The 130,940-nt window shown below is 42.6% G+C and overlaps 9 protein-coding genes across 13 annotated transcripts in view; 2 read left to right on the plus strand and 7 right to left on the minus strand.

The window, feature by feature from the left end:
- gnav1 (guanine nucleotide binding protein (G protein) alpha v1) overlaps nt 1–20,035 on the minus strand; it is a 35,256-nt gene extending 15,221 nt beyond the window's left edge. For both annotated transcript variants that reach the window (XM_080414182.1, XM_080414181.1), the window contains exons 1-4: nt 19,396–20,035; nt 18,434–18,525; nt 7,111–7,203; nt 1,071–1,231 (exon numbers count right to left, since the gene is read on the minus strand). In XM_080414182.1, the coding sequence (XP_080270308.1) occupies nt 1,071–1,231; nt 7,111–7,203; nt 18,434–18,525; nt 19,396–19,525 (476 nt within the window). In that variant the 5' untranslated portion in view covers nt 19,526–20,035. The remainder of the gene's footprint in view (nt 1–1,070; nt 1,232–7,110; nt 7,204–18,433; nt 18,526–19,395) is intronic.
- Nucleotides 20,036–21,611: 1,576 nt separating this feature from the next.
- pcyt2 (phosphate cytidylyltransferase 2, ethanolamine) lies at nt 21,612–34,779 on the minus strand. 2 transcript variants are annotated; one of them, XM_080454422.1, is made up of 12 exons: nt 34,497–34,779; nt 29,555–29,643; nt 29,140–29,301; nt 28,900–29,051; nt 28,643–28,684; nt 28,283–28,421; nt 28,060–28,142; nt 26,537–26,614; nt 25,560–25,625; nt 24,251–24,316; nt 23,731–23,819; nt 21,612–23,620 (listed from the first exon to the last, which is right to left on the minus strand). In XM_080454422.1, exons 1-12 carry the CDS (start codon nt 34,616–34,618, stop codon nt 23,503–23,505), a joined length of 1,206 nt encoding a protein of 401 aa, XP_080310548.1. In that variant the 5' UTR covers nt 34,619–34,779; the 3' UTR covers nt 21,612–23,502. The 2 variants fall into 2 exon arrangements, with proteins under 2 accessions (XP_080310548.1, XP_080310547.1); XM_080454421.1 differs by lacking the exon at nt 34,497–34,779 and adding an exon at nt 30,276–30,404.
- Nucleotides 34,780–35,118: 339 nt separating this feature from the next.
- On the minus strand, nt 35,119–41,054 carry sirt7 (sirtuin 7). The gene is made up of 10 exons (XM_080454545.1): nt 40,862–41,054; nt 40,499–40,636; nt 38,998–39,102; nt 38,841–38,911; nt 38,672–38,744; nt 38,385–38,483; nt 37,813–38,049; nt 37,528–37,608; nt 37,336–37,442; nt 35,119–37,188 (listed from the first exon to the last, which is right to left on the minus strand). Exons 1-10 carry the CDS (start codon nt 40,964–40,966, stop codon nt 36,984–36,986), a joined length of 1,221 nt encoding a protein of 406 aa, XP_080310671.1. The 5' UTR covers nt 40,967–41,054; the 3' UTR covers nt 35,119–36,983.
- A 494-nt stretch (nt 41,055–41,548) lies between these two features.
- Nucleotides 41,549–53,366, minus strand: cp110 (centriolar coiled-coil protein 110). Its single transcript, XM_080417183.1, has 11 exons — nt 53,311–53,366; nt 52,319–52,473; nt 51,980–52,105; nt 49,173–51,681; nt 48,611–48,702; nt 46,817–46,936; nt 45,139–45,288; nt 44,822–44,923; nt 44,505–44,621; nt 43,383–43,465; nt 41,549–42,417 (listed from the first exon to the last, which is right to left on the minus strand). The coding sequence occupies exons 2-11, from the start codon at nt 52,457–52,459 to the stop codon at nt 42,273–42,275; spliced, it is 3,585 nt and encodes a 1,194-aa protein (XP_080273309.1). The 5' UTR covers nt 52,460–52,473; nt 53,311–53,366; the 3' UTR covers nt 41,549–42,272.
- Nucleotides 53,367–60,680: 7,314 nt separating this feature from the next.
- On the minus strand, nt 60,681–79,134 carry LOC308075159 (transcription factor MafK-like; the record flags this gene model as incomplete). Of its 3 annotated transcripts, none has more annotated exons than XM_080414823.1 (3): nt 79,112–79,134; nt 61,298–61,363; nt 60,681–61,160 (listed from the first exon to the last, which is right to left on the minus strand). In XM_080414823.1, the coding sequence occupies exons 2-3, from the start codon at nt 61,331–61,333 to the stop codon at nt 60,681–60,683; spliced, it is 516 nt and encodes a 171-aa protein (XP_080270949.1). In that variant the 5' UTR covers nt 61,334–61,363; nt 79,112–79,134. The 3 variants fall into 3 exon arrangements, with proteins under 3 accessions (XP_080270949.1, XP_080270948.1, XP_080270947.1); XM_080414822.1 differs by lacking the exon at nt 79,112–79,134 and adding an exon at nt 78,345–78,384; XM_080414821.1 differs by lacking the exon at nt 79,112–79,134 and adding an exon at nt 61,616–61,679.
- A 2,730-nt stretch (nt 79,135–81,864) lies between these two features.
- Nucleotides 81,865–89,675, minus strand: LOC308099702 (pyrroline-5-carboxylate reductase 1, mitochondrial-like). Its single transcript, XM_080448435.1, has 9 exons — nt 89,550–89,675; nt 89,085–89,167; nt 88,575–88,645; nt 88,004–88,183; nt 87,330–87,437; nt 86,400–86,513; nt 84,930–85,022; nt 83,847–84,010; nt 81,865–83,245 (listed from the first exon to the last, which is right to left on the minus strand). Exons 2-9 carry the CDS (start codon nt 89,149–89,151, stop codon nt 83,077–83,079), a joined length of 966 nt encoding a protein of 321 aa, XP_080304561.1. The 5' UTR covers nt 89,152–89,167; nt 89,550–89,675; the 3' UTR covers nt 81,865–83,076.
- Nucleotides 89,676–96,185: 6,510 nt separating this feature from the next.
- LOC308102427 (myeloid-associated differentiation marker-like protein 2) lies at nt 96,186–99,209 on the minus strand. The gene is made up of 2 exons (XM_080452140.1): nt 97,810–99,209; nt 96,186–96,974 (listed from the first exon to the last, which is right to left on the minus strand). The coding sequence occupies exons 1-2, from the start codon at nt 98,088–98,090 to the stop codon at nt 96,323–96,325; spliced, it is 933 nt and encodes a 310-aa protein (XP_080308266.1). The 5' UTR covers nt 98,091–99,209; the 3' UTR covers nt 96,186–96,322.
- Nucleotides 99,210–102,330: 3,121 nt separating this feature from the next.
- Nucleotides 102,331–104,804, plus strand: LOC308101700 (E3 ubiquitin-protein ligase TRIM21-like). The gene is made up of 2 exons (XM_080451149.1): nt 102,331–102,396; nt 102,646–104,804. The coding sequence occupies exon 2, from the start codon at nt 102,655–102,657 to the stop codon at nt 104,266–104,268; it is 1,614 nt and encodes a 537-aa protein (XP_080307275.1). The 5' UTR covers nt 102,331–102,396; nt 102,646–102,654; the 3' UTR covers nt 104,269–104,804.
- Nucleotides 104,805–110,650: 5,846 nt separating this feature from the next.
- On the plus strand, nt 110,651–113,953 carry LOC308095447 (E3 ubiquitin-protein ligase TRIM39-like). Its single transcript, XM_080442506.1, has 3 exons — nt 110,651–110,717; nt 112,125–113,186; nt 113,570–113,953. The coding sequence occupies exons 1-3, from the start codon at nt 110,682–110,684 to the stop codon at nt 113,942–113,944; spliced, it is 1,473 nt and encodes a 490-aa protein (XP_080298632.1). The 5' UTR covers nt 110,651–110,681; the 3' UTR covers nt 113,945–113,953.
- The last annotated feature ends 16,987 nt before the right edge of the window (nt 113,954–130,940 follow it).

A 130,940-nucleotide genomic window follows, 5' to 3' on the forward strand; every position in this document is an offset into this window, starting at 1 on the left:
TGTGTGTGTGTGTGTGTGTGTGTGTGTGTGTGTGTGTGTGTGTGTGTGTGTGTGTGTGTGTGTGTGTGTGTTTAAGTGCCTGCAAGAAAGGCATTGTTATTCGCTACTTATAGCTATATGAGTAGTGACAAATACTGTAGACACTCTCAATTCTTAATTCAGATTTTTGATTCATTGTTATTCATGCTAAACACTTCAAGTATTAACTCAAACTCAACTTCAACTTTATTGTCATAACACAGGTTTACAGCGTGTAAAATTTCAATTTTCAATAAAGGGGAAAAGATTAGATAGATAGAAAACAAGGAAAACTGGCCAGAAATGTAAAATATTCCCAATGTGAGTAGGGTAAATATATACATAAGGTGCATGGTTAATGCCAACCCATATGGGACGTTGTGCCCCCATCCAGATTGGCCAGTATCCCACCAACCTTTGTATATGTTTTACAAATGTTAAATCTGTATTCATTATTCATAAATATTATACATTTCCAAATTAATTCCTAGGTTAAAGATATTGTTTTGATGCTGTTCTGGGAGGGGTATGGCCTACTCAGGCATGCAATACCCCTTGTACCCGTCAGTTTGTCTGTATCCATATATGGAGTTCCGTGCTAGGCATGCCTAAATACTATGACGATATTTTTGGGAGATCTGCTGATCCAACTGACTTGCCAATCAGTGCACCACTCTGTGCGCCAGAATGATCTCTTTCACCGTCACATCTGATTCACTGATATTAGTCTGTGTGTGTGTGTGTGTGTGTGTGTGTGTGTGTGTGTGTGTGTGTGTGTGTCTGTGTGCCTGCATGTGGATGGACACAAACAGGCATTTAATTGGTTTGAAAAGTGGGCAATTCTACTTTCCCTGGGACAGCAGTGACTAAAGATTATGTCCTGATTATTCATAGATTTTATTAGGGTTCCAATGAGATCATTTTGCTCATACATACGTCTTACATTGTAAGACATAAAAGCAAAATGGCCACCACGTTAATGTGGTCAATGTGGCTTAGAATTCCACTTAACTATCCTGTGTGTATATGTGTGTGCATGCAAGAGGACTCACTACAGTGCAGAGTCGTTGAGCTCGTACTCATAACCCCTGGCCGCCGCGGCCCTCACACCCTGGTCGGCCCACAGACAGGAAAGGGCGTGTCCCAGGAAAGGAAGCAGGACCTTGTCCTCATCAAAACATCGTCCGCAAGACAGGACAGAATGGGCGTGGACCTAGAGGGAGGGAGGCAGGGAGAGTGAGTGATGTAAGGACAGAAGGATGGACAGACTGGTTTTTGGAGGGCTTGGTTATGAAAAGAGAAGTGCACACACAGAGCAACACTCTGAGACAGAGAGGACCATAAGAATAAGACACAGAACAATTGTTTAAGTGTGCAGACTGCATACGTACCCACGCGCACAGTAGCGCTGCCAAGGGGTAGCCACGGGAGCCACAACCACCCTGATACAATCGCTGACCTCCCCCCCTTGCCAGTCACATAATGCATAATATGCTTCTGAGTATGCATAGTATACTTCTATTTCATATTTTATATTAGATACTATTCATTTAAATCAATCATATATTTTCTTCACAATTGTTCATTTGTGAAAGAAAATAACGAATGCACAGCCAGCCAGACGCTTTTGCCCGTCCGTCACTGCGTCACACTCCAACCCCGACCTCAGCCCGCTGCTGTGGGTCTGCAGCTCACGTACGTGAGGAACGATCAGACAGATGTGTGTGGGCTGAGCGTATGGTCCCACCATGGTACCATGGGCTATAACCATTGGATTCAGTCTGGAGTCGTGCTAGCTTGTGTGTGTGTGCATGTGTGCATGTGTGCATGTGTGTGTGTGTGTGTGTGTGTGTGTGTATGTGTGTGTGCATGTGCGTGTGCGCGCGTGCGTGTGTGCGAAAGAGATCATCATTGACTGAAAGGTTACAAGTGACGACTCATTCAACTGTTTATTTTATAAGATGATACGTTTATGAGCCCAACTATACAGTATCAGGTAGCAAACAATAGTGAGCGATAAAGTTAGGATTGAACCCAACACAATCACAAACTGTGGTGGCCTTGTGTTTCAAGAACAGAATTGCTTTGAAGCTAAATACATCAACTATGCTAAGGGGTGCAAGCGTGTTGTGTGTTCATTGATTGATTGAATACTTTATTAGTCAAAATAATTCAACAGCACAGAGGTGCAGTATAACATTTAGGTTAAAAGAAAGAATATAATAACATTAATAATATGAAAATCTAAAATCATCTCATGGCCTATTTAAGTGCTTGAAACAAAACATAAATTATAGCCATGCATTAGAATTTTGCCAACATTGGCCAACTGCCAAATACAGTACTTTGTGTGTAATAATAATAAGTTGCAGAAGTGAACCTTTATGTTAACAATCTGCAAGTCTTGATTGACTGAACAATGTTCAAATCAAAAAACATCTAACCCTAAACATCTGATATTATTGACCATTAATATATATTTTAACAAATACAAAATGTTTTGAAGCCAAAGTTAAGTAACCCTGTGTCTTCAAAAGATGTATCACACACTAACTCACAGCAAAGTGCGTATGACAAGTTAATATTGCAGGACTCGAGAATCAGTGAGTGTGACCATTCATGAATATGGGTGGATATACTGTATCATATGTTGGTGTATTAATATGCATTGACAAAAAAAAATTGGATTCGTTCTAATAAATCAAACTTTTATGCAATCAGTATCTATGATAAACACTCCCCATGTCATTTCATCACAAGCAATCCCAAAACAATTCATCTGGGTGGATAGCAGTTTATATGAACTTGCAGCCCCAGTGAGCAGTTCCCTCTTCAATCAAGCCGCTTGGCAGAGAGGAGAAATGAAGAGAAGCAAACACTGCAATAGCAACAGTTTGGGTGAGCAATACACCTTCATATGAATTAATTCATATTATAGGAAAGGATATTGTGTTGCACAAGATATCGGTTCTTGAGAGATTAGTTATCTCTTATGACGCTGATGGGGGGGCGAGCACGTCACTTTAAACCTCCGATGACGGTGGTAGGGCAGAGGTGGGTCTCAGTTGGGACCCGGAGGGCTAGAGAGCACTCTTAAACCTACAATGGGAGTATGAGGTAGCCCTATATGTCTTCTGATATAGACGTGAGGGTGTAAGGCTCAAATCTTAATACCTGGGATGGCGGTTGGTGACTGTACTTGCCTAATGCCTATATGACCTTATGACGCTATAGGAGTTATAGTCCACTCAATGGGGTTATTCGTCTGTGTCTCTGTGGAGAACATATGCAGCTATATGTAGCTATTATAACAGAGGACTCTGTTACAACTTCAATATCTTATTAAAGGACTGTATTATTCTGTAGGCACTGCTGGCTCCTGTGACTGTCACAAGTAGTATGGCTGTTTAGGGCTGAGACGAGCGGCTCAGCCAATTATGAGATCCTATGGGAGCTAGGTATAGCTCTATCTCAAGTCTCTAAGTATTTATCAAGGTCGTTATCTTACGGTCCACTAGCCGCTCCGCTTTCCGCTGTACTTATAGGTAGGATATGGTGTCGTATGATCTTAGGGCGACGTCACACTGGTGTTGCGTCCTTAATCGGGACGATTATCCCATCGTCATCGTCGCCTTGGTAACAGCTATACTTCCGAACGTCTTGAGAATATATGTCTATTCTGTCGTGGTCTATCTAAGGATATTTTAGCCTGGGACCAGACTAATCTAATGAAAATGAATTAGGCCAACATTCTTTCAGTACAATGAGTTAACATTTTGCCAGGTTCAATGAAAAAGAGTGACAAAACCAATCATTTAGTCGCCTCCTTTGGGGTATCTTTTGTCACTGTAAATTTGCACATCTTATCTTATATTAAAATTGGCCTAAGGGAGGACCGGTCGGCTGGCTGAGGACCACGTCGTCACTAGGGCTTTCACGACTAGAGATTTTTTTACTGGTCGACTAATTTGACCCAATGGTAGTCGACTAGTCGACTAGTGGATATTTACCTATTAAATATATTACCATTGTTTTAATGCCATTACTATTATTATTATCCTCCTGCCTTTATTTTTAAGGGAAGCGCTTCTGGCACAGCAGCACAGCAGCACAGCAGCACAGCAGTGTCTCCAAGGATCCTCAAAAGGGGGTTATTGCCCAATAATAGGCTATTATTGGGCATACTTTTGACCCCCTTTTGATAAAAAATAAAGGCAGGAGGATAATAATAATGGTAATGGGCCAGTACTATGGCATTAAACAATGAAAGTGAAAGTTACCAACAAGGTCGACTAGTGGTTAAACTAGTCAACTAGTTGACTAGTTGGTGAAAGCCCTAGTCGTCACACTCATGTCACCATGACCAACCATGTAAGGAGTTCCCAATGCAGCTACGCCCAAATATGGAGTGAGTTGTCTAACCTCAATGTGTCGTCTTGGCATATACTGATGACATCAGCGATCTCCATATTAAAAGGGAACCTGATGAAGGCCGAAACGTTGCACCATGTGATTTTTTCTGTGTTTTAAAGTAAACTAAACACTAGGAGCAATGCTGTTGTGCAGACTTTTATTCTTTCCAGCACCAGCAACGAACTGGATGTGCGCAACCCACTGTTTTGACATAAAAGGGACAAGGACTGATAGATACAGCGATCACCATATATTGCAACGAATTAAACAGCACAATGAAAGAAGAACGATCAAAATATTTCTCCCATATAATAGCTTCTAGCCCCCATAACCCTAAACTTCTCTTTAGCACCATCAACTCTCTTATACGTCGTCCCTCTGACTCCAGTGAAATTATATCCACTGAGAGATGTGAAGCCTTTCAGGCCTTCTTCTTAGACAAGTTCTCAAACATTAGAGCCCAAATAGTACCTTCCTTGTGCATTTTACCATACAGGGAGGTATCTCAATACTTAAATTCCTTCAATTTAGTTTCCCAGCCCGACCTTTTGAACATTATTAACAGCATGAAACCGCAGACGCTCTACCCACCACATTTTTAAAAGAGGTTTCCCTCTTTTTATCTCCAGACATTTTAGCAATATTCAATAAGTCACTATCCTCCGGTGTTATTCCTTCTATCTTCAAGTCAGCTGTAGTAAAACCCCTGTTGAAAAAATCAAACCTTGATATCTCCAATTTGAACAATTTCAGACCAATTTTGAAACTACCCTTTCTCTCCAAAACACTAGAGATAGTGGTTTATTCTCAATTTTTTTACTTTTTTAAACGACAACTCACTCTTTGAAATGTTTCAGTCTGGTTTTAGAACACACCATAGTACAGAGACTGCACTTCTGAAAGTTCTAAGTAACATCAGGATGAACTCAGATGTTGGCTGCTGTACTGTGTTGATGTTGCTTGACCTGTAGGCTGCATTCGACACGATTGACCACAAAATTCTACTGGACAGACTGGAAAACCGGGTGGGTGTGACTTGGTCTGCACTGGACTGGTTTAGGTTTGTTTTTAAAGCACTGAACGGACTTGCTCCTATATATATTTTTGATCTCCTGTCTCCCCACAAACCCTTCCGTAATCTTAGATCAGCAGACAAACTTTTACTTGACCCCCCCCCCCCAGACAACGCTTATGACGGAAGGTGACAGGGCATTCGATGCTAGGGCTCCATTTCTGTGGAACCAACTCCCCCTGCAAATTAGACCGGCCACTTCGGTGTCCACTTTTAAAAATATTTTAAAAACTCATTACTATAGAATGGCCTTTTAGCTAGAAGGAATAGTCAGCTAGTTTTCTGCTTTCACTCTTATTTTTGGTCCTATTATTTTTGTATGGTTCCTTTGTTTTTACATTTTCCATCATTGAATTGCCTTTAAGTTTCCTGTGTATGTATTGTATTTGTATTGTTAAGCACTTTGTAAACCTGTTTTTGAAAAGTGCTATATAAAGTGTATTATTATTATATATGGGCATGCCTCTCAAAACCCAACCCTACGTCCTCGCCGTGAGAGGTGGAAGCAGGTCATGCTGACTGACAGGGCTCTGGTCAAACTGCAGGATAATTCACCTGTGCAGTGGATAAATGTTTATATTTCTGCTGTCGGGCAGAAACTATCTCCATATATGGGCATATAGTTTGTCAAATTTGTCCTCTGCATTTACCAATCCTAACCATTAGGAGCAGTCAGCACTATAAATACAGCGTCCGGGAATCAGTTTGGGGGTTGCTTGCTCAGGGACACTTCCGACACACACACACACACACACACACACACACACACACACACACACACACACACACACACACACACACACACACACACACACACACACACACACACACACACACACACACACACACACACACACACACACACACACACACACACACGGTCATGATAGCTAGACAGGACGTGACGAGTGGGTGTTTAGCATTTGAGCTCTGATACTTTTGACAATAAAGTTCAAATCAAATTGAACCTTGCAATAAAACCACCCAGCCCCTAACATTATAACATAACACACACCCTTTCATTATCAATGGATAATTGCTTTCTTCTACAAGTTAAGTGGTTATTAATGCCAAATGGGGGCTCATCACAACCATGCAATTCAAACACCCATCCGCATCATACTGTACATTAACCCTCATGATCAGTCTCTGTGGGCTGTGCATGTAGCATTTCTGTGTGTGTGTGTGTGTGTGTGTGTGTGTGTGTGTGTGTGTGTGTGTGTGTGTGTGTGTGTGTGTGTGTGTGTGTGTGTGTGTGTGTGTGTGTGTGTGTGTGTGTGTGTGTGTGTGTGTGTGTGTGTGTGTTCTCAAGCAACCTTGTGCATGGTCTGTAATGATCTGGCCTTTTTGGCAGTGTAGTAGTATTGTAGATCAAGGCTGAGTAAACACTGGACCCAGAGACACATCCATCCAAAATTAAATGCAAAAGCAGCAGCAGCAGCGAGCACGCTGCAGGGATGCTGCCCTCTAGAGGTGGTCTGGGCATAGTGCAGGAAGACCATAGCATAAAACTGAGACTGAAACTGTATGAAAAGGAAGGGAAATGGCTGAGGAAGAGGATGGAAATGGAAACAGATGACCAAGAAGAAAAGCTCCATAGAGATTACCTTGTTCTTGTTGTTGGACAGGTTGATGCGGAGTACACCCATCCCATGGAGGACAAACTTCATGGAGGTCAGGAGGTTATCTAGCACAGCAGGCTGCCAAAGTTCAAAGTTCACAGGTCAGGTATATGAGTGTCCATGGCAATGAGGCACAACAAATTGTAGATCACTCATATATGTGTGTGTGTGTGTGTGTGTGTGTGTGTGTGTGTGTGTGTGTGTGTGTGTGTGTGTGTGTGTGTGTGTGTGTGTGTGTGTGTGTGTGTGTGTGTGTGTGTGTGTGTGTGTGTGTGTGTGTGTGTGTACACATGGGTGTTTTCATATCACACTCTGAGAACAGTGAAAACTTAAGGGTTCATTTGTTTACATTTTTACTGTGCACGCAAGTGCCCATCTATCAAGCCCACACAGTAACTCACACAAAGCAAATTCAGACTCTTTAACTACTGGTACACTTGGAGACATACGACATTGAGTGGGGTAATATTAACAGAATATAACAAATACAATATATTGTCAAATGCAAACAAACATTGTCTGCTCTTTGTACATTTTCTAGGTGAGTTTTCTATGCATTCTCTCTCTCCCTTTCTCTCGCTCTCTCTCACTCACTCAAAAGATAACATTCCAGCACGATTCCATCACAGTCTCCTCTACTCAATCCTATCTGTGTGTAAAGAATTTGATATTTAGGTTACCCAATCTCACTTATTTTGTCTAACATTTTCTGTACCATGAGTAGTTTCAACAAAGTAATTAGACGGGTCCATGGCTCTTACAGTAAATTAGAGCTTCACCAGCGTTACAACAACCCTAACCACAGCAAAGACCACCTCACAACTGTAAACATGAAGAAAACAGAAAAAACATAGTGGTGTCAGAGGACACCTCATTCTGGACAAAGACAGTAACAAAACTTCAAAGTAACTCCTAGTAGGGTTTCAGTTTTGGGACATTGATGGATCAGTGATCATGGCACTGCGAAACGTTGGAGTAGTTGTGTGCACTGTGCAGTAGAATCTACTGCACAACATTTCGCAGTAGTAGATGTAGATGATTTAAGATTTTAATTAATTCCACAGTGAGACAGATAGGCGTCACTAAAAACATTTATAACAATACGCTGACCACAACATTGCATAGGCTGCAATTCAGCTGTGAAACTGCCCCCCCCCCTCTATCTTCACTTTAGTCTTAGTGTCTCTTACATATAGTACATGTTTTGATTTGATTAAGAAATTAATTCCACATTAGGTTGGGTAAGCTTTATAACAAGTCATATTGATATCATAAACACCGGGCTTAATGTGTTTGTTTACATCTAAAAAAATGTTTTAGCATTGTCCAACGTTAACGCTAGGCCTATGCAGTGTTGGGGAGCATTAAGCTACATATATCTGAGCTATGTAGCTTAGTTACATTTTGCTGTAGCTTGCGGTAGTTGAGCTACATTCATATTTGTGTACCTCCTCAAGTAATTAAGCTACTTTTTGGGTAATTTTTTGTAACTTAGCTACTCAATTTACAAGCTACAATTTTAGGCAATAACATGAAATGAAAATATTCATTTTTGATTTATCATCGGTTGCTGTGTTCTTGTACCAGAACGGAACCCCCTTTGAAATAGCAAGTCACTCATCATCATGATATTGAATTATCCACACTGTTCATATTCACAACAGGCACTCTCATCAAGATGCCTGCTGTCGATTGTTGTATGCTGATGTATAAAATATTTTTAAAGTGGTTAGGTTAAACATATTTTGAGGCTATTAAGCAATTTTGCTAGGGACCCCCTGGAACCCCCTCAAGGACCCCTGGGGGTCCCCAGACCCCACCCAGAAACGTCACTGCAGAGAACCATTAAAAAAAATGTCTTCCATGCCAATGAATGACCTGATTTTGACTTAACATGATAAGAGCTGGCTGGGTTTCCAAATGCCCTTTGACATTAAGACTCTAATAAAGACACTGCCAGACAGGTATTCAAACCTTGTTAAACCAGGTACCGAACAGTGGCGGATACGTGCTTTATGACTGGGCCTGGAAAAATCTGTCTGAGCCCGAGTTTTTTAAGTTTATGAGTAATGACCGGTGGATGATGTCAACATGAAAATTATTCTCACCGTCTCTGATTGTTTTTAACACTTTGAAAAGTTCAAAGCCATCAATTTGATTTAGAAAGTGGAGAAAATGAAGTAGAAAGTAGACAAAAGTGCAGAGATGGTCATGGAAATAATAACAATAATAGACTTGACTTTTAAAGCAATTTTGGAAAATGGGTTACAAATTGCTCCATCTACGCCTTCCCTCTCAGCTTTCCTACTAACTATATTATTAAAATAAAATGAAGTTCAGAGGGATGATGACTAACCACTCTCCCACTTTAAAAACACAGCATGTGTTCTCCATCGTGTCTACTGGACTAGTATGCATTAGTATTTTATTTATGGTAATATTATTGACCACTCATTTATGTCCTTGGCAAAAATACAGTTTGAGGAAAATGTCAATCACAAGCCCAAGGGTTGATGAGGGGTCATCTTTAGGAACACAGATGTTTGCTAAAGAAAACGTCAACCTTTTTTAAATAAAACTCAGTTGAGAGGCATATTTCTGCTGGCAAGTGACTTTTTTGTAGGATATTATATTTTGTTTCATGTACATTCTCAATGTAACGCGGGGGGGGGGGGGGGGGAGTAGCTGAGATACTTTTTCTATGTAGCTGTAGCTTTACAAGCTACATTCCTCCAGGGGTAGAAATGTAGCTTAATCAAGCTACTGCCATGGTGAACTACTTGTAGTTTTACAAGCTACGCTTTCAAAGTAGCTTCCCCAACACTGGGCCTATGTAGTATATTTTCCACTTATTTAAACCATAGTATTTCTTATTTTATTCTATCACATCAGAACTGAAGTAAAAAATATGTTGAAACCATCAAATGTTCTGCTTTTGCCCTGCCCAACTTAACCCTGCCCCCAAAATGGAAAATTCCAAGGGTCCACACACACACACACACACACACACACACACACACACACACACACACACACACACACACACACACACACACACACACACACACACACACACACACACACACACACACACACACACACACACACGAACAGGTGCATGCATTTGTGAAACACTGAACCAGCGTGCAAATAATGTGTCAGCCTGGCAAACCAATACAAGCAAATTCCACACTTTCGTCTCCTGCTCCTGCGTGCGTGAGTGTGTGCGTGTGCAATTAAAATGAAATTAAAGTGTGTGTGCCGGCCAGGGTGTGTTTGAGAGACAGACAGTGGACACAAACAGAAAGTGAGTGCAGTGCATGTATGCAGGACAGACTTCCTAAAAATGTTGCCCTTTAATCAAAAAAGCTTTTGTATGTCATCTGGAGCTGATGAATAACCTACATCTGCCTCCTTCTACCCCATGGAATTGGAAGTAGAGAGATGTGGCGGTTTTAGATTTATTGGAACTCTGAACTTTGCTGAACTCAAATGTCAAATCAGTCCATTTAAATTCAAATCACAAATATGTATTGGCACGATGCGATCGCCGAGTATGACCAGGCAACCGGACCTTTGCTTGAAGAGGTTCTGGCACAACTCCACTGGGCCGTTGTGGTCAGAGCTTCCAGTGGTCTGGAACACCCTGCCAGAGCACCCGTTTAAAAATACTTCCTAAAATGTGCCTTTTTAACCCATTAAGACCCCTAGGGCTGATTCTAAAAATGCCCTCTAAATCACTAGTTTTCACACTTTCAAGATTTTTCAAAATGTTTCAAAATGTTCAAGTATGTAATGTACAAGCTCGCAGCGCGGCACGTCTGCTATTTTTGAATAGCCAACGCTAAAATCTAAAATGACAACGATGGTTTCCTGATTTTAAAGCGTTAAGAAAGCCTTTTTGTTGTGCTACGTCCAATGTGTAAAACAAATAGTTCCCGTCTTCTGTCCCGTTCACTTATCCTAGATCAACAAGCCCACAATGCGTTGCAAAATTTATCAAGCTCATCATGCATCGCGTTACAATGCGTTGTGAGATAGTCTTGTAGATCAGCAATTTTCTGCAAATTGATTTGGCGTAGACTCCGTAGAGGGAAAAAGGAGGGGACCAAGTATAGACCCCTGAGGGTCGGGGACCCCAGTCAAAGAAGTATATTTAAAGGGGTGGTGCCATGGTTTTGCACTTTTTCTGTTTTTCATGTGTCTATGAGGTTGATAGAACTTCATTAAGCCCCCTGGTGGTGTTTTTATGGTGTTTTATGTCTTCTCTGACTATTTTGAGTTTCTACCTGGAGGCTGAAACCACCGCACCTCAAACGTGCCAATAGAGAAACAGCGCTTTAGTGACATAGTAAAAACATACCCTCCCCCTCATTATCATAACACAACAGGTGTGGGCATGAGGAGGAGGAGGGACTAGGACAGGTGGGTGGTGCTAAGGTGGTGGATGAGGTGCTAAGGTGAGAACCAGGTATACTTAATTAACTGGAGGCGTGTCCACATAAAAACATAATTTTAACAATTTCTGTACACTTTTTTGAAAAAAATCTTCCTCCTAGTATAACCATAATACCTGATGATTATGTTTTAGGGGGGGGGGGATCACTGAAAATCACGGCACCCCGTCTTTAAGTGGTTTTAAAAGGATTTTGCCAAAGACGATTGGAGCCTTCCTCAATCTGAGGAAGAGCCTGTGTTTCTCAAGAGTTCAAGTTTGTTTTTGGATGTGCATGTCTTTTTTATCATTTCAATGTGTATAACAGTATTACTATTAACACCTGAAAGTTTCACACATGGGAATCCAAACATCTTCATTCATCCAAAAAGGAAAACCCCCTTGGGCCAATGGAGATAGATACTCTGCTACACATACACCAAGTCATATTTCTAATTGTAAAAAAAAATAAACAAGATTCTGATTAATGGGCACAGATTATTCTTACATTGTCAATCAATATAAGCAAACGGAAACTCTCAATTTAGACTAAACACATTCTCTCTATTTTTTCTCTTTCTGAAACCTGAATGTGACTCTTCTGCTTCCTCCCTCATTTCTGTCAACAGTTAGTCATTTCTATCCATTCTTCCTTCCACCTCCTCCTTCCTCTCCCTCGTTAACCTCGCTCCCAAGACCTTTTATGTTGACAGATAGAGATGGAAGGAGGGAGTCTGTGAGAGAGGAGGAATTCTATGAGCGTTTGAGAGAGGAGAGAGGGAAGGAGGGGGTCTGAGAGAGAGCTGGTCATGGGTTGAAACTCCTCAGACAGGCACCATGCACTCAGACTGTTGGTCAATGTGTGTGTGTGTGTGTGTGTGTGTGTGTGTGTGTGTGTGTGTGTGTGTGTGTGTGTGTGTGTGTGTGTGTGTGTGTGTGTGTGTGTGTATGTGTGTGTGTGTGTGTGTGCGTGTGCGTGTGCGTGTGCGTGTGCGTGTGAGTGTGAGTTTGTTGAATGAATACTTGGCACTTAATTTTCTCCACTTGACTGGCAACGTTACACCTTGTCTTAATACGGAGGAGTAGACATTCTCATGCATTGCTGTAAACAACATACTCATCCTCTCTCTCTCACACACGCGCACGCACGCACGCTACGCACGCACGCACGTGCGTGCGTGCCCTGCTGGGGCACACACACACACACACACACACACACACACACACACACACACACACACACACACTGGGGCACACACACACACACACACACACACACACAGGGTGGAGCAGCAGGTGTGTCTGTGGATGCCATGGTAACCTGATTCCAACACCAACTACACGTCACCTTTGTGTGTGTGTGTGTGTGTGTGTAGAATGGGGGTAGGTAGAAATATAGTACACGTCTTTTGTTGTTCCTGTCAGTCTGGCAGTTAATACCACTAAAGCCTGAGGATATGCTCTCGCTCTCTCTCACACACACACACACACACACACACACACACACACACACACACACACACACACACACACACACACACACACACACACACACACACACACACACACACACACACACACACACACACACACACACACACACACACACACACACACACACACACATGCCTGTATACAGTGTTGTGGCACTGGAAGTGGGAACACAGTGCGCACAACTCATATTACAACAGCATAATCTCCAAATCCATCCAGAACACACTCAAACTATTGTTCTTAGCCAACATGCTGTTTTGGATCACTGCAGAACCTCCATCTCACAATAAAATCCTCATGTTCATTTAACTCTGAGAGTGTAAAAATGTACCTGCCAAGTCTCTTCAGCAGCAGCCCAAACTGACTCTGAAGAATAGAGTTCACCGGAGGGTGGGCTGATAATGATTATTAATAATTAACCATTTACGCCTTATTTTACACTTAGTTGTACAATGATTGTGTGTGTGTGTGTGTGTGTGTGTGTGTGTGTGTGTGTGTGTGTGTGTGTGTGTGTGTGTGTGTGTGTGTGTGTGTGTCTGTGTCTGTGTGTGTGTGTGTGTGTGTGTGTGTGTGTGTGTGTGTGCGTGTGCGTGTGTGTGTGTGTGTGTGTGTGTGGAAATGAGGCATTGTGTCCAAATGTTCATCGTCTAGGTTTTCAGCTTGACTGAACTTGACTTGAACTTTAAAATTTTTCGACATAATGTTGCAGAGAATGAACACTGGAATTCTAGAAACAACAATAGCAGTCCATGCTCAAAAATATGGATTTGGCTTCCAAAAAGCACCCCCACCCCCCCTCCCCATTGCTTTTGTTGGCAAAGTGCTTTACACGGTAAAATCCTGAGTGTGGAGCCTTTTGTCCATTTTGTTAAGAGTGAAATGAACACAGGATTTTACAGTGTATGCAGTGGATATGATTGAAAGGGCAGGGAAATCTCTCCATCCATCCTGAGCCAGTCTACAGTAAAAACAACTCCTCCACAGCCTCAGGCTACGGAGCAAATAAAAGAAGGGTGAGACTGAGGGGAGCAATAACCCCCCCCCCCCCCCCCCCCTCTCCATCTTTCTTCCCATTCTTGCTTTCTAAAATGTCTCTTCTTTCTTCTGTCTCGGCCCTGCCACAGTTCTAACATAACACAAACCTGATGAGCTGAGTCAGACAGATCGAGAGAGAGAGAGAGAGAGAGAGAGAGAGAGAGAGAGAGAGAGAGAGAGAGAGAGACCATGACAGGGAGACAGATCAGAGACAGGCAGAGGACAGAGGAGAGAGAGACGTGGGGACAGACTGGTATGTAACTAACAACGTGGGGTCCGGGGACACCAGGCGGTCCTTAGAGGGTATTTCATGGCCCCCAGGCGCTGGTGTCACTCATGAGATAACATCAAAAAAAATGTTTTAACACTTCTTTGGTATTTTAATTTCGCTAGCCATAAACCACACTGTAGTAAAGTACAAATGTCGGTCGTCTATTATGAACAGGCTACACTTAAACTTGGACCTAAGTACAAATATCGTTTATGCAGGCCACTACGGACGACATAAAAAATTAAATCTTAATTTCGCTACACCTAGCCCTGCACTAATGGATATCAATTAGGGGATCATTAATTCCCCTCTGGGTGTCAATAAAGGGCTATCAGTTCTGCCTACAAAGCCAAAGTGCAGTAACTATGTTTTTGGACACACTGACGTATTTGTAGTTACTGCACTTTCGCTTTGTAGAGCAGAATTGATGTAGAGCTGTGTTGAATAATGCATTTATTTACAGATAACAAATTATACAATTGCACAGGCTGTAAAGGATGGTGAGCTTGTGTGTGTGTGTGTGTGTGTGTGTGTGTGTGTGACGTGTGTGTGTGTGTGTGTGTGTGTGTGTGTGTGTGTGTGTGTGTGTGCGCGCGCACAAGGGGGGGTCTGACTACATTTGCTGTGGGAGGTTAGCTGTATTACGTACTGTAGTTTATGTGTAATATTTTCCACTTGAAAATAAATCGATTTATACATGGTTGTGCATCATGTCTCACACGATACAAAAATAACAAATGAGTGAAATTATCGTCTCCGCCAGGCCGAGACTATGTATTCGCCCCCGTCCATCCGTGCGTTCTTGTGTGTGCGTATGTGGGTGTGTTCTTCCGTCCGTATGTGGACAGCCAATCTCCGGCACCGTTGGACCGATCGCCGGGTCATCAAGACGGACCTGTCAAATTATTCATATTTCATCCCGGTTGGATAAGATTGACTTCTACCACCTGGCCTGGCAGAGACCTGTGCTCTAGTTTTCATCTATTTTCAGTGTGAAACACCGGCACGCAGCTAAGTAGAGCGATGAGACTGCAGCCAAGCCTGTGTGTGTCTGTGTGTGTGTGTGTGTGTGTGTGTGTGTGTGTGTGTGTGTGTGTGTGTGTGTGTGTGTGTGTGTGTGTGTGTGTGTGTGTGTGTGTGTGTGTGTGTGTGTGTGTCTGTGTGTGTGTGTGTGTGTGTGTGTGTGTGTGTGTGTGTGTGTGTGTGTTACAAGATGTGATAACTCAATGATATATAACCTCATTTAAAACAACCTAGTAGTCAGGAGTTCACTAACTCTTTTCAGCACATTCCAATAAAGGGAGCAAGATGATTCTGTTCTGCTCAGAAGAGAACATAGGACAGAAAAGGTGACTGTAATGAGAAAGGAAGGGCAAGCAAGAAAGATAGGGAAGGAGAGAGGAAGCAAAGGAAGGAGGAAGAACAGCGAGAGAGTGATGAGGGAAAGGAGTTGTGGCGTCTTAATATTTAAGAATGCATTCCACCAGCCCCAACCCCCAACAAACCATTGGGAATGGTTAATTTAGGGATTCCTCTCTCTCTCTCTCTCTCTCTCTCTGTCTGTCTGTCTGTCTGTCTGTCTGTCTGTCTGTCTGTCTGTCTGTCTGTCTGTCTGTCTGTCTGTCTGTCTGTCTGTCTGTCTGTCTGTCTGTCTGTCTGTCTGTCTGTCTGTCTGTCTGTCTGTGTGTGTGTGTGTGTCTTGATCAATGAGCAGTTGCCAAAACAAAGTTACAAAGTTAAAACTACAAAGAGTATTCTTCCCATGCATCTCTCTCTCTCTCACACACACACACACACACACACACACACACACACACACACACACACACACACACACACACACACACACACACACACACATGCCGTTTCCCCTTCAGATTTCCTGGAGGGAAGTTGGGTTATGGACTGTACACAGAATGCTCCATTTCCCGATTAAAATGCGGGTGAACTAGGTTATTGGTTTTATTCTTTGTCCTTCAATGTATCATGGCTTCTGATGCCTTTAAGCTCGTCCCCTGGCCTTGTCTATCTGCATTCTGCCGCCTGTACAGTGACTGGCTTGTTGTTATGGGGAGTAAAAATGTATGTTTCAAGTGTGATGAAAGACAAGGAGAAAGAGACTACCTCTTTCATCACTTGCTCATCGTGTGCAAACAACAGAGAAACAGAAGGGAGAGAGACTGTGAGAACAACAGTGTAGTGGGGGGTACTGGGGCTTACGAGAGTGAAGCAGAAAGGGAGACCAAGAGGGGTGGAGCAGGCAGAAGGTAAGGGGGGGGGGGCAGGAAGGGAATGTCAGTCAACAATACGGTGACCAGACGGATTGTCCCCGTTTCAATCTGGGTGTCCCAAGTCCCAACACTCACTACTGAATTGTCCCGGTTTTCATCACAATTAAAATAGAACTTGTTTTTGAGTGCTTACATAGACATCATCCTGATGAAAACACCAAGTAGTAGTATGTACAGGTGTGAAGTAAACACAGTGACTGTATAAAAAAGTGAAAACCGGTGCATACTAACTTTGGTAAGACTTTCTATTAAGGTAGGGTGGATTTATAATGCGTTATAACCACATTTATAAAGCATTATAATGCACTGCACTTATAAGGCATCATAACACTTGTTATAAATGTTTATAATTATGCATAACAACTTTTTTATTATTTATTATAACATATAATAATATAATATATAAAGTGCTGGTCATAATACATCATAAACTCAGTAGAACAGCACATTATAACTACCAGTTAACACTTTACTTAAAGGCCGGGTCTATAATACATTATAATAACATTTATAATGCATCATAATGCATTATAATGCAATTATTAATGTTTCATAACACTCGTTATAAATGTTTATAATTATGCATAACAACTTATAACAAAGACACTTTATTACTAGCTAAGTTAAGGTGGTTATAATGTGCTGTTCCGCTGAGCTTATAATGCATTGTGACCAGCACTTATAATGTCGTTATAAACGTTGTCATAAGTTGTCATACATGATTATAAACATTTATAATGAGTGTTATAATGCCTTATAAGCGGATTATAAAGCATTATAGACCCGACCTTTAAGTAAAATGTTACCCTAACGTTGATTGAACTTTGCTCTGATCCTGTGAGCAGTGTCCAGACTTCCACCGTCACTCACCTACAAGTGACCTCATCCCACTGCTCTTCCCTCCCCATCTTCCCTCACTATCTATTCATTCTATACCAACCACAGACTGTGCCACCTGGGAATTTTCCACCAAGGTATTTGAGGCCTGGTTCAGAGTCTGTGCCAAATCTTGAACCAGTTCTTCACATTTCGACAATTATATTTAAGATCTCTCACAACACCACTCTGTCTGTACAAGCTGCAGTGATAGTGTCTACTATGTCTACTTGCTTCATGTTTTGAAAGTTTTGGCTTTTCTTTTATAAGTAACATTATTTTACATTCAACTCTGAGGGGTCCATTCTTATAGCCTGGTAACCATTCACTTTCAGAGTTAAATTGACAATCAGGATTTTGGACCCAGCAGACTACAAACAGAAGGTAAGAAACACTGTAATTTGAGATCCTGTGTTTAATGGAATTTTTATAGTCATCCCCCTCCAACCATTGTCAACCTACTCTCTCCCAGGGTCACACTGATCATTTTACCAATCCAAATCTCATCCAGTTAGGGCATGTCCTTCTCTCCTCTCTTAGGAGAATGACCACCTCAGTCTCAAAAGCATTGCCATCCCATTATAAAAGCGATTATAAGAGCTTGCACAAAAACTAATTTCACCCACTGTTTTACACCTGTAAACCTGTGATGCGACAATAAAGTTGATTCAGATAGAAGTGTAATGCTAACAGGACAACTGAGATGTCTTTTTGACATGCATGTGGTAAATTATCAGGTGCAACTGTTCAAGCCTAATTTATGGCTAGATTGGCCCCAATGAAGGATAAATGTGTGTGTGTGTGTGTGTGTGTGTGTGTGTGTGTGTGTGTGTGTGTGTGTGTGTGTGTGTGTGTGTGTGTGTGTGTGTGTGTGTGTGTGTGTGTGTGACTGTGTGTGTAAAAAACCTTGAAGCTGTCTAGCTCTTGCTTGTTGAATCCATGACTGTGAATGATCTTCATCTGTTTGACCAATGTACTTTTACCACTCTCTGCAGCACCTGTAGGATTGGTAAAGGAGAAAAAGAAATGTATAAGCAAAGTAACTTCTCATTTGTTAATCTGTGGCCTAATTCGACAACACACATACTGGTAAATTTTTACACAAGCGGCATAATATTAAAGGTGTTATTGAAATAAAGTTTGTATTAGCATTGTTGCTGCAGTCTGCTGACTAAAAGTTGTAATGTAAGCCTATGATGTAAAACTTTTTTGTTGCCTAATGTTTAAAGGCAAGGGTTCTTCAACAGGGGTCCGGGACCCTTAGGGCCTAGGGGGTCCTCAGAGATACTGCAGGGGGAGGGGGCCACCAAATCTTTGTGTGATAGGAACTTTTTTTTATTTTATTTTCACATTAACCATTGAACCCTCGCATTCATATTCTGGGGTATTAGCCGGAAATAGAAGATCTACAATGGGATCTTGTAGATCTGCTATTTTCGGTGAAGAGATTTGGTGTACACAGGGAAAAAAGATCAGACCAAGTACCGAGCCAAAGGTCAAGTTTACATGGGTTTAAGTAGCTAAATGTCTGAAAACACACATTTAACATGAATCCAATATGTACTAGTGGGGGGGGGGGAGCTTGTAGATCTGCTATTTTTTTTAAATCGTGAAAATGTGTGCAAACCTTTGAATATATATATTTTTTAAGGCGAACATTTGTAACTCAAATCTTTGCTTCTGGGGGTCCCTGGAACAAAATATTTTGAGATTGTGGTCCGCGGCCATATACATCATTTTGGGGGTCCTTGACATGAAAAAGTTTGAGAACCCCTGGTCTAAGGCACAGTTGACAGCCTGCCCCATAATAATAACTACGCCGGTGGGCCAGCAACAATGCATGAAGAACAGACCCATCATTTCCTCACCTAGCAGAAGGATTTTCACCACATTCATCTCCCGCTTGGCGTCTTCATAGAGGTCTCTGTCTATCTTGGTGCTGTTGATCCGCGCCTTCTTCTCCTCCTCCGTTACCTCGGAACCCAGACACAGTCCCATGTTGTCCCATGTCCTCTCTCTCCGTCCGCTTAGAATGCAGGGAATCAGAAGAATCACCCCCCGGTTTGCCAAAGCCTCATGTTTCTATCGGGGCCAATATTTACCAAGTGGGCGTTGTGTGCGAAACCTGCGGCTCTTTTAGTCTAGTCGGAAGAATGCGAGATTAAAACTAAAGTATTTGTCTACTCAAAGCGGTAAAACATCCTTCAGCCTGTCTGTGTGTGTGTGTCCGCGGTTCATCAACATGCAGATTGATCTGAGTTCTGACTTTTCTTGTCCGAAGTTTCTTTCCTACCTGGGACAGACTTCAACTTGGTAAATCAGAGGTGCTGGTCGGTTGGTTGTCAGTGACCGTCCACTAACTCACCTATTGTCGGATTGCTGGTCAGTAAATCGTCCACTCGTGAAAAGACAACACCGTTATGTCACAGTGCGCCAAAGCGTTTTAAAAAAGTGTGCACCGCACCGTCGTCCCACCACCGTTAGCTTGGGTCCCGTGAAAACCCTCCTCCTCCCTCTGTCTGTTTGTAACAAGACTATTCAATTGTGAAAGTTTGGGACTTCCATGGGAAGTGACGTTCTTCCCACAGACAGAATGTGACACCTGAGTGCACAGCGGTGCTGCTATTCAACTAAAAACACTCTATACAACCCACGAGGGTTGTAAACTTTGTAAACATACATTATACAACCCAGGAGGTCACGTTTTGCCAGTGTGTGTTGATCACTGCAGTGCAGATATAGGCTTCACCACTGGTTCCCAAACTTTTTAGCTCAAGACCCAAAAGAGAAATTTGATGTCTCTCTCCCCAGGACCCAAGCTAGTGAAAGTAGGCTATTCTCACTATTTCTTAACCCTTCCATTGTGTTAGGGTCTTTTTTGACCCGTTTTCAAGTTTGAATAGGTAAAAAGTACCCTTTACATTTCTTTATAGGAACGAGGCTTCATGATATCCTCAGAAATAGCCATTTTAACGCAACAAAATTATTTATCATAATTTTAATTAATTCTGATGGTCTCAAAAAAAAAAGTGACACTTGTGGTGTTAGGGTCCGAAATGACCCGGCAAAGAAGTGTGGCTCAATTCCCCCCCAAATTGTCAATATTCAATGTTTATATGTTTGAGAGTGAGAGAGACTTGTCCTCAATTAGCATTTGCTATCAGGAGTAAAATAAAGTTTGAGTTTTTGAAAAATAAATGACTTTTTACCTTCTGGTATACGGGTCATTTCGGACCCTAACACCACTAGTGTCACTATTTGTAATACTTTTAACATTTTTTTAAAGTTAAAAAACGAAAACAAGCATTTTCTTTTTTTTAAGTGTGTTCTAATTATTATTCTTAATTATTCTATTATAGTTAGATAACATCATTATCCATTGCCTTCATTATAGGAAATGTAATGAGTGAATTTGGGTGTTTGGGAAACAGTGGGCTACACTCAACCGTTTCTCGCGACGCAGATAATCCATATGATGTGCGTGGGTCGCGGATTAAAGGCCTTTGTGTGAGTAATGAGGTTGAGTCAGTGAATGGGACGGTGGACCGGCAGGGTTTAGCTGTGTTCCTGAGTGTCTGAGTCAGTCTGTGGCCTCATTTCACTGACTCAGCGAACCGTAGCTCGCCTGATCCAGCAAAGATCACTATACGCTATTGTGCTAAACTTCAGACCTAGGTTAGACATCCTGAATGCATTTTCCTTACTGTAGCACAATCATGATGTGTGATTTAATCAGCGAAAAGAAAAGTCAGGCTATATATATATATATAGGCTATATTTTAAAACAAGCCAAGCCATATAACTTTTTATTCGTAATAATAGTCTGACATATTGCACAAATTAAGATTTACAATGTCTCCAGCTGTTGATGCCCATTGCCCAACTTTAACCACACCCACACTCACTCATATCGCACTGCAACATAAAACTTTAACAGTAGGCTAGTTTACATTCATTCAGCATCACACTGATACTTGCACCTGCATCCCCTTTCCCCAGTTGTGGCATTCTTTATACTCTTTATACAGAAATGGCCCCTGTCTAGAGTCTTAACCTACCCCCCCTCCCCTCCCCCTTTTCTTTTTCTTCTTTTGTACATTCTTTTTCACTCTTCACACCAGTAACCTGTAAGCTGATTGTATGACTTTCTGTATAGTAGTGTGTATATCTGTCTGTCTCTTATATGTCATCATGATTTGGGTGCATGGGGATCTCATCTTAAACAAGCTTAGTGCTTAATGAGACTCCCAGTTTAGTAGACCTTGTATTGTGAATTTGTACTTCCATGTACTGATGTTCTCATGTCTTACTAAATAAAGTACACCAATCAATCAAACAGCTGATTAGAAGACAGTAGCTTTTGATTCTCTCAAAACAGTAGTCCCATACTGTGGTTTCTGTCTTGCCAGTCAATGAATTGCATTCACTTGACATGAGTGTGGTCATTCTAGCTGTCAACGGGACCAGACCTGAAAAACACTAAGGAAATGCAAATGACTGTGTGGTAATATAGAAAACCACAAATACTCTACCAGCATTGCTTGGGAACCACTGACCTCCAACGTGTCCATAGGAAAATAATCATAGGAAAGACCTGGGGTGCAAGCTGTTGAGAAACTAGAGTAGCGTAGACGTTTTTTTGCTTTCACCCAACCATAGGTTAAAATTCACAAACCTTGCATAGGTAGACCTGAAGGAATGAGGCACTACTATTATTTACAGCACACACACTCAAAATGTCCTTCAATGTCCTTCAAAATCCTTCAGGCACACACTAACATCCCTGCAGGTACACATTCATTTGGTTGAAATCAAACTGGTTAAAATTGCATCACAGATCATTAAACCTAGGAGATTTTCTTCAACAATGGAGAACAGAGGGAACTAGTGCCCTCTGTGGACATTAAAGGGACTACACCATGAATACAAAAAATAAAATAAAAAATATCATATTGTTTATGTCCCTCAAACGTTTTTCAAAAGGTTTGAGCCTAAATCAAGCCTCAGATATACTCATTCCAACTAACTTCTCTCTGGCTTATAAAGCACTTTCACCTGCAATACCACATTGTCCTGTTTGGCACGGGGCGCTATTGAGCCAGTTTGTATGCATGTTATCTCCTGGTTCTGGGTGGAAAAAGTTTTTTTTTAAAAAGAAAAGAAAATATTTTTTTATATTGTTTTTAACTGAAAAACGGGACGTGACGTCAGGGACCAAATCAGTTTGGCCTGTTTTGAGACCAATTTACAGAAAACCCCAGATTTGCTGTGAAAGCCTGAGTGTTCAAACTGGGGTATTTTTGGGGATAGAAGAGAGGTAGGGGAGACCAAAAACTCACAAAAAATAAGAAAAAGTTAAAATTCATGGTGTAGTCCCTTTAAATACAATTATTTAACTATTTTGACATGTTAAAATCTTAGATCTTATTAATCATTGCTGAATTACACATCTAGGATTCAATCATAAAAACTAAAGTGGATTAAAAATAACAGTCACAAAATGTTAAAACATAAATTACACCAAAATAAAAACCATGTGAATAACTTATGGATAATTACAACCTCAACACACATATGGACAGGTAGTGTAGGATTTCACAGAGACAAGATTAAAACTCCATCAACCTAAAAGCAACAAAACACTTCTCGGCAGAGAAGAGAAGGCGTGACACTGTCCAATTACTATTCCTTATTTTGATCCGTTTTGGGCTGGAATTGTCCAAGTGGACGGACTGAAAGAACCAAGCCCATCAGGTAAAAGATCATTCCTCACAAAAGAATCAATACAGGATTCTGACTGAGTCCAGTGAACTTGTTTTAAGCAATATAGTGTACACCCACAGTTGTGCCCAGTTTGGGCCCATCCTTCAGGTTCAGTTTAACATAAGGCTGGGTGTACCAGGTTTGGTACATTAGGCGTAGGACGGGTTGGATGAAGGTTCTGGACTCAGTTGGCTCTGCATTCTGGATTCCCACTACTGACCGACCAGAGCTACTTCCTCTGTTTGCTCCTCTTCCTCCTTCCTCCTCATGGCCTCGATTACTGCCATCTCCTTAGCCTCTTTCTTCTGGTTCCTCGCCTCAAACTGCAGCCTGGAAGTGGACAAAAAGGACATTAATAAAGACAGAGAAATAAAGACAACTATTTAGCCTGATTTATAGTTTGGTGAAAAAGAGATTGAGTCAGTGAGTGAGTCCCTCACCTGTTCGCAATGATCCTCTGGACGATGTCGTCCGTGGTGAGGCCGTTCTCGCTATCTATTGTGCGGAATATTCCCCTCTTCTTGGGTTCCTGAGGGCACAAACACAAAGACGACATCAAACTTAAAGTCATTGTTAATTTCAATTCCTTCATTCTATGTGTGTTTACTGCAGTCCATAATGTTTCACTTGAGATGCATACTTAAGGCATTCAAAACCCCTCACCCTTCTACCTTTTGTTAGAGATAAAGTTTGTCTGGCATGAACCTCGCTGGTTGTTGTTGGCTTTAGTGAAGGCATTTTTACAGCTAGCTACTTTGGAAAATATGACCAATTTTTGGCTGAGTATTTTCTGCGTATCTGCAATCTCCCACAGGCAAGAGTACATAAAAGTTTTTTCAGTGATGTATTTAAACACTGGATTGGGACTGTGCATGTGTGATGCCGATAAGTAACGGCTGCTAGAGTACACCTGGGTGGCCTCATATAATCTTCAGACACCAAAATAAATTGTTCACTCACATCGTAAGGGTCTGACCCGTCCTTGTCTGGGAACACCTCTGTCTTTCCGTGAACGACCAGGACCACCTGTATAATATACATACAAACATCATTCTTGTCAATTAACCACATATATAAAATGCAGACAAAGGGGCTGGGTCTGAGCTGCCAAAGCCTTTCTAAGGTAAAGCTGCATTAGGAGCACTCCTCTTCCCAGCGCCGCAAAAAAAATGTCACAGTGACCTTAATGCCCCAGCTGACTGTACCACTTTCTTGTCAATATGTAGACAGTAGACACCAGTGTCTCTTTCTTATCATATAGACACCAGTGTCTTTTGTTGATGTTCTGAATTCTTAAACCATCTTTAAACCAATCCAGTGACTTTGATTGGTGCAGGGGCTGAGCATGGATCAGATTGTAAATACTATTATTTATTTCACTGCAGATAGTCTACATATTACATTTAAAATCATCCTTAACCCTTAAATTCAATTAATTATTTCAATGGACTAAAATCTTGTTTTATATGATGGCCTTCCTGCCCTGGCATTTGGCCTTTGTGCCCTCAAAAATGGACAACACCAAAGGCCAAGTGGCCTTGCCCCTAAAATGACGAAATTGAATGTTGTGTCATCAGAGTCAACAAATGCCCTGTGCGTTCAGTTTACTAAGAAGCGTTACAAACGTTATGTCCAAAGCGCTCCTTTTCTCAAAGAAACACGGATAGACATAGCCCCATACAGTTTGTACATACATATGTACATCTATTACACATTCAGGGAGACTGCTGAGGTCCTTCTTGCTCACACTTTGACAGTTATACACACAATATGTAAACAATATGTCGCATTTTGTGGTTAAGTTTTAAAAGTGTATTTTTTTTTACTGTTCAGATTGTGTCAAATAATGTACACTGTACATTTGACTAATATTTTACATGTTATTCGCAAATGTACATGAATGATTTATAAAGGACCAACTTTATTACTAAAGAGGCAAATTCCTGTTGGCCCTAAAGGTGGGGTTTCTATACAAGTCCTGTTGGGTTTCTACCTCACCTGCACACATTTTTTCTTTACCTTGTTTATGTTTTTATATATTTTATGTACATGTGCAAATAAAGGAAAAAAAAACAAGAATGCCTTTTAGGACAATGTTATTAAAACAAACAAAAAATAATAAATTTCTAACTGGGAGCCCAATTGAATAATTGAGGTCTAAATACGTTTAAAGAAAGAAAGAAAGAAAACCTGAGCACACTTGCACTCATATGATCCTGATATCGTTACACTCCAGGATGAGAGTGCAAGCTAGATAAAAGCAACTGACCTTGAAATGATCCAGGAGATCTTTGCCCACTGCATAGGGAGCTCCAATCACCACCTCTGATACATACTACACAAAGAACATGTGGTGGGGGAATATGGGGCATAGGGTGACATTTTGACATAAGCACCACATATTGATGAAACGCAGCACCTAGTTAAGAGCTGTACTTTAGTTTAGAATTTGATCAATAGAGCAGAGCATTAATTCAGGCAGGTCACAATAGTCGAGCCTTGCATCAGCTGATGCTCAGCTGGTTCCGGCAAGCTGCCTCATCAGTTGAGTCTCAGCTGGTTCCGGCAAGCTGCCTCATCAGTTGACTCCTATCAAGCTTTGCTTGCGATCAGCAAGCAAAGCTTGATAGGAGTCAACTGATGAGGCAGCTTGCCGGAGATTTTTAGTAATGTATGTTTGGTGGCATGGCATGGGATCACCATGCCATGCCACCAAACATACATTACTAAAAATACTGCAAGAAAATATGCACAAAAAAAAACGTTACTTTGATGAAAGTGGTACAAACTGAACCATTTCTGTGGCTTTATTCAGATAATGGGTCTTGGCAAAACATAGCTATACGGTTATAACAGATTCGGACTGCGTAACATGTGTGGTTTGTCCAACTTTCTCTCTCTCTCTCTTTCTCTCACACACATCTCTCTCTCACACACATCTCTCTCACACACATCTCTCTCACACACATCTCTCTCACACACACACACACACACACACACACACACACACACACACACACACACACACACACACACACACACACACACACACACACACACACACACACACACACAGGGAACAGAGTATCCTTGTTCTTGCCCGTAGCTGTTCTGATCATTAGTGAATTGGAGCAGCAGAGTTTAGCTTTTGCCGGGGTGAGAACAAAATCAATCAGTGCATGTGTGAGAGTGCCGGTACATGTGCATGTGCATATGTGTCTGTCTGTGTAGGTACTAGGTACTCACCCTGCAAGCCAGGACACTTAGTGTTCTTTCATGGACATTCATAATTGGGTAGTTCTTCCCTTTATAGCGATTCACTTCCTGTAGAGAGCAGGGAGAAGGACCACCAGTTTACTTTGGAACCTCGTTCCCAAGCTTTATTATAGATAAAGAAGTTAGATTCTTACACACACATATACAGTATATATTATTTTAGAAGCAGGACCCATGCACAACAAAGCACCTAACAAAGGCACCTACAGTATATTGCTGCAATTGTAACTGTAGTACTGTATTATAGTACTTTTTTCTTTAGTACTTTTTATTTGTGCTATTTTCTCATGTTGCTGTCGAGGAGTCGAAACCTAAGAATGTTACTGTCTTTATACTTGTGTGGTAACAATGTAACGTAACAATTAAGTAACATGAAACTGTGTGTGTGTGTGTGTGTGTGTGTGTGTGTGTGTGTGTGTGTGTGTGTGTGTGTGTGTGTGTGTGTGTGTGTGTGTGTGTGTGTGTGTGTGTGTGTGTGTGTGTGTGTGTGTGTGTGTGTGTGTGCGTGTGCGTGTGTCTGTCTCTCTCTCTCTCTCTCTATCTACGACATAACACAGTCGAACAGTTAGCTGTGGACAAATACTGGTCCATGGACTGGTTAGGTGCTACTTGAATACATAATGATCAAATTGGGAAATTCGGGAACCTGGATGCAACACAAAATGGTTACAATTCATAAAGTCAGTTACATTTTATTGTACGGTCAGTTATAGCTGTGCATGTGAACACCCCTTGAATGTGATGACAATGTTTTGGGGTTGGGCATGTGTATGAAAAGGCATGGAGCATTGGGGGGAGGTATATAATGAATATAGGACTATCATTCTATCATTACCGTGCAACCAGAGTGATCTATGGAGACAAATATTTGAACAGTAAACACATTGAAAAGAAGTGTGGCATGTTCAGTTGTCATCACTAGGACAAACATGATGTTACAATGTTTGAGCCTAAAGACCAATTAATAGTCCAGACTCCAGACACAGCACACACACCCAGATAGACGCTCGATGTTGGTGATAGCGCATGCCCAGCGTTCATGTACTGGCATGGTGAGCATGAAACTGTTTCATATCAACATGCACTGTCGAAGTGAAAAGCTGTGTCAGGTGGTCTGTCTTTAGACTTGGCAAATTTAATGAACTTTGCGTGCTTTCAACTTGTAATTTCTGAAAATTAGAACTAGACATACCGGTCTTCACCAACTCCACCAATTAGGACAAAACTATTTCACAAAATGTTGGTGTGACTGGGGGCGGGGCACGTATTCCGTAGCCTGGCAGGACGATAGCTCAGTCTGCGATTATTAATTCACAAAAATGTTGTCGTAAAACGCTGATAGGCCTAGTACTTTGCAAGGTTAGCTGTGGACTAATACTGGTCCATGATCTGACTTCATATGTTTCTTCTCACCATCACTGATGCAGCAGTGTGAATTTATTTGTAATATTCTGCGTGCATGTGTTTTTGTGTGTGTATATGTGTGTGTTTACCTGATCAAAGTGCAGGCCTACGATGACGTAAGGCTTCTCTGCCTGTTTGTAGACTGTCTCTAGGAAATCAACATGGCCAATGTCTGGAAGGAAGCTGAGGTCAAGGCAAACAACAAAAAAATAATGTACAGACTCTTAGCAGTGCCCCCTGCCTTGCTCCCACCCACTATAAATTCGATCTAACTCCCCCCCCCCCTGTCCTGTATCAGTCCCGTTAGGATACGGAACAGGTCGAAGGCCCCGGCCACATAGATGATGGTGTCTCCAGGCTGGGGTTCCTTTCCAGAGGCAAACTGGATGATCTTCTGGGACGTCTGGAGGAACTGAGACACTCCTGTCCATGGACTGTGCCCTTTAGGACCCTTATACAAAACAAAACAACACGAATAACCCTAATCATTTAGGACTGGCATTTCACATGGGCTTTGACAAAAAGATAAACAGTGCCCCCTTTTGGTCAACATAAAACTCAGCAAAAGGCAATACGTTCATGTTTACTTCTGTGCCATTTAACATCCTGGCTTGTTATACGAAATAGTTCACAAACAAATTGTATTATGTTATCAGGTAACACAATATTCACCTTGCCAAAGTTGTCTGTGTGCTGCTGGTAGTCTGAGTTATCCTGCAAAAATGTAATTAAGGAAAAAGAACCTCAGTTAGAACCTCAATGAGCAAACACAGAGTCTCTCTCTCTCTCTCACACACACACACACACACACACACACACACACACACACACACACACACACACACACACACACACACACACACACACACACACACACACACACACACACACACACACACACACACACACACACACACACACAGACTTACAATGTTGCTATGATGGGCTTTGGTCATGAGCAGCATGCGGCCCACCAGGTCAGTGGTAGAGACTCCCTGCGTCCGTTTACACTCCCGGTAACGGCCCTCACGCTTCACCTCCGCATACGTATCCTTGCCGTCCACCGTCAAGGTGATATCATCTGGAACACTTAAACCCGTCAGCTACAGATAGTTTATCACACATACAAGACACTACACAGAAAACAGAACACACAAAGAAGTATTCACCTCCATGCACACAGAAATCACTGTTGTATTTGTCCAAAGTCTCCAGGGTGGTGACATAAGGTGCTCCCTCCACTATCTCATCCACCCACTTGATGGCCCGCACCATCTTATAGCGCTCCGCCTGGGTGAACACTGGAGGACCTTTGTGTTTGGAGATTTCCGCTAAGAGGAGGAGGGGGAAAGGGAGATGACAAAGAACGAGAGGTCAATGAGGAGTTCCAAGTTCAGAGCTCAAGACTATTTGTGGGAAATCTGGCTTAAGCCAGACATGAAACTCAAAACAAATTCTAAGAAATACTGAGCAAATATTTAACAATTTAAAATGCATAAATTGACCAAGGATTCATCATGTGTACATATGTTATGTTTATTGTTTGCACACATATGTGTTATTACTTTGCGTGGGACTTCTTACCATCTGTATGCACTCCTACTATGAGGTAGTCTCCAAACCCCTTGGCCTGCCTCAACTGGTTAGAGTGGCCATAATGCACCATGTCATAACTAGGGAGAAAGAGAGAGAGACACACTTTAACTACATTGATTGATTGAATTTATGGACAATCAGACAATTAAAAACAAGAATCCAAAGGATAACACATCAAAGTGAGAATTATTTCAAACATGGTCCCAAGAAAAAAATTAAGTCCCCCAAAATCCCAAAAGCACTTTTTTTAAACCAATATGTTTATAATTTTTTTAATAATTGTGGAAATCCCTCTTGTATTTAATACTTAATGTGTTGTAGTGGAAGGCTATTCACAACGTGGCAGCAATTTAAAAAAGGAACATTATTATTCACTTGTTGAGGCATTTTACAAGAATGGACACTGACTGGTGTTATACTGTAGTTATGCCAAGTATAGACCATTATCAGAACAGGAGTCTCTTGAATGTAAATGCAGATAATTTGTAAAAGAGAAACCTTTTACTTGAGATTGGAACTTTAAAATAAGCTTGTTATCAAGTGATCTCCATTTGAAGAAAATACCTATTGGCCCATTGGCATTAGCTAAAACTAAAGCCAAGTTGTTGCCTATCTGCAGATTTATTCAAGAAATATTTCACAGAATCTGTGCCATTTCTCAAAAACACAACACCCTGCTTCACATTCCTATCGCTGCACTTATGCATACCTTGCATAACTACCAATGGCAGCTGGGAGTTTGCCAGTACATTGTTGAAAGGCACCTCGCCAGTAGTTGAACATTTTTACAGCTGTTGCGAGGTTCTGCATCAGCCACCTCCCAGTCTTGCATGGCATGGTTTAACAGTGTTATGGCCCAGTGTTATGGCCACAACAAATAAAGGAAACGGGAGAGAGTTTAACAACAAATGTGTGATTTTATTTACAAAAATATGATAACAAAAATGCAAAGCTGTGGGAGACAGTGGCCATGTGTCTCCCCTTCCCCTGATTACCTCCAACTCCACCCTCCAATCGGCACTGCAACAGAGAAACATGGCCCTGGAAAAGTCCCCAGGGGGCCGTCACAACAGTTCTGCATGTCCCTGCAGGGAGCTTGCTCCCATCAGATCAAGCAGCTTTATTAGTGACACTTCCCTGGTGACACTCAGTGTCCAATAGGCAAACCTCTCTCCATCTCTCTCTAATGGCATTAACACGAGCTTCTCCTCAACTTCCTCTTAACCAGCTTGGACAAACTCTTTTCCTAGCTGAAAATATATCATCAGCATCTTTCTTTCTTTCCTTTATTTATTTATTCAGGGGAGCCCACTGAGAGCAAGCTCTCTTTTTCAGGGACGCCCTGATAACAGCATATAACACATAAAATACTTACATAATGAAAAACAATAACAAACATTTGAATCATATTACAATCATCACAGATGCAAACAAACAGTGCTACATGAAACAGGTGCCGTTACTATGAAATGTGTCCTCGAGAAGTACCCTAAATGTCTCTATTGAGACCAATCGCTCCAGTTTCAGAGAGTCCTGAAGTTTGTTCCATTTGTGTGGAGCATAATACATGAAGGCAGACAGTCTTTCCTTGTTCACTTTTCTTACGTGGACTGGTATATCTAATGTGTTTTTGTGAACGTGTTGAATGTCCAGAAACCTTTGGTTCTAAGAGCGAAGATAGGTATAGAGGAAGCTTGCCACACAGGCCTTATAAATAAAAAGAATACAATGTTGCTATCTGCGTACTGCGAGAGATGACCAACCCACTTTATCATATAAAATACAGTGATGGGTGTGATAGTCATCACCAGTGATTAAAGTAGTAGGGCACTGTGGTAGACTGCTTCAAGAGTCTTAAGTGTAGAGATTGAATGAAGCATGCATGTATAGCACATCACCATAGTCAAACACAGACATTATGACAGATTGAATAACAGTTTTTCTGCTAGAAAAAGAAAAACATGACCTGTTTCTGTAGAGGAAACCAATCTGCCCGCTTAGTTTTTTGGTTAGGTTCTCCACATGAATCTTAAATGAGAGCTTGGAATCTAGCCAAATGCCCAGGTATTTATAAGTGCCACATGCATACTAAAGCCTAACCTTTGCCTGGCCTACTTGTTAACTAGTTGTACGAACGCTTGTTTTATTGCTGTATTGTTTTATTGGATCTTGTTTAGTCGATACAATTATTTGTTTTAGCTCCTGCTCATTTGATTTAGCTATTTTGTCTCATCTGTTTAAGGAAATAGGTAGCTGATATATTGCACTTTTACCTTAGCGCTAGGTATACTCTTGGTTGCTTGTTTTTGCAGAAAATGCACTTAAGACTTCTGGTGATTAGTAGTTATTGTAAGTCGCTTTGGATAAAAGCGTCTGCTAAATGACTGTAATGTAATGTAATGTAATGTAACCGTTTAATGTAAGGCCTAACGTTAGTATTAAATGTTGCTTTTGATTGATTGATTGAATACTTTATTAGACAGAAATGCAAACAGCACGGGTACAGTCATACATTTGAGGTAAAAGGATAACACCAAAAAGTCCTGGGGACTTGTCTCCATTGTGGTCCTACTATGTATTCAATTCATCAACATAGCATACAAAATAACACCAAAATACAATATCACCAACAAATATAAAACACTAGATGTACAAAGTAGAAAGGGGGGGGTGTAGGCTGTGAATGCCATCACCTTTCTATGGGAGAAGTGAGATTTACCTCCCCCTTTGGCCTCCTGAAAGATGGATTTTCAGGCCTGTGTTAAATGTGTTAAGCAAATGTTGGCCATTAATAATAATAGCTCAGATTTATATAGCGCATTTCTAAGTACCCAAAGTCGCTTTACATAAAGAAAAGGAAGGAACCAACTTTAATAAGAAAAAACAAAAACAATAAATACATAAGTACTAGATTAAAATCGATAAAATGTTAAGCATGGGTTGGGGGGAGACATCCTAACTAGACCTCAGCTGGGAAAAGCTACCCTGAAGAGGTGGGTTTTGAAGGAGGGGAAGGAGGGGGCATTTTGATGTGGTTGGGGAGTGCATTCCAGAGGGAGGGGGCAGCCACAGAGAAAACCCTGTCCCCCCAGGTACGGTACTTGGCCCTGGGGGACCTCCGAGAGGTTGGCTGGACCTGAGGGAACGCGAGGGGACATAATGTTGGAGAAGATCGGAGAGGTAGGGGGGAGCCAGATTATTGAGTGCCTTGTAGGTGGTAAGCAGGATTTTGTAGTGGATTCTTTGTTTGGGGGGGGAGCCAGTGTAGGTCGTGGATGACGGGTGTAATATGGTCTCTGGAGCGGGTACTGGTGAGCAGAGGGGCAGCTTTGTTAGCCAACGGGATGACATCACATGGGATCTGCAGCCCTGTGTGCTGGATATGGGCTTGGGTTTTTGCCAGCCGTGCACTTTCATTAAACAATGCCAGACAGATGAGTCTGCCGTTTCACCTTTCCCTCTTTCCACAGCTGCTACAGCTTCAGACCATGGCCTCCAATTGCTCTCCTATTTTCTCTGAACGTACTTTTCTCTCAATATCTCCTGCCTGCTGTCCTAAAGGGGATGACCTCTCCCTGGTTGTATGTCACTCTGTTACTGGACAGTGTGTTCTCTAGGTTAGTTATTTATAACCACTTCATAACATGACCCGCTACTACGAGCACATGCTTCCCACAGTAGCGTGTGAGGCAATGACAGGGAATAGGAAATTATGTCTGTGGAAAAAGTGTTAGTTTGCTCTTTGCTACCCCTTGTGACCTCAGGGAGAACACGATATTCCTTACCAGAAACATTCAATATTATGGTTGCTAACTAAGCACAATAGACGTGCCAATTGGCAGAACTTGCAATGGTTTTGGGCATAGCTGTCTTGTTTGTGTACGAAATGAGTAGGCTACATCTGAGTGAAAGGTTGAGACACTGATAAAAAGAAAAATGTTTAAAGCACTAACTCTTATCAGACACAAGTTAAACTTGTACAGAACTTAAATACAACTCAACTTACTCAAATGTTTTCTTATTGTGTGAGAACCTCCTACACATTCATAATCAGAAAAGGGATTCAATAAGACAACACCCACTTTGGGTTGTCATTCATAACCAATTATCACCACCGTATTGAGCCAGGTCAAGGCACGTTGTAGGTTGGAAAAAAGGCGTGAGACATCTTGCAAGAGTTTGAGGTAAGACAACATGGACAGGTTGTGTAATACATTAAACAGCAGTGACTGACACTGAAAATAGGTAATTAGGGGTATGTGTATAAGAATAACATTAGATAGTGTAGCTATTCATCTTGAGAGGAGCGTATTGCCAAATATGAACCTAATGTACACAGATATATCCTATGATTGTACCCTGGTCAATAGTGGAATGATGATGAATACATTTACTCACTCTCTCCAGGATGCAATGTTAGACTATGTCACATTATATTATTGTCTATACCCTACCCAATATTGTCATTTTTGGGGTGAACTACTCCTTTACCTTAGTATGGTCAAACTATGCACAGTAGTCTGTTTTTCCACACATACCCGCCCACTGACCTTATGACCTTAATTGTTTTACTACGTTGTTGTGAAATGAGAGGACATTGATCCTTCGCACAGAAGGGCTGCTAGGTCAACCATTTCTCTACAACAACATTCATTTAGGGCTATTTCAACAAAAACGTAATGAAAGGTATTCTATATTGGGTTGGAACAGGTTGTTACAATGTAACTACCACAGGGGGCAACTACAAGTGGTAGGCTAACGTTAGCATGCTAACCAAGTAAGCCAACATCACCGACAACAAATTCGCTGGAAGAAGTAAAGTATCCAAGTGTGTGGCTAAAAAGCTCAAATAAATACATGTTCAGAAACCAAATAGGAAATGCCTGTATGTGTGTGAGAGCCACACAGTTAACCAGTAATAACCACGTACCAGCCATCACACCACACCCGCACGACGCGCTTCCTTTTCTCGGGGCTGCGGACTGAAGCTCCCGGCTTAACGCCGTCCTCCCTCCCCGGTCCGTTCGCAGCGTGGTGGCCGTTCTTGATCATTTCGTCGCTTAAAAAGGCTATTGTTCGAACCTGGGAAAGTGTCTTCGAATGGTTAAATGTAAAAGTTTCTCCGAGGGGGTATTTCAGAAGGAGAAAAAAAGGAATAGCGGCTCGTAGGACGTAGGTAGCTTCCGAGGACCAGAATGTTGAGTCAGTGACGCTCGCGAAAACCGGCGAATGACGTCACGAACGGACGAGCGCTTCATTCCCGGCCAAAATGGCAGATCTGCAAGCCCCACAATGCGTCGCGAACGCGACGCATTGTGGGCTTGCAGATCTGCCATTTTTTTACTCTGCGCGACACCGTCGCACGACCAAGCCATCTGGTCGAATCCTCCCCTGATGATTACATAACTCCCTCATGTCAAATAACGTCATAAAATAAACACCTCCTGCAACACACCACTACTACAGCTAATATTTAACCAATGTAGTTGGTTGTTAAAATGACAAGATTCAGAACGTCAACATAACAGCTTTTATTGTCTCAGAACTAGGATACATACAGTATATTCTTTTGCAAAGTACAGAGAATTAATTATGCTGCCAGTTCACTTCACTTACTAGAGATTTAGCAGCGCTGTTTATCTTCACTTCGCCCCCAATCCACCCTCCATAATCTCAGATCGTGGGAGGTCTACCGCCCTGATCAATAATACTAATGGATCTTCCTGAGGTCATTCAGTGAGTTTAATAAATCAACTCTACAGCCTAGGTATAATGTCATTTAAAATAATTGTAAAAAATATATATTACTAACTCATTGTTTTCATATAATTATATTGTAATAAAAGGAGGTTGAATACAACAGCAAAGTGTAAAAGTAACACCTGTATAATAAAAGGTAATGTAAACAAAATAATGACATTCAAAACATTTAGCATACATTAGTATGCAGCAGCACTGCTCAAAGGCTCAAGGAAGCGAGGGTGATATTATCTAGCCAGGTGTGAAGCGATTTATGGAGCGAGTGTATATCACTCTGTCTGCAGTGACTCAATACACTACCACAACAAAATTATCATATATTAGACCTATACTCTAACCCAATATATGATATGGGGCAATTCGGTGGTCAAAAGGTAAAAGTCAAGAGGGTAAAATATTGATGAACACATTGCCATAAATTACATCTTAACTGTTAATCTTAGAAGGATGAGGTGGATTGCATTTGAAAGCTTGACTTAAGGGCAAGATCACTTTGGTAGAGGTTCAGGTTCTTGTGTAGTTACCTTGACATGATGTAACTCCAAAGATGGACAAGAAATAAAAAATAATTGCTCCAGTGATTAGAAATTGTTAATTCAAAATATGCTCTGCATCTCCGCATTGACTTACATTGTACGCTGAAAAAGCTCTCAAAGTCACTCTTGTAGCACAGTACTGTTTGATTTTTTTTAAATATAAAAGGTTAACTTCCTGTTGATTTTAATTAGGAAGAAAAACCGGACCGGACCTGTGGATCCGGATCTTCAAATAGTAAAATCAACATGAAGTTAAAATTTTTATAAAAGCAAAGAAACTGTACTGGGTTTGGTGATGCTCTATATTGTCTGAATCAACTTTGTTTGTGTTTGTTTAAGTGCTAAAAGAGTGAATTTGAGAGCTGTTTCATTGTACAATGCAAGTCAATGAGGAGCATATTTTGAATTAAAGATTTCTAATCACTAGAGCAATTGTTTTTTCAACCCAAACCTCTACCAAAGGGGTCTTTTCCTTTAAGCCGTGTCACTTCCATGCTTTGTTTCCAAGATAATGGAAGATAATGATATACATAAAAAAAAAGGCATTTTGCGGCTCATCTACGCTCACCTCTACATTGCCCTTGTTTCAGGTAGTAACTGAAGTAAACATTGGAATTGTAATGTACCTCCTCAAAACTATAGTTGTAGCAAACCTCACTGGACAAGATCCATTCAACAATATTAGACTAAGTGTAAACAATCTGAAAAGCACCACAAAAAGTTACAATAGTTACACTGGGCACAACAAATAGAAAATGTTCCATCTCTCTAATATCTATGGTTTAAATAACAACTTATCTTTGTACCCGGATTCTGGAAATACAAAGGCATTTCATGCCATTCCACAAAAGTCACTTGCTAGTTGAGAAATATTCTTGACAAAAACAGTGGTATGGTGATCCTTGATCAGTGCCTTAAGTATACAATTTTTACTCGTACGGCTTAATATTGTTATCTTGATCCAGACTTGCAATGAAGCTGGCCTCCAAATCTCTGAATAAACATACTGTATCTAAGTCCAACACGGCTTGCATCACATGATGCATAATTTCTAGGTTGTTCTGCAGTCACTGAACAACACAATATGCTTGACAGCAAACTAGACGAAGGTAAGAGAGCTACTATAAATGTTTTTTCTTCTTCCTTCCTTTGGAATAGCCTCGTCCGAACCAGCCTCCCTGCACTGCGGTGTCCCTAGCCTGACCCTGGTTATCAGGAGGTAAACTGTCTTCTTGCCCAGCAGGGGGAGCTATAACTTTACGAGTATGGCTGTCCTCCTCTTCTGACCTCAACTGGGTAGCCAAGCTGAAGATGGGGTCCTCTGCCCTGATGAGACACAATGTGGGAAATATGTGAAAGAATTCATGCAGAGGTTTGCCATACTTATGTATGTGTGTGTGTGGGTGGGTGGGGGGGGTGTGTAAAGAGATTAGGGTTAGGGTTTATAAAGAGTTTATGTCAAAAGGGTCTTACTTGTTATATCCAGAAAGTTTAATGTTAAGGTCCTCCATCAAAAGACGCATAACATCATCACATTTGCCATTAATCTTCAACGTGGCATGGTCATCTTTTGGTGTCCACTGAAACAGAGAAATCATGACATCACCACCACTGAGTATAGACAGTATGTTGTTATCTTCTTTAAATTATTTTGCTCTAGCTCACCTGCAGGTTAACAATGTAGAGTTTTGGTCTTTTGCTGGCTGGTCTGTTCATGTGCCATAGGCAAGCATATTTTTTCAACACCTACAGGAGTGACAGACAACAACTTACAGCTGACAACATCCAACTAAGTAGCTATGAATACGATAGCAGAAAAGAAGCCGTAATAAATTGCTTATTCCATAGGTACTTTTTAGCATTCAATGTGTTTTACTATGTTCATACATACATTATGTTTGAAATTGAAACTAGCCCGTGAATAGGACCACAGCTTTATGGAGCCTATACCTTCAGACTGGATCCAAGGCATATGATGACATCTGCCTTCTTGGCTGCCTCTGCAGCTCCCTTCCAGTTGAGAGGCTGCTCCAGTGTTCCACGCTCCCCAAAGTGTACAATGGTGTCCCTGAGCTCACCACTGCAGTGGGCACACCGTCGTCCTGTCCCATGGTGGTGCCGTGATGTCCTCTCCGTCACATCAAACAAACGCACATACTCCCTGGTTGGGGAACAGGATGTACACACCTGGGGGAGCAGGATGTTGTTTACATGACTAACCCACAAAAGGCCAGGTCATGTTAACAAGGTTGAGGTTTTGGAGAACAAACTAACCCCTGTCAATACAACCAAAGGGCTCAGACTCGCATGCGCTTTAGCTGCAGATGCAGCTAAAGCGCATGCGAGTCTGAGCCGTGAGTCTGTTATCTTGTGGACTTCACACGCTTCAGCGCCGACCACACGCCGCAACGGGGCACTCCACCCCTTTTCTCCCATATTGGAAGAGAATGGAAAAGCTGCCGCTTCTGAAGCGCATGTGTGTATGAGCCCGGCCACTTACATTTCATGCGTTTCTACCTCACCTCAATAAACATGTTTCCATGGAGCTCAGATAGGGCATGTCTAGGAAGCCCACTCCGTAGATGAAGTCCATCACAGTTTTGAGACACCACATGCTGCACCTTTGAAGATGGATAAACACAAAATCAATACAAATCAATCAATACAACCTCCTTCCCCTTCATGACAACGACATTCAATCTAGGAAAGCACCCGTGTCATTTTAGATTCAGAAGGCGGATTTAGAAGGTGTTTTCAGAATCGGCCTCAGGTCTAAATGGGATAACTAATCCAAGGATTCCTTACATACCAGATTCTCTTCATGCAGCATCCTGATGCACATGTGTGTGAGGGTTGGCTCTGCATCACTCAGGTCAGATGCACTGGGAATTAAACAAAAGACAGGGTGACAGTCACTAACACTAATAAAATGTGGAACAATGCAGTCAACATTACAAGATGACAGAGCAACCTCTTACCTGACAGCCCGGCCCTGCCGTAGTTGCGTCCAAACCCCATTCGGGCCCCTGTAGTCTGGGATAGATGCTGCCTGAAATACAATGCATACAATGCATTAGTCCAGTCAAACATCAACATGAACATAATGAGACCTAAAGATCTCTAACTTCAGCCTACCGTGCTGATACCAGCTCCAGTGTAAACCACCAGGTGTTGTGCCCTTTTGATTGCCTCAGCCAGCTGGCTAACCTTGTTCCTCAGCTCTACAGCATCATCAAATACCTGCAATATGAATACATGACCAACACATCACATACAGACCCTTGTCTTTCAGTTAACACCTTTACCGCCGGGCCCGTAGTTCTACGGGCCGTTAAATCCAACCGTTAAGCGCCGAGCCCGTAGTCCTACGGGCTGCGGTCTTTTCGCGCATGCGCGGTCCGGGTGCACTTTCGGAATTTTTTTGATCCACTTCCGTTTCCGGTTTGATGACAGGAAATAGAATTATTTGGGATCCGGTTTCGACGATCACGCCCGCTCCCATTCTACAGACGAAACTGAAACTCAATTCTCTTCCTGTAGTTTTTTCTCCTCGCATTTCACTGTTTAACGTAATCCGCTCTAACTACAGTCATGGAAGTCCGTTTGACATGCGGTCTTCACTGGGAGATACAGGGAGATCACGCGGATGTAAACAGACCGTTCACGGCTCAATCTTAAGGATTTTAACAAGATCTATGGCGACATGAAAAAAACAAAAAAACAACAAAAACACCTTGGCAGGTGAGTACATTATTATGAGATTAACCTCTGGCGGTGGATGTGTTAATGCCGCACATTCAACTATTGCATCAATGCATGTCATTCTTCTAGAAGGAGAGAGATCTGCACACATGGATCATAGCGGGTGGTTGGGGGAAACACAAATTTCCCCCAGATGGTATAGCATTTTTCAAACTCACATGCTGTAAACTAATAGTAATTTCAAAAGTAGGTGCCATGTCTTACGCAGATTCATCGTTGCCACTCGACAAAGAACACTACATTAACAAAATTTAAGCTAAGTCGTATTGGAATGTTGTCCTTATATCATGATCTGGACTGATGATAATCCAACTCAATGTTGCATACCCAGACATCTTCCACTATCTTTGAGTAGCCTGGCAAAAGACACTATTACATTTTCTATAGATCTGATCAATTAAACTTACCATAATATCAGAAACCATCAGCCATTAACTCATTAATTATGTTTATAAAGCACGTTTTAGTGAAATCCATGTACAGTTTTTATAACGCTGCTCCGGTGGATAACTCTATAGAGGCAGCTACTATATTCACGAAAATGCTATTGACCGGATCGGTAGGTGGCGTTGTTTAACAACGGTTCTCCTTAGTGGAGCTCCAATTTTAATTTATGGCAAAAAAAGTGGTGGATTTTACACAAAAGGTGAGGTTCTGAGAGGCTTCCCACCACGGAAAAAAGGCTTCCAAGACCACAAAACCGCCTTTGTTTCGGTGAGTCGCAAAATTACAGTATTATTTATTTTCTGCAGTTTGGACACTGATAGACATCGAAAACCTGGCCAATGAGGAAATACATAAGTCCCCCAACAGAGCGTGAGGGAGAACTCGCTAACGATATGGACTTTTGCTAGGCCTAGAATAGATCCCCTACCTCTTCTATCTTTCTCTTGAGGACATTCCGGCGAACGTTTCTCTTGCCAAGCTCCTCCACCGTGTCTTGATGAAGAAGTAGCGTCGTGGTATCCTCTTCTGACCTCTCATCTTTTGGTTTCTTCAGGATCCTCGCGATCTAGTCAGATTAAGAACCGTGTTTTAAGTTAACTGTGTTGATATTAAGTAACGACTGTTCATTACTCACATACGGTAACCATCTAGACGTATACAAACCGTGGTGTCTCACAGTCACAACAGTTTAAGTTTAGCCAAATAGCCACCTAGCTTAGCCAGTTGGTGGAGAGTTCACAGCAACACAAGTCTAACACGCTCCAAATGACCTGGAACTTTCTCGTCTTACCTGTTTAAATATCGTCCTCTCCTTTTCTCTTTGTAGGATTTTAGCTTTCTCCAGGGCCTTTCTCTCCGCACGTGAAGATACACCGGTCTCAGTGCATTCTTCCATTCTCCTGTCCTGTTTTCAGCTACCGTATCCAAATCTGTTCAAAACAAACGCACACTCGCAGCCAACAACAGCGGATGAACACGGATGTTAAAAAATACAGCCGCTCTGCAAACAGCGCGACCTGCTGACAGACCTGCTGGTTAGTTAGTGCAGTGGTTCTCAACCTGTGGGTCGGGACCCCCTGGAGGTCAGGTGGGGGGGCCTGATGACAGTGAAGTGACAATTTAAGGACTTGAAATATTTTGAATACCTAAAAAATAAATAAAAGAAGACCATTACTGCATCAAGGGTAATCAACAAACTATACTATAAAAACTGGTCAAACATTGGCAAAATTGTCAAATAATATAAGAAAGATGGCTTGCAAGATGCCTCGCAACACGAGGCGTTGAGCTTGAAAATCTGCTAATTTCACAATTTTATCTGTGGAACCGAGTCAAACTAAATGTAATGCCTCAACTCCTACCATTCCAAGTCTTGTCAGGGTGGGGGGGTCCCCAGTTCAAATATGGGGGGGGGGGCCTGAAAAGGTTGAGAACATATTTATTAGATAGATATATTTATTAAAGAAACAACCAGGACCCAGGTTTTAACACAAGCATTTATTACAAAACACGTACAAATAAATAGAAACAGATACAAATGTTACATGTAGTTTGGCGGCTTTGTTATCCCAATATACTGGCATAAATTAGGAAGGTAGCCTAACTTGTGAAAAATATATTTTAAAAAAACACTGCAAATGTAAGATAGAGGTCTAATGGTTGTTAGGCCCAATTCTTGTATACAAAATAAAAACTATTTCTAAAAAATGAAATAAAAAAGTAACTATTTGGTAGCAACAGGAATGTATTTGGTGTAGACCCCATTCTCTCCTGGACTAACATTTGAAGTGGCTGTCTGGAGCTTTGATTATGGAATGGGTATGAAGCATGACATTGGAAGGTTGCTGTCCAATATAAAATGCATGGGCGTTCGTTCAGTCTTAAATCCAGCATTAACTAAGCATCACTTAAGTTACAGGTAACGGATGAATGTTCAATTGACCTAAAATAATACTTAAAGTGCAAATGTTTTGCTACCTCAGCATTTGTTCCTTCCAATAACATTTTTCACATTAGTGCATCCAGATGAGACAATCAAGGTCACACCGTTTTGTATAAATCGTTAAACACATAAAAAACAAATCAAGTGTTCTTTTGTCCTATCCCTCTGTTACCACAGACATCACCTTATGTCAACACTAGATTTCAAACCTCAAGAAAATGCTACAAGTAATTATGTTAAGACATATCGGAGAGAAGCTTCATCTAGGTCTACAGGAATAAGGGGTCTTGGGGACCCGCAGAGGGTTTGCTTTGAACTGTCCTCGCTTGGATTCTGATGGCCGATCAGTCTTGTGTCTGGTCCTATTCACAGCCAGCCTGCCCCCTGTTGCCTTCTTCTGGATCCTGAGGGAGGGAGACAAATGTTAGCTGCTGATAAGGACAATGGGACTCCTGCATGAAGCGATATAACAACAATTATCCTCTTATTTTTGTTAGTATCCACCATTTTTTTATATTTCTTGTTAGTACCCATTGATCCTCCAAGGGTTTTTGTTTTTAAGTCACACTCAATCACAGTGAATTTGACCCGGCACATGTTCAACGATTCTAGTTTAATTCATGTAAAAATCAACCCCAAAAATCATATAATGCAAATGCATGAAAAGTGCTATTTTCATATCACATGTTTAGTACAGTAAATAAGCCAAGCAGAACAAGTTTCATAGAGAAAAAATATTTTTTACAAATCTTTCCTTGATGTTGAAAATTTAAAAGCGGGTCAAAATGACCTGAGGACCCTAGGAGGATTAGACTTAAAATCTGTATTTGTGCCTTGCAGTCATCTAGTGGTTGCATGCTTTATTGACCTATGATAGGATCCCACCAGAACCCGCTTCTCCTTCCTATGTACACTTACTAAAAGACAGTGTGCTATTACTGTCTCAGTACAGCAAAAACCAAGTCAACTACCCAACCTACTTATATACAAAAAGAAAATGGAATTAATTAATCCCAGTCTTGAGACCTTTAGAACAATCAAAGTGCTATGATAAGCATCTACGTATGTACATTTGAGTGGGGCAGCTTAATTGGGGCTAAAGGGCCGTTCCCACCAAGCACTATAAGTACAGTTATAAAGATATAGTTTAAAAAACGTAACTGGATCGCAGAGTTCACTCCACAACGATAACCGAGACAATGGTCGAATTATATATTTATCGTTATAGTGCTTTGTGTGAATGGCCCTTCTTTACATCAGTTACAATCGACAGCTTTCATCACTTCCTGCCTAATATACACACATACTAACATGCACATGCACCCACATAAGCACTCGAGAGCTAAAAGAAGGGCAAATGAATACTCACATCACTCCCTTCTTCCTCTCCAGGGATTTTTGTGTAGCAGGAGATAAAGAACTCTTTCCCTTGGCACTGACTGTTTCTCCACTCTAAAAACACGCACATGCACACACAAACATATACACAATAGCATATAATGTTATTATTGGCCACTTTACATGTGCCCAGTCCAGTAGTTTACCACACAAACAACTACAAATACACACAAGTGCACCCATAAACAAATTAATGCAGTGACATGTTCATACATCAATAGAGGAAATGTAGTACTTCAGCAACACCAGGAACAAGCTAGTGAAAAACCAATTCCATCACTAGTAGCTAAGCCTTCTTTAGTGACCCCAAAATGACATTTGAGGGCAGGATGGCCAGCAAGTCCTTTAGTCTTGTTAATTCATTATCTCCACCATGCCGGAACAGCCGGGGACAGGGATTGTGTTACTTTCCACCCATCTGCAAGTCAGCTTGTCTGTCTGTAAGCAGCTAATCTCGGGCACCGCTGGACCGCTTGGCGTGCACGCACACTCCCAGTAGGCCTTGGAAGAGCACATTCAACGTATCCGTGGTTTGCAGAAACGTACTATGCTAATGTTTTCTCTGAAGACCAGGCTAAAACGGTAACATTACAAGGAGAAGGCGCAAAAACCTAAGTGTTATCTTTGTAAATTGATGATCACAAAAACATAATAAAAGAAAAATAAATAATGATAATTAGACCTATTTGATTCTGCGGGGTAAATTCCGTTTTCAGCTTCACACATCTGAGTGCTGCCCACAGAGGGGCACGGGAGGGAGAAGTTAGGGGTTAAGTGTCTTGCTCAGGGACACCTCGACATTATTGCCGGGGCCGGGAATCGGACCTGGAACCTTCTACTTCCCAGGCAGGCTCTCTATCCATTCAGCTATGAATGCTCTAATCTCTGTTTGAAGTTACAATTTCACAAGAGGAATTAGGTTAATAAACAACATTTGAAGTTACGGCTTTGCTAGCATAGCTTGACAGGACAACACTCTTGTGACGCAGGGAGTCAGGGGGGTTGTCCCCGGGTGAATCACCTGGTTTTCAGGGAGTCCCATATACAGACACAGCACTTGGCATGAAAAGTAAGATATTGAAAAAAGGGCTACCTGTCGTCGGTGCTCCCTCTCTCTGACCAGCTCCCTGTCCCAGCCGATGAGCTGCATCCTCTCCCTGGCAGACAGGCTGAAGAATATGTCATAGAGCTCGTAACGTGCAGAGCGCAGCTGAAGCGGAACAGGAAAGCAGAGCAAAAGGGTGACGCTTTAAATAAATCCTCAGTAAATCAGAGCATCAACTGTGAGAATGGCTAATGGTGGGTATAATTGCTTACTGGCGGTGTAAAGAAGGAGACGGTGAGGGAGGTTAACAGATGGGTAGAAATCTAAGTGTGTTTATGCGAGTGTGTAAGTTTGCGCGTTAAGACCTGCAGTGTGACTCTCTCAAGAAGCAAGATGTCTTGTCTGCTAGTCGGTACTCCTCTGCCAGGGGTCTGTGGCTGGAAGGTCAACAGGAACTGCCTAGTGTCCTGTCTCACACACACACACACACACACACACACACACACACACACACACACACACACACACACACACACACACACACACACACACACACACACACACACACACACACACACACACACACACACACACACACACACACACACACACACCTTAGATCTAAGGCCTGAAAAGAGGGAGAGCTGCCATAAGCAGACATGACACTGCTGTCTCAGCTCACCTTTATGGTGCGCAGCAGCTGTGCCACTCTCTCAGTTCTCAGAAGCCGACGAGTCAGGAACCCTTTAACTGCTGCCAACACCAGGGGGCGGTAGCAGTCTGGTACAGAACTGGGAGACTGGGGGGTGGGGGGTGGTCGCTGGGACGAGAGCTGTGAGTAATGAGGAACGGGGAAAGAGAGGAGAATACCAATTCCATCAATGACGACCAATTCATTTCCGCCTGGATTTTCAAGGTCTTTTTCAAGTTGTGCATCTTTTTAGTGCCTGGTCGTCAGTCGACTTATAGCTCATCATTGTAAAAGAATGTAATACGAGTGCGGCCGTTCACCTGTTGATCTGAAAAACTTGTTACATGACAGAGGTTGGAATAACACAATTTAACTGATGACAAACTGTTAGGCCTAGACATTTTATTAAAAAAATGTTAGAACAACTCAGAGACGTCTAGTTTGAGAGAGACAGTAGATGATTAACATCAACTGCCGGTTGGATATCGCTGTCTTTACACATTATCAGTGGAATATTGCTGACACACCCACATCAGGAACATCAAATACAAAGTGAAGGTTTAGGCTCACAATACTTGGGAATCTCAGTACTGACAAGTAGGGGTGTTGGAAAAAATCGATTCGAATACGAATCGCGATTCTACTGTTGGACGAAAACGAAAATTCTCATTTAAAAAAAAATCGATTTTCAAAAAAAAAAAAAATGGATTGGATTTACCTTTGTGTGTTTACATTATTATCAGTTGATAAAACCTTTACAATTATAAAAGCTACATAAATGTACTCTGTTCTCATGCCAGCAGATTGGAGTAGATCCTGAAATCCTAAGTTTTGAATCAAGAATCGTTTTGAATCGAGAATCGTTTTGAATTGAGAATCGCTTGAATCGGAAAAAAATCGCTTTTGAATCGAGAATTGTTTGTTTTGAAAAAATCGGAATCGTGACCCCAAGAATCGGAATCGAATCGAATCGTGAGATAGCAGAAGATTCACAGCCTTACTGACAAGAGAGTTTGCTAGCTCCTGCATGAAACTCTGAGAAAACTCCACACTGAGTAGCTTTTGGTTGAGTGCACCAGCTTATTTTTGGTTGAACACTTGCAAAAAAAGAAGACACTGTGGCTATATAGGCTATTGTCTAATAAAGCTAGAGTCTAATAACAGCATGGCCTTCTTTAGCTAGTATCGATAGCAAGATAATAGGTAAATGGTACATTTATACTGCTTTTATTCAAAGCGCTTTACAATGTACATTACATTCACCCATTCAAACACACATTCACACACCAACGGCGGAGGAAGGCATCAACCTGCTCATCGGGAGCAGTTAGGGATTCAGTATCTTCAACACTAACCCAGGGGGAGGTGGGAATCGAACCACTGTTTCCAAAGCGGCCGCTCTATTTTCTGAGCCACTGCTGTGTAGTTCATAAACAAAGCCTCACAAATCTTAATGTGGTGCTCAGTTCAGCAAAGGGTTAATTTTTTACTTTGCTAAACCATTGTATCGTGGTGTGTCAGTTCTCTGCTATAGCATGTAGCAGAGTGAGATGTGTTTATTTCCACATTTGTGGATATAAACAGACAGTAAGGCATACATGTTCAATGAGATGGGAAGGTAAATCGTTTTACTCAGGTGACATTAGTAAGTGAACATGGCAAACTGTACCTGGGAAGAGAAGGTGCTGGAGAGGAGGGAGGGCGAGATGGAGACGTCCCCCAGACGGGCGCTGGAGAGAGGGCAGGGGAAGGACACGCTCTGGAGGAGATGGTAACGCACCGCCAACGCCTGAGAGAGAGGAAGAGAGAGGGAGGAGGGTTGTGGGGTGATCAGAGAAACGTGGAGAGACACAAGAAAGAGAGATGAGGAAAGGGAGAGCATGATGGCAAGATCTAGTGAGAAAAAAAGAGGAGAGAGAAAGCTAAGGAAGGGGCGTAAGGGTGGAGAAATGGAGGAAAAGTGCCGTTCTGGGTGCATGTGTGTGTGGTACGTGCACACACCCATGGGGATGGGAGACATTGGGAAATATTGAATTGGAAAGGATGGCAAATGAGGCAGGAGGAAGAAATTAATTGAGGGTGGAGAGAGAGACAGAAGGAGGAGAGATGGGGCACAGATGCAAGAGGGATGAGACAAGAGATGGAGGGAGGAAGGGAAGAGAGGAAGGGGAGAGCGAAGAAAGACAGAAAGCGAGCGAACGCCATGGAGACAAAGACAGGGGGGACCATTAGTGGTGGAGCTTGGAGGGACGAGTTGGCGCTTAACCACAGACACTCATGAATTAAACAAATTATCGTTTGCTTTTCTGTGTCAGTTCCCTCGCTCCACTCATCCCCTCTACCCTTCCAAACAGTCCCTCCTTTTACCCTCGCCACATTGCCCAAGATGGAGCAGGCCAGGCAGCAAAGAAAAATGACAAAGGTCCTATTATTAAACAGCTTATGTTAATTATATTGTTGTTAGAGACGCATAAATTAAACAGAGACTGTAATTAATAGGGCAAGGACACGGCCCAAGAACAAACGCACACAAGCGCCAACACACGTGCGGTGCTCACACGGGAAGAAACAAAGATTGGGTGCCAAATGAACAGTGGGTGTCCTTGGGAAAACACACACAGGAACAGACACAAGACCACGATGCCAGCTCGCCTCTTAGAGATGCAATGAAACATTTATGGTAGAATCCCTGAGCTTCTTTACTAGGGAGAGTTTGAAGGTCTGTTGTAATGAGCACATTTCTGTAGTCTTTCCACGGCACAGGTCTCTAAAATCCCACTATAACAGGTAGGGGAATGTGTTTCTGTGTGTGTGTGCGTGTGTGTGTGTGTGTGTGCGCGTGTGTGCGTGCGTGCAGGTGGCAGCAGTGCCAGTGTTTTACAAAGGCCTGGCACTTATGTGTTTGAGGACCATTTGGGGTCAACATAATATCATCGGTTGGCAAGTTCTTAAATGGAGAGGATCATCTTCTCTCTTAAAGGTCAAGAAGCGTTTTTATTATCATTGATGACCTTGGATGGAGTCCACAACATATAAATATATACATATAAATATACCACATTTACATAATGGGGTATCTGTGTTATGCAAAAAGAGGAACGGAGGCAGAGGGAGTACACTGTAAATATTAAAGTGCATGTCAAGGTTACACTAGTTATTATGCCAGATTTGCATTTGTTTAAATTTGTAATAGTTAACTTCATTTTATGAGATTTCACATTTTTTTTATTTAGCAAGGTTTTTGTTATTGAGTAATAATTTATCACTATTGTTTTATTCATTTTTTTTGTTGAAGCTTTATTATTTTGATCACCAGGGCAATACAGTCTATCTATATCAAGTAAGCAGCTATTGCTGCACTTCTAAAAAAAATACCCACTACCATTGTTAAACTAATTCCTTTTTTACATAATTTAACTTCTTTATCATCAAATGGCCTGCATGTGTCATCAGTACATCTCACCTGTAGCAGCTCTTGCCGTTTCCTCTGGTCATCCTGCAGGGTTGTGTAGGCCGGTTTGAGCTGCTGCTGCTCGTCCTCTTGACCACTGTGGCCTTTATGCAACCACACAGATTTTTAAGGCAGAGAAAAATTAAAACATGACCCGTGAGAAAACAAATTATTGGCAGAAGAAGATTCTCAAGAATCGCAGCAGTCTTTAGATTGGGTTGAAAATTGACTACGGATGCAATTTAATATTGACAACAAAATGGATTTTGATGAAAACTGGACCTGTGATATGATACTGGTGTTCCTGGACAATTTATTGCTCAGCAGTCAGCAAATAAAATGAAATAACAGTAAACCAAGGCAAAACAAAATGCCATTTGGATTTGTTATGGTTGAGGACAATCATTTATTTTCTGATTTATAGATCATGTAGTATTCTGCAAATCAGCAGTTGAGAGTATGCCGTTTGAGAATCCCTTTGTACATCTTTCCAATGATTGAAAAACGGCAGCCTATTGTGATTCATCAACAGCAGTAGTTTTCAATATATATGAATTACATTATTTTGCACTACCTTTGAGGGTGGTGGAGTGAAGTCTTAAAACAGATACTGCTCCTCTGCTTCCATCTCTATGTCTGTCCTCACTTCCCTCTGTCGCATGCATGAGGAGCCTCCGTTTGGCCTTGGATATCCCTCCAAGACCTCCCCCTCCGCTGTCTGGGGTCACATTTTTCAAATTGTGACCTTTTGATCTTGAGTCTGATCCAGACCCCAGCTGCAACCAAAGCCCGGAGGGTGTGTCCACATCGTATGACCGGTTGAGGGACAAGGAGTGAGATGATTCCTCCCCCTCTACCATCATCTCACCCTTCCTTTCTATTTGCTGGTTGCTGGTGTCCAACAGCACTGAGCCTGTATGTGAAACCTTGATTTCAGAAGGCACCTTTCGGAAAACATCGGGAACATGCATCCTCTGTGCCATTGAGGTGATCAATGGCTGCTGTCTTTTGAAGGTCTCTAACTTTCGAAAACTGATCATGCTAAGGTCGATAGCTAGCGGCACTCTGTCTGACAACTGGACCCTACAAGGGGCCAGGCCAGATGCAGTTTCTTCTCCTCTACCTGTCCCTTTGACTTCCAGTTTCTGTGTGTTAATGTTCTCAATGTCATCAATGTCTTTACCAGAGAAGTGACCCAGAAGATTAATCTGGCAGCCGTTCTCCATGTTCTCTGTAAGCGTGGCCTCCAGATCTGAGATCAGCAGTTTAAGGCTGGAGAGGTTGAACTCGAGCTGATCTATCTGCTGTGCCTGTTCTGAACTCCTCCTGGATGACAACATCCGTTCTACATCGCCTTCTTCTGCTAAATGCACAGTGGAAGTTGGTGGTGCTTCATTGTTTTCCTGTCCCCAAATTACCTTCAGCTCAGTATTATAATTTACATTCTGGTTTGTAGTGGCTGGGGGTTTAGTCTTTGGAACAGCGGTTTCATTAATCGCTCCTTCAGCTTGGGCTTTACTCTTACAGTGAACTGGACTCATACAGAACTGAAGGATGGGGACAGTCTGAAACTTCCCCACACTATTACCAGTAGATATGCTGCAGGTGTTGCTCTGCTCCCCAGTCAAATAAAATGCCTGCTGGCATGGAGAGTTATTGGCGGCATTGACAGGTTGTTCTGTCCTGACCTCTGGAGTGCAGTGGAGCTGAGTATTTCCAGAGGCCTCATCTTCCTGGGCTCCACTCAATACATCAGTGTCTTCAACTCCAATCAAGTGCACATTGTCTAATTTAAACGTTGCCTGTACTTCCTGAGACTCCGTTACATAGATAACCTCTGTTTTGCCTTTTGGTGAGGTTTTTAAAGATGGGGAAACACAGGCTTGGTTTCCCTTATTACCCCCCTTCTCTCTTATTTTTCTTCCCTCTGTGGCCATTGCTCCTTTGTGGGGGAACTCATCATTCTCCTTATCAGAGAGGCTATCTCTCTCCTCACCTTTTCTCAAGTGTTGTTGAGATCTCTCCTGGATTTTGGCATTCTTGGCCTGGTTCTTTAGCATCCGCTGACACCGCCGATACTCCTGAGATCTCTTCAGCAGGACCTGGAGGCTCAGAACGCAGGGTCCCTCTGGACGTTTTGTGTCTGCTTTACTGACCTGGTCATCCTGTGGTTCCATTTCCATTTGTTGAACCTGAGGTTGGTGTGCAGTTGAAGAGCAGTGTGTGACTAACGTCTCTGAATATTCTGGACTGTCTAACTGACAGCTTGTTTTTACTGAAGTGACTGGGCATTCATCTCCATCCTGGTTTTTGTCTTTTTGGGTAAACAGAGCAATGTCCTTCAACTCTGAACTTCCCATGGGAGTGCTTTTGGACTCTTCTGCTGGAGGACTTTGCACTTCCTCGCCATGTGAGGATGCAAACTCTGCTGAGTGAGCATGTATGATAGAATCGTGAAAAGGTGAGATGATGCAAATGTCCTCTAGCAAACAATGATCATAAACGGAGGATACCTCAGCACACCTCTCTAATTCTTCTCCATCTATGGGAGGGTGGCTGATTATATCTGGCATGTTGGTGATTGTGTTTGAAGTATTGTGAAGAAAAAAGCCATTGGCTACCTCTTCACTACTGAACCCGTGGCTCTCTCCCCTTCTCTCAATTCCACCAGAATGGCTGGTAGTACTTCCTGCATTCACATATGTCACATAACCTGAAGAGATTGATTGATGGCTTATATCAATAAGGGGTTCTGCGGCTGGTTGTGATGCCAGTTTGCTTTCGTTGTGATCGACAGAACACTCTTCCTGGTAATGTTGATGTGGTGTGAGGTGATGTGTGGAAAAGGCACTACATAAGGATGATGCCACAGGAAGAACATGGACACCACCCATGCCATCACATGTCAGGCCAGATGTTGGCAAGGAGGTCAAACTGTCATTGGTCTCCATGACATCATCACTCTGAGACATTGACACGTTGGTGTTGATGTGGGAATGTGAAGATTCAGCTTGTGATGCGATAAGGGCCTCTTCTTCATGAAAGAACTGGTCCAGTGTAGGTGCTTTCCTCAGCGGCAAAGCCTGGAAGGAAACAACAATATTGAGTAATAATTTGTCAACGTGAAAGAGATTTTCCTCATTTGACAAATGTGTAACTTCATGAAACATAGCAATTAAATTACAAAATAATATTGCTGAAATCAATATCATGTCTTTATGAACAAACATAGTGGTGGTGTATTTAATTAAGACAACCGTTTTTGTATGGGAAACGTTCACCTCTTCTCTGGTAAAACTGCTGTGCAGTTACGTATGTCTATAAATGCATGGAATCTCTGTTTAGCCTTGAGGGTAGATGAAAAGTCATGACTGACATTACCTGAACACTGTGTAGAATGTTTTCTACGTAGGACACCCTCGCGGGAGCTCTTGATTTTCTCTGGTCAGTGGTCCGTTGTAATGCCTCTCTAATTCTGTGCACCTCCTCTCTCTGTTGCTCTGACAGCTATTAAGATAACAGATATAAAAGAGTTAGTGGTGAGTTAGAGAGTTTGTTCAGAAACAGTCATTTGTCCCGCCTGGGTGAATAGTACTGAATGACACACACACAGAGGAATAAAGCTTAGCTAATGGTACGAACACTACTGTATATGTGGTCGTAAAAATACAGCCATTATGAACTAGAAATCAAACTCGAATTATGAATTAGCTGTCATACCAAAGGTGGAAGGATGGGTTGACCATAGAAGCGGAGAAGAGAAGACCGACTGCAACTTCTCACAGGTCTTCTTGATGGTCTGTTTTCCTCACTTTGTCTCAGTAAGAGATGGTGCTGTACAAAGTCTTCATAATCCTCCATTCTGGCAGGACGACCTGTTTTCACCATGTAGCAAATGCAACACGGTGCTTTAGGGTTTACTGCAGTGGTGTAAAGTAACTAAGTACATTTGCTCAAGTACTATACTTAAGTACAATTTTGAGGTATTTGTACTGTACATGAGTAGGACTATTTCCAATTTCCAATACTTTAACTTCTACTCCACTACATCTCAGACTTAGAGGCAAATATTGCACTTGACTCCACTACAATCATTTGAAAACTTTAGTTACTAGTTACTTTTGATTACTATTACAAAACATGCATTAACCACTTCAGCCCTATATACATTTCGGACATTTGAAAATAGCCGTTCTACAAGCTCACAATGCGTGGCAATCTATTTTCAAAAGATTTTTATTCATTTGAAAACTTGAAATGAGACATTCTATATAATGAGTACTTTTACTTTCGGTACTTTAAGTACATTTTGTTGCCAATACTTTTGTACGTTTACTCAAGTAAACTTTGAAGTCCAGACTTTTACTTGTAACAGAGTATTTCTACATTGCAGTTTAAATACTTTTACTTAAATTAAAAACTGGGCAATTTTTCCACCACTGGTTTATTGTGATGGTTTCACTTGATAGCCAATATAAAACTCTTGTGTTATAGTTGTTATTAGCTAGCCAGCTAGCTACAAGTACAACGAACACAAGAGTTTTATATTGGCTAGCCAGCTAGCTAACAACAACAAGCCACAATAAAGCTAAGTAAGCGCTCATGAAACTACTGCACCGGGGAAACAATACATTCGAGAATTAATTAGAGCTGCCTGGTCAACATCCTAGCATAATATGGTCTAATTTAAGATATTATAACTATTACATTACCAACACAGTACGTCTGCCGCCAATGTTTACAACTGTACCGCCTGGCTTCCAAAAGCAACGAACGAAGTGACAGTTACCAACTATCTGGATTCCATAGCCTGGACGGACGGTCATACGGTCACTCGAGCTGGCATTGGCTAGAGCGCTTTGTGGCAACCATGGCAACCATATAGCTATGACGGCATTGGCAACCCCAACTCTTTGCCTTGGTTTAAATAATACTAATAATACTAATAATTGTGTATATATATATATATATATATATATATATATATATATATATATATATATATATATATATATATATATATATATATATATATATATATATATATATATATAATATATATGCCTTTTGTCTGTTTGTTTCCATGACAACCAACAGCAGTACCGTCCCTCTGAGCTATGTGATCTTTATTCCTCCGTTTGGAACCGTGTTTAGGTTTTCGCAAGACATGGCATGGATTTCCAGAGCACGAGCAGGTTTACCAAAAAGTTCACAAACTTTTGGAAAATAATCTGTGAATATTACATGGTGATGGTACGCAAACATCAAAGTCACAATCATATGGAAAAACATCAGACTTATGGACTCTTCATTAAAGTTGCTTAATGACGCATCCTCCATTCATTGATGATAATAATTGAGAAATATCTGAGCAGGTTACCATACTTCGGGAAGGTTTGGAGCCCCAGCCAGAAGCAAATGCCAAATTGCAACTGCCATCTACAGATTCAAATGGCCTGCAAAAATATATGTACTGTAGTATTCATATAAACAAAGTCTGTCAACTTACTGAAACGAAACAGTGGATGTTTTACAGTTATTGTCATGGTAGATATAACACATTTCATGTTCTTAATTTAATCTTCCAATTTCATTTTTCATTTGCCTCTGAACAATATCCACTATAATAATAATAATAATGGTATTATTATTACAATTATTTTTGCTTGTTATTTTACTATTATTATCATAATATATATTTTTACTTCTTCTTCAGAATAACAGAAAAATGCAGGTCATATTTAAAGATTTTAATCAGTAGATTACCCTTAAAAATATCAATGGCTGTGAAGTTACTAAATTAGAGGCAAACCTTTTTAGAATAAAATGTCATCAAGTCATACATTGTAAACACCAGTTTCTTCTGAGCAAATTGTGATAGCCAGTTAACAAATAAATAAGAACAGAACAGATCATATAAAAGTCTCCTTGGAATTTAGCCTATGATAATCTTTCGTGTGAAAATGCAATACAATTTAAGTGGCATCAATGATGCAGTAACAGATTATGCAAGTTTACTGGTCCATAATGTTGTCCTTAAGCTTAAAATGTTAATTAATTGGCTCAGCACCTGATTTCCAATGTAAACAACTGCATTCAACATTCAGTTATTTATTGCACTCAGACTCAGAGTACAGAACTACAGCTCCGTTTTAAAACAGGTTTATTGGTCATATACAAAATAAAGTAAGCTGTTTATCAACAAACATACAATATATACAATACATCAATAAATTAAAAGATGTGCCAGACTTGGTGATGAATCAGTTAATTGTATGATTACCAACATTGTCATCATCACTTATGTATCTACAAATTGCAAAAAAAAAAAAAAAAGTACAATAATTTAGTTGATGATAAATACTTACAAAGACTGTCACATTTTAAGTATTTTTTTCCCATAGAAAGTACTGTGGTAGAATAATTTATTACACCCCATACAGAAATATTACAAAACACAGAATTTTCTATTACAAGGTCATTTTTGAATATGCCATATCCACACAAACTCACTACTTCTCTATAGCTTTACTGACCATTAACTGTATACTTTAGAAAAACAAAAATATCCAACTTTCCATTAGCAACCTAGTCACATGCTCACCATTAGACGCCACATGTGGTTTGGTGGTGGTGGTGATGGTGGTGGGGGTGGGGTGGGGGATAACAGAAAGAGAAGAGAGTGGATGGAGTTATTAAAGGAAAATAAATTAAAAGAATGAAAAGCAAAGAAATAAGAAAATAATAAAAAGCTGAATGAAGAATTGTCATAGGACACCTATGCTATGGGTGAAATCTTCCATTACAGGGTCAGTGTGTCAGTCTGTCTGTCTGTCTGTCTGTCTGTCTGTCTGTGTGTGTGTCTGTGTGCGTGTGCGTGTGCGTGTGTGTATGCATGTGTGTGTGTGTGTGTGTGTGTGTGTGTGTGTGTGCGTGCATGCATGCATGTGTGTGAGTGTGTGTAGAAGAAGGGAGAGTTGGGAACAGAAAGACAGAGAAGGGAGACAAATAAACAGTGTACAAAAACGATCAAAGGAACTCTCGGTTCATTTACTTTCATTGATCGTCATCAGAGATGGGTGAAAGGGCTTTTAGAATCTGGTGGTGTGATTCACTAGACAGAAAAACAACTCAATGACTACAGGCTGATTGGCCAAGCATCAAGATAAGGAGTTAATGATTTGCGTTTTCTAGAATAGGCAGACATTTTTGGGGAAGGGCAAGGTAATCGAAAAGTTAACACCATTCCCCATAACGTGGACTTTTGTGTAAAGAGTGTAGATACGGTGAGTGGGAAATTACTTAAGATCTATCAGGCATGTCTTAACCACTCCTTCCAGCTTCTGTAAATCATTTCTGAACAGCTATGCGGTTTACAAGTTGCCAAAAGGGTACATGATGAAAATAGCTTTTCATACTGAGGGCATGAGTGGGTAATCTCATTCTCTATTACGATAACCTGTCCTGTGTAGTCATGAGTATAATACAGACTAACAAATTGGGTCAGTTTGTCCAATACGCATCTCAAAAAGGAAAGGCTTTCAAGACTCCATCCACTCCAGATAAACATAAATGCCACTGATGGTTCAGTTGACCACTTCTACTAAGAGAAGATAACAAAGACACTTCTGTGATCATTCACCTACTGTGGACAGTGAGAGAAAGCAGGCCTTTGATGGATACAGCACCTACAGTATCACACACTGAATTCTGTCTACAGATTGGAGGAATCAGGGTTGAAACCCACTCCATCACTTGCAGAAATAAACCATGTTAGTAAATCTGAGCATGCAAGAGCAAAACCATGGGAGCCTTACGGTTGACCGAGAGTCAAACACGAAAGCTAGATTGCATCCAATCTTCTTCCCAATTCAAAATGGAGGATTAAAAATAAGTACAGTATTATTTAGTCTCTCCATGATTAATCCAACCCTATTTGCAACGTAACGGAAGTCCCTCCACATATGCCACATTTAAAGGCAGAGATAAACTGACATTGGCATTTGAAAACCAAAGATAAATAGATAAACACTCTGTATAAAAAGCTACTGACCTCGTCACTTCTCACTGTACCTGCAGTTATAATGATGACGACAACTTCAGACAACATCTATAGCATCACTACTCCTGTATGGAGTACAGGTGTTCTAACGTTGCCCCTTCAGAGGCCCTACACAGTTTGCATAATTAGAGGCGTCCATTTAACAACAGTCACCACACTGACACACATACTGTATATTCACTCACTAGTCATCCTCTCTAGACAACAGGGGGAGGGTAAAAAACGAAAACAACGGTCTCAAACTGAGCAATAACATTGGTACAACTGGACGGTGGCACATCATCTTTTGACAAGCATGTTTCATGTTTGTGTTATCTTTCCAAAGCCAAGGTTCTTTTCATCTTTCTTTTTCCCCTAAGATTTTTCATCACCTGACCCCATACCACAGAACTTGCCAGTCAAAAGACGGAACAATAACATAATTACAAAGCAAATGTAAAAAAAAACACACACAAAAAGCGAAAGGCAAAGCTTGCGTGAGAAACAAGATTATATGGAAAACTCCCATCAGAGCAATTTCACAGACCACCAATCAGAGAAAAGCGTTCTGTGCAGCCAGGATAGGAAAAAAAAGAATATATGTATATATATATACATACATACATGTATATATATATATATATATATATATATATATATATATATATATATATATAACCGGAACACACAAATATAGTGTGTTTATGTATGTATTCATGTGCGCGAGTGGTGCCAATGCATTTCCTCACAGCTAAATGCCAGGTGAGTGTAGAGACTAGAGACATTTTCACTTGATATTTGTAGCTCTCTAGTTTCATGCTTGATTGGACCTGCAAATGGTTATCACTTATCAGTACACAGGCTTGTGGTATATCAACATTTTCCTTACCCCCCCCCCCCACCTCCCATCGTCCCTGCTTTTGTCCCTGCTACCTGGATGAGTTTGATGCTGTTATGAGATACAAATTAAGAAATACCCTACTGTTTTCCATAACTGCACAGCAGTAGGCTGACAAACCACACATTTCTTATCAACAGAAAGTAGCAGCACCAGTCAAATTTGGGAAGCTGAGAACTGTTTGTTTTATCTTTGTAGATTCTATTACAAAGAACCATTCTTTTGAAGTCACACTCGCCTTCAGGTCGCAGAATGCTTTGAGGTGATTGAACTTCATGAATGGTGGGAAGCTCATTCCATGACTGATGAACCAGCCGTTGCTTCTTCTATTTTATAAAAACAGCACAGACAGTTATAAAACTGTTTCATTTTCCAGTCATTTACGGAACGGTACAAAAGCAAATAAATAAAAACAAATACGACCAGCATTAAATATACATAGCAATAGAAAACATACACAGAAGAAACTAAATGTTATCTAAAACACACACAACGCACAAATATAACTTACTGGAAGAGCAGGTGTGATGCAGCCATAGAGGCCCTATATGTGGGTATTCTTCCACCCAGCTACACAACCCTGCACAACAGTTTACCTGAACTCATAAGATCCTCAGGTGTACAAAGTTATTCATCCCCATTTCTTTAAGTCATACCTGGTCATATCAGAATGAATGCTGCAGTGCAGGAGTGCAATCAAGAGCCAATGCTCTGATCAGAAATATGGATGTCTAATAAATTAAGTTTACAATATGCCTTATAAATCATTATTAGTGACTGCAGATTTATAGGTAATTAAACACAGTATAATTCAGATCTGTGCCACTACTAGTGTAGTGCTGAATGCTGAGAGGACAGAGCTTTCAACGAATATATAAAGAGCCGAATTGCCCATGGTTTCATCACCTGCTCTGGCCCAAAATCAAACGGGATCAAACATCACATCCATGAAATAGTGAACAATACAGTTACACCTCGTCACATACCAACACGGCACACCACACGCTAGCCCACGGTTACACACACGTGCCTAGTTACTAGAGAAAAACAAAGCTATTGACTTCAATAGTTAAGCCACTTTTGGTACAATTGCAAAATAGAGAGAGATATATCAAACAAATGTTGTTACACCTTTTTTTTCCAAAGGTTTTTCTTTTATAAACAATGCAAAGATAAGTGCGTCTTTACAAAAGTCCAGACCCTACCATACATAGACAAAGATCATTTTGAGTATAACACCACATATTGTAAGACTAGATTCATGGTAAAGCCCATGGGTAAATGACATCCATTTGTGTGACTAGGAACTCAGACAAATATTTTCGTTAATATTGAAATGGCTGACATTGTTAGCTGTTTGCAATGTCAGTGGGCAAGCATTTACTTAAGTGAGCTCAACGGTTAAAGGCCAGGGGAAAGCCAGTGACTAACCACTTTGATTCCATGTTTGAAAAAAAATAAAGTAGATGTAGGCATGGCAACCTACATTTCTGAACCATTAGCCAATCAAATTCACCAGTGAACTAAATCAATAATTCAGAAAGCAAGCAGCAAGTTAAGCAACATGAACCCTTTCCAACTGAAAATCGAATTACATTGCCTTGCCACAAAGTAGCTTGTAACAGAAGGGGAAAATAAGCCCTGTTCTTCAAAACATTTTAAATGCCTAAGTGTCTTCTTCAGTGGTCGATGAATTGAAAAACTGCAAAGTCACATAAATGGGTGTTATTATCCCGATAGCTACTGTACATGTACTACACAGCTCTCACAAAAATACACAGCGATGGTTGTTGATTAATTGCTGTCACAACCTGATTCCTGATTGGTCAGTGCATTCCACTAAGCACAGGTCTGTAAGCATAGGTCAACAGACACCTGGGTTGAATCTCAAACATCTCTCCAAAAGTTCTTCTTCTTGATTTTTCTCAGTACATATTATCATAATAGACCATAACACCATTTCCAGAGTATTTTCACACGAATACAAGTGCAATGCCATGAATTAATATGCTTTCAGATAAAAGTACCATTCTGTGGTGAATGTTTTGAGTAGTATCAATTGCTATTGTTTCCTCTTCCTGCAAAGGTAGAAAGAATTGAATAGTCCGTTGGGTTTGAAACATTATATAGAGAGAAAGAAGGGGGGGATGAAGAGCTAAAGGAGAGAGACTGTAGAAAAAGACAACTAACTAGATATAGCAATACCAAAACAAACCACACCACAGAATTTCACAGAATTCCTGATACATAACAATTCACACACAGAGAATACACTTTGGACCTCATGTGAATGACAACACAGTACAAAACAGTAGAAATACAGTACAGTTACCACCGTTGAGTAAGATATATTTTTCCTACAGTATTTTTCTCAAAAAAGTTCAGTTGTTCTTGGCTTGGTGGAGCACTATAGGGAAGTTTCTTCCTTCTTTGCAGACAGTGAAATTTGTGGGTCACCTGAAATCTCTCTCCTTTTGGAAACATACAGCATAACTAAAACCAGGGTTCCTACATCTTATTTGTAACTTGAAATCCCAAGACCTTTCCATGACAAATTCAATCAATCAATAACAAAGTCTCCCAGATGAACAAATATATATTGTTTTTCAAAAACTTAGAATGTTTTTCTTATGGGATTTCAAAGTACCGCACCTTGGTTTGGCAAGGACAAACTAACACTTTTGATAATAATAATGTGGTGTGTCAAACATGGAGAGAAAGTTGAATTAGTTCATCATCTACTTACAGATAACTAGATCTACCAGTAGTCTTGGTTGACAATTTTGGCATTGTTTATGTTGTAAAATAAAATAAAATAAATAAACAATCCAGGCCTAGAAAACATCTAGGAACCCTGTCTATGTGCCCTGTGCTCAATGATCATGCACTGACCATGGGCTGCATCCTAATAGTCCAAGAAGCTTCCTCTACTTCCCTCCTTTCCTATATCTGCACTGAGAGATGACAGGCCTCAGCCAACATGGCTGAGGAGGGGTTGATTAACTTACACCTGTCCAGCTCTTTTGTAGATTAGTGCACATAGAGGAAAGACGATGAAGTAGAAAAAGAGGATTACTTAGAGGCAACTGCATGACACCCCCCCCCCCCACCACCACCACGTTCCAATCATCTGCCTCCTCCCCTCAAGACCGCGCATCCGTTTTTGACTTCACTATCGTGATGACACTCGTTGCCGTCGCCACTTTCCCCGGTATGAACGGCCCGATGACCGAGGACGCCACCCCTCCCCCTCCGCCGGCAGCCCGAACCCCGACGCCGACCGCGGGGCTCCGTCCCACTGTCCTGGCGAAGCTCTGCAGGGCCTCGTACTTGGACCTGAGCGCGTCCAGCTCCGCGCGCATCGAGGCGTTCTCGTTGGCAAGTTTGTCCACCTCCTGCTGCAGCACCGCCTTCTGCTTCTCCAGCTCCTCCTTCTGGGTGACACGCTTCACCCGGCAGCTGGCGGCGTAGCCGCGGTTCTTCAGCGTGCGGCGCCGCTGCTTCAGCTGCACGATCTCCTCCTTGGTGAGCCCCCGCAGGTGCTGGTTGAGCTCCCGCACGGACATGGTCACCAGCTCGTCGTCCGTCAGGCTGGTGCCATTCTCCCCCGGCTCCCGCTTCACCTGGGGTAAGAGGTGGGAGGAGGAGAGCGAGGGATGTAAGGGTTGAAGGAAAAAAGAAGAAAAAAACATCAGGCAGAATGTTCAGGTGGTTCACAGCACAATGACGCAATCAGATGTAACGCAGTGCAGCCTCTTACCTTCAAGGCTTTATTCCCCTTGTTAGTGGTCGTCATGCCACGAGAGCCTCGCTCTTCTGAACAGACCTTTGGAGGAGAAACAAACGAGTCAGCCTATTTGACTAGACAGACGTACTGAGCAGGCACGGACGGACAGGAGGTCAAGCAAGTCAAGTTGAAGCTGAAAAGTACAACTTCATGAACAGACGATGACATTTTACAACCATTTAAACCCACATACTTAGTTGAAAATAGTTGAATATTCACCCCCTGAATAGGGGATGCTAGGGTTCATGTGGTCAAGTCATCTTTGGTCTCTGTGGGCAGACTGACACCTACCAGGACTGATAGAGACATCATGTTGCATCGAGTAGCACAGTTCCACATAATCATGTTGCAATGTATCCAGTACCCGTAAGGCTGAAGGTGAGGCAAACGCACCTTTTATAAGAATTTCCCTGACTTCCTGTTTCCTTGTGGTTAGGGTGACAGACAGTGCCCACTACCATGATATTCTAGAGCTCTCATTGGTTTGCTCGCAGCCAATAGGAGAGCAGTGAGTCAGAAGGAGAGGAAGTGGTAGAAATAGTGGGAAGGAATCCAGGGGAAAACCAACTGTTAACAGTCATAACGCGCACGCACGCACACACGCATTACTTTATACTATTCTAATCAAATAAAACTAGAGCTGTCACAACCCATATGTAGGCATGCCTGCCACTGAGTAGTAAACAAGAGACAAGAAAGGCTACGAAATAACATGAATCACAAGTCAACAAAGAAGAGGAGGGGTCAGATAAGTGCAAAAGATGAGATCAGTACTTAGAGCCTACAGCACCACCGATGAGCATCTTCACTGCAAGCTCCTCAATGGGATGCTTTGTGTTGCGTGTTGGTCTCACTGTCATCTCTAAGATCTGTGTGTGTGTGTGTGTGTGTGTGTGTGTGTGTGTGTGTGTGTGTGTGTGTGTGTGTGTGTGTGTGTGTGTGTGTGTGTGTGTGTGTGTGTGTGTGTGTGTGTGTGTGTGTGTGTGTGTGTGTGTGTGTGTGTGTGTGTGCGCGTGCGCGCATGTGTGTTAGATGAAGGACAACTATTGTTGCTGCTGCTGCTGCTGAGCGATCATCATGAGACCAGTCATGATGAATCAGCAGATTCCTGATCTCACTTTCCCCTCCCTCCCTCCTCCCCCTCCACTCACATTTCTGCTCTCCTTCACATCACTCTTCATCACCCGTTTCTGAACACCCCCCCCCCCCCCCCACACACGCTTTTTTGTACCCCTCTTAACCCCATATTCCCCTACACTCCCATTTAAACTTTGAGAGACTAGCCCAGAAATAGCTACAGGACCGTGAAAGGGTTATTCTTCATTTATACTTCGTCGTACCATGTGTTGCCGAAGACGGCAGATCCACAAGCTCACAATGCATCGCAATGAGTTCCTCACCTCTGCTGAACAGGTGCCCAGACCAACCTGTAGGAGTTGCTAGCCTGGGCAGCATATCTTTTCGGCTCTATGATCCGGTCGGGAGCGGAAGTAACTCTACGTCACCAGGCGCGTCATCCGCGTCATCAGGCGGCCGGATGGGCAGATCCGGAAAGACTTCACCCCAAAATAGGTCCGTCCTAATAAAATCCTTGATGCGGCGTAGTTTAGCTTATTTTTTAAATACAAATGTGAGTGCACTTTCCGGAGACTATTTAGAGTCTGTATTATCCCACGGGGAAATTCGATCCATTTAAATAGGGATTGGGGAACCAAAACAAAGCGGCACCACAAAACCGGATGGGCAATTTTTTTTCGGATCACACAGGTCTTTAATAACGCATACCAGGCTTTCCTCCGAGGTGGAAAGACTGGTGACGCGAGGTTAAGGAGTTGCTAGTGCAGCGGCAGATGCCCACCCAGATTTCCACCCGAGAACCAATTGTTTTTGTTGGAGCAGCCCAGCCTACAAAACATTGAACTCTAAGCTACAGCCACCCTCGGTAGAGAGGCTGTCTGGTAATCAGGTCACTGGTTCACCTCCCGGCCCGATCTATGTGTCAAAGTGCCCCTGAGCAAGCAAACCCCCCCCCCCCCCCATCATAACCATTCATACCTTTATAAGAACAATAAACCCTTTGAGATGCATCATCTCGTTTTCAAGGGGGTCCTTCAGCTAGGTGAAGCTGAAAACTTAATCATAACAATAATATTGATGATGTTTTACATTCAAGCCAGCATGGTTTACAATAAGCAGGTGGCTCCAGGAGATTTCAAAGTGATTAGTATCACTCAGGGATTTTAGTCAGTGAACTGTCAGGGAAGTGATGCCTTGTTAAGTGACAAAAGGGAATGAGCCTTCTGATGAGGAGGTTGCTCTTTTGTTGAAATATTGACTACTTTCTGTATCTGCTTCTAATTAGCGTGCAAAGTCTCCCCTGTAGTACAACTCTTTCTCTCTCTCTCTGTGTGTGTGTGTGTGTGTGTGTGTGTGTGTGTGTGTGTGTGTGTGTGTGTGTGTGTGTGTGTGTGTGTGTGTGTGTGTGTGTGTGTGTGTGTATCCTGCCACAATTTCTACAGTTATAAATAGCCTTAGATCAAAGACAAATAAAGTACAAGTCAATGGGGAGATTCTGTAGTGCTCACACACACACACACACACACACACACACACACACACACACACACACACACACACACACACACACACACACACACACACACACACACACACACACACACACACACACACACACACACACACACACACACACACACACACACACACACACACACATCAGCATCCTTTTACTACAAATGTATGCAAATTAAGTGAAGGATAAGGGAAAAGAATAGTGCTAGGCTATTACTCAGACAGCACGTTTATTACAGTTAGCTACTGTACAACACGGCAGCTCCCTGCCACTGCGCAGCCCCAAACAACATTAAAGTCTCATTTATATTCCATAGTATGATGGTGTGTGTCGCTTACCCACAACTCCACAATAACTAATTTTCAAAATAACAACATGCGATGCGACAGACACTTGACTTCAGCTTGCTCACAGACATAACATTCGGGTGGTGGAGTGGTAAAGTACCTGCCCACCACCGCGGGAGGGAGGTTGTGGGTTTGAATCCGCCGTGGTGCATCCGGCTTTGTCGAGCGTCCATACGAACACAATTGGCCCGTGTTCGGGAGAGGGAAGCCGGGCAGGGAGGGTGATAATTGCCATTGCACGTATTCCTACCACAGCTCAAGCTCAAGCACAGCTCAAGACCTACTTCTTCACTCTTGCTTTTAGTTATTTTTTCACTGTTTTTCACCTCACTGTTTTGCCTGATTCACTGCCTTTTGCTATTATTTTAATGTAGTTTTATGCTTTTGCTTTTCTTTTTTTTGCTTTAATGTTAAATTAGTTGTAATTGTAATTGTATTCTTGCTCTGTAAAGCACTTTGAGCTGCAATAAAGTTTATTATTATATTATTATTATTATTATTATTATTACCGGCTGCGGTGGCACCTGTCAGCAGGGAGTGTTGGGGCGGGAGGAGTAGGACGAAGGCTCTACGTCCTTTCGGTGGGGGCTCCTCACTGGCAGGTGAGCCAGTAGGATACAGCAGCAGTAACAACACACAAATGTGTGTGGGGAGGAATCAATTGGCATAACGACTACAATGGGGAGAAAAAGGGTAAAAAAAAACAAAACATAACATTCTTGAACTAGAAAAAATTGCTCCTCGGAACACAGATCTTGTTTTGCAAAAATCTGCCTCCTGGTGGCGCTATAATAGGCCAATATGAAAAGGGTGGCATTTCTTCCTCTGCCTAGTGGAAATGTGCGTGCATAGTGCATAGTTTCACGGCAATCGGACGCTGCGTTCATGATTTGAGGCATTTTGTTCAAAACAAGCCACTCCTGCAAACTATAGATGCCAATCTTAGCCAATCAGGATGGAATATGAAAAATCGGACAGATCCGTCTTGATCACATGACTATAGAGATAATGTGTACCGATGTGCGTGATGTTTGGGCAAAATCTGTAGGAGTGATATCAAAACGTGTTTTGCAAAAATCGGCCTCCTGGTGGGGCTATAACAGGCCATTGTGAAACATGTGGGGCAGAGGCTCTGCTCTGGAGTGTGTGTGCACAATGTCACGCCGATCGGTCCAACGGTGCCGGAGATTAGCTGTACACGGACGGACGGACGCACGTACGCACGCACGCACACACGCACACAGTGTCAATAATAACAGTTATAATAATAAAAGAAATGGCTAAAAACCAACCCATTGACCAATTAAATCCCACATCCATTCTTCAAGCGCTTGTTGAGAGGGTTCAACAGCAAAGAAAAACAAACAAAAACAAAAAGTCTTTCTTACTTTGTACTCAGTAAGAAGATGCCTATTTGTACCACAGATGCATCTCAATAAGTGGATGTCTTCTAAGGCTGGGCAATGTGGAAAAATCTATCATATGGCCATAATAAAATATTTATTATGTATATATACCAATACTGATAAACATCACATTATGTGCTCATATGTCAAATCACACATAATCAATCTCATTGATGACTCATCATAATGGACCTCATGTGGGAAGTGTGATACCGTATCAAATGAAAATGTTCCATTTTCAATGGACTATTTTGAAGAGATTATTTTTTGAAGAAACTGAATTACCGTTTGCTTTTTATCATTAATCTAGAGACAACAAAATTGTGTATCGCAATGTAATGAAAAACACGATACGGATCACACTGACAGACAATAAACGATAAAAAAATCTATAAAGTGCCCAGCCCTATGTGTTACCTATTACCTATCTATGGCTATGATCTGGAACGCAGTGTACCCCTTTCTTAGACTGGGGGTGCGCTGTCACACAATGGGGTGGATCAAAGAGCGAGGGTGGCTCGGGGGGGATGGGAAAAGACAGAGGAGGAGGCTCCATTCCTGCCAGGCATCACCCCATCCCCCTCCTGCCCCATCTCCACACAAAAACAAACAAATAAACAACAAACATGCAGGAAAACAAACACATGCACACACCCGTTTCCGCACCTCCATGCAAGTGGGGTGCAAATAAAATGAAGCGGCAATCTGGCTTGTAAATGTAAATATACCCTGTAAATATACCCCCCCCCCCTGTTCTTGTACATATTTTTTTTTCCCCCTCTTTTTTATTTTTTTGTTGTACATAGTGTTATTTTTTTTGCTGTTTATTTTGTAATGATATTTGAACTGTGGTGCCACTATATATGCCTATGAATTGAATACCAAGGCCCTCATTGGAAACAAGTCCGCAAGGACTTTTATGAACGGACCTGTTAGACAAAGTATTTTAAATGTAACTGCTGTTTTAAATTTTTTGCCTAATAAAATATTCAATCAATCAATCAAAATAGAAACATGGAAGTACATAATTGAAGCATACAAGAAACATGCAAATATGTCAAAATCCCGGGTGTTAATTGGGTTACCTTCGCTCTCTGTCAGAGTTAGTCATTTGTACCATGTTTGTCTCTATTGAGTGTATATAACCATATATACACGTATGTATACGCACTATTCTGGGTAGAGAGTAACAATGCTGGAACAGTTCCAATCCATCAGTAGGCAGAGCATGGCACAAAGGTGAGGTGATCCTTGTATAACTCAGTAGGTTGAACGTGGCACTTTAACACTCACATCATTAGGGGTTTATTTCCCAGCAGAGCTACCCATACTAAACACAAATGCACTCAGTTAATTGCATGCTTTAATATGAACAGCGATATCACTGCGTGTGTGTGTGTGTGTGTGTGTGTGTGTGTGTGTGTGTGTGTGTGTGTGTGTGTGTGTGTGTGTGTGTGTGTGTGTGTGTGTGTGTGTGTGTGTGTGTGTGTGTGTGTGTGTGTGTGTGTGTGTGTGCGCGCACGTATGTTTGTACACAGAATGACCTGAGACCGTGTGTTTAGTGTCAGGCGAGTCAGCCAGGTTTAAGGATCATCTGCTGAGCGAAGGCATGTCCATTCATCATGGGTCTGCACACACACACACAAACGCATGCTTCACCAAAGGTGTCCTTGCCACCCCATGCGTGGCCAACGGCCCGTCGCAGTGTGGTCACTGCCACTGTGTTGCTACGACAGACTTTTTTTCTTTTTTTTTTGCTGTGGCAGGCTGTATTTTTATGGAGCAAACTGAAAGAACGCTGACAACTCAAGAGCAGAGCTGCTTACTGTTACAGCAGAGAGACAACACGTACACGCACACACACACACAAACACACACACACACACACACACACACACACACACACACACACACACACACACACACACACACACACACACACACACACACACACACACACACACACACACACAAGACAGGACGCATGGAGGAGAAGGAGGAGGAGGAGGTGAGGAACGGTAGGTAGCGAAGAAGTGGAAAATACAGAAGCGGAGAAAGAGAGAGCGAGAGGAGAAAATAAAAGAATAGAAAAGGAGGAAGAAGGGAACGGGGGGGGGTGTGAGAGAGAATGGGGTGGGGGGGCTGAAAGAATGCTGACGTCTCCAGAGCTGATTAGCGTTACAGCGGAGACATCACACCCACAGCGGAGGAAAAAACGCTGAGTATGGAGGGAAGACAGAGTCGTGAGGAGGGGGGCAAATGACAGGGGAGAAAGAGGGATAGAAGGAAAAGACTAGTGAGAGAGGAGAAGGAGGAGGAGAGGAGGACAGAGGTGCAGGGAGAGAAGGATGGAGAGGGAGGCTGATGAGGAGCAATAAGAAGGGTGGGAGAGAGAGAGGGAAGGAGGAATGGAGGGATGGAGGGAGGTATAGGGAGGGCAGTGAAGGAGGATGAGGGGTGGGAGAGTGTTTGGGTGAAAATGCATCCTCAACACATTTGTAAGAGCTTAGCTGTTGGGTATGGGGGTAGGAAGGAAGGGATGGAGGGATAGAGGGGGGGGGGGGGTTGGGGTCGAAAAGGAGGGAGGAGAAGGGAAAAAATCTACTGAACTCAGCAACGGCCACGGCTAAAACCTCCAATTAGAAAAAGTTCTGGAGTTGATCCGACGCAACAAAACTGCTGCCACTCTCTCTCTCCCTGACTCCCTCTTCCCGCTCTCTCTTTAAATGCTCCTTCTCACTCTCTCTCTCTCTCTCACACACGCACGCATATTGCAGACGTGCGCACACACACACACACACACACACACACACACACACACACACACACACACACACACACACACACACACACACACACACGTGGACAAATCTGGTTCCAGTGAAAGAGACTAATACTGCATTGCAAAATCCAGTATTAATAACCCAACAGTTAAATAAAACCTGTGGATGTTTCAGTGTGTAGTGGGAGAGAGACCTGGTGATGTCAGGTAGTGTGGGGGTCAAAGGTGAACCCACTTATCACAGGAGAAGATCCTGTAGATTTAAGAACATGACAGTCACCGAAAGATGACACAGAGCATGCTTCCGTCAACCACTCTATCTCGCCCAACAAGGAAGAGGGTGATGAACTCTGTGCATGCGTGCGTGTGTGTGCGTGTGTGTACTGTACATGTGCACAAGCTTTTGGCTCCACACACAGCTCTAATTAATCTTGTTTGAGAGAGAACCCTTTGCTCTCGCCTCTACCAACGCGCAGAGAGGAATTTCTTAGAAAGACACTTCCTACTTAATAGCTTGCACAAGCCCTGCACGCACAATGCCTGTATACAGGCAGACAGACAGACAAATAAGCAACTAGATTAGCTCTTCATAACGAACCGCAGGCTGGTGTGTGTGTGTGTGTGTGTGTGTGTGTGTGTGTGTGTGTGTGTGTGTGTGTGTGTGTGTGTGTGTGTGTGTGTGTGTGTGTGTGTGTGTGTGTGTGTGTGTGTGTGTGTGTGAATATAAAGAGCCAGTGGACAGAAATGATCAAGAACAGAAGCTCAGGGCACTCGGGTGGCGCAGTGCTAAAGTGCCTGTCCGCCTCTGCGGAGGTTGCGGGTTCGAATCCACTGTGGTGCATCCGGCTTTGTCAAGCGTCTATACGAACACAATTGGCCCGTGTTCGGGGGAGGGAAGCCGGGTGGGGAGTCACCTGCCAGTGAGGCTCCTCACTGGCAGGTGAGTCAGTAGGGTACAACAGCAGTGACAGCACACAAATGTGTGTGTGGGGAGGAATCAATTGGCATAACGACTAAATTGGGGAGAAAAATGTTAAAAAGCACCAGAGAACAAGCTCAGAGCATTAAGCTTAACCCATTAAGACCTGAGGCGATTCTTTAAAAAAATCTAAATCATAACAGTTTTTTGGGGGAATTTTTTTTTTTTCAAGATTTTTCAAAAATAGCAGATCTACGAGTGCCGCGCTATGAGCTTGTATATCTGCTATTTTTGAATAGCCAAAGAAATCTAAAGTGACACTGATGCGTTCCAGGTCTTAATGGGTTAATGTATTCTACATCACATGACTGTCTTGATATTCATCGATTTTCAAACAGTCGCATCGCAGAAATCAGTTAATGTCAGGTTAACTAAACTGTCATACTTAGGCCGGCTTAGATACTGCATTAGACTCCATCTCCATCAGGGTGTTTAGTTATGGCACAGTGGGACATTGATTCAACATTTGTTTTTATAGTGATTCCAAATCACCAAAAGATAACCATGGTCAGATGTCAGAGGTATTTTGCAGTGTAATGGTAACCATACATGCCCAGCGTCTGCATACCCTGTTACACCATCAATTGAGGCTCCTGTGAGTTCTTCTAAGCAGTAATACCACTGGAGAAAATGAAACAAGACGGGCAAAGAGAAATGTGGACACAGGGTGGGAGGAAACTGTGAGAGCGAGGACAAATGGTCGGAGGAAGATAGAGCATGACGGGTAGAGGGAGAGAAAGATGTAGTGACACGAATGCAGAAAGAATTAAACCTTGAAGCGCCACAGTGCTCATTCCTGGCTCTTCTGCCTGTGTAAAAATAAAGCCAGCAGTGCCCATTGATCCAGCATGGGCTGGGGGTGTTGAGGGAGCCAGTAAATAATTAACGGTGAGCAATGTGCAGTGGCTAATTGAGAATTAGGAATCTGATCAGTGATAACGGCAACCTCACAGTCTCACAGCAGAGATATGAGAGAGAGAGAGAGAGAAAGAAAGAGAGAGAGAGAGAGAGAGAGAGAGAGAGAGGTGGGAAAATCAAGGGAGGGAGATACCGATAGAAAGAGTAGGAAGTAAAAGAAGAGAAGGCAGGAGTTGGGAGTTTTCCATGTGGAGAGAGAGTAGGAAGCTATTAACTAGAAGGTACACAGAGCGTGAAATAAGCATGATAACACAGACACAAACACACAGAGAGACAGAGAGAGAGAGAGAGAAGAGATGCAAGTAAAAACAGGGAAAGTAAAGATGGGGACTTGAGAGAGAGAGAGAGAGAGAGAGAGAGAGAGAGAGAGAGAGAGAGAGAGAGAGAGAGAGAGAGAGAGAGAGAGAGAGAGAGAGAGAGAGAGTATAGTGCAGAGTGCAGAGAATATGGAGAGATATGGAGAAAGAAACCATCACTTCAGACTTTTCTTCTTAGGGTAACAAAAAAAAACTATTGTGTGTACTGTTTCAGCGCGCACATGACAGTGTTTGTGTGTTATTAAAGAACAGAAAAAGTCCTAGCGTCGACACGTTTTTCCCATTCCAGGTAGTAAGTCGAAGTGTGATGACAAATTTCCCAACACAAGCAAAAAAAAACTGCATCGTCAGGCAATTGAGCGCTGGCTCCTTTTTTTATTTTGTATTTCGTAAGGGCTTTTTTGAGTGAAGAGAAACCTTGTAGGTTAATTTGGTTTCCCCCCACCACCACCTCTCTCTCTTTCTCTCAGTAGGTGTGTGTGTGTGTGTGTGTGTGTGTGTGTGTGTGTGTGTGTGTGTGTGTGTGTGTGTGTGTGTGTGTGTGTGTGTGTGTGTGTGTGTGTGTGTGTGTGTGTGTGTGTGTGTGTGAGAGAGAGAGAGAGAGAGAGAGAGAGAGAGAGAGAGAGAGAGAGAACACAAAGAGCTGCAAGGGAGACGGTGATAAGTTAAGCTAGCATGTCGTTTATTTCCCCTAGACTTAGTACATCCCAGGTCAGCAAAAAAAAAAAGTAGGGGAAAAAAACACAAAAACTGACTTGCTCTCAGTATCTCGTTGTGCCATTAGGTAAGCATAGCATGACTCTACGGGGAATAATTATTATCAGTAGCATAATGATTAAAGTTACATAAAAAGTCCTACTTTTGTAACCAATCTATTTTCCCCCACCATTCTTTTTTCAGAAGAAGCAGTGACATCATACTTTGTGCATATTAAAATGGAAACCATAGACTGGCCTTGTGCCATGCATTGTAGTCTGGAGAAACCACGGAGAAGCGAGAGTGAGTATACTGATGTGTGGGCTGGTACCAGTCTGTATGCCAAACTGGTGGTGAGTGGCATGGAGATATTCCAGGTGGTGACAGTTTTTAAGGAGGCACAGTTCCTGTGACTCATAGTAGGTAGCATGACTGGCTATGTGACTCATGCACGCGCATTCACACATAGGGCACACATTTTTACGATTAATTGTCACTCAAATAATTGCGATTAAAGATTTAATTGTGTGTTTGGCACTGAACACTGGAACATGTGAATGCATTTTTAATTGCCGTTTGCCTTTTAGGCTTCTTTAACAAAAATGGCACAGGGCGGATATGACAAATAAATTAAATATACAAAGAAATTATTGACATTTAATAATTGTATAGAAAAAGCAGAAATAGCTGATCTACAAGCTTTCAACGCACGTTGTAAGCTTGTAGATCAGCTATTTCTGCTTTTTCATTGCGATTACACGATTATGTAACAATTGTGACAGGCCTATTCATACGAGCACACATCAATTCTGATGAGTGTGTGTGTGTGTGTGTTTGCTCTTCACTGTGCTCTTCACTGAACTAATCTTCTAACTTTCAGAAGGGGGACAAGTAACTATAGCACCTTAGTCTCACGATACCAGACAATCAGAGATCTGAAATGCGTAAAATTGATTGTAAAGGGTCGCTCCTCTTCCCACCCGATAGCATTAGTTTTCCGGTTGCATTCGCAGCTGGAAACCAAAGATGGTGGATTCTTTGCTGAACTAGAAGGTTTCAAAACGGATCTGTAGAAACCAATGGGTGACGTCACCGTGCCTTCGTCCGTAATTTTTGGACAAACAAGCATTGGGATTTGATATCCAATCTGTGAGGGTAGAAATATCTCAGCAAACATTATGTCAGTAAGAAATATAGGAGTGGTTACTCAAATAATGTATTTAACACCCACAATCCAAATCTGATCGACCAAAAGGTTTTGAACTCTTGGGCCCTGGGGATTTCTAGATACAATCTTTATGTGTTACATGTAGGTCTTGTATTATTGAAGCGTAAAGGTATTGGCATTGTTTCAGTAATGGAGCTCAAAGAGTTACAGCTGTGTTTCTCCCTCTATTTGTGTGCGGCGCACACGTGTGTTGTATATATGTCTCTATCTTTCTATGTGGGGTGCACACAAGTGTAATAGGTGTCACAGTCTCTCTGTATCTCTGTGTGTGTGTGCGGATGCAGAAACTGACGCAAGTCATGTGTTGCAGGACCAGAGGAAGCTGCGGGAGGAAATAATGTTTCTAGGACATACGGTTCAACTTTTCAACGTGGTCTATATAAAGAGCTGCATCATGATCCAAGGAATCTAGTGAAACGATTTTGAGTCTACGATCTACTGTAAGCTTCAAGACTTATGGGCCAAAACGTAAAGTGGGCTGGCATAGTGCCACCATGAGGCCGATTTGGAAAATGTTCAAGGACTGACTTCCTTCACCTGCTGCCGGCAGGGTGCACCAGACATTTGGCACTGATTGTAGTTTGCAAGATTAGCTTCAGATACAAAGACAGACACACAAGGGTGAAACAATAATCTCCAGCTCTGCCCCAAAATGAGGGCCCACCCTGAAGATTTAAGATTGGTTCTTATATCTAATTGTTTCCACAATGTTTTAACAACAAAAGCTGGGAGATTTCTAGTTGTGTGAAGCCTTTAGAGACTGACTTGTGTGTCTACTGTTCGTGTACAGTAGTAGATACTGTACTACTTGTAAAGAAGAGAGGGAGAGATTACTACTTCAAGTCACACAGCATTAATGGGAAAATTAAACCAATAAAACTGGGCTACACTTAAAGATGAACACATATTACATGAACTTAATGGAATAGAAACGCAAAAGGTAACAAACTACTGATTACTTAAATAGGTTTGGATTTTAGATGGAGGAAAATGGACAAGACCTGTATGTGTGCACAAAACTGTCATTCATCATTAATGATGCGCAATATGGGATAAGTTTCGCAAATAAAAGGTGTGTACCATTCCTTGTCTTCACTCTCTGCATTGATCCCTTGTGATTTTCTTAACATGGTTCAGAAATTCATACCACAATTCTCGGATCGTCTCACTGCAGTTAAAAACTGCGGCAAGTTAGCACATAAAGATGATGCAACTGGAAGACAACCCCTGGCGTGGATACTCTGGTTACCGAAGCTTTGCTTAGCTATAGCTACAACCCGCTCTTAGTATCCCAACACATCATGTAAAAATAAAGCATTACTATTGGGGCTTATGTATTGAATTGTGTGTCTTTGTGCATGTGCGTACTGTGTGTGTGTGTGTGTGTGTGTGTGTGTGTGTGTGTGTGTGTGTGTGTGTGTGTGTGTGTGTGTGTGTGTGTGTGTGTGTGTGTGGAGATCTCAGATGTGGTAGTGTCCTCTTACATGCGCTGTGCTCTCTACTACACTCAAGCCTTCTCAAAAAGCACCAAAATAAACTTTTGTATGCTGGATTAGTCCTGAGGGGCCAAATATGAGAGCTTGACCTCAGGCCTGGTGATCAAAGAGAGGCTATTGATATGGGAAAGAAGCGTGGAGATCATGTTTACCGTGTGAAGTAAAATACCACGAGAAACACAGTAAGACAAAGTTAGCTCCTAAAAGTAATTTGAGCAACTTAGCATAAAACTTCAGTCAATTGCATTATTGACGATGATGCAATACCTTTATGCTGTAATGGGATTTCTTTGTAGGCTATTTTTGTTCATTATCTTGTAAAATAAGGAGCATACGTGGGATCACATGTGTACACAGATACAAAGGTGCACACACACATACTATACAAGCAAGCATGTACTGTCTCTCTCTCTCACTCACTCACACACACACACACACACACACACACACACACACACAGTATGCCACAGTTACTTGTGTACACACACACACACACACACACACACACACACACACACACACACACACACACACACACACACACACACACACACACACACACACACACACAGTTCCCTCTGCGACCGATTGCCATGTCAAAGACACAAGGAAGCAGAAAAACAGTGGAGCACAGCAGTGATTATGCACCAGATCTGCTTACACCATATTTCATCATTACTGTAGAGAAAAAACACTCAACTATTGATCTACCCCACTCCTCTCTCCCTCTCTCTCTGATTTCCCCATTTTCCCTCTCTTACTCCTTCACCTGACTTTCCTTTTCATGCTTTTTTTCTGCCCTCCCTTCTGTCAGCCTCACTTCTTCACTCCTTGTGTCACTTTCTCCTGCTCGCTCTCCCTCCAAGCTTTTACATTTCTGCAGAGAAATTTGCTAACCCAACAGACTTCACTGAAACACAGCTCCAAGTTGTAAACAAGATAGTGAGCATACACACACACAGGGCACTTAAAGAATCTCTATCACACACAAGCCCGCACACTGGGGGGAAAGACAGCACGGCGGAAAAGAAAACGTTAACCAAAATAACTAATTGATAGCACTTGCATCAGTGTAGCCCTTCCTTCCATTGGTGCAAACGCCAGTTTAATAGTTCCTGTCCGACTCATCATCTGACATACCTAGTGGAGCTCTTGCATACTGTTTCATCACATAGGTGCACATAACCACTCATTACTATGCACAAACTAACACACACACACACACACACACACACACACACACACACACACACACACACACACACACACACACACACACACACACACACACACACACACACACACACACACGCACACACACGCACACACACACACACACACACACGCGCGCACACACACACAGATCATGTTTTATTTCATTGATGTTGTAGAAGAGGGTAATGCAACATTTATTGCTCATCGTGACTCTAATGAAGAGACTAAATGCATATAAGGGCAGAGGGCAAGCACCAACTGTCTCTGGCAACCGCAACATTTTGCAACTGTCTGTCAACTAAGGGAGATTGTAAAATCATTTTCCAATCGCCAGCCACATTCACAATGCAGCACAACCACACACACACACACAATATTAGAGTTTATACATCCTAGGGTTACTCTAGAATAGATCTTAGCATCTTGCAGGTGTGTTCTATAACACTCTCTTCATTCTCTCATGTGTGCATGCGCGCACTCACACACACACACACACACACACACACACACACACACACACACACACACACACCAAGGCAAAGAAAGTAGCTGTGGTAAGTAACAAGTGAAAACGCCATCTGTCAAGCGAAAGAGCATTTGCTTTGCCTCAGCATTTTTGGGGGGAATGCCTTGAAGACAAAAGGGTCCTTGTTCTCAATCTCTCCACAAATCCCATCTCTCATTCTTCTCCCTCTTCCTTCATCCCTCGCTCTGCGCCTCGCTGCACCGCCACCATCAGCAAAGTTGCACACATAAGCATTGGTCAGCGTTCAATTACCGTGAACACCAGGGAGGGATGGGGAAGTACTTGACAGAGAAATGCACTTCAAGCACTGATTAAATACTGATACCATGTATAAAAAAAGCTTAGCCCCTAGGTTGTGTGCTGGTGCGGGTGCACTTGTGTGTGTGTGTGTGTGTATATGTGTGCGTGCGTGTGCATGGCACAACATCTGAGAAGTCAATGGGAAAAGTAGCCTATATGGGTGTGCGAGGGAGAAAAAAAAATTGAAAGCGTTTGTGTGTGAAAGAGAGGGAAGTAGAAAAAGAGCACAGAGAGGGGGACAGAGGGAGAGAAAGAAGAGAGAGGCAAAGAGAGGCCACTCTTCTCTCCAATACTGATACAAGTGTTTCATCATTATGGCCCTCTATTACAGTACTTGCCAACTTGCTTACTACATACTTTTGATACACTCTCAGTAGAGTGCTGACTCCAACTAAAGCTGCTGATATGGAGTCATTAGAGGGTGAAGTTTCTGTTTCTCTTCAGCCCAGATTGCTTCCCTATTACTCTTCACTGTTTAAGATGTGCGGTGTTCATCAAGGTTGCTACTAGCCAAGAGATAATGGCCCTTCAGCAAGATCAATTAAAGGGCATCCCATGCTTACAGACCATACCCTTGTGAGGTTTATGTTTCATTTTGGTACAGCATTAGTTTTTTTTTTTTTTGCACACAGTTCATGAACACTGGCCTTTCAACCTTAACTGCCACATATATATTGCTATTGTTATTGTACTGTAAACCCAGACAAATCTGCTGAAAACCTCAACCCTAAACACAAAAAATCTAAAGAAAAATAAATAAATCTTTGCAATAGTTTTGTGTAGTGTAGCCTTTGTGGGCAGAGCAGTAGGCCATATATATTTTTTAATACTTGGCTTACAAGTCATTATCAGGCCTTAATGGAAATATCACTTTTCATTTTCGTAGTGGTGACTAATTAAGTCCAAAAGGAAGTAGACTGCTAATGTAGTAATAGGCTATTCAACTGATACCTTTATGTTTCGTTACTTTTTTCTTACATAAATGTTTTTGTTTTTAAATTCCATTACAACAACGAAATGTGTATTCACCGAAATAACCAAAGCTCCCTTAAAAAACAATTCCAGCTGTTAAATATATATATACACACGCAGTCACGCACGCACACACACACACACACACACACACACACACACACACACACACACACACACACACACACACACACACACACACACACACACACACACACACACACAAAAATATTGTGTTGCCTACACCCATGTTACTCTGTCTGTGTGCAATCGTTCAATACAATTCGTTACAGGCAACAGGCATATTTATTTCAAAGACCAGCCTAATAAACCCATCTCATTCGCTCGCGCCCAGACCTTTGTCCGCCTTCCGCCGGTGCCATAGTGTTGTAGCGAATTTAGTGACCTATCGAATCATGAGACTCCAGCGCGAGAACTCGATCTCAACAAGGGAATTTACTTGATTTGAAATTACACAGCGTTCGAGACAGAGAATGGAGAATCAATTTCACCGTTATCAATAATAGCCATTAGGATATGAGACAGGATATCATATCATATGCTACGTGAATGTAATAAATAATTGCCTACCAACCAAACCCCATACCTAGTATTTTGGGTGACCTTCCAGTCATCCCACGCGCTGCGCATAATAAAGCAAGCGAATAGACAGCAATATGCCAAAACTGCAACAACAAAAAAACATCCCTGGAATATAATTTAATTCGATAGGCCACCAATTTCAGTGTAACTTCATGTTGCCATGGCTCCCCTCATGCCTCCACTCTGCTCGCGCAAACGTTCAGATAGGCTACACAACGTTGTGATGAATCAGCATCTATGGCCTGTCTGTCAGTCCAGAGTATACAAGCAGCATATATAATAAAACAGGCTGAATTGTTTTTACATTATGCAGTCCATTAATCCAATAGACAATTGAATGCCTATATAATACCCCATGTGACACAAAGCAAATTGTGTAATTTCATCAAATAATCGCCAACACAGTAGTGCCACAGTTGTACCCTATTAGCTCCTATATGGCAAATATTTTGACACTTTGCCAGCTTTAGTTATGCAAACAGGCGAGAATGTCAGGGGGGTCTGTTTATTTTTGTTGCTGTGTTAAGCTAGGGGTTTAATTATGCCACTCACTGCGAGTAGAAGCAGGTGGCATGAGTCAGTCAATATGAAAACTATATTTTCACCAATTACATGTGCGAACAGCTGACCCAGCCACCTTACCTCAGAACGAAGCAACAGATAGAATCAATGTGGCAGTGCTGCTGCTCGGTGTGTCCAGGAGCCTACAGTACAGTCGGGTCAATGATCTTCGCTCCGGTTCCAGCAGTATAGGCGAATCGATCTTTTTGTACAGCTCCTATAAGTTCATCTCTCTCAACAGCTCCCAAGCTGTCTTCAACCTTTCTATACATCTAGCCGTCTATGACTATATGACACTCAAAACCGGGGGAATCCCCAACCATTTCCATACCTCTACCCACTTGTCCCCCTCAAACTATCTCGATCCCGGTAATTCCGACACATGCCTGTTTTAAGCTGGACACACTAGTGCACACAGCGGCCGCCCTCTTTGTCTACGACGGGCATGTGTTCTTATGAAAAGCTCCGGTTGGTCGGTCGGTCGGCGTGGCGACAGGCAGCGGGCGACCGCTGGAGCGCAAAGCCTGTGTTTGACGGCCCAATGGTGATGATTCAGCAGCGGAGGCTGTAGCCCTTTAAACAGCGCCTCATTGGTATGATGTCGCTCGTTTTGGGCTGTGATCCAGTCAGCATAACATCACAGCAGCACGGCGGCACCACCACCACGCACACACACAAACACAGACCGGGACGGGACGGGCGACGACAGCGGCGTGGCACTGGCAGGCAGTGGCGTGCCGTGCACAGTCAGCAAAACAAGATCTATATTCAGCATCTCATCGAGCAGATCAGCTATGATTTATTTTCGGCTACTACAAGTATACTAACTAAAAACCGTACAAACTTACCCGACCAAAAGTGAGATGGTTCCTTCGCCCGCCAAAAGGTTTTGATTTACGCTGAATGCCGAGCCGGCGTTCAGAGCGACAGTTGGGGAGTATATTTACGTTCACACCTTCTTCTTGCAGATCGCGGATCTATCCACTCCTTCCTCGCTGGTTTTGAGTCTATGGTAGGAAGCGCCAGACGTCAGATGATGTTTGGATCACATGGTTTCATTCATGAAGGATCTACGCAACGAGCATTTAAAGAGATATGCTATATACGAGACACTACACTGTAATAGGTTGTTCATCGCAGGTGAACTTTACAAAGGTGATCACACCTTTGTAAAGTGTGATCAAGGGCTACTACTACCCCCTTGTTATTTACCCTTATGTCAGAACTGTCCATTTCAGTTAGTTGCCTTCAATATACCATCTGTACACAGTATAAACATTCTACCTATACAATACTAAATCAAGGGAATTTTTTTATTGTCTTGGGGAACCAGTAGGGGTTTAAATGAAGCTGTTCCAATGCCAGACACCCGTGGTAAATATGATACTACATAAGCAGAAAGTGAACTAAATGGTAGCCCTTCAGGTGAATTGCACAATCAGAGGCACGGTCAGTAGTGCACAATATTACACTTTAGCCCCAAAAAGGAGGCCAGTATTGCATACCCAGTCTCACACTCACTGTGTGATAACCTTAAAACTTCCTCTTTCCGTTGCCATTTGACCAGACATCAGCACTGAGATCACAGTTCTGCACCTGACACACATCACACATTTTCATGCAAAGTGCACCATGGTGCGTGTGTAGATAAACACACAGGCTTGCCCTTTTTTTCAAATTTCATAATTTGAGAGGATTAGTTGATCGGACTCTGCACTCTGTGTTGCAGTGATAATGGGCGAAGGCCACATATAAGGTTGGAGAAATAGAGAGGGTTGGAGAAATAAAGGCATATAGAAAAAGAAAGAGGAGGGGCGGGGGGGTCCAGACAGATAACACCTTTAGATCTGTTCAATTGTCATCTTAGTTTCTGGCATTCCTCATGGTTCATACTGCATGCAAACACCCATGTTACTGCAAAGGTCACTGATTCCATTGATTGAATGGAGATGACAGGGAGCATCTGGTCTACCTGTGGATAAACCACTTGCTGGGTTGGCACATACATCCACACTGTCCCTCTCCCTCTCTGTCAGAGAAACACACACACAAATACACCACGTTGACGATCAGCTGCTACTGAACTGACACCTTACACACACAGTGCCCATGGCTAGTACTTGGGGTTGAAAAGACGGACGGGTGCTCAAAGCCACCCGGCTGACGACTCTAATAATGAGTGGCAAATGGAAGACTCTCTAGGAACGGACTAATCTTACTGGGCAGCAACTGGAGCTAGCAGAGAATAACCTATTAAAATAACCGAATAAAAGAGGGATTACCTAGTCACTTCAGCACTGGGGTAAAAACCATTGCACACACAAATAAACATGCCGAGTGCTTTTGGAGTAGGTCTGCCGAGGTTTAATCAAGGGACACTGGTGTATTAGTTTAACGCAAATAAAACTAATCCTACAACGTGAGAAATTGTTCAATTATAATGAGGACATGGCTCCAAACAAACTGGCACACTCTTGCCATCATTTTCCAAGACTATTATGTACTGCTTGCCTGTGTGTTGCTTGAATAGATTTCTAGGCCTATCTCATTCTACCACAAAGTGGGCCCATATGCCGCTGTTAATCCCCCAAATGTTGCAGCCAGGAGTTAATGTGCAGGCTAAAATATTCATAGTGCACAATTTTTATAGTTTTCAGCCTCAAACTCGCAGATAAACTTCTCTTGCTTTTCTAATTACCATATAATCCAAGATATCTCAGATAGGTGTGCACTTAAGCTCTGCCACAAACACATTTCAAAACAACTGATATCCAGCATACCTATACAAGTAAGACGCGCAAACGCGGTAAGCGAACGCAAAAAAAGAAAAAAAAGAATGAAAAAAAATATTTAAAAAAAAGTAACCAATAAAAAAAAATAGAATGTGTGGAGAGGAGTGGAGAACTGGGACGGAGGACTGATCCTGGAGACCAAACCATGACCCCACTCTCTGGTCATATGTCCTGCTGACAGAAACAATTCTAAAATTGGACTCGTGTTTCCTCTTAGCCCAACCAATGACGACCCACTTCCAGGCCAATGAGGAATAACATATTTACATGTCTATTTATGGCCTACATGCAGTCCATGTGCGCAACAGAGGAAGTGGGTTCTTTGAAGGACTGAGATTGTGAGGCAGTGACATGGGAAAACAAGGCAGTTTGGGCACAGGAGTTGGAGGTGTTCAAAGGAGGTGAAACATTACACCATGTAGTCTAGTTCGGTGATGACAAGTGGCCTAAGCTAATGACATTCACAGATAGGCAAGAGTGAAGCTACTCCTATATGAAACTACTCCTATATGAATCGGTTCAGGGTTGGTTTTAAGACACGCTGAGCTGGTTCAGGTTGGTATGTAATGTAGAGAAGGCACACTGATCCTTAATTGGTGCTAAAGCGTCATTTGATTTCAGGGCGCCATCTTCAGGTCTGTCTTTTCAACTCTGTGTGTAGATAGCTCTTGCCCAGAGTTATCTCTGGCCTCTATAGATACACTTCCTCATGAAGGACTACACAATCTGAACAGTGGGGGAAAATATATATGAATGTTGAAATTCAAGTATACTATATATATTCCATCAGTGAAAAAAACAAAACTAGCTTTTTAACTAAACGTTTCATTCTGCAGCACATTTAATATTGACTTACTCTTGACAGGCAGACCACCTCAGAAGTGGATATGCCAAACGTACACAACATGTAACATTATGAACGTAGAAATATAAGCAACTCAATACAAATTACATAATAAGACAGACTGGGCTTTTTGCAGATATAAATATTTTAAATCAAAATAATCTGTGTCAAAATATAGAGATGACTACTTCAATACAAGTGTTTGGTAACGTTTTCTAATAGCACTTTCAAGAAATGACATCACAACCCCTTTTCAAGAGAAAACACGATTACTTGAGTACCTTCGTGAGCTCCAAGACCCAAGTAATATCCTGACTAGACGGTCCAGACTAATAAGTGAAGTGACTGACCTGAGGAAACAGCCATTGGCAAAAGTGTAATAAAGCTTGTGTTGACCTTGACATGTGAAACACATGACCAAAAAGGTCAAAGGTGACACGATGTTAATAATGGCAAGAAAAAGTTTGACTGCAGTAAGGCTGACAATCAAAAGTATCTAAATTATGTATGAAGATCAAAACAGAATAAAACCTATCAAAATAGTTATTCAGTCTATATTAGTTTCTTCATTATTAAGGGCATAATACTGTTGGCCAAATGAACAATGAAAATTATACTATCAAAACATTTGTGTAATCAAAACAAAGTAAGATCAGCATAATGTGGCTTCATATTGTTTTTATGAAAAACATCTACCCTTAAAACTGTAATGGAATCACAGTCACCATCTGGTCCCTGTTCTGCCTCAGAATTCCAAGATAGCTCACTGGGCCATTATCAATAAATAGTTAACACACAGAGCCAAAGACGTCATACCAAACAGGTAGACAGAGGATTCGTACATGCCCTTTTGCTCACTAGTGTGTCTATGGACAGCACGGCCCTACATCACACCCTAAGGATATGAATCTGTGCATTGCACCCTGCGTGTGCGTGTGTGTGTGTGTGTGCATGTTGTGAGGAAGGTCCCAGGTTAATTAGAATTTCCAATTACAGTATGTACAAATAAAATCAGCAGTATTTGGCGTAGGGCTCTCAGATGCAATTTCAGCTCACCGTCTGTTCTCTTCATTTTCCAACCGTGTTTGTATGGCCATCTAAAACGTATACATTTTCAAGTTGTTTGTAGTTTCCACAGTGTGGTGTTAAAGTGTGTGCCAGGCTTTCCCTGTTCCATTTAGTTCTTCTTCTTGACCACAGGGCCGCGGTTGAAGAGGCTGAGGCCTGACCTGCCATTAGCCGTGCCAGAGACAGTGACTCCAGGCTGCTGCAGCACCTTGTCCAATGTGGTCTTCTTAATGGCTGCGGGGGAGATGCGTTCCTGGTCTGCCAGATACTGCAGCTCACTAATAAGTCAATAGAAATAAAAGTGCGAATTGAGGAAGTTAAAATTAGTGTGTTTTGCTTGTTAAGGTCAAAATAAACAGAACTGAAAAAAGAATCAAATTCTCAGATGAAGTGCCCTCACTGCACCGATGGGTTGCCCCTTATTTTCACAGCCAAATTAAGTTCCATGTGGAAAATGCAGTTGCCCCCACACCTTCCGCTCTTACAAAACTTGTAGGCAGTCTTGGCTCAAAACGTAAGGACTACAGGCAATGGCCAAGCAACGATAATCTTTTTAAAATAAGGCTCCCGACCTCGTATGTGAGGTTCGGGGGCCCCATCTTTGCGTCTTGTCTCACAAAGTCAATAATTCTTTAAAAAGGGAGATGTTTTGTAGGAAAATGACTTTGCCGATAGCGAGACAGTACTTTGGATGCACCTTATAGGAACCCTTCCACAAGTTTACAAAGTCAGCTCAAGATAGCATCTCCGTGTTAAATCTGTGATGTCAAGTTTTGTCTCTTTAGATTCACCTTGACACCCAAGTTCTTCTTAGAAGATATACAGTATACGTTTTGAATGTCCAAATCATACAAGTATAACGTGAATTTCCCAGCTCACCGTGTTCTAATACACGAAGCTTCTACGGCATTGATGAGCAGACTACGGAAGCCGCCGCTCTCAAGGGTGTGCAGGGCGTGGATGGTGGCGCCTCCAGGGGAGCATACATTATCCTTCAGCTGGCCTGGGTGCTGCTCTGAGTCCAGCAGCATCTTAGCTGCTCCCTTTAAAAAAAAATAGGGGGGGGCGAGATGAGGTTAGTTTAACCCATTAAGACCTGAGGCGATTCTTAAAGAATTTTGAAATCCTTTTTTTTTTGTTGAAAAAAAATCACGATTTTTCAAAAATAGCAGATCTACAAGCTCGTAGCGCGGCACTCGGTGCCGCGCTATGAGCTTGTATATCTGCTATTTTTGAATAGCCAAAGAGATCTAAAGTGACACAGATGCGTTCCAGGTCTTAATGGGTTAACTGGGTCACATATCTCAGAGGAGTCAGAAATACATCAGAGCCAGTATAACTGACCCAATCTGATACTGTGCCAAGTTTTGTAAGTAGAATCAGCCAGATTCTGTGCCAACTATAAGAGAAGACCTTGTGTCCAAGGGTATTTCATGAATACACTCCTTATCTCATGGATATAAACATTTTAAGAATACATTCTCTATTGTACGGCAACAAATAAAAGTTAACAAAAGATACTACAGTAATAACTAGAAAAAAGTGCTCCTCGGAGCACAGGTCTCCGCCAGGTCAGGTAGGTTATTGTGGCCTCCTGGTGGCACTATACCAGGCCAATGTGAAAAGGGTGGCATTTCTTCCTGGGCGTAGTGGGAATGTGCGTGCAAAATTTCATGGAAATTGCACGCTGTGTTCATGATTTGAGGCATTTTGTTCAAAACGGACCCATCCTGCGAACTTTGGAAGCCAATGTTAGCCAATTAGGATGGAATATGAAATATCGGACACAAAAAATACATTATTTATTTTTCCATCAAGCAGTACTCACAGGAAGGTTTTAAATTGACATTTTCAGACCAAATTCCAGCAATTACCACCTGACAAACTAATATATGCATGCAATTAAACGGTTACAGTGCAGACACAAACAGCAAGTCAGCCAGACACGCATACACAACTGACCAGAAGGGCCTGAGCTCCAAGTCTGATTGCCAGTCTTCTGGGGAGGCCCATCTTCACTCCTCCATCGGCAAGGGCTTCCAGAGCCACAAAAGCCTGTCAACATATACCAACACAATGATTACTGTACAGCCAGTACAAGTTGTGTGGGTGCTTGAAGATACATTAATGAGTTATGTACAGCTGAAAAAGTAGAGCTATCTAGGATTTGTCTTCGACTGAAATAATGTTTGCATCCAAGTTAATGGCTGTTGCTAGTTTCCTAGATTGTGCTTCCTCTCCACCTTACTTCTCTCTGACCCTTCAACCTCTGCCCAGTTTTGTACTTACCGGTACATTTATCATTTGACCTATTCCTATATATGTATATATATTTTTTCTTCTTTTTTTTTAATTTAATTTTTGTTAGTTTTTTGCTTTTAATATTAAACAAATCAAAGTATATGTAAAGTAAACGGTGAGGTTCTCACATAAGCCCCCCTAGGGTTTCCTACCTCACCGGCACAACAACTGAAATCTTACACTTTCCCTTGGAAAGAATGAACATGTCCTGTATATGTATACAATAAATGTTGTGCAAATCAAAAAAAAACTAAAACAATTACACACCAACAGGGCTACATGGTGGACGAAATAGGCCCCTCCCACTAAATTTGATTGGCAATTATAGGCAAACAGTGTAGAATATCAAAAACCAGTAGACGCTTGTTACATGACTCCCAAGATCATGTGCACTTAATTTGGTGAAACAGACATTTTTCTGCAACAGTGACAACTTTAGCATTTGTAGCACCCCTTATGGGTTCTAAGAATATAATCTCTTTTGGCTCTGCGTTGTTTAGAGACCCCTTATGATTCAAATTGTGGGTCGATTGGCATTCTATGTAAAATGGGGCCCTCCCACAAATATCAGAGGTCAATTATAGCTAACTGGAATGTAATGAAAAAAACGGTGTGATAGAGATTTATCATATGACTCTAGAGAAAATGTGTAGCAATTTGGGTGAGTTTTGGACAAATGGTGGAAGAGTAGTAGGAAAGAGTGTGTTTTGCAGAAAATGCAAAACGGTGGAAAATCTAGATAGGCTGATAAGGTTGGGAGATGCGTCACGATCCAAGGAATCCAGGGATTTGATTTTGATTGCACGACCTACAGTACAGAGTTAAAAGGCCAAAATGTAAAGCAGGCCGGCCCGGTATAGCATTTTGAAACATTTGCGGTGATGCGTCTTCCTGGGAATGAAATGCTGATGTGTTTGCGAGAGGAGCTGTGCACACAGACACACAGAGTGAAACAAACTCTGCCTACGGCCTGGCGGAGATAACGCATCCATCCCTCGTTGTCCGATTCTGGGTCTGGCTGACCACAGGTCCCACAATCCCTTTGTTTTGGAGATTACCAGGGAATTAGACAGGACAGTGGAGACATAGGCCACCCTATTCCCTCTTTCTGACATACAGTCAGTCACTTACGTAGGCAGGTCCACTGCCGCTCAGTCCAGTGACTGCATCAATGAGATCCTCCTCTACTTCAGTGCAGTAGCCTACACTGGACATCAGCTGCTCCAGTAGCTTGCCATCTTCCACCTAGAAGAAGGGAGACATGCAGTTTAACAAGGCAGGCAAAACATTTTTTTTGGTTAAGCCCACCCGCTTTCTGTCATTATCACCCAACTCCCATCATTCACTACTGCTGTGCTGCCATATCAAGTCTTGATTTGTAAAGAAAAACTCATTTTTCTCACTTTTACAACACTTGAACAACTATCACCTGGTATGTCTCTACCACCACATATCCCATAGCAAGCAATTCCTAGCTGAAATCCGTCACCCCCATCTCATACCAAGCAATTTGTACCGATAGTCCCCCATACCCAGTTCATCACGCCACAGAATAATGTGTTATTAACCAACCAGACAAATTTGTGAAAAAAACAAACGTATTCCCTCTGCTCTGAACACTGGGGGCATGTCCACTGAAGCTCACTATGTGTATTCACCATGATGCACTTGGGTGGCAGGAAGTGTATTTATATCATTATATGAAATAATGAATATGGGAATATGTAGGGTTTATGTTGTGGGACTTTGTGTACTGTCTCATTGACTTGACTGGGATATTCTTTTTTCCAACGGACTTGGTCAACAGCAATGACCTTCCCAATGCAATGCGATTGGTTAACCAATTTTAACATTTCCCACCTGTCGATACAAGACTTTTACACACCCGGATTAAAAGTCTAAAAGCAGGTGCGCAAGTGAAACAGTGAAATAAAAGATGACCTGCATGGTATTGTATTTAAAAAAATCTATTTAAAGCAACGTTTCGGTCACACACAACCTTGCTCTCTTTCAAATCATTCATCATTACCCCAATTCCAGCATCTATCCCTCCCTCCTCACCTGTGCATGTGTTCCTGTGGCATAGACAGTAGCTCCCTCTCTCACCACCACTGGAGTATTAGTCATACACCTCATCACCTTAGGAGCCGGACGGTGCTGGAGCAGCTTCTGTGAGATGACAACAGGGTAGATACACAGGACAGAATGAGAACCGAGAGATGGGGCCTAATCAGAGCCCTGCCGCACAGTGCAGTCTCTTGGAAGCATGCCAATACAATTTTAATTGAATTGAACTTGAGATATCGAGAGGGAGAAAGGGAGAGAGAGAAAACAAACATGTCGATAGGGACGCCTGAAAAGGAGACAGGAAGGGCTGTTGTGTGGCTCAGTCTCTAACAACAGATAGGCTAATTATGCAAATTGCTAAAGAAGTTTGAGCAATTGTGGAAATGGTGACTTAACAAAATCATGAACAAAAGACAAACAAAGAACAACAGAGGCCTGCGGGCAGAGTCATCAAGTGTTTTTTTTTTCATATCTCGGTCACCAGACTTGTGAAATTTCAGCAGTGTAAGTGAGGGAGTCAGAAAGAGAGAGAGAGAGAGAGAGAGGGGGGGGGGTGCAGACAGCGGTAGAGAGAAATGTGGATGAAGAGAGTAAGCCAGAAAACAGCTGAGAAACGGGCACACCGCCAGTGAAGACAAGAGTAGAGACAGGAAACAGTCAAAGCTGACCTTCTCTATGGAGCTGATGGTGACTCCTGCAGCACAGGACACTATGAGGTGACGGTCCTCAATGTCAGGTCCAATTTCATCCAGGACAAAGGGGATGATGTGGGGCTTCACAGCTAGGAACAACACGTCACTCTTACTGACTGCCTCCTTGTTACTCGTGGTCAGGTTCACTCCCATTTTCTACACATGTTGACAGAAAAGAGTGGCATAGAATCAGCAGCAGACACTATTTGGGAAATTCAGTTCTGTCATGGCTGATCACATCAAGATCATTCATAATGTACTGATTGAGGACAGGTTCTCACGTGTGCTCAGATGAGACAGACCAAGAAGAAAAACACAGAGATGCAGTTTATTCGCCTCATATGTACGACATGGAATACACACACACACACACACACACACACACACACAAAGTTTGCATAAAGATTCATTATCTACATTAGGCTTCAATTGCACAGATTGTGAATAACTTGATGGACAAGCTCATACTTGTACACACACACTTCCATGCTTTACATTCTCAGACACCACAAGTCAGACTTCTGCATTTCCTGGATATACTTCTCACCCTTAATCCAGCTACAGTAGGCAGGTCTGTGTCTGGGGAGCTGGCTGTGATCCTGTTCGTAGCAATGACCCCTGGAGGTGAAGTGAGATGAGAGGAAGAAAAAAAAAGGTTAATGACAGTCAAGACCTGCATACAGATTAAGGAATACTGCTCACAAAAGTCACAAAGTGTGTGTGTGTGTGTGTGTGTGTGTGTGTGTGTGTGTGTGTGTGTGTGTGTGTGTGTGTGTGTGTGTGTGTGTGTGTGTATTCTGTACACCGGATAGGAAGACATTGTTTTATGTTTATTAGTATGGCATCATGAGTAAACGTTAGGTGCTGAATCCAATGAAATGTTGGGTGGTGTGAGTAAGTATTTTTGATTGATTGAATATTTTCTTTAGAGTCTTTATTGTGACGTGTCTTATGTGTTGTCATGCTGGTGGTATGTCTTCTTCATTTTTGTCTAATGAAAAGTATTGAAACAGAAGTGTTGAGTGGATTTCTCCAGCAGGGTGTTATCACGACTCACCTGCAGCAGTGAACCCTTTCACCAGTGCGTGAGCCAGCTGGCCCGCTCCGATGAAACCCACGCTCATCTTGTTGGGATTTGTCCTACAATCAATGCAAATTCAAAAAGATGTCAATGTCATTCATACATTTTAAAGGGTCTACCTAATTCTCTCTCTCTCTCCCTCCCTCCCTCCCCCTCTCCCTCTCCCTCTCCCTCTCCCTACCTCTCTCCCTCTCAAAAACAAACATGATTTTGCTTTCCATGTGGCTTTTTATTAAGAGAATATCAATACTACTCTGACCTAAGTATGATTGCAGCCAATTTAACAGCGAGTGACTTAGTGATGCTAGCAGTTTGCTAGCTAATGTTGACCACCACCAACCCCGGCAGACATGCTAACCTAGCTTGACTTCAGTACAGCACATTTATTGAATTAAGAGTGTAAATCATGTAAGGTGATGATGATGATAGTAAGAGAGTTACCTGCTCTCAGATGTTTCACTTCCAACTTGATCGACTGGGTGTAGTTACCGCTGTTCTCCGGTCTGTAAATGCAACAAACCACACTGTCAACGTGGCTTCCTCATTCAGTCCATCCACGTTTCCCAGTGTGATGGATAGTAGTTTAGCCAATCACCAAAGATACAGTGCTTGCTCATGGCCAATAGCAAGTCACTCTTCTAACGTTGGGCGGGGTTTTGCAGTCCACCACTCCCCCCTTTGGTTACACATCGGGGTTGCATCAGTAATAACAGCAAGTCCTTTCTGGGAGAAATGTAGGTCAAGAGTAGCCTTTGACCATGAACGTTATAAAGTGGGTTATGTTTATTTAAGCTCACGCAACTCCTATTCAAACAAATTGTCAGCTTTGCCAAAGAGTGTTTTGTTTTGTGTGTCCATCTGCCATAGTAGAGTGTGTTTAACACACAGTCACCCACAGCCTGGGCCTTATGCATATAATACAGTGTATGTATACACACTATATGTTACAGGTCTCCGCCAGGCCTGGTTGCCTACCCAGGGCCCGCCAGTTTTTAGGCGTTGTCTAACCAAAACAATAGCTAAAATCTGTCTCATGGTGGCGCTATAACTGGCTAATTTCTTTCCTGCCAATCGGGCCATCTGTGCTTAAGTTGTAGCATGTCACACAAAATGGGCCCCTCCAGCAAACTTTGAAAGCCAATCATAGTCAATCGGATTAGAATCTGAAAAATCTGTAGGAGTATTCGCAAATGGGCGTGGCTTATATTGGGGAGTTCCGTGGAAAATAATGTAATAATAATCCTGACCTGGTGGGAATGTGGTTGCAAATCAAAATGGGCCACTCCTGTAAACGTTGGAATATGAAAAATCTGACAGATCTGTCTTGATCACATTACTATATGGTGTGACATTTGGACAAAATCTGCAGGGAGAGAGACTAACCACCGGTGACCAGCACAGTGCCACTCGACTGGCACCAGAAAGGGAGCACACATTTCTGTCTTTCTATGTGAAGTGTATCAGGATGGAAGTCATAGAGATGACTGAAGACTTATTGGTGCCTTTTTGGTCATGATCATAGGTGACCCGTTTCAGATATGGAGTGATTCTGCACATGGATTCCTTACTCAAAAGATCCAGCTGTTTCAAATGAGTCAAATAAGCCTGTGTGTATAAATGATAGATTTTAATGGATACATTATATGAAAAAGTTCCTACTGTAATGTGCAAGTGAATGTACAAGAAATTATATATTAATGTATAACAGCACATTCAGATGTACAATATCCCATACAATTAGAATCCACAAGAGTGCTTTCATAAATGGTGGCTTTCATATGCAGGCAATACAGCTGTTTGAGGTAGGTGTTCTGTTATTTAGTTGTAGTTATGTGTCACAAAGTCAGTGACTATCCTTGTGCCTGCACCCTGCCCTAGGCTATTACTATTGCAAAAAAAGCTCTTCCAACTCAATGACTAGTGCCCATCTCAATATTGATGAACTTCAATGCAAATACAGCAATTTGAATATAAAATCTATAAAACATTTGAAGGGACCAAAGGTGGACAGGGACCCTGTATTTGAATGATGTTATTCAAAAAGCTCTGTGTAGTCTAATGTTTTTTGTTCTCCCATTTGATTTGACAGAATCTAAATAAATTAGACTAGGATAGAGAGTACACTAATGAGGCATAGAAAATGAACACAACTTGGCTCCCTATTTTATCCCTGGGTAGTTCTTTAATGCATGCTCTTGAAATTTGTCAGGAACTACCCCTATACTGCCTGTCAGTTTGATGGTAAGATGTGCCCTGTGAACATTTTAATGGACTTAACGACCTTCCCTCCCTATCTGTCTGTCTCTACTGCCCACACCCCGCCCCCATGCTATGCCATGCCATGCTAATATTACACTCTATTAGAAACCACATTCCATTTATTTCCTCTGTTGGCCAGGAATGCCTACTGAGGGATTGCAAAGACCAGTGTCTATATATACAGCAGAATGTATGGCCTGGGGTTGCGTTCCAAAAGCACCAGCTGTTATACTGCACTTTTTCTGTCAGCTGGGAGAATGACAAAGTGACATGATTTAAGCCTCCATAGTTTTGAACCATTGAACCAGCCCAGACAGTTCTATTGACTTCTGCATTTTCTTTTTCTTTTTTCATTTGATGAATATCAATGGAAAGGGGCAGTCATAGCTGATAGCTGTCAGATGTTCTCTTCCAATATGTTGTTAGGGAAAATAGAGATGTTACCAGTGGTGGACAAAGTACTCAAATCCAGTACTGGAGTGAAAGTATAATTACAAGTGAAACTTGCTCTGTCAAATTTGTACTTGAGGTACTGGAGTACTTGCTTTTAAAAAAACAAATGCACTGCTGTATTGAAATTTTGACATTTTCCAATATAAATTTGAAAAAAAATCCAGATTTCCAGAAATGTTAAAATATAGTGAATATAGCAGATCTACAAGCTCACAACGTGTTGCGTCGCAACATAATATTTGTCTTTGAAATGTAATGGAGTGAAAGTCCCTCCAAAAATACAAATACTCAAGTAAAGTACAGGGCATGGTGCGCAAGTACATGTGTGTTGTTACTGTCCACTACTGGTCAGATCCAGTCCTCCAATATGATAGAGAATGTATGTTAGAGAAAATAGAGATAGAACAACAGCACAGTGAGCAGAGGGGACCCATACTGTCTCCTCTTGTTCAGGTGACATTCATAGAATATAGCCATTGATGTACAAAACTATGTTGGTTTTGTAATCTTAAAGTAAGCTGAAAACTTCAGCATTATATCCTTGCGACAGACAAATCGACATATACATGCACACACAACACACACACAAAGTCAATTTACCACTGACTGCCTCCGTGCTATCTATCACTCAGACTCTGCATGTGTGGCGAGGCGTGACAGCACTCATTCGGTCTTTCTTTTTTCTTTTTTACAAACCCCAAGACATGTATTAAAAACACCAGCCAAGTTCATGATTTTTTCAGTATAGAGAAGGAAGACGAGCTAGGTAAAACGTCCACAGTGATTTGTTGCTTGCAGTGATTAGGGCCCAGACGCCAGACGTGTAGGTGTGTGTGTGTAGTGTACCTGCCTGCGTGCGTGCGTGTGAAAGAGAGAGGCTGTGCGTGCGTGCGTGTGTGCGTGCGTGTGTGCGTGCGTGTGGAGAGAGTGAGAAAGAGGCAGCCTTGTCAAGTGAGAAGTTGTGCATACCTAATACCTAACACAGAATCTCTTCCAGGAGCTCATCTGTCTGTCTCCTACAGTCTGAGAAGAGAATGAGTGAGAGAAGCGGAATACCAAAGAGAAGCAAACCAACAGAGGGAACACAGGGTGCTTTGTTTCAGGTCAGTTTTCAGTACTGTGCTGCTGCTAAACCAAGGACTCCCACAGCACCTGTCTCATAGAGAAAGGTGCTGTGTCTCATAGAGAATGTGCCATTCAGAAAGAGATTACTTAAAAAAGAAGAAAACTTTAAAGTTGAAAAGGAATACTTGTGGAGTTTCTCTTCATGTAAATGGTTGAGAGCAGATATGGTTAGAGGTGCTATTCTAATCCTATCTTATGGATCCTATCTACAGACTGGCTAATATCATAGAACTGATGGGGAAATTGACTGCTTCTTTGAAATTAAAGCCAATTAAAGGTTCGCAAACAGCTAGGCTGCAAATTGAATTCAGCAAAACACCAAATCCAAGTCACAGATGCTGGCCACTCTCTACTTGATTTGTCAAGAACAGATGCTAAAATGGGAATAGTAAGTCTGGAGGACTGTGACTGAACCAGAGACGACATGCCATGAACGAAGTAAAGATTGCTCTGTGACATGGCTGTCAGAGGAAGGTTTCTCTTGGCTCTGTCATTCAGCTTGAGGTTAAATACACCTCAGTCTGGACAGCAAGCAGGAAGATAAAAAAAAGATGTACTGTGTAGAGCTTCGTTTATAGAGGAACTATTGTTTGGGACTACGTTTTATCAGAAAAGATCAGAGCAACTCACACACACGCACACGCACACGCACACTCACACTCACACTCACACTCACACGCACACGCACACGCACACGCACACGCACACGCACACCCACAAACATAATGTTTGTCTTTATCAATGAAGGCAGTTTATTTACAGCTACAAAAACCGCATGTAATCCCTTCAGAATTACCCATCATCTGCGTGTGGCTTCATGTTATCTATTTAGCTTGAACAAAAGTTGGTAGATTATTTCATAAGGGAATTCTCTGCAACATAAACAAATACAACAGTGACATGCTGTGTAGGTTCAGGCAGAACTCCAGATTTGGGTACAAGAGCGGCCAAATGGTCCTGGATTCATTTTTGAGCCCCAAGGCTGTTGCTGTGCTGTGTGTGTTGATTCAGGGGCTTCCCATGGACTTAAGTATTGTATTCACAGACGTGATTCAAGAGCCTAAAACAAGCTGATCCTGGATTATAGAGACCACGGGAGGGATGGGACTCAATGAGCTCTTGGAAGAGCTATGGAGGGATCATGGGAAGATAGAGAAGAGACTGAGACACAGGTGAGGATATGTAAGAAGAGTGGAAGGAATTGCAATCCGGGAATCATTTTAATGACTAAAACCTTATTCTAATAATAATAATAATAACAAAACTTTATTTATATAGCACCTTTCATGACATGAATGCAGCTCAAAGTGCTTTACAGAGCAAAAATAAACCAGAATAAAGCAATAATAATTTAACAATAAAGAAAAAAGAAGAGCAAAAACAATATTAAAACATAAAAAATTCAAAAAAAGGCAGTGAATCAAGCAAGACAGTGAAGACATGAATAACAACACAGAGATTTAGAAAAAAACAACTAAAAGCAAGAGCTGTGCTTTAAAGCTAGAGGGTGCCTGTCTTAGGTGTAATGGGAGTTTATTCGAAGCCGTCGGCCCGTAGAAGCAGAATGCTGCTTCACCGTGTTTTTTATATGTCATTGTAGGCACTTCGAGCAGGTCAGCACTAGAAGACCTGAGGGGGCGGTTTGGAACATATCTAGGCAGGAGGTCATAGAGGTAGGAAGGTGCCAGACCATTGAGAAATAATCATTTAAAAATCAATCCTAAAAACAACCGGGAGCCATGGTAGTGAAGCTAAAACTGGAGTAATATGTTCTCTCATCTTAGTTTTAGTTAAAACTCTGGCTGCCGCATTTTGAACGAGTTGTAATGTAATGTAGGTTGTTTTCTTTGACAGGCCAGAGAAAAGCGCAAACTTTTTTCTAGTACAGTAATACAATATAACTAATACAACTGCAGTGGTTGGAGATGGTCTTCTATTGAGGAATTTAGACCCTGTGTTTTGATGGGAACTGGGAATACTACTGGTTCTCAAGAGGTATTGCCTAAATTTCAAAGTGCAATATCTCCCCTGAACAAGCGGGCGCTCTGTCTTAGCTTAGCAGTAGACCTTTTGGCCCTCACACGGGAAACCAAGGTTCGAATCCCGGGAAGGAAATGTTACGTATTGCAGCTTTAAGGAGTAGAGAACAGAGGGATGGAGAAAGGATAGGAAGAGAGCCATAAGTTATAGCACATGGAAGAGGAGGGGAAGCCTGGAGTAATAATGGGGGAGGTGAAAATCTGCAAACCTTTCAGATCTTGTTCTAGAATAGGAGTCAGTGAGAGACAGAGAAAAGAAATAATTCAAAAGAGCAGGAGATTGAGAGAGAGAGAGAGAGAGAGAGAGAGAGAGAGAGAGAGAGAGAGGAGGGAAGGATAAGGGGAACGAGAGAGAGGTGGCAAGCTGAGCTGGCCAGATCTCTCTTTACTGTTTGTCCCTGGGAGAAGATAGAAGTGCTGACAGAGGGGCTTCAAGCAGCTGGCAGCTACTGGGACCACTTTCTCTCCTTTACTTCTGAAGGGTGGATCGGGGTTGTCTAGGGCACTGGTTCCCAAACCTTTTAGCTTGAGACCCAAAAGAGAAATTTGATGTCTCCCCAGGACGCAAACTATTGAAAATAGTACATTTAGGCTATTTTCACTGCTTCTTAAGCATTGTTTTCTAACTTATGGAATTTCTTTGATTTAAATTAGTTTTTAAATCATGAAATAGTTTCATTTTGGGGGGATTTTTTGATGTAACAAAATGTAGGAAACAAAAATTAAGGGATATTTCTTTACTCGTGACCCATGAAAATGTGTCCGCGACCCACAAATGGATCCCGACCCAGTGTTTGGGAACCAGTGGTCTAGGGTATTACACAACATGGGAAGCAAGGAATAGTCTAAACAAGTGTGTGCGTGTGCGTGTGCGTGTGTGTGTGTGTGTGTGTGTGTGTGTGTGTGTGTGTGTGTGTGTGTGTGTGTGTGTGTGTGTGTGTGTGTGTGTGTGTGTGTGTGTGTGTGTGTGTGTGTGTGTGTGGCGTGGCGTGGAGGAGAACCTGAGATTTGGAAAGGTGGGTGTGTATGGCTTCAACAGCCAGTGGGGCCCCTGGCTGGTTGGGTGTGGCTGGCTGGGCAGACCCATTTGTCTCCATGTATTTTTAGGGCGGACAAAGTTAAACGGGTAAGATACCTCCCTGGGGTGTGGCAGAGGAAGTAACAGGTCTGAATTGTTCTGTATTTTTGTATTTTGAAGTGGTGCCCTTATGATTGAGCCTCTATCTGTTAAAGATCTTATACAATTAACAATTCAAGTCAATAACAAAAATCATTCTATTATCCCTGTAATGCCAAACTCTGGCAGAAATGCAGGTGGCACACGGTTCCCATTCACTGCTATACCCGTGGACGAGCAGAGGTCTGTGAGGAGACAAAACGTATCCTCTGGGAGTAGATCAGGTCTGTCACATACAGCCCCAGGTTAACAAATGAGAACACCGCCACCACTACCTTACTATCCCATGGGCACTTGCCTCGGGGGCACGATGACGGTCGCCATGGAGACCCGTATTTGGCGTCAAAGCAGAACACCGTCCAGACCACGGATGCACTGAGGTAGAGCAAAACAGCGAGGAGGGTATAGACCACCACGAATCGCTCAAACGGCAGGAAACGCACAGCCGTGGTCCTGCCGCATACAGTGAGGATGACCACCAACGCGGTCAGAGCGAAGCAGAGAGCATAGACGACAACGCAGAAGATGGTGGCAGCAAAGCGGTAATACTCGCTCCCGTTGGCCAAAGCTCCGAAGATGATGCAGGCCACGAAGCCTTGGACCACTTTGAGGAGGCCGGAGACGGTGGCCATGTAGCCCACTACCGTCTGGCCTGGTCTGGCTCGGGATAGGACCACCTCAGCTCCGTAGGCCAGGGAACCGGCGATGGAGCAGACAGTGACAGCGATGCGGAAGTCTCTGACCTCACAACCCGCGTAAGGGCATTCTGCGCGAACAAAGTAGAGTGGATAGACCACAGAGGCTGTCACATACCTGCGGTTGAAGACAGAGAAGGAAGTATTGGGGTAAATGGATGGGAAAGAAGTTGCTGTTTAATCAGACCTTTCATATGTAGATGTTAGTCTATATAGTTTATACTACTGTCATAACCATGCCCCCCTATTTTAATATACCATATAGTTTATGTCATTAAAACCATAGAGTTTACTTGATTTCACAGGTGACTGTTGCTGAACCCATACCTACACAACCACATTGACAAATGAGGTAAGAGTTATAACTGGAGCAGGGGTGGACAGTAACAAAGAAGATTTACTTAAGTACAACGAGGTACATTTACTTGGGTAATGTACTTAAGTAAATCTTCTCAGTATCTGTACTTTTACTTCACTACAAGACGAATATTGTACTTTTGACTCCACTTACATTTCTAAGAAACGTACATTATGAATTAACCACTTAAAACCCTATTTCAAATATAGTGAAAATAGCATATCTACAAGCTCACAATGCATCGCAATGCGATAAGTTGTGAGCTTTTAGACCTGCTATTTTCACGATTATTTATTCTTTTTTTTAGATAAAAATAAAATGTACTTTGTAATTTGTACTTTTGACATGATGGTCAAGATTACATTTATCCCCTGAGCAAGCAGGCAGGCTCTATTTGCTCAATGGTAAAAACCGGGTTCAAATGCGTGGTAGAAGAGGAAAGTTACAAAGTGTAGCATTAACTCAAGTACAAGTTTGACTGAGCAACTTTCACTTATAGTTGAGTAATATTTGCCCAGGATTATCTACAGGTATACTTTGACTCAATCACTGGGGTTGAGCACTTTGTCCATGACTGACTGTAGCAAATACTTACATGAGCGTCGCCAGGGCCGCGAAGGCCACAGTCAGGTTGTCCCAGGATACCCGCAGGCAGCTGTGGAGACGAGTGGCATCCAGGAAGAACACCAGGGTTGTCACAGCGAAGCAGAGGCACCACACCGCCATGCAGAACACACCGTATGATCCACTGTAGCCAGCACTGTGAGTCACCATGGCAACAACTGCACAGCCCAAAGCTAATTGAGAGAGGCGAGCAGCACCGAGAGGCGAACAAACCGCACTCTTGTTGAGGTACGGACCTCCCTGCGAGTCCATGGTCTTGCAAGTCTGTACCTTGAGAGAGAGCTCCCACAGACAGCCCAGATGGCTTACCTCGGGGGGCAATGTTAAGTTACCGAAATGAAATCCAATTAGTCTGGCCGGTCCCGAGTCTCACTGGTAGTAAAAGATTGAGTTGAGTCCAAGCTTTGTTACTTGGAAATTTCACTTGAGTCCTTGTTCTCTGTAGCATGTAGTAGGTTTATCTATTATACTTGTGGTCACATACATCTCAAGAGGCAAAAGTTCTGTTAAAATCAAAATCCCTATTTTGTCTTTAGGACCTTTCTGAAGTCCTCTTTTTCTTGTTGTCTTGGAGAAGGTTTTAGACAACTTTGTACACCTGATCATGTGTCCAAAATCCTGTGTCCAATCTACAGGTACATGTTTCCTAATTATTATTCATCTGAAAAGTAAATTCCCAGTTGTACTGTTGGGTCTCTTTGAAGCGTGTGGTGCCCCGGAGCAGGGTTCGACAGTACTGTATATCTGGATGGTCAGTTGCTCTCAGGTAATGTTTGGACTGGAGCGTGTGAGTATATGTGTGGGTGTTGGAAGTAAGCTCAGCACATGGCTGTCGCCCCAGCGTTGCCCTCTTCTGTCTACACCGTGTTTGTTGCGTTGCTGGGGACTGCGAGTGTTTTCTGGTGTTCTATTTCTGTGAGGGTGAGTCAGAGCATGTCACAAACAAAATATGTCAAAAACACAGATGCCGCTGTAGGGGGAAAACTCTCCTGGATTTCTGTACACACATACCTGAGCTGCGTGAGCGCTGAGACGGACACTATCTATGTGCAGTATAAGCGCACAGTAACTGAGATAACACGCTGACTCATGCCTTTGGATCAAAGAATACAAAGTAAATATCCAATCTCAGTATATGATTACCATTCAAGACAGGTTGACATTCACACGTAGTCAGTATCTTTTGATAAACAAAAAAATCACCTTCAAAAAATGTTTCCCTGATTTCCCTCTATGATGATAAGTTGTAGGTGCGGTAAATCCAGGCTGTCAGCTGGCAAGATCACTAAAGTCACATATAACCAAAACAGAGCTCTTGACCTCTTCCAGGTTCAATGTGGATATAATCCAGTCCATTCCTTAGACAAGATAGATCCCGATCAGTGTCGGCTTGCTCAACACCTCCGTTCTTCTATCACTCTATCTGGTAGAGTCGACTATCTCTCATGGGCATGCCATTCTTACTCTCGCACTGTTGAACCATGAGGCCACGTGGCTTGAAGTAGCTCATCAAATGTCATCTCTGCCACCCCCCCGCCCCTCTCTCTCTGTCTCTTCCTCCCATTCCCCTGTCCCTTGCTTGTGAGAAAGAAATAGTGGACATGCAGTCACACTACACAGCAGAAGTTATTTTGATCCTAGGGCTGGGCCATCATTGGGGTGTGCGTGTGTGTGTGTGCGTGCGTGCGTGTGAGAGGAATGTGTGTGTATTGGGGGGGGGGGGGGGGGGGGGTCAAATATGCAGACACGTCTAAGACCTTAAGGAATGGGATGAGAATTGAACCTAGCCCACTTCAAATCCAGCCAATTCATTGGTGGGCTTCTCAACTGTGTGCGGTTACGTGTATTGAAGTGGTTGTAGTAATATGACATTATCTGAGTTATCTGAGTTGGTTTGATCAACGTGTGCTACTAATAAAGTGTTCCTGTTGAAAGCTATTGTCATGGCTCTTGCCTCACAAGAGAAATCCACTGGTCATTACATTGGTGTCAGAGATTACATTACTTTATATTATATTACAGGGGGTGTCCTCTGCCAGGCAAAGGTACCAGCTCACACTGCCGAACAAACACATACATTCGGTCCAAGGTGCTATAGATGGGCCCATCATGGTTTGGTGGGGCAGTGATGTCTGTGAGTAGGCCTACCTTTCTGCAAGGGAGGCCTTTTTGCCTCGCAGGCGCTAGGCGTGAGTGTTCAACCCATTTGAGAAAAAGAGCGGCAAGTGATACAGGGATTTGATTCCTGAGCTCGGTGTACCTTTGCTGCATGTCACTCCCCGACTCCCTCCCCTGTTTCCTGTCAATCTCCACTGTACTATCGAAATAAAGGCAGAAAAGCACAAGGAATATCAAAAAAATGTAATTAAAGGTAGGGTAAGTGATTTTCTATGGTCAAAATAAGTGTTAAAAAGCTCTATATTCTGATAGTACTCTTTGCTTAGAGTGTTTGTTCAGTAACAGGAGTCTCCATGTCTCTCTAGCTCTTCAATAAACAGAAAATGCATTTTCAGGTCAGGATACCTATTTTATCCATTCTGGATAGAGAACTCAGTCATGATACAGATTAAACAAGTGAAATTGGAAGTGGTGACACAAAGAAATGATCTAAACAAATTGGAACCGGAACACTATAAAAATAAAGCTGATAAATGGGTAGGCCTACTCTCTCCTGATTGGCTGAAATTTTGTCATCTACCTGAAAATGTATTTTCTGTTTATTAAAGAGCTGGAGAGGGAGACCCCCTGTGACTGAACAAACACTCTATAGCAATGATTACTACCAGAATATAGTGCTTTAATACAAAACGTTTTGTTTTAACCAAAACATATCACTTACCCTACCTTTAAATAAAAAAAGTAGTTATCACCCATAATATATGTAGCTGGCTGTGATGTTGGGAAGCACATGTGGAAGTGGAAAGCATTCTTTTTCACACACATCTTTTTATTCCTTTTTCTTTTTTAAAGTCTGTTTCCTTTACAGAAGACTGAAATAAGGGTAGATTGTTGACTTCTGTCTCATTTTGCCTTGCCCTTGCCTCAAGGACAACTTAAGTGTCTCATGTTACCTGTTATGGTCCTCCTGGGTGGTGGGGACACTGGGGAGACTTCCCAGCATGCCACGGGGCATGTTCAGTTTTGGTTATTGTTTTATTCTCCGTTATTTAAAGTGTCGTTGTGGGAGTTGTGTCCTGAGGGATGGATACATCTTCGGGGATCATCACCAGACAGTCACCAGTGTATCCGTAACGTGACGACGTTTAAGTTGGTTTGAAGCTGGCTGGGTCACTGGGTGTGATTGGGTGTGTGATGTGATACTAATACACGGGTGTTCCTGACAACTTGACAAGCTATTATTAACATATAGGCTAAATGACGAAATCAATTATTAGACATAAAACAACACATTAAAATCCCACAATTCCAAACCACAACATTCCCCATAATTGTGAGTCTTTCAGCCGAATTAGCACCTCCATGTCAGTCCATTGTTTAGCACACATGACACAACAAATCTAAAAAAAAAACATATGGAGAATGCGGGCATCGATCCCGCTACTTCTCGCATGCTAAGCGAGCGCTCTACCATTTGAGCTAATTCCCCAGCTGAAAACAATCAGTTTGAAAATGGAGATATAGAGCCATCTACAGGTGAACTTTAGGATTTCTTTGCAGCCCTCCCTCGTCACAACCACCAGAGGTCAGTATAGCTCTACACACTAACTGATAGTTGACCACCCTAAACCAACCCTAAACGAACCACCCTAAAGACTAATCATTGTGTATATTCCTGCACTATACCTGCACCCAGTGATCTTGGTACATAGAAATTGATCTATTGAAGATTCTGACTTTCAAATGTACATATTTTTTGTTTTGATTGTATTGCTGTATTGTTGTATTGTGTATTGTGCTTTCTGCTTTGGCAATGTAAACTTATGTTTTCTCATGCCAATAAAGCCCTTTGAATTGAATTGAATTGAATTGATAAGGTAAAACTTATTTCTTGCCTGGTTCTTGCCAGGATAAAGGCAGTGCAGATCACTATGGAAACCTGCAGGGGAAAAGGGAGTAGAATTCAGTAAATGGGTCCTGGACCACTTTTGCGTGCTACAGTATTTGGTTTTGTCCATATCGCCCAGGTCTCATTTATGTCTGTCATGTTTTTTCCCTGCATGTTCAAAATGTTTATCTTCTGTAATGTGTTATTGCGTCTGACTCAGACAGGCATGTTTTAAAATGTAAATTATTTGTGTTTTCTTCACTGCAGCTCTGTTAAATCATGTAGTTATGTACAGCAGTGCTTATGTTTATGTTTACATAACATTATACATTCTACACTTCTACCAAAGTGACAGGAATCATTCAACACTATCCTTCAGCTCTTTAGACCACGCTCACTCAGCTGGCACCCACCGATGAACTCAGGGCAATCAAGGAGAGAAACCAGGGACCTACTGATTAGTACTGAAATGAAAAAACAGTGAAATTGAGTCAGCGACACAACAAGCTCAACAAAACTTTCAACACGACTTTTACGAACGCAAGTGAAAAGGTGAGTACAGCAGATAAGGATTTAATAATTATTCAGTAACTGAGAATTAAGTTGTAATTTAATCCAGACATGATCTTCTTCTATTATAATATTCCTTGAAATGTCCCAGTTTAATGTTTCAGTTGGTATGGTTTACAGGAAGTACAGTAGCATGTAGTATATCGTTGTGAACATGATTGTGCTCTATTCCCGATCAGATTCATAACTATTGAGCTGTGAGAAGTTATTATTGTTTTTATTTATTTTCAGTGTGTAGACATGGCCTCTGCCAGCATTCTCCTGTCTGAAGAGCAGTTCCTGTGTTCTATCTGTCTGGATGTGTTCACTGATCCAGTCAGCACTCCATGTGGACACAACTACTGCAAAACCTGCATCACACATTACTGGGACACTAGTGATGTGTGTCAGTGTCCACTGTGTCAAACAATCTTCTGTAAGAGACCAGACGTCCTTGTCAATACTTTCATTTCAGAGATGGCTGATCAGTTCAATAAATCCAAGCAGCTGAACAAAGCTTCCAGCACAAACCAAGAACCTGCTGAACCAGATGAAGTGTCCTGTGACGTCTGTACTGAGACCAAGCTCAAAGCCTTGAAGTCCTGTCTGGTGTGTCTGATCTCCTACTGTGAGACTCACCTGGAGCTTCATCAGAGAGTTACAGCATTAAAACAACACAAACTAATCGACCCTGTAAAGAACCTGGAAGGCATTATGTGTAAGAAACATGACAGACCTCTGGAGCAGATCTGTAAGACTGACAACATGTGTGTTTGTCAGTTCTGCACTGAGTCAGACCACAAGTTACATCAAATTGTGTCTGTGAAAGAGGCATATGAAGGGAAGAACACTGAAATTCAGAAGATGATCCAGGAGAGACAAGAGAAGATTCAAGAGGTCACACACTCAGTAGAACTCAGTAAGAAAGATGCAGACAGAGAGATAGCAGACAGTGTGCAGGTCTTCACTGCTCTGATCAGCTGTATTCAGAGAAGCCAGGCTGAGTTCATTGATTTGATTGAAGAGAAGCAGAAAACGACAGAGAAACAGGCTGAAGGCTTCATCAAAGATCTGCAACAAGAAATCACTGAGTTAAAGAAGAGAAGCTCTGAGTTGAAGCAGCTCTCACACACTGAAGACCACCTCCATCTCCTCCAGAACTTCCCATCCATCAACATCCCTCCACCCACCAAGGAGTGGACAAATGTCAGCCTCCATCCATCTTCATATGTGGGGACAGTGAGGACAGCTGTGGCTCAGCTAGAGAAGGCACTCAGTCAAGAGATGGAGAAGAAGCTACGTGATGTTGAGCTGAGGAGGATCCAACAATATGCAGTAGATTTGACTCTGGACCCTGATACAGCACACTGCCAACTCATCCTGTCTGAGGATGGAAAACAAGTGAGTCTTGGAAACATAAGGAAGAATCTCCCAGACAACAAAGAGAGATTCTCTGAATATACACGTGTTTTAGGAAAACAAAGCTTCTCCTCAGGAAGGTTTTACTATGAGGTTCAGGTTAAAGGGAAGACTTGTTGGGGTGTAGGAGTGGCCAAAGAGTCCATCAATAGGAAACTATCAAACAGTCCCAACAACGGTTACTGGTCTATATGGTTAAATAGAAATGAGTACGAGGCTCTTGCTGACCCTCCTGTCCGCCTCCCTGTAAGAGAGGAGGTCCAGACAGTGGGAGTGTTTGTGGATTATGAGGAGGGTCTGGTCTCCTTTTATGAGGTGGAGACCAGAGTTCATCTCTATTCTTTCACTGGCTGCACCTTCACTGACAAACTCTATGCAATCGTCAATCCAGCTTTCAACGATGGTGGTAAAAACTCTGCTCCTCTGATCATCTCTCCGGTTGGTCACACAGATTAGACTAATTTAATCCTCAATCAGTTTTCAATTAAGACAACAGATGTGTATAGGCTATTGAAAGGTTAATTTTACTGTAATTTCAAATCAAGTCATTTAACTGTTGTAACAGATACATTCTAATGAAAAACAAGCATTTGTGATGTATAACTACTAGTACAGACTAATTATGGTAAATTAGTTCTCCATTGAAACATGTGTATGTACTGAAATCCTAGTTTATACTTCAGCTATTCAAAAATAACAGATCCACAAGCTCGCAACATTTCGCACCGTGACACATTGTTTGTGAGCTTGTAGTTATGCTATTTTCTGAAGAAGAAAAAAAATCTGTTTTTTTTAATCATCTTTTTAAAAAGGTTTAAACATTTTTGCTTATAATGACATGGCCAAAATAGAAACGCCAGGGTTAAAGTGGTTAAAATGTATTTCTTTTCTGTAAGACTGTGGAAATATAGTCTACATTTATTTCTTGGTACAAGAGTTAATTGAAAATAGGAATGCAATGATTCTGATGTCAATAATTGGTCCTTTTATGAAGCTGCATGTTATCAATTATAGAAGATGAAAAGTGATTTTTTAAATAGAAATCTCTAATTGTACTATGTGCAAATGCCTGTGAACTGCTTGAATTGTACACACTTTGTAGTGCAAAACTAAATAAACTTAATGAATGACACTCATTGCTGTTTTTTTTATTTTTATTTTTAGGTTGTAGTATAAATGTATAACTTTTAACTTCTTATTAACATCTGATCTGAAGCAGTGGTCCAAAACATTTTGGCTCGAGACCCAAAAGAGAAATGTCTCCCCGGGACCTGCTAGTGAAAATAGCCGATCTACAAGCTGTGAGTTTGTAAATCTGCTATTTTCACTACTTCTTAAAATTAATTTCTTAGATTTTATGAATTTCTTAAAAAAAAGGTTAGATTTTTTATTTTTATCCTGTGATATAATTTAAAAATCATGATTTGATCCATTTTACTGACCATGGAACCGACATGATAATGACCATGATACTGACATGATACTGACATGATCAGTGGTCCCAAATTAGTGTTTGGCCGCGGGACCCCCATCTGACATTCTTTTTCAGATGGGCTACCGGCTACCACCAGACTGTTGAACAAGGCAGGACCACCGCCTGTCTTCAGGATGGTCTTGGACTATGTGGTTGAACCTGAGAATACACTGACACATGTTTGCCCTTATATCATGGTCAATGCTGCTTTGTGGACCTGAGTGCTACAGTAGCATCTTTGTACCTAAACATATGCACCTTATGTCTAACCTGATGTACGCTGTTCAGCTGGATTATGCTATATATTATAGATTATTATGTGTATCTCAGCAGTGTGACAGCTGAGTAGAGATCATATTGTCTATAAAGACCTCACATTAACAGAGAATACTTAAGGACATAGACAGGTGAGTGAGGTATAGATATGATTTAATTTTTATTTATTGTAAGGTTTCAATAGGCTCTTATTATCGCTATCGGCCTATTTGATCACTAATTAAGTACATTATTTATTTTGATGATTGGTACTGGTCTGGTCATTGTCAGTCATTTCTTTGTATATTTTTTGTCCTGCCCTGTGCAATTTTTGCTTACAAAGTGCAAGATGCAAACTAAAATGTAATTTAGATTTATATGTAGCCTTTTTTTGATTCAATGCCAAAAACACAAGTACATCGTTATAGCTCTTATATTTCTGACACTTAATCGTCTCATAAATCGTTCATGTCCGTAACAGCCCTAATCTCATCTGCCCCAGTAGGAGGAGGTCAGTCCAGCTACGTTCCGCCGCGCCTCTGGAGTCCCAACCAGACTAAAGCCACAAAACACAATCAGTTCTTCACCGCCACCGGTACCCGACCCAGACTCTGTGTCCGAGAGCTTTGAGCATCTATCCCTTAACTCCCTGACGCCTGGCATCCAGCAGCAGGTGACCACGTTGACGTTCCTGACGGGCTTGGCACCAGGCGAGACGGTAGAGGCCAGACACCTGGCCAAGAAGCTCCATCTTCCCTGTACTCTCTGGAACGCTCCCAGAGAGCTTTCAAACAAGGAGACCTCCCTATCCTGTGGAGCCTCAGCCTGCACAGGCAACCTCCCACAAGCCACCAGGAGCATCCTAACTGCAGACCGGCAAGCAGCGACCCTCGTCCTCGCCAGAGCTCCGAAGACACTCGGCCGCCGAACGCAGTGAAAACCGAGACGGTCAAAGCAGAGGAACAACTCAACGGAGGCCACGGCGCTGGTCATCGCCAAGAACCTGGGCCTGAAGAACGCCAAGCAGGTCAGCCCTACGTAGGCCTGGCTGTCAGGATTATTACACAATCACTTGATGGCAATCATTTTGAATAATGGTCAGAATCGTATCCATTCATAACCTTGTGAAAATTTAAATCTACAAGCTCACAACGTGTCATGGCGCGGTGTGTTCTAAGCTTGTGTATAGGCAATTGTTTAGCTATTTTAGAACATTTTAGAACAAGTATAAAATTAAGGATATAGCCTGTTGGCCGTAGTACCTTATTTATTTTCATTATTGCTACCAGTCATTTCTGTGTACATTTGTCATATCTGCCCATTGTAACCTTATGTTTACACACCCTAAAAGCCAAACAGAAATGTATTTTGTATTAATATGTTCCAACGTTCAATGCCAAAAAAACACAATTAAATCATGAATCACCACTTATTTGTAGGATAATTAACCTGTCAACTAAAATGTCAGTCGACAACATGCAACCGGCGACCGCCACCGACCATTCTGTCCCAAGGTTATTATGGTTTTGAATCTTTCATTAGTTTTTAGTTTTTATTTAGTTTTGACTGTTTTCTGTATCAGTTTGGTTTTTAAAGTGGGTTTAATTGTGTGAAATGGTTTTAGTTTAGTTTTTTAAATTTTTGTTTAGGGGCCGGTGCTAGGCAATTTGGCGCCCTAGGCAAAAAAAATCCTGGCGCCCCCCCCCACCGCGCCACCGTTTTCTGCCACAGCGCCACCTAGAGCCTGGAAACAAACAAAAAAAAGTTTCTTTTTTTTTTTTTTGGCGCCCCCCCCCTAGTAGTGCCCTAGGCAACTGCCTACTCTGCCTAATGGGCGCGCCGGCCCTTATTGACTGTAAAACGAGGGTAGATTGTCAAGAAAAAAGAAAAAAATATAACAAAAATGGAGCAGTTTTGGACATACAAGTTTTCCAAACGACAGCGACGATATGTTTTTTTTTGCAAAGCCTAGTTTCTATTTTTTGTTGTAAACCATTTTTAATAAAAAAAAACTGCAGTTTTCGTTATTTTGTTGGTTATTCATCTACTAATCCTTTTTCCGTCCCTGCCTCCAGCACTGCCATCATCATTGGGGGACAGAAGGAGCAGGTGATGAAGTACCTCCTGGAGAGCGGCGAGGCCACGGCGCTGGTCATCGCCAAGAACCTGGGCCTGAAGAACGCCAAACAGGTCAGCCCTACATAGGCCTGTCAGGATTATTACATCATCACCTGATGGCAATTATTTTGAATAATGGTCAGATTCGTATCCATTTATAACCTGTTGAAAAAAATTGCCAATCTACAAGCTCACAACGTGTCGTGGCGCGGTGCGTTCTAAGCTTGTGGATAGACATTTTTTTTTGCTATTTTAGAACATTTTTGAAAGTATAAAATTAAGGATATAGCCTGTTGGCTGTAGTACCCTGGAGTATAATAGTATACTAGTAAGTATTAGTACTAGTAAACGTAGTACGTTATTTTTTAACTCTATGGTAGTACCTTATTTATTTTCATTATTGCTACTGGTCATTTCTGTGTATATTTGTACATCTGTGTACATATCTGCCCAGTGTAACCCTTGTTTACACACCCTAAAAGCCAAACAGAAATGTCATTTTTATTAATATGTTCCAATATTCAATGCCAAAAAAACACAATTATGTGTCAATCAAATCATTAATCACCACGTATTTGTACGACAATTAACCCGTCAACTAAAATGTCACGATCGCGACTAACCCTACAGGTCAGCCCCACCCTCTACGCCCTGGAGAAGCAAGGTGACGTCACCAAGAACGGCGACGTGACCCCGCCCACCTGGGAGCTGTCCAGGCACAGGCGCGAGAGGATGGAGAGGAGCCTGAAGGCCTCCCAGGGCGACGCCCCCACTGCTGGGAAGGACACCTCCATCACCTTCCAGCAGCATCCACGACCACTAATGGAGCTGCAGCCGCGGCCATTCATGGACGAGGTGGGTGGAGCTTCTAACTAGAGCCTGACAAACAAATGGAGTCCGCACACTGGTACAGGCTCTAGAGCGCGATCCAGTGTGCAGGATGTGCGTGCCTTTTCATGTTTATCTCACGAAAGCCAGACCATTATTTGACTTTTTTGATGACATCGTTATTTTATGGCCGAAGTGACCTGAATGTTTTTTTTTATATACCACTTTTGACGTGGTGTCGCTATTTCATTATAGGCGAAAGTTCATTTTTTTTTTCAAAAATAGCAGATCTACTGGCTCACAATGCATCATGTTGTGACACGTAAGCTTGTGAGTCTGTTATTTTCGTCTTTTTTTTGCATAGAGCTAAAATAAAAGAAACTTAACATAATGTGTACATGTTTGCTTGAATGTTCTCAAATAGAAACTTAAATCAAATATTTCAAGTTGTCAGTTTGTTTTGATAAGTGCTTCAAAAATAAAGTTTATCATTACTTATTTTTTGTTCCATCCGTTTTATATAAAGCACTTTGTAACTTTGTTTTATTATAATTGTTTGTCTTTCACCAGGACGATGACACCAACGGTGGCCAGTGGGCCTCGGACGACATCCCAGAGTTCCTCCCAGAGATCCGGCGGGACCCGGGCGACGAGCTGCTGGACGGCGTGCGGGCCGCCCGGGCACGGCGTGCCGCCCCACCCCCCTCAGAACATCTGGGCCAAGCAGTAGGAGGTGCGTCTGAAGAACCCGGTCAGCAGGCCAAAACCCGGTCAGCTCCTGGACCAGTCAGGACCCTCGCACGACCCGCGGTCAGTCCCGTTATCAGTTTATCGTTTCCATCAGTATGTTGCCAGACAGGACATGTTTCTGTACACTGTTGTTCTCACCAGGACTGGGCGATATGGACAAAATCAAATATCACTTTATTTTTGACCAGACACCTCTCTATCAACATTGTGAAAATAGCTGATCTACAAGTTCTGATCTACAAATCCTTGAATTCCATTCAACAATTCTAGTGAATTCTATTCAATGGTTCTACTGAATTGTATTTAATCATTCTACTAAATTCTAGTGAAGGATTCTACTAAATTATTCTACTAAATTCTATTGGAGGATTCTACTGAATTCTAATCAATGATTCTATTGAATTCTATTCAATGGGCCTCATTCACTAAGCTTGGGTCCGCACATAATTTGTTCTTATCCGCATATCCGCACCTCAATAAGATATTTATGTGACCAACATTCATCACATAAAAAAGAAAAGACAAAATATGTCTGTTAAACGATCTATTGCTTGGATGTATATTATAGAAATCGGTTGACGTGCAAATTCAGCCGATTTGTATTCATTTTAAGTTGACACATTTAGTGCTGAATGAAAGTGTCTGATGGGGATACAGTATGGATATACAGTATGGATGAAATCTAGCTGTGCCCATTCCATTTCCAATTCTTTTAGGACTGTGGATAGGATATGTTTGTCCAAAGGACGGATTTCCTGTCAGTAATCAATAAGCTCTGATCAAAAATTAACGGATAATGGCAGATTCCAGCATCATCTTTTTACCTCGGCAAAGGTGAGCAAGCAATTGTTCAGTAGAAAGGGCTTATATAATATAATATACTTTCCAAGTTTTATTAGCTTTTGGTCGTGAGGTTAAACTATGTAAACTTCCTATTCTCCTTACACATGCGAGTAGGCTATTACTTTATTAACGTTCAGCGGATCCATCGTTTGAGGGACTTGCTTGCCAAAATACACTGAACAATGCATATGATCAACACGGGAGCACGCTTGTGACCTGCAAACAAAAATGAGACACACCTGTGATCCGCACAAATCAAGGCTCTGCACTCCCTTTCTTGAATCGCACCTCAGAATTGTCTTATGCAATATACACAACCCTTGACACGCAAATAATATTGGGAATTAACGACCTGGTTAGTGAATGAGGCCCAACGATTCCACTGACTTCTATCTAATGATTCTAATGATGTCTAATGATGAATTCTCTCCCATCAGGTTCCCCATGCAGGTGGTGTTGTGTTGGATGGGAGGCTGTTCCCTGTTGCCGAGGGAACCAGTAAGAAGGTGGCCAAGAATGACGCGGCCGCGGCAACGCTCCGCATCCTGGTCGTGAGAACATGAAGCCGGGGGCCGGAGCAGAGGAGGGCCAGGACCCCGCCATGGAGGAAGTGACCAACCCTACACCCGAGAATGCGGTGAGGATCTGACCCTAGAACAGTGACTTCACAGCAGTGTCTGTGATAGTGAGAGAGAACGGGGTAAGATGAGCCACTTTTCACTTAAGTTGTCCTGGAAGCAAGGCAAAATTAGATGGAAGTAAAATCTGAACACTTATTTCAGAATGTCTTCTATCAGTTGAAATTATGAGTAAGCATCTATGACAAAGGGCCATAAACACTGGCTCAACTTGCCCCAGGTTAGGGGTACATTGATCCAAGTCAAGGGGTATGTTGACCCACATGATATGTTTTTTTTTTAAAGTTTAAAGTTTAGCAAATAAGGTTTACACTTATCAAAAATAATGTAATAACACATTTCCCTTTTGCAAATAGTCTTATTTATTTTCTTAACAGTTATTTAAAGCCAATTAAATAAAGTTTGTTGTTCAGAATATTTGCAATTGTTAATACAATATTGCAAACTTCTCTTAAATGAGTATATTCATCCAAATTAAAGGTCATTCAGCATAATTTGTGTAGCAAAGACATAATACACAATATGAATAGTGATTATAATAATAATTGGCTCAATTTGCCCCTGGGCATTTGGTTCATTTTACCCTACAGCCACCATTTTAGACAACATTGGCAGAACAGAATAATACTTGAGACAATTTATTTGCTAAATTTTTCACATGGTTTTATCCATTTGCAAATCACCAACATGTATGATATACATTTTTAGACCTGGGTAAATTTGCTTTGGATGATGGATGTTTACTAAATTTAAGGTCACATGACAAGTTTTCTACATAAAGGGGGAGGATCAACTTACCCACTTGCTCATCTTACCCCGTTCTCCCTTACTGTACATACATTTCATGCGTTCCAAATACACAGCCATAGATCGGTGGTATGCCCGTCCGGGTAGCAGCCTGATCTTTGCGGCATAAAACTTCACAGCGCTGCGTGTGTATACTCACTCAATAATTAGTTCCTGCGACTTGGAGTCAGATATTTTCCTATTTTACTAAGCAAATTCTTCTGCCAGAACTTTCAAATGGATATGTAACTGGAGGACAATATCTGACTCCAAGTCGCACAACTTAATTATTGGGTGAGTACACACGCAGCGCGAAAAAGATTAATGCCACGAAGATCAGGCTGCTACCCAGGCGGGCATATGGCTATATATATATATATATATATATATATATATATATATATAGATCTATGGCTGTGTATTTGGAATACATGAAATGTATGTAATATCACAGACATTCACAAGGCTAGAATTCCCCAGTCTAATGTTTCAAATCAATTAGTATGGTTTCCAGGGAGTACAGTAGTAGCCTGTAGTATTTCCTTGTCAACATGATTGTGCTCTATTGCAGATCCAATTCTTAACTATGAGAAGTTATTATTCTTTGTATTTATTTTCAGTGTTTAGACATGGCCTCTGCCATCATTCTCCTGTCTGAAGAGCAGTTCCTGTGTTCTATCTGTCTGGATGTGTTCACTGATCCAGTCAGCACTCCATGTGGACACAACTATTGCAAAACCTGCATCACACATTACTGGGACACTAGTGATGTGTGTCAGTGTCCACTATGTCAAACAATCTTCTGTAAGAGACCAGGCGTCTTTGTCAATACTTTCATTTCTGAGATGGCTGATCAGTTCAGGAAATTCAAGCACTGCAAGCAGCTGAACAAAACTTGCAGCACAAACCAAGAACCTGCTGATCCAGATGAAGTGTCCTGTGACGTCTGTACTGAGACCAAGCTCAAAGCCTTGAAGTCCTGCCTGGTGTGTCTGATCTCCTACTGTGAGACTCACCTGGAGCCTCATCAGAGAGTCTCAGCATTAAAACGACACAAACTAATCGACCCTGTAAAGAACATGGAAGACTTTATTTGTAAGAAACATGACAAACCTCTGGAGCTGTTCTGTAGGACAGACAACATGTGTGTTTGTCAGATCTGCACAAAGTCAGACCACAAGTTACATCAAATTGTATCTCTGAAAGAGGCATATGAAGGAAAGAAGGCTGAGCTGGGAAAGACAGAGGCTGAAGTTAAGCAGATGATCCAGGATAGACAAGAGAAGATTCAGGAGGTCACACACTCAGTAGAACTCGGTAAGAAAGATGCAGACAGAGAGATAGCAAACGGTGTGCAGGTCTTCACTGCTCTGATCAGCTGTATTCAGAGAAGCCAGGCTGAGCTCATTGATGTGATTGAAGAGAAGCAGAAAACAACAGAGAAACAGGCTGAAGGCTTCATCAAAGATCTGCAACAAGAAATCATTGAGTTAAAGAAGAGAAGCTCTGAGCTGAAGCAGCTCTCATACACTGAAGACCACCTCCACCTCCTCCAGAACTTCCCATCCATCAACACTCCTCCACCCACCAAGGACTGGACAAAGGTCAATGTCCATCAGTCTTCATTTGTGGGGACTGTGAGGACCACTCTGAAGACACTAGGTCAAGAGATGGGGAAGAAGGTACGTGATGCTGATCTGAGGGCGGCCATAGCTGAGTGGTTAGTGAGCCCGCCTAGGGAGCCAGAGGCCCTGGTTGCCACAGGTACGATTCCAGGCCACGCCAGCATATGTGTCGATGAAATGAAATTTGTCCCTGAGCAAGACTCTTAACCCCTAATTGCTCACAGGCCCTCATTGGAAACAAGCCCGCAAGGACTTTCATGAACGTCCTGTTAAAATGAATTATCCTTATGAGGAGGATCCAGCATTATGCAGTGGATGTGACTCTGGACCCTGATACAGCACACCGTGAACTCATCCTGTCTGAGGATGGAAAACAAGTGAGTCGTGGAACAATAAAGAAGAATCTCCCACACAACAAAGAGATATTCTCTGAATGTCAGAGAAGGTTTTACTATGAGGTTCAGGTTAAAGGGAAGACTCACTGGAGTGTAGGAGTGGCCAGAGAGTCCATCAACAGGAAGGACTCAAACACACAGAGTCCCAACAAGGGTTACTGGTCTATATGGTTGATGAATGGAAATCAGTACAGGGCTCTTGCTGACCCTCCTGTCCTCCTCCCTGTAACAGAGAAGCTCCAGACAGTGGGAGTGTTTGTGGATTATGAGGAGGGTCTGGTCTCCTTTTATGATGTGGAGACCAGAGTTCATCTCTACACTTTCACTGGCTGCACCTTCACTGGCAAACTCTATCCAATCCTTAATCCATGTTTCAACGATGGTGGTCTGACCATCTCTCCTGTCAATCACACAGATTAGATTAATTTAATCCTCAGTGTAGTTTTCAATGAAGACAACAAATGTGTATACTGAAGGGTTAATTTAACTGTCATTTCAAATCAAGCCATTTAACTGTTGTACCAGATGCATTCTAATGAAAAACAAGACATTAATTTTGCATTTGTTATGTACTGTATTATCCAGCCAGTAGGCTCAACATCAGGTTAGGAGACCACCAGCGATCCAAATGGGCCCTTTCCGGTCTGTAACTCTGAGAGACTAGTGTACAATGGGTTATCTGTGGTGGAACCCCAATCTACTCTAAAATCTGCAGTGTGAGAGTGTGGTCCATTTGGTTCCAGTTGTACACTCTCAGAGTTACAGACCTGTAATGGTCCATTTGGACCCGTGGCGAGCTGAGCTGACCAGATCTCTCTTTACTGTTTGTCCCTGGGAGAAGATAGAAGTGCTGACAGAGGGGCTTCAAGCAGCTGGCAGCTACTGGGACCACTTTCTCTCCTTTACTTCTGAAGGGTGGAGGGGTTGTCTAGGCACTGGTTCCCAAACTTTTTAGTTTGAGATTTGATGTCTCACCAGGACCCAAACTATTGAAAATTGTACATTTAGGCTATTTTCACTACTTCTTAAGCATTGTTTTCTAACTTATGTAATTTCTTTGATTTAAATTAGTTTTTAAATCATGAAATAGTTTACATTTTTGGGGATTTTCTTATGTAACAAAATGTAGGAAACAAAAAATAAAGGGATATTTATTTACTCGTGACCCATGAAAATGTGTTGTGACCACAAATGGGTCCCGACCCATTGTTTGGGAACCAATGGTCTAGGGTATTACACAACATGGGAAACAAGGAATAGTCTTCACAAGTGTGTGTGTGTGTGTGTGTGTGTGTGTGTGTGTGTGTGTGTGTGTGTGTGTGTGTGTGTGTGTATTTGGGGGGGGGGGTCGGGGGTTCAAATTTGCAGACATGTCTAAGACCTTAAGGAATGGGATGAGAATCGAACCTAGCCCACTTCAAATCCAGCCAATTCATTGGTGGGCCTCTCAACTGTGTGCGGTTACGTGTATTGAAGTGGTTGTAGTAATATGACATTATGCATTATGTCAGTTCCTGGAAATTGGCATTTGTTATAACGTGACGCTGTGTTTAATGCAATGTTTTTTGTGTAGGACCAATTGTTAGAGAATGTATGTGTGTTGCATCATTGTCTCCGCCAGGCCGAAAGGCATGGCGAGAGAGTATGTTTTACCCCCTGTCCGTCCGTCCGTTTGTGTGTCCGTTTGTGTGTCCGTCCGTCCATCTGTCTGTGAACAGCTAATCTCAGGCACCGTTGGCCCCGTCGCTGTGAAACTGTACACGCACACTCCCTGGATGCCAATTCAGAACCTCTGCCCCAAATTTTTCACATGGGCCTGTTATAGCGCCACCAGGAGGCCGATTTGTGCAAAACCCTTTTACTCCTACAGATTTTATCCAAATGTCATGCAAATCGGTACACAGTATCTCTATAGTCATGTGATCAACACGGATCTGTCCGATTGTCCATATTCCATCCTCATTGGCTAAGGTTGGCTTCCAAAATTTTCAGGATTGGTCCGTTTTGAACAAAATGCCTCAAATCATGAACGCTTTCCGTGCAATTTCACACGCAAATTCCCATTAGGCCGAGGAAGAAATGCCAGCCTTTTCACATTGGCCTGTTAAAGCGCCACCAGCAGGTCTAATTTAGCAAAACACATTTTTAGAACAAAATGCCTCAAATCATGAATGCAAGGTCTGATTGCCATGAAAGGCCTAAGAATAAATGGCACCCTTTTCACATTGGCCTATTATAGCGCCACCAGGAGGCCACAATAACCTACCTAACCTGGCGGAGACCTGTGCTCCGAGGAGCACTTTTTCTAGTTATTTATTATTTTATGTGTTTAACATCAAGAGGTATGGGGTTATCTGAGTTGGTTTGATCAACGTGTGCTACTAATAAAGTGTTCCTGTTGAAAGCTATTGCCTGGCTCTTGCCTCACAAGAGAAATCCACTGGTCATTACATTGGTTTCAGAGATTACATTACTTTATATAATATTACATTACAGGGGGTGTCCTCTGCCAGGCAAAGGTACCAGCTCACACTGCCGAAGAAACACATACATTCGACCCAAGGTGCAATAGATGGGCCCATCATGGTTTGGTGTAGCCTGGTAAACCCTCCCTCCGGAAATCTCATTTCTATTTGATTCCAGGAGTGAGTCTGGCCTGATAGCCCATTGTGGGGGTTTCTAGTGGAATTACCAACTAACCGAGCCTATCAGCGTCGTCGCACATCGTTCTGTGATTGACAGCGGCAGTTGGCCAATCAGGTGGCGAGTTCGAGTGAGCCCAAAACACGAACGGCAGCCATCTTTTTCTTGTCCGCTATATTCTCCGCTATTTTTTTACTTCAAAAAGCTCTCTAACTTCTATTTTGAGGCACGGAATTAACTTATAAGAAATCGTTTGGATAGAATTTAGTTGTTTAACTTCATATATGTGGTCAATTAATCATGACAAAGCCTATTTAAAAATAAAAATTTAGAGAACCGGTAGGGGCGGGCAGTGACACCCATGTATCCGAATAAGGCAACCCATTTTGGGCATGGCTGTCTCAAAAGTCCCGTTGAAGGGGTTGTCAGTCAACGTTATTACTCCCGCCCAACTCCAGCCCACAGCCAATATTGCAGAATGGGCTATCAGGCCAGACTCACTCCTGGAATCAAATAGAAATGAGATTTCCGGAGGGAGGGTTTACCAGGTTTGGTGGGGCAGTGATGTGTGTGAGTAGGCCTACCTTTCTGCAAGGGAGGACTTCGCCTCGCAGGCGCTAGGTGTGAGCGTCAACCCATTTGAGAAAAAGAGCGGCAAGTGATACAGGGGTTTGATTCTAGAGCCCGGTGTACCTTAGAACACCGGGCAGGGCAGGTAGGGTAAGTGATTTTCTTTGGTCAAAATAAAAGTGTTAAATAGCTCTATATTCTGATAGTACTCTTTTCTATAGAGTGTTTGTTCAGTAATAGGAGTCTCCATGTCTCTCCAGCTCTTCAATAAACAGAAAATGCGTTTTCAGGTCAGGATACCAATTTTATCCATTCTGGAACTCAGTCAGGATACAGATTAAACAAGTGAAATTGGAAGTGGTGACACAAAGAAATGAGCGGAACAAATTGGAACCGGAACACTATAAAAATGAAGACGATAAATGGGTACTCTCTCCTGATTGGCTGAAATGTTGTCACCTACCTGAAAATATATTTTCTGTTTATTAAAGAGCTGGAGAGACAGGGAGACCCCTGTGACTGAACAAGCACTCTATAGCTAGCAATTATTACTATCAGAATATAGTGCTTTAACCTTTTAATACAAAACTTTTTGTTTTAACCAAAAAATATCACTTACCCTACCTTTAAAAGCATCTATTTCATTTGACTGAGCAACTTTCATTTGTAGTTGAGTAATGTTTCACCAGGAGTAGGCTAGGCTATACTTTGACTAAAGTACTGGGTTGAGTATTTTGTAGAGCCTCACTTTGAAACATATAGTAGCCTAATGTCCAGGACCCCACTGACCAGTGTCTATTGGTCATTCCTCGTACCCCGTTGGGCGACAATAGCTGAATGGTCAGACAGCCCGCCTGGGAAGCCGAAGGTCCCATGAAGTGTCCCTGAGCAAGACACTTAAAATAGCACATAAAATGTACATACCACACCACATGTTCATATGTTCATAAGAGTTGTTGAACATGTTTCACCAGGCAGGTCATGTAATTTGTTAAAGATGTTCATTTGTTAAAAATGCCAGGTTAAAAATACCTGTGGAATCTCTTAGATGTTTTTTTCCTCTAGGTGTTTGCTGTTTTGCTTCCTGGACTTGATGAAATTCAGTTGTCCTTTCCGTCATTATATTGCATCCCTAATAGGCTTACCCCTAGGGCTCTAGACAAAAAGGGACACAAAAGATGTACTCTGAAAAAATAAATCAGGCTAGTTTTTTTTGCTTTTTTGCTGTTTTCTATGTTTTCCATTTTTGGGTTTGGGTTCAGGGTTAAAAACAAATCCCATGGGACATTAATTCAGCCTGGCACCTGGCAGAATCTTAAAATACCTGTACACATTTCAAGGATTTAGAAAAACGCTGGTGTCGTCACTCTCATAGTTATATCACGCTGGGATGAGCACCATGTAGTATGTCACTAAGCCCCACCCTTTGGTATTTCTTGGAACCTACATTAGCGCAGGTTAGACCAGACCAGTTAAGGGTCGGCACAAATCAGATCCTGACAAACAGCAAACATGGAAACGGAATTCACACAGGTAAGCTGTGAAACTAACAACATTTCATTAATGTTTCTTTTGATGGATGAAGTGATGCCACGCAAAAAAAGAAGAAAAAATAATAACCCAAAGCAAAAACAATTACCAAAAAATGTGTTAACAAGGAAGGAAGAGATTCACCCACTTCCCTTTGGAAAATATTGGTAAAGCAGTAGAGTGAAATACGGGCATCAACTGATCTAACGCATTTCTTTTATAATGCCCTTAGCATTTTATTCTTTTATGTGATCAGACAGTATGAGGTTTGGTAAAAAATAAAAAATAAACTTTAAAGAAATCTTCTATGCCTTCCAGGCTGTGTCTGTTTCCTCCAATGGCACCTTGAGAGATGAAGGTAACAATTTGCAGCAACAATGTGATCAAACATATGAACAAAATGCCTTGGACATAAACAGTGCACCGTAAGTAGGCTACCCTACCTGGATAATCACTAATTATAAGAAATGTTAAGATGCAAATGTGTATTTTATGTTCAGTACAGTGTAAATATTTTAAAATAGATATTATCTTGCTTTCTCTGTTATATGCATTTGATGTGGTAAATGCATATAACAGAGAAAGCAAGATAATATCAATTTTACAATTTACAAGACCCAGAATTATAAAAAACTATTTATTCTGTAGAATTTACAGAGCACATCCTCACAAATCAGATCCTGAGATTCCTGACAAAATAACAGCAAACATGGAAACGGAAATCACACAGGTAAGCTGTGAAAATAACATTTTATTAATGTTTCTTTTGATGGATGAAGTGATGCCACGCAAAAAAAGAAGAAAAAAGTCACGGTGCCGTTCAGGACTTCTGTAAGAAATTAAGATAATAACCCAAAGCAAAATAAATTACAAGAAAATGTGTTTAGGGCGCGCTCCCACCGCACTTATATTTTACCTCTGGGGCGGAATCTGCCAATGCTTTGTCAATGCAAATGCGTGGATTCATGGTAAGAATCCACGCATTTGCATTGACAAAGCATTGGCAGATTCCGCCCCAGGGGTAAAATAAAAGTGCGGTGGGAGCGCGCCCTTAACAAGGAAGGAAGATATCTACAAACATTAACTTCCCTTGGAAAAATATTGTTAAAGCAGTGGAGTGAATTACGGGCATCAACTGATCTAACGCATTTTTTTTATCCCCTTACCATTTTGTTCTTTTATGTGATCAGACAATATGGTCTGATCGCTTAACCTTCCAGGTTGTGTCTGTTTTCTCCGATGGCACCTGGAGAGATGAAGATAACAATTTGCAGCAACAATGTGATCAAACATGTGAACAAAATGCCTTGGACACAAACAGTACACCGTAAGTAGGCTACTTGGATTATCACTAATTATAAGAAATGTTAAGATGCAAACTTGTATTTTGTGTTCAGTACACTGCAAATATTTTTAAATAGATATTATCTTGCTTTCTGATATGCATTTACCACATCAAGACCTATCGAGTAGGAACAAAATGTACAAAACCCAGAATTATTACAATCTATTTATTCTGTAGAATTTACATTACATTTAAATACATACTGTAAACATATCCTATAATCCAACTGTTTGTCTTGTATGAATTAATATAATTAAGCATGGGTCCGTTTCCTCCGATGGCACCTTCAGAGATGTAGGTGACAATTTGCAGCAACAAGGTGATCAATGTGAACAAAATGTCTTGGAAACACACAGTACACAGTAAGTTGGATATCGTCGCTGTCGGGCAGACAGTTATCTCCATAATTCACATTTTTTCGCAGATTAATGCCTTACTTCAGAGTGTGACACAAAAGGAGTGAAAGTAGCTGATCTACAAGATCACAAGATGTGACACGGTGTTAACTTGTAGATCTGCTATTTTTACTATTTTAAGTGTTTTATAATTGGAAAAAGAAAGGTTAAAATGCACATTGTATTATGTTTACTGATGCCATATACTGTATGTAGTGGATACAACCTGTTCAATGGTCTGCAAACTCATTATACAACAACTTATCTTTCTATTCCATAAGCATAACATTGTTGCATACTGTAGCAACTTTAAGCAAGATTCAAACTCAAATATATGAAAATGTATGACATGATCCAGCATGTGATTTTTGAAAGCAAGATTGTTTGAATACTAGATGAAATGTTAGAATATGACAATGCAATTATTATAACTTATTATGGGAGTGCCATTTTAAGCATGTTAACCAAATGCTTTTAACACAGTTGCCATGAGGTGGAGCAACCGTACAAGGACAAACCTAAGGAAGAAAGGTACGATATATCAATATGTGAAAATACTTATACAATTTTCTACAATCAAAGATGTAATGATATAAATTATATTAAACAAACTGAGTTAATGTTTTCAATATGAGAACCTATGAGAGATAACTAAGGGTTACTTACGTAACCCCGGTTTTGTAAATTGCGAACGAGTTGTTCACATATGGGAACAGCGCCCTCTGGCGGTGATAACAGAAGCTTCACATTAACTCCCTCAGGGCCAAACCTAATTTTGGCCCGATGGGTCTTCCGTCGCTTTCCGGTAGCCCCCTCCCGAAGGTATTATAGGCGACCGGAATGCGGAAGTCGTTCTCTTGATACACCAGCTTCCTTCTGCCTACGGTGAAGCAAAAAGAAGGGTGTTTCTGTGAACAACTCGTTCGCAATTTACAAAACCGGGGTTACGTAAGTAACCCTTAGTTTTGCTACATTGCTCTCTCGTTGTTCACATATGGGAGATATAAACCCCCGGAATGTATCTACAAACAAGATACCACAAAAACCTGCCCCAGCGCCTGGGCGCCAGGGCCACGCCCCCCCTGGGACGTGACCCCCTGGCGCCCAAGCCCCCCCAGACCCACCGGGTCTGGGGAAACCCCCAGACCCACAGGGTCTGGGGTAAGGAACAGGAAAAGAAGTGGGGCCCTGACAGACCTAAGTCTGCCTCATAACTAAAAGCAGGCACAGCCTGTCTATTCTAGTGGGGGGAGGGCCCTGACAGACCGAAGTCCGCCTTATTCAGCTAAGGCCCAGACGTCGGCCAATCATACACTAAATTACAGGGGCATGAACAGATCCTACGGCCATTCTATGCACCTACCCACCTTCAGGTGGAGGCCACACCCAGGACAGCGTGCGCCAGGGAAGACGCCGCCACGTCCAGGCTGTAGAACGCAGCGAAAGTCGAGGGAGACGCCCAACTCGCTGCCGTGCAGACGTCCTGAATGGAAACCCCTCTGCAGAGGGCCCATGACGTCGATACACCCCTAGTAGAGTGCGCTCTCAGTCCGTCAGGCACTGGGGCTCCCCTACTAGTGTACGCCAAGCGAATAGCCTCCACAATCCATCGGGAAAGCGTAGACTTAGCCACCGCTTTTCCCCCAGGCCCAGGGCCCAGGGAAACAAACAGCTGGCCGGGTCGGTCCCGGGCCGCAGTCCTCTGGACATACAGCCGCAAGGCCCTCACTGGACAGATACAGTGCAGCCTCCGATCCTCCTCTGAGGCAAACGGAGGCGGATGAAAAGCAACCAGCACGGTCGGTGTCACCACCGCCAGGTGGTTCTTAGGGATGAACGCCGGGTTGGGTTTAAGAACAACCCTACCGTTATCACCAGCGAACCTCATGCACTCCGGAACTACCGATAGGGCATGCATATCGCTCACCCGTTTCGCTGTTGTCAGCGCAACCAAGAGCACCGTCTTGAGCGTGAGGAACCTAGGTTCCACCGTCTCCAGTGGTTCAAAAGGAGGACGAGAGAGTGAGTCGAGCACCAGGACCAAGTCCCACGTGGGAAACAAAGCCCTGGAGACAGGGTGTTCCCGCAGGGCACCCTTCATGAACTGGCGCACCATTGGTTGTTTTCCCACGGTTTTCCTACCGAAACCAACATGGTTGGCCGAGATGGCCGCCAGGTATACTTTGATTGTGGAGAAGGCGTTTCCCAGATCCAACCTATCCTGTAGGAAGGTCAGGATGTCTGGGACCGAAGCCTGGAAAGGGACCACAACCGGGGACCGGTCCAGGCACCACTCCTCGAACACACCCCACTTAGCTCCATAAACGGACCTAGTGGAGTGTGCCCTAGCGGCCTGAATAGTCGCTACCACCCTAGGTGGAAGCCCGGCTGCAGTCAGATTTTCCCTCTCACGGGCCAAACCCACAGATCTAGGTCTGCGGGCCTGGGATGATGAATCTCGCCCCCCGCCTGCTGTAGCAGGTCCTCTCGCAGCGGGAGGGGCCAAGGCCGCTCGTATAGGAGGGGAGCTATCTCCGACCTCCAGGTGCCCCATGCTGGAGCCACCAGCAGCACCGTGAGGTCCCGGAGCCTGATCCGTTCCAGAGTAGGGTGGATCAGCTCCATCGGAGGGAACGCATAAAGTAGCCCCCTCGGCCACTCGTGCGCCAGGGCGTCCAACCCCAGCGGAGCCTGGCCTTTCATTGAGAAAAACAGCGAGCATTTCGCGTTCTCCTCTGATGCAAACAGGTCCACTCTGGGCCGCCCGAACCTGACCCAGATCTGGTTCGCGACCGCGGGGTGCAGAGACCATTCTGAAGCCTGAGTCTTGCCTCTGGACAGAAGATCGGCTCCCCTGTTCAGAAGACCAGGGACATGAGAGGCGTGGATTGACTCCAAGTGCGTGCTGCACCATAGTATCAGCCTCCGTGCCAACCCGTCCAAGGTAGGAGACTTCAGGCCTCCTTGCTTGTTTATGTAGGCCATGGTCGTAGTATTGTCCGTCTTGACCAAAACGTGACAACCGCTGATGCGGGGTCTGAAGTGCTTTAACGCCAGGTAGTTGATGTGGGCCGCCCTCATACTGCGGTCCCACACACCCCTGGCCATTCTGCCCTCGAAGGTGGCGCCCCAACCTGTCAGACTGGCGTCGGTGGTTATCATCTTCCTGGAGATGATCCTCCCCATTGGAACGCCCTCTGACAGGAAGGAGACTACTTTCCATTGTTGGAGGGACTGTATGCACGCTGCGGACACCGTTACCCGGCGAAAACCCTGAGTTACCGGGACCCCGAGGGAGCCCACCCATCTCTGAAAAGGGCGCATGTGCAATCTGCCCAGGCGTATCAAGGAAATGGCCGAGGCCATGAGCCCCGCCGCCCTCATGCAGATTTTGTACTGGACCTTGCGTCCCAGTTGAAACATGGCTAAACATCTCAGAAAGGAAACTCTCCTCTCCTGAGACAAACGAGCCCTGAGAGAGACCGCGTCCAGCTCGATACCTATGAAAGTAGCGCGACGGGACGGCGTGAGCACGCACTTCTCGAAGTTCAGTGTGAACCCTAGGGAGGTCAGGTGCGACACCACTGTACTGGTGTGATGACATGCCTCCTGATACGAGTCCCCACTCAGTAGCCAGTCGTCGATGTAACTCGCGATGCGAATACCCCTCTGCCTCAGGGGAGCTATCGCTGCCTGAGTACATTTGACGAACACCCTGGGACTTAGTGACATTCCAAACGGGAGGACCAGGTATTCGTACACATGACCCTCGAATTCGAACCGCAGGAATTTCCTGTGCGGTGGATAAATAGGGACGTGAAAGTAAGCGTCCTTGAGATCTATTGAGCTCCACCAGTCGCCCTGACGGACCGAGCGTAGTAACGCCGCCGCCGTCAGCATTTTGAACTGAAAAGTTTTCAAATACCTGTTGAGAGCTCGTAGATCCATGATGGGACGTAATCCCCCCCCTTTCTTCTTGACCAGGAAGTATCTCGAGTAGAAACCGAGCCGGCTTTCTCCTGGTAACACTTCCCGTACGGCGTTCTTGCGTAATAGGGAGGCTATCTCCTCTCGTAACGTCAGCGCCGCTTGACCACTCGCTCGTGACAAAAGTACTTTGTCGGACATGGGTGGTTTTGTGGAAAACTGCAGCCTGTAACCCTTTGCTATTGTACGAAGCACCCAGGGGTTGGCGTTGCATTCTTTCCAACGCTCGATGTGTAGTGTTAAAGGATTGGGGGGGACTGTTATTGTATTCGTACTCACATGAGCCGCCATCTTGGCTGCACTCGTTGGCATGGCTACCGTGCTTGTTGTTACATTCGTGCTCATGGGCGCGGCCATTATTATTTTCCTGGCTGCGCACGTGGGACCGGCCTTCGCTATTGTCGACACGTGTCTGCAAGTGGGGGCCGCCATCTTGTCTAGCGACACGTGTTGAACAGCTGAGGCGGCCATTTTGGCCCCCCCCACCGTCATTGCGACAATAGCTAGACTTTGTCTTACCTTGTGGCGCCGAGGAAAATTTTGGCGTGACCCATGTAGCATGTGGCGGTTTTGGCCCGCCACAAGCCTTTGTTCTGTCCGGAGACCACCATGGACCCCCCTGGGGGGGGTCCGTCGCGGTCTCCGGCTCATTTTCATTCCTACCGTTTTCAGTTGCAATTTGTTGTTGGTCCTTTTTAATACAGCAGCATGTAAAAGCACAACATTGGCAACAACAGTAGAAATAGCATGCACACTCAGACGATCTGCTGTGGCACGTGTATGTGTATTTTGCAAAACTTTTCTCTCTAACGCATGCACACTCAGACAATCTGCTGTGGCACTTAAATGTGTGATTTGTGTTTTGCTCTTCTTTTTTCCGGTGCTTGGCGAGCGATCTTCCGTCGCATCTGCTGGCTCCGGTGGAGATCTCCTCCTCTTCCTCGGTGACCCGTACATGAGGCCCGAGGCCACTAGATACAGGCGCGAATCCCCCGTCTGAGGGGAGAGGGAACCGGGGGAGAAAACTTCCCTGCTTTCCACGCAGGGAGTGACAGTGTCACCGACGCGACCTGGCACCGCAACCCTTGCTGGAGCCTCTCTGGCTGGGTCTGTTCTGTGGGGGGCGAGGGCGGTCGTCCTCCCTTCGGTCCCGCTGTTCTCTGGCAGCAGGTGGAGCGGAGGAAGACTGGGCCTGTCGAACTGGGCCCTCCTGACGATTCGGCGGCCTACCTCGGTCTGGCTGTCGTCCAGGACGGGACTGGGGTCTGGGGAGAGGTGCTCTGGATGGGGCTTGGATGCAGGACAATGCAGCCTCATCTTGAGCTTTTCGAACCGCGCTGCTCTCCTTCAGATAATCCATGGCGCCCTGGAAAAGATTTCCTGGGGTGACTTTGAGGTTCAGCAGCTTTTTCTTGTCCTCGGGACCGCGGAAAGTAACATGGTCGAGCCATCGTGCTCTTTCGTGGGTGACGCAGAGCCCCAGCACTCTGCCCGTCCATTCTATGGTGTGTTTATTTAGAGAGATCATCTCTTGAGTGAGGCGTCGCATCTCGGCCAGCTGCTCGGGAGTGGCGGCGTCTCCCGCCTCGCTCAGAAGCACCTTCAGGGAGCCCTGTAGAAGAGCGGAGGCATTGAGAGCCCTGCCGCCCGATGTTGACGCCCTGTAGACGGCTTTAGAAGCCAGGGAGGCAGCGATGTCCTTTTCATTTGTGAAAACGGGGATGTCTTTCACCGTGGAAAAGGGTGTTTTCTGGCCGCGAGGCTGGCTAAGGCAGAGGGAGCTGGCTAGGGTGCGATCCATGGGTGGGGGGGGGCCGAGGCCCAGTTCACCCGCACCCACACAATCGATGTCGAACCGTAGCCTTCTGGGATCCGCGTCGGGGGCCGCGGGAGCGCTCCAGGACGAGGAGAGAGCCGAGACGAAACCCATCGCCAGTGGAAGTTTGCTTTTCTTGGTGATTTTTTCCTCCACTGAGTCGAGTCCCTGAAACTCCGAGGTGTTAATAGGGGTCTCGTTGATCTCGTCGCCTGGCCACTTGAGGCCACATCTGACGGTGGCTTTTTTATAGAGCTCCAGAAGAGTGATCTCACCTATTATGGCCGGTGCGGGGGCTGTGAGCGGCTCAGCGTGAACAAGGACAGTGTGGAGGGTCCCAGCTGGGGCTGGGGGGGTCGGGGGGTCGCGGTCCGCGGTGAGAGCGTCATCCCTGACGACCACCCCGTCCTCCGCGACCTCGTCAACGACCAGGTAGTCTCCTACGTCCTGCGACTCCTGCCGCTCGGCTTGGTAGGGAGTGAGGGCGTCGTCATCCACCTCATAATCGCCGACCGAAACGACGCTCCCCGGGGTGGAAGAGTAGTGGGAGGCCGCACGGTGTTCGGTGTGGCCACCGGGTGGGGTGGGGGGTGGTTCGACGCGGGGCTCAACATAATCGTTCCTCGGAGGAGAGCGAGAGCGGGGGTGTTTTGGTGGCTCCAGAGCCCTCGCGCAGCTAGCTGCTGCTGAAGCATGAGGCCGACGAGCAGCTTGGCTAGCAGGTGTGCGGTCCGCAGATCGCCGGGAAGCGAAGTAATGGCGGTCGCCGCCGCGCTGCTCCTCATAGTCCTCGAACAGGGGCCGTGAAGGAGGCTGGAAAAAGTTTCTGGCCTCGTGGAACCGGTTCTTGAGCTCGGACGAGTTGAAAGACGCACAGTCGGAGCATCTTGGGTGTAGCTCGTAAGCAGCGTCCTCGGCGTGGGCGAGACCCAGGCAGGAGACGCAGTGGTTGTGTGTGTCCCACTCGTCCAGGAGTTGAGGACAGGAACGGGAGCCGCAGCGACGCAGGGGGTACTCCTGACGGTCAGAAACGGCGGTACGGCGTCGAGCCATGGAGAGGAGGTGGCGAGCTAAGCTACTAGCCACTAAGGTGGAAAGCTAAACTAGGCCGCTAGCTACTAGCGGAGCCAACAGGTGGCTAAGTTTAGCGTTCTCTTTTTCTTTTCTTTGAAGAGCTGTGCTTTTCCTCGTCTGGAAAAACACAGTGGGGAAGAGGGAGAAGAAGAAGGTCTGGGGAACTCTGTGGACCGCGAATCCTACCAGTCGCTATAGAGTTGTGATGACCCGCAGAACTCGTTCTTTTGTTTGTTGAATTTGCGAAGCTCCTTCACCGTAGGCAGAAGGAAGCCAAGAGAACGACTTCCGCATTCCGGTCGCCTATAATACCTTCGGGAGGGGGCTACCGGAAAGCGACGGAAGACCCATCGGGCCAAAATTAGGTTTGGCCCTGAGGGAGTTAATGTGAAGCTTCTGTTATCACCGCCAAAGGGCGCTGTTCCCATATGTGAACAACGAGAGAGCAATGTAGCAAAACTAAATTATGTTTTTAACACAGATGTTATGAGATGGAGCAAGATAACCAAGGGAGATGCAAGGAGGCAAGGTATATTTTCTTCTCAATTTGCTATATGTTCATGAGACTCTAATCATCATTTTTGTTGTTGTTGTTTTTACATATTAACTGAAGTTTTTATCTCTGTTATATGCATTTGCCAAATCAAGCTGTACCAGGTGTGAAGAGAATGCGCGAGAACATAAACAAATGTGAGCTCAAAATCTGTTAAAAACAGTTTACATATATTTTTTAAATATATTTTGTTAACATTAATCTACAGAGAAAATGTATCAACATGTATCCCATAACCCGAATATTATCCTGGTATAATAAAAACATATGTTTATAATACAGTATGCATGAGATGGAGCAACATTACAAAGACCAGCTAAACAAGGCAAGGTAAATATTCTTCTAAATATGTTCTTATAAGCAACACTAATAAAGTACCCTGTGAATTCAAGATGTGAAAATACATCCACACCCTTACAATTAAACAACCATTCAAAACAATGTAGCCTATTGTCTAGTGTGTGTGTGTGTGTGTGTGTGTGTGTGTGTGTGTGTGTGTGTGTGTGTGTGTGTGTGTGTGTGTGTGTGTGTGTGTGTGTGTGTGTGTGTGTGTGTGTGTGTGTGTGTGTGTGTCCAACAAAACTATGTTTCCGTTGTTTTAGTTCATGAAATTGTTGATCAAGGAATTAAGCATGTTCACGTAAAGACTTTTGCTCCCTCAGAACTGCATTGAAAGAACGTGAGAAAGAATTTGACTCATTCAAAAACAGGTATGTGAAAATATTCAGAAAAGTAAGTATAAATGAAAAGGTTGTTATACAAAATGAAAATCGTATTATTATGATACTATTATTTTTATCTTGTGAAGAATGGCAGCCAATCTGAGCAATGAATTAAAGACAGGAGATTGCGAGAGCATGGACAGCCCTGTTAGCAAGACACGACTGACAGCCATGTATGAACAACTAAACTTCATCAAGTGGCCAAAAATCAAGGGCGATTTGAAAACAAAGAAGGAAAACAGAAAGCTGGCAGATGATTTGATTCGGGTACGTATACAGTGATGACTGAAAGTTGTGCCGTTACTGATACAGATTTACTATGTTCTGCAGTTTCCTTATTCAATTATTAGCTTCATTTACTAAATCCATGCATCCTCTTCTTATATCCAATGCTTTTATGATCAGGCAATGTTTGAGGCACAGCACATCACCATCACCTAAGGATGTATGATGACATCTGATTACAGGAAATTACCTCATTTAAACTTGTAATTGTGCTGTAATGATAATATTTTACCTTTCTTACAGGTTACAGTGTACAAAGAAATTGCAGTCCAAAATCTTCAAATGGCTGTATACCACAGCAGAAAAGAAAATGTTGTTATGGTACTGTATGGTTGTTTTTTTTTTTGTATTGATTGAATAGTTTATTAACAGTTTGCAAAAGTTACAGTGGTACAAAGGATAACACAAAAAGGCCTGAGGGCTTTTTCCATTCTGGTCCTATAAAGCCCATCAAAGTTGTATAAGCTTACAAAAGTATCATACACAGTACATGAACCCTAGGTAGGGGATAATTGGGACGAGAGAGGTAACAGTACTGGAACATGCTTAGGTTAAGGGCCTTACAGTTTAAACTTTGTTGTGCAGACTACTACAGACTGTAAGTCAAATGAAGTCGGAGATCAGTCCGTTGAAAGGTGCACATTACACAGGCACCACATTTATCTGGTGTCGGATTAGTGTGTTGGGCCCCTTAGGATGGGTTGTTGTTTTAAGGATCACTTAATGAATGTATTGAATGTTTTAATACATTGAATGATTAGTTCCATTTGTCCTTATTGTCTCATACAGGTTCCTTTCCTGAAATACCAAGACGGGGTCCCTACAGAGGTAGCAATGACATTCAGAGATCTGGCTGCTGAATGCTACTGGTTGGGTTGTTTGATGGCTTTAAACAGTCCTCCACTTCAGCCGGACTGGGAGGGTCTTATTCCTGGACCTGACCCTTGGAATATCTTCCCACCTGCTATTAAGCTTTCTTCCAGCATGGAGACTGAGCCAGTCAAGCTATGAATTAAAACATGTCTGGTTTTAAATTAGGGTTACTAAATGAATGGGATGAATTGATTAATAGTAGTGATACATCTTGATGGTGTCTCTAAAACATACATGTTGTATTACATGTGTTTACTATGTTATATGTGCTGTTGAATAAGTGCTGAGAGCCCTGTTACCCTGTCAGTCTTATCGACACAGGCCGTCACATGCATTATCAATTTAATGACTATGAAAACGCCATTACTGTTAAGCAATATTTCTTACTTGTATAAGAGACTGATAATCTGTCTTTTTATTTCTTTTTGAGCGGGTACCTTATGTGCATTTGATATTGTTATCCTGTTATCTAACTTTTCCTTTGTTACTTTCTCTATTCTTATGATTATATTTAGTTAGTTAGTTAGATACTTACTTATATTTTGTAACTGCATTCTTTTGGTGCTGGTATGGAAGATAATTTCACCCACTATTGTATACACGTGATGAGAAAGTAAACTTAAATTTCAAGTGGAAGTTGAAGTTGTTTTGCTTTCATTCAGTAAGTGTCACATATAGTATTGCGGTAACTGACTTACTGCTTACTGCTTATCTACATTCAACTCAATTAGTCAAAATGAAGCATATTGTATGTCTACTTTCTCTCTTTCTCTATATCTTTCTCTTGAAAATGGTTTGATTAAACGTTTAAGTGAATATTTAACACATTTTCCATACAATTTGGATCCAAGGAATTCATCAAAATAATAATTACTTACTTTTTACTATGATGTCATTAGTGGTTCAAGGGCCATCTATCATCCAATAATGGCCACAAGGTGTCAGTGTTTCAAGTGAGCATGTTTCCCCAGGCGACTGAAGTAAAGAAAAGGGTAAAAGACAACATCCAATCAGGAAAGAGAAACCCATTTATCAGCTTCAATAGTATTCCAATTCCAATTCTGCCCAATCACTTCCAATTTTATCCTGTATGATGTGTGAGTTCTCTAAAACAATCAAGAGTAGCCATGGCAAATATATGACAGTCATGTATCAGGGCTGAATGAAGAGAAGACGTTAATTGACTATTTAGTTGTATCTCAGTTTGAACTTGAAGTGGCTAGTACAGTCAGAGCACTGTAGTTAAATGTATTTATCACTTAGACGTCATAGGTCAACTCCACTTACATTCCATCATTCCAGTTGTTTGTGTGTCTTGTATTTTCGTGCATTTCTCTCACAAAACCTGGCAACGCTGTTATGGTGTGGTTAGAGCCGTATACGAGAGTTATGACATTAACATTGACTCCCATTGTAAGAATGGAATGCGAAAGTGCTCTGTCTATCTCAATGAGATAGTTCCAATGTTTGGAACTATAGCCCATAGCAGCCCGTTTTGCGGCGAGATCACAGCGTGACGTTACTCTCTCTTCTACACTCTGAGTGTGGTCCGAGTGTAGAAGAGAGTAACGTCACGCTTTGATCTCGCCGCAAAGCGGGCTGCTACGGCCAGTTGCACCACTT

The sequence above is a fragment of the Gymnoscopelus braueri genome, assembly GCF_963280865.1.
Source record: "Gymnoscopelus braueri genome assembly, chromosome: 2".
In the NCBI taxonomy this organism is placed as follows: Eukaryota; Metazoa; Chordata; class Actinopteri; order Myctophiformes; family Myctophidae; genus Gymnoscopelus; species Gymnoscopelus braueri.

Bases quoted from the DNA above. Each gene is read 5' to 3' on its own strand.
- LOC308095447 (XM_080442506.1), top strand. From the start codon at position 110,682: ATGGAGGAAGTGACCAACCCTACACCCGAGAATGCG. The intron at 110,718-112,124 runs GTGAGGATCTGA...ATTTATTTTCAG, and splicing joins ACCCTACACCCGAGAATGCG to TGTTTAGACATGGCCTCTGC. The intron at 113,187-113,569 runs GTACGTGATGCT...TCTGAATGTCAG, and splicing joins GTCAAGAGATGGGGAAGAAG to AGAAGGTTTTACTATGAGGT.
- LOC308101700 (XM_080451149.1), top strand. From the start codon at position 102,655: ATGGCCTCTGCCAGCATTCTCCTGTCTGAAGAGCAGTTCCTGTGTTCT.
- cp110 (XM_080417183.1), bottom strand. From the start codon at position 52,459: ATGGAGGATTATGAAGACTTTGTACAGCACCATCTCTTACTGAGACAA. The intron at 51,682-51,979 runs GTAATGTCAGTC...GTTTCCTTCCAG, and splicing joins ACATTCTACACAGTGTTCAG to GCTTTGCCGCTGAGGAAAGC. The intron at 44,622-44,821 runs GTCTTAACGCGC...GTTCCGCTTCAG, and splicing joins TTGAGAGAGTCACACTGCAG to CTGCGCTCTGCACGTTACGA.
- LOC308099702 (XM_080448435.1), bottom strand. From the start codon at position 89,151: ATGAGCGTGGGTTTCATCGGAGCGGGCCAGCTGGCTCACGCACTGGTG. The intron at 88,646-89,084 runs GTGAGTCGTGAT...CTTCACCTCCAG, and splicing joins GAAAGGGTTCACTGCTGCAG to GGGTCATTGCTACGAACAGG. The intron at 85,023-86,399 runs GTAAGTGACTGA...ATATGTTGACAG, and splicing joins GCGGCAGTGGACCTGCCTAC to GCTTTTGTGGCTCTGGAAGC.
- pcyt2 (XM_080454421.1), bottom strand. From the start codon at position 30,403: ATGCCATGCAAGACTGGGAGGTGGCTGATGCAGAACCTCGCAACAGCT. The intron at 28,143-28,282 runs GTATCCTAACGG...GCTTCCTTCCAG, and splicing joins CGGGGCCTTCGACCTGTTCC to ACATTGGCCATGTTGATTTC. The intron at 23,621-23,730 runs GTGAGGGACTCA...GTCCACTTCCAG, and splicing joins CAGAGGATCATTGCGAACAG to GCTGCAGTTTGAGGCGAGGA.
- sirt7 (XM_080454545.1), bottom strand. From the start codon at position 40,966: ATGGAAGAATGCACTGAGACCGGTGTATCTTCACGTGCGGAGAGAAAG. The intron at 38,745-38,840 runs GTAAGAGGTTGC...TTTAATTCCCAG, and splicing joins CGGCAGGGCCGGGCTGTCAG to TGCATCTGACCTGAGTGATG. The intron at 38,050-38,384 runs GTGAGGTAGAAA...CTGCTCCCCCAG, and splicing joins ATGGAAACATGTTTATTGAG to GTGTGTACATCCTGTTCCCC.
- LOC308102427 (XM_080452140.1), bottom strand. From the start codon at position 98,090: ATGGACTCGCAGGGAGGTCCGTACCTCAACAAGAGTGCGGTTTGTTCG. The intron at 96,975-97,809 runs GTAAGTATTTGC...CTTCAACCGCAG, and splicing joins GCGGCCCTGGCGACGCTCAT to GTATGTGACAGCCTCTGTGG.